Below are 142,091 nucleotides of genomic sequence, written 5' to 3'. Positions count from 1 at the left end.
CTTGCTATTTAAAGCAACACAACAAACCATCAAACCACAGTTCTTTCAGAATTGTAGTAATTTTGGGAAAACATAAACTGCACATTGAATACATGCAAACTGTAATTTCAGTCCTTTGTTTTCTGGGTAGTCTGTTTGAAGGGTGAAGTCAGGAAAGGATAAACTATGTGATGGCCTCTCTGTTTAGAGACTAAACTCCTAGTAGGTCAGCTGTACAGAAAGCTGACAAGAGCTTCAGATTTTCAGCAGTTGTCAAAACTTCAGTGCAAAAGACGGGGGATGCTGAAGGGAGAGAAGAAATGCATTTCTACTGGGGTTATCTGTCAGTTTAACAAACTATTATAAAAACTGTTGTCCAAGAACATTTCCCATGATGCCCCAGAACTCAAATGTATGAAGTCCCAATCCACCTGGGTCCTTTCAATCCTGTGCCGGCACAGGATTGATCACTACTATGCTCCTCTAGTTGAAAGCTGCATTTTTTTTTTTTTCAAACCCTTTTGAGATCGCATGGTCTGGTTACTGAGCCAAAAGAATCACTTCAGCCGCTGCTTATTGGTATTGGAGCACACAGCTGATCAGTTATTTCAGATATTGATCAGCAGTGATCAGTTCAAATTGTCACCACCTGGTCACGCTCTGCTGTGTGGCCATGCTGTGGCACTGGGAGATGGGCATCCAAAACCCTTTCTAATGTGTGCAAAGAAAAAAAAAAAAGTAGCCCTACGGTTTTTCTCATGCTAATGTTTGAGCTATCTTTAGTTCCTTTGAAAGAGTTCCATACACTGGTTAATCTCCCCATATATAAATCTCTTTCATGCAATTAATCCTTTATTTTTTTCAGTTCCCAGTGCAAGAGAGCGATGGTTTCAGAAACAAATCCATTTACTTTGTGTTGCATTGAGAACAAACTCCTCTTACTTGAAAGCAGAAACGAAGCAAAAATACAGACACATTTTTCTGCATGTTCTTGGTTATTATTGCTGTATGCTGTTAAAAGAAAATATTTCAGAAAATTATTCTCTCCCCAAAAACTTTTCAAGGAAGAGGCTACTTTCAAGGCTTTCAATTGTGAGAAATGTCACTTGATTTTTTTTTTTTTTCTATAACAAGAGATGCAGAATTGATGATGAGATCTTGACTTGCTTGAAGTTAATGGGAATCTTAAGGCCAGAATTTTGACTGGAGTTTGAATTAAGTATCTCCTTGGAATACTTTATTTATGTGCTTTTAGAGAGGTGGAATTCCAAAGTTACTGATATACTAGTTCCCAGGTGTTCCAGCTTTTATTCATAAATGATCCAGCTGATTCTGCCTCCCCTTTTGAAGTCGAAGATTAGGAAACAGACTCCTGGAATATTTCGATTATTTTTAAATAGTAAGTTAAACAGCATCAGCAAAAGCTGTGCATCCTTTTCCTTCTTTCCCAACAAGTCCTAGAAGGACTTGGAGATACATCAGAATGATCTTGGGGTAGAGACCACTTTCTCTACTTGAGAAACAAGTCTGAAAGTAATAAAAAAAAAAAAAAAAATCAGTGGATATTTTGGAGAGTGTTCTCACTTGAGTCAGCCTGCCCTGGCCCTGGGAACACAGTTGAGGCTGTTGATTTGTAGTCAGACCCGGTGGAGTAGTTTCATATGGCAATGCTTGATGTGCTCGCTGCTTTGGTGTAAGGGAGAGGCGGAGGATGAGACATATAGTAGAAGGATGGAGGGTTACTGTAGAGCAGGACGCAAACCCAGGTTTGTGATGGGATGGAAGAGTAGAAAACCAGGAGGAGAGCAGCAAGGCAGGGTCATCCTTCTGGGGCTGAGCGCCGCACAAAAGACGGCTGCCATCTGTAATTTAGCCTTGGGCTGAGATCATAGTATATTGATGTATTTTATGTGACATAATACCTCTAGAGGTGTTGCAGTGCTTAATGTATGGGTTACATGAACACAGATACTGCATCTGTCTTAACAGTCCTGCTTGGATGTTATGGAAAGCAGATGTATGTGTGTTCGGTAGCTGTTGTGCAAGAGAGCTGGGACTGAATCAAACCTGTAAAGAAAGCCATTCTTATAAAAGGTAAAATGTCTTAAATATCAAAAGATTTAAAATTAAAAAGGGTGTGGGTGTGTGTAAGATCAACCCTTGATGCGGTCTGTCATGCTGTTTCTCCCTGAAGCCGATAATGATGGAAAACGTGTGTCTGGAGCTTGGGAAGCATCTCCAAACTGTCGCCAGTGCCCAGAGGTGCTGCAGTTGTCTAATGATTTGGGAGTCTTCTCCTTCTTTCTTTCTTCTGACATTCTCTTCTTACTCTATTCAAGTTTAGACTTCTGTTCCTAGTTTAAGAAACAAACTACAAACCCCTCTGGATTGCAGATGCAGCAATTTAAGCATATTTAACATTTAATATGAAGGAAATGTCTGTCTTTGCAGGAATGCTGCCTGAGAGCAGGGCCTGGCTAAAGGCAAATTTTAAATGACCAAAATTTTAATACTCCTTCAGTAAAATGACTGCACCGCACATGAAAGCTGCATATGGAGCAGAAAGGTGAGGCGTGGGAAATGTAAAAGGATGTGCTGCAGTAGGAGTTTTCCTAATCTGTACCATGTTACTCAGTTTTACAAGAAAATAGAGTAAGTGTTTCAAATCACTTGTTCCTCCTCCAGTGTCAAAAAAGCTTAGAGTTGACAGAACCTAATGTTTTAGCAACTAAATTACACCTGGCGTTCATTGTAAGCATCCTTGTTAGTGGGATAGAGGGATGTGTAGCTAATGTATTAGACATTCTGAATGCCTGGACTTGGTTTGTCCTTCTGTATTCCAAAGCGAGTACTTTTTTATCTAGGTAGCTGGAACGTTTCTGATTTTGCTGTTGTCTCACTCATCTTCAGTCGGTTGCATCTCTATCTGCTTTAATAGTCTGTGCTCTTGTGTGGAGCAGAAAGTTTGGAAAAGTAACCTTTCCTAATTGCTTCTCCATCCCCACCTGATGTCGCTTACATGGGAGGCAGAAATAGGAAGCTCCAGGAGGTGTCTTTTTGGCAGCCTCGGGGCTGATGCATTGTCTGGCACGGAGCAGGCGGTTATGTGCTTATCTGTCGGTATTTCCTAATGCTGACCATGTGAGTCTGCCGCTCTTGGCAAGAGCGTAGCTCCTTTTCCATGCTTTTGCCTTTGTTGCGCTTACAAGTAAATCACCGTAAGGGTGGGATGTGAATATCTGCTGGAAGTGAGAGAGAGGAGTCATCTAATGACAGGTTTCCGTGAAACAGAAGGTGAATTGAAGTTGAAATCTAGTAAGTGTGTCCTTGTTAGTTTGGGACACCCGGGGGACAGCAGCAAACCTGTACAGCTGTTTTGTAGGCAATAGGGTGAACCTGATAAACGCACTGCTGTCAAGGTTTCCTAAGTTTGTCACTTAGATTAATTGACTATCACTGGGGGAAGGAGAGGAAAACCATGGGCTTTCTCCAGTTGGCCTGACAGTGGGTGTGGGGAGGGAGGGTGTGTGTGTGTGTATGTGTGCATACTGGGAGCTAGGGGTATGACAAAAGATCCTACTTCTCCCTTGCAAACCTTGCTTGTCTTTAAAAACATTAGTGACCGCTGCTTTGGTACTATGGACTTGCAGGAAGATTTGTTGTGATGCACTCCACTACTTGTTTTAATGATTTTTAGGGATGGGGGTTTCTTGATTGTCCACCCCTAATCAAGGGGCGATGTGGGTCCAAGCCATGTGGGTGCGCGGTGGGTTTAGAAAGGAGAGGAAGGGTCTCTGGCATGTGTGCATATAATCTAGATCTGCATGAGAAAAATCAAACTGAAGGAAGAAGAGACCTGGAAGGAAAAAAGGAGAAGGTTCTGACACAGTGTCTGTATCAGATCTCAATTTATCAAGTTTCATAACAAAGGTATTTGAAAAAATCTTTAGGAAAAACTATTTAGCCAGGTTAAAGTAAGCTCTGTCATTAACCCTGTTTTGGAGTACGTTGAAGATATCTTGCTACCTTGAGTTAACTTGGCTGCTAACTTGGTTCCTCCACTCTGAGCATTGAGGAGCTGCTCTTAGGAGTGCAATTTTGACCCCCCTCATTCTCAGCCTGAATAACTCTCTTTAACCTGGCACGACTAGCTTTGCTTAATGGCACAAATGGTTGTTAGCAATACATTAACATCTCGTCTTTCAGAAGCTACACCCCGTCACAGCATCATATGCTTGTTGGGACAAGCTGCACCTCTCTTCTCCCTGCGAGAGCGATCCCTTCCCGTGCTCCAAAATCCCCCGTGTTACGTGAACGGAGCCTGGGCTGTGCAGCAGCTGAGATACGGTATGTTTATTTGACTACATTTGAGCGTGTCATCTTTGCTCTCGACTAAACCATAGCTGCGTGGGATTTCGGTGGCACCAGGAATAAGCCGCCCAGTTTGCTTTAACAGTTGTTGTCTCCAGCTCTGCTGTGTAAGCGCAGGGTGGCGGGGTGCGCTGTGTGGCAGACTGTGTGTCTGGCACTTCCTCTGCAAAGTTGTACTTGTTTGGTTTTTGTTTTTACATACTAGCGGTGTTCTGCAGTTCTGTCCTAAAATAAAATATGGGGAGGGAAAAAAAAAAAAGTTGTCAAGTAAGAGCAGCTAGCCATGGGAGGGACTGAGCTGGAAAGAGCAGCCAGAGGAGAAACAAAGGCGAGCGGTGTTAAATGAACACTGTGGGGAGCAGCGAGTGTGGAAACGCTGCGGGGAATTAACTGCCTGGCAGCTTATCCTTAGAAAGCTTCACCCAGTGAGTCCAGGTAAGTGGAAACTTAACCTGAGATTCGTAGTCCCAGACCGTCGCTGCGCTGAGTGTGCACAGCTCTGCCGAAGGCAGAGGTGGGGGGATGTGGTTACTGGTCCTGTGGCTGTTTCTTTGTCTCAGTGAAGCAAGCTGTGGCGTTACTTCTTTCCCTTACTTGTGCCAAAGCGTGAAACTAGGTCTGGGAGATGGGGTCCGCTGTCTCAGCGGAGACCTGAGCTGTGGAAACCATAGGGAGAGGTGCCAACGGCCCGGGACGGGGAGCGGGGTGGGAGGTGCAGCGTGAGCCTCCGTCTCCCGAGTTTAACAGCCCAACTCCTATGTGATGGGTCTTCTAGAGATGTGCCTTGTGAAAAAGAAGTAGTTGCAGGTTCAAACCTCTGCTTTGTGGTGCTAGAAATTGCATTTAATGGTGGGGTGTGTGTGTGTGTTTGTGTTTTTTTTTTTTTTTTTTTAATGTGCCAGTAATTTTTACAGTTGTGATCCAGCCTTTTAAATCTTACTGCAAACCACTCGGAGTCCCTGACTGAGCAACGCTTAGGTGTGTTGGCCGGTGGTGTAACAGCTGATCCTAAACAACAGTGGGCACACTCTACCCAGTGGTGGAGTGCCATCAGCGTGCAGCTGGAGGTACTGGGTTACTGGGCAGGAGGAAGGTCAGAGACTAGGGTCCTCTGCACCCCTCCACCCGCAATGAGGTGAGACCTGGCCCTCACACCTGGATTTTTGGTATGAGCTTCCCTCTCTCCGTGTGGGTTTGGAGCCCCAGGCTGCAAAGTGGTGCTGTACAGAGCTGCCAGGTGTAACGAGGAAATGGCAAGTGAAGCTGTTTGTGGAAATCAAGATGCTGGTTCCTTTCTCACAGGAGGAGTCTTTATTTGCTTCCTTGGATTTGGGAGGAGGAGATGGAGCCACAGGGATAAACTCCAGGCATTTCCATTTAGAATAACATACTGGTCGATACTCGTAGTATCGACTGGTGGCATCACTGGATATGCTGCTGGTCACCCTCCAGCAGCCTGGTCACTGTGCTAAAACAAGTAGTCAAATAGATTGTTTTACACGACAAACTGGAGAGAATGGGGGGGAAAATGGGATTTTTGTTTCCTATGATCTTCATACAGGGCAGCACGGCATGCAGTTCTAAAATATACCACATGTGTGTATACTGTATTGTATACTAAAGGGGTATTGCTGATGCTTCACCAGGATGCCAAGATCATACTGTGGTTAAAATGGATTTTTGCTGGCAATTGATTGTCTGTGCCTGTTGTCTTCCTCTGCAGAACTTGCCTGAGTAGAAGTACCATCCTGGGTACGGTGTGACAGCAGTGTTGGGGATGCGCCGCAGGAGTGTGTGTGCACGAATGCTGGATGGAGAGGAGGGAGATCTCTGCCTGATGCTGTCTCCAGCTGTTCCTCCCAGTGCTTCCCAATCCTCTGCCCTGGGGGCTCTCCCAGGGCCTGGGGAAGGGGCTCAGGGCGGCCCTGCCTCCTGGGGAGGTGGGAGTGGAAACTCCTGTTGTACAGGAAAAGATGTCTGATAAGGCTCTAGGTACTGCTTTGCCCAAAGCTGCTGATATCTCGTGCTTCTGGAAAAGAATAAAAGGTTTGGGAGGAGGAGGAGGAGGTTGTGTCTGACTCGGAAGTCTGTAGTAGATGAGTCGCAACACCTGTGTGTAACCTGCCTGCTTCCTCTGGGGCTACAGCAGGTCTAAGAGGAGCTTTCAGCAGCAATGTCCATCACCTCAGGCTGGAGGGACCTTTATTTTAAGGCTGCATGTCACATCGGGTCCCCTGGCTCTTGTGCAGGCCTCGCCTGGGCCCACACAACTCGCGCCATGCCCACTCTGGGTCCTGGAGGTCTCAGGGTCAGTCCTGATGCTGGTGATCGTGTTGGTTTAGTGTTGCCTAACCCCCCCCCCCCCCCCCCCCCCAAAAAAAAAAAAGAGGAGAGGCTCCTGTGGAGTTAGCTCACCTTAACTGCTTTATTTATCCTAAGAAAATCTGCATCTTTGCGACTGGGACCTTCATTTGTGAGAGGCTGTCCTGTCTTTAAATTCAGAGGTTAATTCTGTGTGGAAGAATGAAGAAAGGTGGAAGATGCTCGTGCATAGGGAGCCGTATCATGGAAAGCTAAAACCAAAGCAAAAATCTGTGGGTTTTTTTTTTTTTTTGAGGAGTTAGAAGGATTTCAAGCAAGTATTTCCCTTACATGAGCCAGTTCTTGTAACCGTTGTGGTAACTCCTACAGTAAATGGTGTAGAGGGCTGCAATTCCGAGTCCAGAGTGGCTCTTCATGGCCAGGTCTGCAAATAAAATCTCAAAGCAAGAGGGGGTTTGCACGGGGCAGTGCAAAGAAACCCCATGATGAATGTTTGCATACAGACCTGAAGGCAGGAGAACTGTTCAATGTAGCGTCAGAAGGGGTGATGGCACAGGATGCTGAGGACGTAGGTAGGAGCCTGCTTTTGGGCTTGTTCTCTTAGGGAATTCTTCAGATAAAAATCCCTGCCAGGCTCCAGAAAGTTGGTTTGAAAAACTAACAGAGTCTTTGAGGACGACTTGTGGTTTTAAAGCAGATTAAGCTTGGGGCAGACATCCTGGTGGGATCCAAGGGGGTGGATGTTTTTGTTACTTTTTGCAGCTCCTCAACATTAGCATCTCGCTCCTAGTGACCAGCCTGGGCTGCAAGAAATAAATTTGTACATGTGGCTGTGGCTGTCCATGTGTAACTGTTTCCATTGTCTTCTGTATTCTTTTTGCTTGAAAGAGGTTTTTCTGTGCTACATCCTGATGGCCTGGTATTGAGCCCAGTGATGGTGTTGGGTGAGGTATGGCACCTTACTCTGGTGGGAAGGATTTGGAGGTGTTTGTTTGCGGTGCTTTGTGCCCTTCTCAAACACAAAACGTTTTGAAAGCTTTGCATTTGCCTTTTCAGAATGTAATTATTTCAAGCAGGCAATTTCTCTGCAGTTGTGACACCCATGTCCAAGGAGGATGGGGCAAGACAGGAAGAAAAATTAAATTCAAATTTACCACCGTCCAGTAAATTCTCAGTACTAATGACAGTAATACAACATTAGCAATGCCTTCATTACCATAAAGCATAGTTCTCTACATACAGGACGCTTTACCTGCTAGAACCTCCTGGCATGGTTACAGCTACCCTATTTGTCTAAATAATACAGTTCAGAGTAGTCATTTACTGGGATAAATATGTCCACCATGAGAGTTTAACTGATTTTGTCCTCTGCTAATCGATATTGTTAAGTTGTGTGCTTAGTTTTAGTGAATACCAGGAAGCAGGGCGATAGTCAGCTGTTCTTTCAAACTCTGCTCCTTCGATTAGAATCCAAATTGTTTGTGTGAGCTGGGCAGGAATGTGCTGGTATTTACCCACATTTTGGAGAAGATACTTAGTGGAGGAATGTGCTCTGCATGCTCGCCATTCCGCTAGGAAACTGTGCATATAAAGTAAACCTCAAGCAAATATTTGGAGGGCCGGGGGGGCTTCAGAAGAACAGCATGTCCTCCAGACTTTAGGAAGAGCAAGTCATCCCCATGTACTCAGTTGTGTCATGTCCTCTTTACAAGCTCCATCCCAACCAACGCTGCTGCCTGGGTGGTTACAATAAACCTTTTTATTTCATTTTAATATGTGTCTGAGTGAATACCTGATACTCAGAATGGGATTAAGAGAGATGAATTGCTACTGAAATTGGTAATAACAGAAGGCAAACCTGTCTGACAGCATCTGCCCTGTGATCTTCTGAGAGCAGGTAAAAGAATCCTTAATTAACTTTTTGCAAGGGTGGGGTAGTATTTTTGTTAAGAATTCATTTCAGAAAGTTACAGCGTGAATTGTTGTTGCCTGAATTAAAGTAGCCTAATGAATTGCCATAAATTAGCTCCTAGCCTGTAGTAAATACTGGGTTTAAGGAAAAAAAGCCATAAGGTTTGCTGTGGGCTGAAGGGAGGGAGCTGGCTTGGAGAAACTTCTTAAAGCTGGGATAACACAAGAGTGTGGTGGCTCATAACTGCTGTTGTCAAAACACTTCCAAAACCTCTTTGCACTGCTCTTGTTTTGCTCTTCTGTCTCCTGTCTGCATGAGACGCCTCAAAGCTGGTCGGAGGCTCTGGTGCAGGTGTGATGCGCGTGGTTGCACGGGTCCCAGGCCAGTTACTCCCTGAATATTTTAATTGACCAGTTACACTCCTGGAACTGGCCCCAGTCAGAAGCGTTTTGAGGTGTTCAATGTTTTAGCTTCCAACTTCTGAAACATTGGAAGTCACCTAGTTGGTGCTTATTTGTGCGCACAGCTGTATTGGATGTGGAGCGGTGGAGGCAGCAGTGTGTTGAGCTTGAGCTTGTCTTGCGTGGTGCCGAGGGCTCGGCGCAGGGACTGTCACTGCTAACTGCCATCGTGACAGGAACACATTTTCTTCCTCCAATAGTGCTCAGTCAAACTGTCATCAAACTAGACTTGTGTCTTGGATTGCTGCAGATTCCTTATTAAAAAGTAGAGTTGGGTGATGGAAAATGGGAGGTTATTGTAAAGCAGCGGATAATTAAATACTTATCTTGGGACTACATTCATGTTGTGCCTGAAGAAAAAGCCTTGATGGGTCTTTCTATCAGCTGCTGGAGTCATTAGCAATAGGGCCTTCCCCTCAGTAAGGGCTGTGCCATGGTTCAACAAGGGTTGTTCCAGTTGTGTCTCTTCGTTTCGGAAGATTAAGTGTGTCCCCACTGTGGTGTGGAGTTACCCCCTGGTCAGGAGGGGCAAGCAGATTGCCACCACGGGACTCGATAGTGCATTTTCATTCGATAGTTTGCATAAAACAAGAGGTGTGGGATGGTTTGAGGGCAAGTTTGGAAGAGCAAAGGCAGGGAGGGCAGTGGTCTCAAAGTGAGTGTCCCTCTGTGGCATCTGTGCCCCGAGAATGGATCTGGGTGGCATTACCTGTGGGACAGAACTAGTGAGAGACACTTTGCTTCCCAAGAAATCACTCTCCCAAAGCGAGGTACTCCTCTTTCCAGATAATAAAACCACAGGGGGTTATTTGAATGGGAAGCAGCAAGTGCCTTTAACTCAGTAGAATTGCCTGGGAGGCTTGGCAAGTTTGTAGTGCTGATGTGTTAGTGACTGCTGTGCTGCTATATTGGTGCACCATGAAATTTGTGTGCTTCTCATGTTAAATGCACTGTCAGCTTGGCCGCTGTGAAGGTGTTGAAAACGTTGTGCAAAATTTTAAAGTCTCAAGTGAAGCCTGTAGAAATGATCTGAATAAAGCGGGTAGTTTAATATCCCGTCTCCAGCAGCAGCCAGTACCAGCTACTTCAGGAGCTGATAATTGAAAAGCACCGTAATGTGTTGGGATGGTTTTTTTTTTTTTTCCCCAAGAAATCCTCTTTCTTGACTCCCAGTTAGAAACTGGCTCATGTCCAGAAGTATCCAAGTGGCTTTGAGTCCTGGTAAAACTCCGACTTACTTAGACCTTGCTCTGCAAAAGGCCAAATAGTGTCATGTCTTTGGACTTTGGACTTGCAAGAATTTTATCGTGTGTGTTTGGTTTGCTGGAGGAATGCAGCCTGAATTGCTGAATTCAGGGAAGGGGGGGGGGGGGGAACAACTGTAGCATGAATTAAACATAACCAGTATTTCTTAAGGCATGATGTCTTGATTGAATGGTTTTAATTAGCAACGTTTAAATACTCATTGCTTAGCAAACAAAGTCCTTGTTGGCTCACAAATTCTGAAAAAATGAAGTGGGCAATACTCCTGCCAGTGTATTCTTATCTTCCCAATTTGGGTCCTCGCTGTGTCCACGAGCAGGGTGAAAACAGGGCATGTGGAGGAGGTAAGGGGAGCTCTTCTGGTGGTACAGAGGTGCTTGTTTGAGCTGTCAGTCCAGAAAACAGCTGTCCGTCTGCAAAATGGTTTGAGGCCCCCCTTTTAGAAATAGCCCTGGGCACCTCCTGCTTTCTTTGCTGTGCAAGTTATTTGGGATTAAGCACGTTTTGAGTGGGGAGTGTCTGCCTTGAAACAACTGCTGGGCAGAAGGGCAGAAACCCCCCCTTTGAAGATCGTAAAGACTCATTTAAAGAAGACAAGTTGCTAGCATAAAGCTGGTCGTGCGCTCTTAAAATGCACGCGCAGCTCTGCAGTGTAAAACTACCACTTGTGCCCCTTGTTTTGACAGTCTCGGCAGGTGAGCCCGGGCTCCTCGCACGGCCGTTACGTTGGGCAGAGCACTGTATTTGAGCTTGCCCCTTCTGCGCCGCTCTCCTGCTTGCTTAGAATTAAATGGGAAGATGACAAGTCCTGGAGGAGAGGCGTTACCAGGAGGTACGGCACATGACCCCTCGTTCCGTGGCCTTGGAGGTAACTGCTGTAATACCTGGCAGGCAAGCTGTGGCTTGATTATTTTTTTTATTTTTTCTTACGGATCCCAGCACTCCTAGAAGTGCTGGCAGTCTGTCCCCTGGCTGGGGGGAGAGGACAGCCGGGTGAGATGGGTGCAGCTCCCCGGATCCGAGTGCCGTAAAGCAGGAGGTGCGTATGAATTTGGTGCTGCATGACATGAATGCAAACAGCAGAGGAGACGGAGAAGGAGGAATTCCCAGGTTGATGCTGAATCGACAGGCAGATACTTGTCCAATGCTGCTCTGTAGTTGTAGTCACTCCTGGGGCTGAATAACAGACCTGGTGGTCTTGATGTCCCCCCTTCTTCCAAGAAGAGGGTGTATAAATGGAGGCTCTGAGCCAGGATTAAGGCCCAGACTTTCTCACCACGTCTCTTCCCTACCTCAGTTTAAATACAATTTCTCTTAACAGGTGAACACCTAGCGCTGGGGCATCCGAGGTTAGGATGCGGAGCTGCCCCGTGGGGACTGTGTGTCGGTGCGCGCAGGAATAGCCGCGTGCCGTTCTCTGGGGGTTCCCACAAATCTACCTGCTTGTGCTGGGGGCCACGGTGGCTGCGCAGCCCTGCGCGTAAGCAGACCGTCTTTTTCCCACGTCCCTGTCTTTCTGAAAGCTGGGCGTTAGATGCCCAGTGGTGTTAAATGGAGTATGAGTTCTCCAGGCTTTCCAGGCAGGTCGGTGCTGTTGCAGGGGGATGTGTGCCAAGGTGCTCTCGTCCGAGCTGCTTAGCTCCAAACAGCTTCAGGTTTCACCGTCTGCCTTTCAGGGTTGCTCTGAACCAACAAACCCGGGCTGCTGCTTCCAGAAAAAGGCTGCTGAGTCCAAAGTTCATACAAATCTGATAGTCACTTGGAATTTAGGGTCAAATTTTCAAGACTGAGTATTCTCAAATTTGAAATTCTACACGACAGTAACTACATATATTTTTTTTTTTCCTTTGCTTTCGTTTTTTATTAATTCAGTGAGGTGACTTTCTAATCTGTTATATGCATCCATAGCACTGTGTGCAGGAGTACGTTCTTGTGGAGTCTCTCTCTGTTAAAGAAAACCTAAGCCAGCTCCAGAATAACAATGAACAACCCTAGAAAAAGTGATGTTGCTGCTTTGAGGGAGGAGAAATGATAGAGCAGTGTCTGTGTCTTTACGAAATTATACAAGGAGCTATTGCAGTGAGCAGGAAAACTGCTGTTTGCTGATGTTTCTGTGAGTTACGACCACATTATCCTGGTGTGTACGTGCCGCTCCTGCGGATGCTCCCGGGCATGGCAATTGCTGCTGTGGGAATACAGCTTCTTTGGTGGTTCTGCTTTCCTGCAATGATCCTCTCACTTGAGATGTTCCCATTTGTTTTTCTTGTTGCTTGCAATCTTAACTCTTGCATCACCTTGCCCCTCCTTGTTTTAAGCTCTCTGTTTTGGAAACTGTCACAAGGTATTTCCAGATTAATCTTTCCCTCTTCACCCCTTGCACCCTCTCCATCACCATGTGGTCTCTGGGTCTTCTCGTAGCTGTTTTGTTTCCTACACTGCTGACACAAAGGAAAACCCGCCTTCTGTAGGGCTGGTTTCTGGCCAAGCCTGCCTTATTTAAAATCGGTGTGGGCGCTGGCAAAAAAGGAACACCAAATCACAGTGTTTGAATTACCACTGCACTGCCACTGACTGTAAAGGGAAAAGCAAAAAAAAACCCCAAAATAGACAAAACTAATTGATATTTGCATGTCTAGCTGTACATTTACATAATGTGAAAGGAGATAGCTGTGCGATGGGACTCCAAGGCAGGTAGGTACAGTATATTCCCAGGGAGGTCTCTGCCGAGGGCAGGAACAAGAGCAATATCCTGCTTGTGTCTCTGGGGCTGCTGGCAGGGAAGAGCAACGAGGTCACTTATTTTCCCAAAAGGGTTTAGTTTTATATGAGGATGTCTGTGGCACGTGTTCTCCCCGAGTCGATGCATACGAAGGGCAGGTCGGCCCTCCCGAGGGGTCTCCTTGGCCCAGGAGCAGTGTCTGGGCACACGGTGGGGCAGGGAAGGGTTTGGAGAAAGGGGGGAGAGGGGCTCTGGGGTTGTGGGGCAGGTCCAAGAAAGCATTTAATAGTCCCTTTCCTTCATTCAGGATAGGCTCAAGGAATATAAGCAGCAGACAAGTCTTGGAGCTGGGTTTTTTATTAAAGGGCTCGATATGTTTGCGACGAAGCTCGTTGCTGCCCTGATCTGTTGCTAATGGGGGTCCTTTGCCCCTGGCAGGTGAGGAGGTTACCGCTGTAGGAACCAAGAAGCGTGCCGCAGCTGTAGGAAACGTGCTTCACGTGTTCGTACACCCTGTCACCTGGGTGTCTGTGGCTGCCTGCACCGGGGCTATAGCACTTCATGGACAGGCCCTCCTCTCTGGTTTGGGGGACGAGCTCCTGGCCCGGATGGGTGAGCAGCTTGACAGGCAGCAGAAGTTGGTCGTTCCCGCTCCCACACGAGCTCCTGGGGACAGCTGCTTTGGGTGGGCTGTGACATTCACTTGCTGCTGTACCTCATCCCCAGTTCCGCGTGGCAGCTGTACTTTCTGCCCCTGCTCTGCAAAGGGGTAGGCTTTTATTTGCCCCTCCGTAGAATGGTCTTGTGCCCCTCTGGAGGAGCCCTGACTGGTTTGCCTGGGCTGTCCCTCAAACATCCCTTGTTTAAGAGACATTGCAGTGCATACTGCATCTTCAGCAATGATAGCAGGCCCCGTACCTTGGCAAGAGCAATGGCGAATTATTTCAGAAGTCCCACTAACGCAGGGATGTGATGTTTGGGGTGCCATCAAGGGGAACAAGTGTCCTGGCGCCATTTGTCGTGGGGACTGGCACGTTTGTTGCTCCTGGATCTGTGCGTGCCTTGGCAGGGGCACGGCGAGTGTGCGATGCCACAGACTCTTTGTTCCTGGTTTATTGGACCCGTCTAACAGCAGAGCTGGGATTTGCCCTGCTGTGGCTTCTTCCGTCTACTTAATAGGTGCTTGTGGGCATCTAATAATCGAACCCAAAATGAAATGCATAAGAAGGTAAGGTTGCAAACAGGAGATGTATGAGCTTTCAGCTATGGATGCGTGGGATTCTCATCTCAGGGGATGTATGTCATAAATGCCGTGTTTGTTGATGGCACAACAGAAACCTAATTACAGGCCTGTTCTCTGTCACAGCTGTGCTGTCCTCTTGTACAGACCAGGCATAAATTTGGGTTTCCCAGGGGAAAAAATTGTGTGTAATTATGTGTGTGTGTATTTTAATGTTACCCGTGTAAGCTAAAATGAAGAATTTTCCATCTTCTTTGCTACCTATCACATTGGCATGCCTGTCATTCCCTTGCTCCTTTGCCAGTAGGTGTGCATCTTTAGTATTTTTGCTTCAAATTTTTCTTCCCCCTCTCCCATTTGATGTTCTGTATTACTAAACTTTAGAGGGTGCCTTTTTCTGAGTCAAACGTGAAGAATCAGCAGGACTTGTACTGTTTGCTCATTGCATCTGCGTGTCTCAGAAGTCGGCAAGTCATCTGACACTCTTTCCCCAAAAAGTATTTTTTAAAAATGTCATGTAACGTTTTCTTGCAGTAAAAGTGGTTTTAAATAGAAGCCCCCCCACCTCGGAGCTACCGAACATCAAAGCTTAATGCCACCCAGGACTGTAAAATACAGCAAGGGAGGCAAATCTCCCTGTTAAATCACAGTAAAGCCAAACCACAGTCCCTCGAGTATCTCTAATGTTATGTGATGGATGAAAAAGTCACAAAATAGACATTTGGATTTTTCCTTTTTTTTTTTTTTAAAAAAAAAAAAAAGGACCTTCTTTCACCATGCAATTGCTGACAGTAATGCAGAAAAGCAATACAGGGAGCGAGCTGTTCTCTTGCTTCCCTTCCTCTGGTAGAGGAAAAGAATAAAATCTAGTTTGGATTCATCTGCCATATTTCTTGCTGGGGCAAATCTTTAAAAGGTTCCTGTCTGCAGGTGTAGAGCCTGACTGCACTTACCCTGTGCCCGTGCAGAGCACCAGGTCTGATTTCAGTGGAGCCACTCAGGACAGAAAATGGAGATGTGAGCTCAGAGCATCACCTTCCCAAAGCCTGAGGTCATAGGGAGCGCAATATTGCAGTGCATGTTTGTTGCGTTAGCCTAATTGTGGCATACAATTGAAAACAATAAATTAAAGCTATGTTTTAATTTCTGCTCTGGCTGTCTCTCTCTTGTTTTCCCATACCCTTACTTTGGACCTTTGCAAAGACTTGATTGAACTGTATCGTTAGAAATGTAGCAACACCAGCTCAGGCATCCATGGGGAATGGTGGGTTGCTCCTGGTCACCCAGCCAAGGGTCTGAGCTGGCAACATCTAACCAGACTCGCAACTTCCCAGCTTTGTTGCAGGACCCAAGAAATTGGCAGAAAAAAGAGGGATTAGATTTGAACCAGTGGTACAAATTCTTACGCGCTGAACCGCTGTGTATGTATGCGGCTGGTGTACAGCGCCAGGGCTCTGCAGGTGGAGTTGGTCTATACAGAGATCTCGGCTTATGGTTCACTCTGAAATCAGCACAGCCCATCCTGAATAGCCCCGTTGCCGTTTTGGGCTTGTGTTCAAGGTGATCAGAACTTTACATATCTGACTTCATCTTTTCTTGGACTCATCTGAACTTGTCTGGATTTATTCACATCATTTGATCTATTTCTCTTTAATGATAATCCTGTAAGACTACAGCCTGAAATGTTCTTGAGGTTCTTTTTCCTAGAAAATAGTGCTTTTATTTTTTTTGAAGGGGAGGAGGAATAATCCCTCAAGCTTGTCCTGTCCATTCCAGAAGCAAAATGTAGTCATTGTGTATCTTAGTTTTCTAAGTGACTCAAACCATCTAATGCTTTCAGATAACCAGGGTGTTTGGTCTTGAATTCCCAGGTCTGTCTGAAGGAGGGAATGACATACAAACTAACTTTTATGGGAAGAAGGAGTCTTTGGGAGAACTGGTGTGCTTAAGCAAAGCTGTATCTCAAGTGATGATGAAGGAGCTGGTGGAAAGATCTGAATTCTCCAGAATGTGTTAAAAATTTCTCTGACTCTTAGTGACAAAAGGCAATGCAGGTAGCCAAGGCAAAGTGCCATGGCTTGGTGGCTACTAAGTCAGGGGAAAATACACAGCTTGAACTTTTGTGTTAAGTCCTGGAGAGGTTAATGGGTGCCCAATTTTCTAAACTGTTCAACGAAAGTGCTACATCAAAACAGCCGCTTGTAACGGTGTGTGCCCTGAATTCGTGACTCCTGACTGTAAAGGGTGTGGGAGTGCAGATCTGAGGGCGTTAGCGATCCGGTTTGTGTGAAGAATTAACAGCTGAAAATCAAATCATGTTCATTGACCGGAAAGTGGCCAGATACGGGGGTCTGGCCTACAGAGCTTTGACAACTTTAGGTGGAGAGAAGCCAGCTTGGTTCTCAGCCATCGAGCTTATAGAGGATTTAGAGTTCAGACCCTGATTCTGTTGAAATTAATGGAAAAACTTGTGTTCCTGATTAAAAATAGGGAAAACTTCATACTGTGCAGAAGAAGCCTGTGCATGTGTAGATGTCACTTACATAATGCACCATGTCAAGACATCTACTAAATTGAAAGTGACTTCCTCAGCTGCAGTGAGCCGCCTTATTTTCTGCTATAAATAATGAATCAATTTTTTTTTTTGCAGCAAAAGTAGTCCCTCTGGGGAAGACCGATCGAGGCCATTCCCAGGGTCTTGGAGCTTTTAATGTGTTTTGCAGCTGGGCTGCTTTGTGCCTTTGGTGCTGGTGCTGAGGCCCCGGCTGGCAGTTGCAGAAGACTCAAGGTGTGCTGCGATGCTGCGATTCTGCTGTATGACGCAGATCCAGCGCGATGCGGTCACCCTGTAAAGCTGTGAGGGAATTGGTTTGTGTCACAGCTCAGGCTGAGGACTGGAGAAATCCATGGGCAACTTCCCACCCATCACTTCCAACGCCGCTTCTAGCGGGATAAAAAGTCTACAGTAATCTTAAATTCCCTTGCTTTGCTTGCGTCGGGTATATTTTACACTTTTAAACACTTGAAAGGGTCATTATTTGGTTGGCGTTTGGTCTGGGAGGATTCACTGATGTTTGTAAAGCAATCTGGTCTCTTACGAAGATGAAATCATGTTTCCTTATTGCTGTAAAAATGTAACCGGTGTTGACTTTGAACGTAATAAGGCTTCTGCCAGGGAGGGCTTTCTTGACTCCGTTCTGAGGATAAATTACTTTTTAGGAGCATTCTATTATGTGGCGTCATGTAGGTGGGGGGAGTCGCTACTCTGGCTGGTGCTGCATCAGCCTGAGAAATTAGAGACGCTCAAAGGTGCAGCGGTTTTTAACACGGTTCTTGCAGGGGAGATGTGGTGTTAGCTCGTGCATCTTGCTGAGAGGCAGCTTGAGGTCTTTTCGATTTCATTTAAGCGTAAGTTTTTATGTGGAGCAGTAGCGGAGGAGTGGTGAAGGTTGGGGCCGTGGTAGATGCAGTGAATGCGCTTCAGCCTGTAAGCAACTCAAGGCTGCTTTCAGGACTTCTTGCTTACATTGACACTGCTGAAGAATGAAAAGCATAGCTTGAGTGATTAGATGTTCAATTAGCAAAATTTAAATAAGAAGGAATTGTTTCTCTTCTGTTGTGACCAGTCTCGGCCAGTAACTAACACTTTTCTGGTCTCATTAAAACTTGCAGAAAGTGAGTTAACTGCTTGAGAGCGCAGGAACATCAAAGTTACCAGGCAAAACTGGAGCAGCCTCCTGTCAGTGTCGTTCCTGCTTTGTTGTATTGGGGATATAAAGGGAAGAAATCCAGGGTTTTGGGGGGGGGGGGGAACCCAACACTTTCTCTGGAAAGACTGAGGAAAACGTTCTGTGCTAGCTGTGGTTGGCTTGAGCTAAAATTTATCGCTTTTATTTAGTAGTCAGGATTGAAATTATTTACTGATGCTTGCTTAAGTCATCAAATGCTGAGGAGATAATAGTCTTTGGAGTAAAGCAGGTGCTTTTGCCACTGAAGGAGATAGATACCACATCTGCAGCAGCTGGGGCTAAGCCTGGTGCCTAAACTCTGCAGTGGAAAATCGTGTGGGCTATTTGCCTGTGTGGATCTGGAGAAGCCTGTGTATTTGGTAGCATGGGTTAGAGCGTCAGATGGTGTAAATGAGAAGCTCCAGTAACTTAATGCTATCCTAATGATTTATATCAGCTAAGGATCTAGCTGGTTTTTCTTTAAGCGATGCGGAGAACTGGGAACCAGGGGAAGAGCTGCACTTCCAGGTTAGATGGCTGCTGGTGTCAGTAACTCGGCTTGGAAAGACAAGATTCCTGCTGACCCTGTCCGTGGGATAACATTTCTTCATAAATGGTGCAATGTATGCTGTGTGTGCCCTGGGCAGGGGTGCGGGTATCATCCCTTTGTGGCAGTCCCGTCCTATGAATAGGGGCAGCACCACGTTGGATGTAGCGTGCCGGTTCTTCCCGGTAACGCGCTGCAGCATCTCTATCAGCCTTTTCAAAAGCTGGTCCTGCTGCTGCTGCTCTAATCCTGCACCGTGGGGTGCAATGCTCTGCCAAAGCTCTCCCTTTGCATCCCCCTACCCTGGGGCGTTTGGGCCGCAGAGCGGTGGCAGGTGCTGTGCTTGCTCCTGCTGGTGGGTGCCATAGCTTTCGCTGCTCTTCTTCTAATTTGCTCTCCTACACCAGCTCTGGGCTTTAAATACTTGCAAGTGGAATGGGCTGGGTTTTGGTCTGATACAAACATGATACGGCTATTATGAATGTGATCATAGAATTTGGGCTCCCACTATTGCTAGGTGGTTTTAAACAAGAGGGGGGTGGATAAAAGTGGAACTAGTTTGTGTCTAAAAAAAAAAAAAAAAAAAAAAACAGAAAAAAAAAAACCAAACAAAACAAACAAACAGCTGAGTCCTCTCCAGGGCTGTAAATCTGTTTGTCAAATTTATAAGTGCTTTGATTCAAGGCAAAGACAGTAAGATGCTGAAAACCAAAGACCATAAGATACTGAAACCCAGGCTTTCTGTTGTTGCCTTGAAATCAAAATGAAGCCAAGAATCGCAGAACCAAATTAATCATCTTTGAGTTAAATCTTGCAAGTAATACTGTATAAACACTTTAGATCCAAAGGGGATTATAGTCAAATACTGAGCTGATGGAGGAGTTTAAGGATGCTCTGAATTGCAAAGCAGGCATTTAGAAAGCATTTCTGGAGCTGCACCTCTGGGCTTGGGAGCGCTTGGAGGGAGGGATGAGGTGGTGCTTAGGGCAAGTGGTGAAGAGGAAATTTGACTTGGCTGAGCCTGGAGAGACCGAATGAGAGCAGAAGGCCACAGGGAGTGGGGAACGTAACAGCCAAATGTCCGTGGGTCAGAGGTGCCTTACTTCCTGCTCCATCCCATCCGCTCCCATGTGCTGCTTGGTTTGCTCGATGGGCTTTGGGGTGTTTTCTGTTGAGTACCTAGGGTGCGTAGGGCAGGTACAAGCCCTGGCTGCTCCTGGCCCCCAAAATCTTGAGCAAACATCTTTTTAACCTTTGTATGGATCCGTTTACTCATCTGTGAAACGAGCATCAGCCATAGTAGGGAACTCAAATGAACTGACCATCATGAAGTACTTGGGATGGCATTTTACTTTGGATCGTTCTGTGAAATGCAGTGGTATGAAATTCTGTATAATCATGATGTGTTATGGACCATCTCAGTTATTGTTATAGCGGGGGAGAGGGAGAACAGCCAATGTGTGGGTTTTGTGAAGAAGGAAGGTAATTAATGTATCGCATAGTTTTTAATGTATTATCAGGACAGGTATCTCCAGAAAACCAAGTGCCAGACTCTTCCTTATAGAAGACAAATTCTTGCGTTCTTCATCTTCTTTGTATCTCCAACAGAGTATGCATGATTAACTGATGGCTTCATTTCCCAAAGAGCAGTAGGTTGATCTGAAGTCTTTATTATCCTCCCTGTTCAGGCACCTACCCAGATCTTATTTGTTAGATAAATGATTTTAAATACATGTTATTTTGTTTTCCTAGTATTTTGGAGTTTTTCCTCTGTTGGAAATGCTTTGACTTCTCTGTTAACGTTTTTACCTGCTATGACTTGTGGTGCAAGCTCCCTGCACAGTTAATTTCCTTGGATGATTTATTTACTAGTGACACAGCAGAGCCCTCAACATAGTAATTGCAATGACGTGATCATCCAAACATCAAAGGCAGGAGCCCCTGGTTTCTCATCTCCCTCATGCTGCTGCAGTCCTCCCACCTCTCCCTTTGTGCTCCCTCTTTGTTGCTTTAATCCTCTCGGGGAAGGGGGGGAAAAAAAAAAATCTCGTAACCAGATAAAAACTGGGTGAGTGCTGGAGCCGCTTTCTCTGTGTAACTGCTTATGTGACTTCCTTTAGTACCAAAACGCTGTGTTACATCGCTTGGGGGTTTGCTGTCACTGTGTCCCCTCCTTGATGGTGTGCTTTAACTGGCCGTGTCCCACACGTCCCACACCTGGGCAGGGAACAGGGCTGTGCCGCCCCCACTGCTCCTCCTGGAGATGAAGTGGGAAAGCGGGGGTGGGTATGTGGGGAGAGCCCCGGTTTGCTTCCTCCTCATCTAGTGAGAAAGGGGTTGGGTTTGCATCTCCAGGGATCAGCCCGGTCTTGTGGAAGAGGGGAAGGAGCGCAGCCCTTGATGGGCTGAGCAGGACCTGGCTGAGCTCCAGTCAGATCTCCCTGCCTGCTGCCCAGCACCTGCCCAGGCTCAGCCTCCGCGGGAGGAACACCTCTGAAGCCTGCGGCGGCTTCTCCCCGGGGCCGGAGTGGCCGGAGGCTCCTTGTTAAATGTGCATAGCTCGCCACCCTCTCTGATTGTCCTTCTCACCCCTGCTACATGGAGCCCATCCCGGGCAGAAGTGATGCTCGCCCCGGCAGGGACTGACTTCCAGATCTTCGGAGCAGTCATCAGTCCGCTCCAGTGTGCACAACAGCTGTTGGGTACAGTCATTGCTGCGCACTGGAATCTGAGTGCGCTGCACAAACGCAACTGTGGAGCTCCAAGAAGTGTTTTCCACTTTCCCAGCCCTCCCCTCTTTGTCCTCTTCCCTCATATAAGATAATACATCTTGCAAGAGAAGATGAGGGCTGGATGAGGCAGAATCAAAATAGGTTTTGGTGGGAGGGAATTTTAGTTCTAAACCTGTATCAGTAGAAACTTTGGTACCTCAGAAACGAGGCCCTTCACTGGTCTAAATGGGATTGGGAGAGCTCACCTCATCCATGCTCTCCTACTTATCTCTCGGGTCTGAGCAGATGTTCATCCTTTCGCTGGTTCCTGCTCAGCTCCGCTGCCCACTGCGGGTGTTCAGCTGGTAAGGTCAGTGGGAACACTGGGATCCTCCTGTCTGGAGAACAAAATCCCCAAAGAGCTTCAGTTTTGGAAGCAGCCCCTCAGCGGGGAGCTAAATGTTAGCCTGGGGATTAAGGACTGCTCGGAAGGAGAAAGTCGTCTGGCCGCACAGCGCGGTGAACTGCTACACCATTGCTTAAGGCATGCCGATTTCGCCGATTGAGGCTGAGACTGTTAATTAACTTGTTTTAGGTGTACGCACATAAGTGTCTTTCTGTTATTTGGGAGACCTACAAAAGGGGAGAAAGTACTGGAAAACGCGGTTTTACTTTTTTTTTTTTTTTTTTCCCCCCCCTTCATCTTTCAAAAAGTGACTGGAAGCTCCAGTTCCCGCTGAGAGCAGAGCAGGGGGATTCCTGCTCCCAAGAAGATGCGCTCTGGGATTCGGCGGGACCAGCTGAGCCAAGGCCATGCTTACCCCTTGGCACAAACGAGCTTTCTTCCCAGACAGCAGGAGCCCAGGCTGCCGCTGCTCCATTACATGCTAATAGTCTGAGAAATGGAATACAATAATTAGTTGGATTGTTAAATGGACCTAGAGCCTGCATCAGAAATCTCTTTCCAACAGCAATTGGAGCACAGAGTAACAAAAAAAAAAAAGCTGCAAAAGCAGGATTACTGCAGGATTTATTTCTTTTTTTATATGCTACTTGAGTAGGGTGCGGTGGAGTGTTTGGAGGAGGCGGTGTAGCTCTGGATGGGGCACTGGGCTGAGATGCAGCTGTGCCCCCAGCTCCGAGTCTTGCTTTTTTGTGTCGGGTCAGGCTACTGTGCTTCGGTTCCTCTGTGAGAGGTCCGTGAGAAGGTCTTTGTAGTGATGGAAGAGCATTTGTGATCCAACTTTGAAATAAGTGTTTTCTATTTTGGCTTGGTGCATTGGCTTGAAAATACACTCTGACTTTGATAAGCTGAAGCCCGGTACATCTGCCTTTGTAGAACGGGTTCTATCTGCCTTGGCGTGCTCTAGGTCAAATATTGCAGAATCTGCTGCAGGAGGAATGGCAGATGGATGACCTACAGACGAGTTCCTGAGCACTGGGTTACGGATTGCAGCTGCAGGTGACAGAGGTGGTTATGTCCCTCTGTTACACCACTCGGTCTATGCAGGACAGCTCTCTGTCTCATAAGCAGAGTAGGAAAGTGTTTAACTTCTGAGGACTTTATTAAAAGGAGTAGCTGTTGAATACGGTTTTTCCTGTGTTTTTGGTGTCAACTCAGTTGCAAAATATATCAACTCTTACCCAGGCTTCTGAGAAGCATCCTCACAGTGCATTGAAGCTGAATATCAGTGGAATTCAGCCCTATCCACGTTGAGCCCAGGACTCCAGGATTGCCATCCTGGAGCAAATCAGGTTCTGTTCTTGTTCTGAGTCTGCTGCTGAGCACTTCAAAAGACACAGCAAGAGCCCTTGGTGTGTATTGGGAGGTCCTGGGGGCAAAGCTTCTCTCTTGGAGGGGATGATAACGGATGGGATGGGATGAAGCAGCCTGGGACTTTCCTAGGTGCTGGCTAGCTTTGGTGCAAGTTTTGGTGTGGGGCATGTCTTTTGTCTTCTAGTGAAGCCGGTCGGACCCGGGGAGGAGCCATCCTTGAATTTCTCCCCCTATAACAGGAAGGAAGATTATGTTGGGAGTCAACTGCACCCACCCTCTTCCATGCTGGGGAAAAAAAAAAGAGGCAGAAGAGTTGGAGGTTGCCTACAGGGCAGCATGGAAACTGCTCTTCCCGGCAGGGAATGCAGGCTGCGGCGTGGAGAGAAGGGATGTTTGGTTGTACGGGGGTTTGTTTGTGCCAGAAGCTTGGCTGTCAGTCTGGGCGAAGGCAGATGGAAGTAATTTTAAGGGCCAGGAGCCAGCTGACAGTCGCATCTTGATACAGAACGACTATAGGCTAGCCAGTCCTCGGAGGAAGTTTTTATCTTAACCCCTGTCATTTAGTGGTTGGTTTGTGCCCTAAGAATGGATTTTTATACGCCCTTACTGTCTGTGTACGGGGTTTTTAGATGCTGCTGCAGCTCCAGCCCTCCCTGGTAATGATGGAGAATGATCTCCGTGACATTTGCAGCTCTTAAAGGCTGGTGGCCTTTTGGTTTTGTTTTTTTTTTTTTTTTTTTTTGTTTGTTTTGTTTTTTGTTTTTTTCTTCTTACATCTTTAAATTCCAAACTCCTGCAGTCTTTATATTGCAATAGCTGCTCTCCCTCTGTTAGTTTTGCAGCTTTCAGGGTAGCTGAGGAGATTTTGGAGATATGAATGTCAGAGGGCAAATGGAAAAGAAGGCCAAATGATGATAACTTTATAATGCATTTCTCACTACTTTCTGTGTTCTTATCTGAGACAGAGCTTTATCTTTCATCCTGTAATTATGTGATTCCCCGTGGATCACTTAAAGCGAGCTTTCGAAAGCGTTAATTTTATCTATTTAGATGCTTTTTATGATCTCCGAGTGTAGACATTGGTAGAATGTTTTGAGGGCAAATTCCTATAGTTCCAGTGAACTGCACTGGGAGACTAGCTTTGAGCCTGTTTAACAGGATTGTCTGTGTTTGCATTTGTAAGCGATATGATTAAGTAATGTGCTTCTGGAGGGGGCTGCGTCCTCTTCCCGCCTTCCCCTTCGGTTTAAGCTCTGTTGGGTGTATTTCTCCAAGATCCTGTTCTTTTGCCCCTTTCTTTTTCCTGCAAAAAGCACTAAACTTTTCATATGTGTCCCAGAAAATGAGCGGAACCCGTGGCTGAAATTTTGTTTCCTCTTGGAACTAATATTCTGCACTTTATATTCATTTTGCATCTTAATTGTCTGTTTTTTATTTTTGCTTGTCATCTTCTAGATGGTACTATGTGTAATGGTTGGTACCCAAAGAAAATAAACATCAATAGGTGGTGGAGGGAATAGATGTTTTTCAACTGTATCTGTGTAGGACAACACTTGCAGAGCAGCTCGGAACTGTGATTCAGGGGGCAGAGTTCTGTCAGACCAGTAATTACAGAAACCACGTCCACTGGTAGCTCCTAGCTGCTGCTTAAACCCACAGCCCAATGCGGTACGTGGCTTTTCCCAAAGGAAAGGGGAAAAGGACAAGCTTGTGAGCTGTAGGCTAAAGCCAACAGATAAAAGAGGCTTTGAAAACAGAAGGGACTGGTTTGAATCAAATCCTGGAAGGGGGAGTGAGAGGAGTTGGGGGCTTCTATGCGAGGGGATGACTCACTGCTGTTGTCATCAAGGTCTCCTCTTACAGGATTAGTGATTATTGCCCAAGAACACAATAATTCATCGGAATCCAAATTGAAGGCAGGAATCTCCAGCTGGAGGCTCCTTAGCTACGGCGCAGGGTGCCATGTGGCGTCATCTTCATTTCTCCGGCCAGGTTCTGCTGCCGTTGTGCCAGGGCTGTGGCAGAGCGAGGCCTCAGCGCGCCGCGAAGGGCCCTGCAGGCTGTGGGGGGCTGCAGGCTTGCCAGCCCTGCTCGTGGGGAAATTAGGAGCAGCAGGACCCCCATGGGATTGCATCGGCAATTAATTTGGCTGGCGCAGAGACGGAGAAGCGAAACTGTTGCAGTCATTTTTGGAGAGGAGAACATCTCTCTTCCTAAAATGCCTGACGCTATGGGAAACTACGTTTGGAGGATGCTGGCAGCTGAGCCTCGGCACTCCTGTGTCAAACCTTTTTCTTCCTTTTGCCCCAGTAACTGTGAGTTTGGGTGCCCGGTACCTCGCTGGTCCATCCACAGGGGGTACATATGGATGTGTGTCGTGGAGAGACCCTTCCGCTGTCTTAGTGCAGCGTAGCTTTTAGGCACAGCTCATCGTTGCTTAGTCTTTGCTAAGTCCAAATCTTGTTTTTGTGGTGAGCTTCTTTTAAAACTGTAATGGAGCAGAGCAATGCTTTGTTTATAATAGGGCTTATTGATAGAAAAATGCATGGCAGCAGCGGCCACAGGGAGATGGTAGCAAGTGAGAAAATCACTTGATATCACCCAAAAGTCACTCCAATCCAGTTTTCTTTCCTGTCAGGAGCTGGTTGCCACTGACCTGGGGAGCTGGGAGTGCTGCTGCAGCCTTCTGCTGTGCTTCTGCCGAGCCCAGGTCTGTCCCAGTCCTCTCCCCAATAACTTACCTTCCATGCAAGCCGGGAACAGCTCATAAATACAAGGCTGCATCTCCGGGCAAGAGGTTTCCCAGAGCAGCCGTTCTGGCTCTCCACATTAAATCTTCCTGTGCTGGGAAGAGATAAGCGTTTGGAAATGCACGGCCGCAGGATGCTGAGCTCCTCCTGCTGAGCCAGTTTGCAGCGCGCAAGGCTGGGGTGTGCCCTCCCCTTGCCTTACATTTCGGGACAGGGGTTGCTTTGCATCGTTTGCTTGCTGCTGATGTGGCTGGTGTTAGTGGCAACTTTTGTGGACCCCTTCTTGGTTGGTGGGTGACAAGCGATGGAGACGGGGACCTCAGGCCCCTTGTTCCCTTCCACGGTGAGACACAAGGAGAAGAGCTCTAAACAGCCAGAGCACAGCGGCTGCCCTTGTGTGCCCCCCACCCTGATGTGGGATTTGTCACGGGGACACCGCTCCAAGGAGGGGTCTCCTCTAACACTGTGCTTTCTGCTGGGTGCATGGAGTGGAGTCTGGAGCAGGCTGCCCAGAGAGGTTGTGGAGTCTCCCACTCTGGAGATGTTCAAAACCTGCCTGGATGCTGTCCTGTGCGACCTGTTGTAGGTGGCCCTGCTCTGGCAGGGGGGTTGCACTAGATGATCTCCAGAGGTCCCTTCCAACCCCGACTATTCTGTGATTCTGTGGAGGACGTTTGGCTTTCTCCATGTGATGCGGTCCCTTGTCAGAAATGGCACTGTCACCTTTCCTGGGGCCAACAACCCCAGGCCACGGAGTGCTGAGACGTCTCTTCCACAACGGACAGGAAAACCTGTCCTCTTACTCTGCTTTGTGCAGCTGGGAATGAGACTAGCCGAGGTCTCCCACCATGGGATGAGCTGGGAGCAGCTGGGATGGGGCATCTTCCAAGGGTGTGGCGTGAGACCATGGATGTGTGAGCTCTTGTCATTGTGCTGTAGATCCCCCCCTCTTCTCCCCAACTGATGCATGATGCTCATCCTCAGCAGATGTAACTTCAGTATTTCTTTCTTCCCCTTTTGTTTTCTCTTTAAAAAAAAAAAAACAACAACAACAAAAAAAAAAAACAAAAAAACCCCAAAACAAACAACCCACAAACAAACCAACAAAACCCAACAAACCCCAACTCTGGTTGTGTTGTGTAACAGAAAGCGGCAAGAGTTGTCGTGTTAACTTCACCATTGCTGCACGCTTGTTCTGTGCCTGGTTAGAAAACATCATTTGGGGAACGTAATGCTACATGACAAATACAGCAGAATCGCGGCTCTGCAGAAACATGGGGTTTTCCTCTCCTGAGGTAACGATGTACAGCACAGTTTGAAGTCTTTGCCGCAAAACAGCCTCTTTAAAAATTGTGCGGAGCAACTTGAGCAAAGGTCCCTGTTGCCTTGCAGGGTGCTGCAGGTCAGTGCTGGTGCAAGATTGGGCTCTTACTACAGTCTCAACCTTTTAATTCAAATAATGTGGAATAAAAAGGGAGAATTAGTTAAAAATAACTCTCGGAAGCCCAGCTCGTCTTTTTATGAGACTTGTCCTTGCTTTCTTTGCTGCTCTGATAAGAAGGATATTCTCCCTCTGGGGTGGGATGAATAAACTGGGATGAAACTCATTTGTTTGGGCATTATGTGTTAATTAATTTCTAACACTAATCCCTTCCCTGTACACTTTTTTTTGTCTAGTTTTTAGACAATGGAATAAAGTCCTGTTCCAAGGAGAGGGTGGGCAGGTTTTGCCACGTTACAGAAGGAAGTAGCTTGTGTTGTCCCTGTTGACCCCAAGGCTGGGGGAGGTTTTGCCCAGCACTGTGGTGGCTGTTCATTTTTGGGGAGCTGGGAAGTTTCCAGAAAGCCCATCTGCAGGAGGCTGCATATCGGGTATTGTGTCCAGTTCTGGGCTTCCTGGTTTGAGACAGGCAGGGAACTGCTGGAGAGGGTCCAGCAAAGGGCTACAAAGATGATGAGTGGACTGGAGCTTCTTTCTTATGAGGAAAGGCTGAGGGATGTGGGGCTTTTTAGTCTGGAGAAGAGAAGACTGAGGGGGGATCTTATCAATACTTCAAGGGCGGGTGCCAGGGGGATGGGAACAGTGTTTTTTCGGTGGTGCCCAGTGACAGGACAAGAGTTAATGGGCACAAACTTGACCATAGGAAGCTCCATCTCAACATGAGGAGGGACTTCTCTCCTGTGGGGGCGGCAGAGCACTGGCACAGCTGCCCAGAGAGGGGGGGAGTCTCCCCCTCTGGAGCCATTCCAAACCTGCCTGGATGTGTCCTGTGCCACTGCTGGAGGGGCCCCTGCTCTGGTGGGGGGTGGCACTGGGGGAGCTCCAGAGGGCCCTTCCGACCCTGACCTGTGAACATGTGAAACTTCAGATTCACCTGAAGTGTTGCCTTGACCCTCAGCTGTATTGCAGCCCCTTGCAGGTGTGATTCCCTGGGAGGAAGGCGAGGGGAGCGCTCCCGTGCGGCACTGGTGCTACTGGGAGGGATGTGGCTCCCCAGCGGGTCGCAGGCACTGCGGTGCCTCTCTCAGCCCTGGCAGTGCCCAGGGTCTGTGCACTAAGGTCACTGCCATACAGTGTTTTTAATGAAAAAACAAACAAACAAAAAATAAAAAAAAAAAAAAACAAACAAAACACAACCTAGAATGTACACTTTTATATTAAAAAAAAAAGTCTCTTTTTAGAATAAACTGAAATAATCTTCAAGCCTCTGGACAACATGGGGTGTTTTTCCTTTTATACCCAGTCTTTCCTAGGCTCCCCATGGAAGAAATGCTGGTTTTAAGTGGTCTCTTTAAACTGATGGGAAGTTTGCCATTCAAGCGGGGGAAGTCACGGGCTCTTTCTCTGATCTTTCAGTGATTTAGTGATTTTTGTTTTGTTCTTAGTCCTTTCTCTCGCTCAGCAGTTATTCCTGGCTGCCGCTGCATCCTGCTTACTTAGCTTGGGCTGTTCTTTCCAAATCAATATGCGCCGCTAAATTGCTGGAGTTCGAGAATAAAATAAAAAATCCAATCCGAGGTTTAGCATGTGAGCGTTGCTTATAAAGTGATAGGATGATCTTTAATTCAAACTGGCTTTCTTTTTCATTTCTAATCTATATGTAATTGTCTAGATGAGTGAAAATCCCTCTTCAAGGAGAGGTAAAGTAATAATAGGCAATCCTGGAAAAGGGCTAATTTTTCATTCTGTCCAAGTATTTAAGCTACTTGCAGGTGTGTCTCGAGCGGTGACTTCGCGTGCTGCCCTGCAAACTCTTTCCCACAGTGTGATTTGCTCTGGGCTCGCTCTCCAGTAGCAGCGTAAAGGGTGACCCCTGTCCTGTCTTCTTGCTATGATTTCAGGTGAATTAAGGAACAGACTGGAAAAAAGGTGTATGGAACAAATTCCAGCTTACCAACATGCTCTGAAAAAGACACAAAGCAGGAAAACATCAATTGCAGAGGGGCTGTGGGCTGCAGAAAGGACCAATTTCTCACAGGGAATTTCTTGGATACGGTGTGTTTTATTCCTTAGACGCAGGGAGACGTTTAGGATCTGATTTAGACTTAAGTGTGGCATTGGGACCATGGTGGCCTTGAAGAGCTGAGCACAGCTTATAAAATAAGGAGGAAAATTGTCCTTCTTAAAAATCTGTGTTCTTTCTTCTGGTGTATTCTGGTCTGAGGGCAATTGTCTTCTATTAGACATAAGTTTATGAAGACTTTTAGCTATAACAGAACTGAATGTGGTCAGTTAAAACATGGAGCAGACCTGATTGAAGGGTAGTCACTGCCGAGATGAGCTGGGGTGGTCTGTGGAGCTGTGCTGGGTTCAAGCCCCTGCGGAACCATCTGTTGGCCTTGGAGAGACTGACCCAGCATGGAGGGGACCCCAGTAAGCTTTGGGTCAGGTTGCTGGTCCCTCGCGTAAATAACGTGTTATCGGAAAAGGGCTCTCTTGGGAATATTTGATCTGATTAACTGTTGATATAAGCAAATCAGTCCCACTGGAGGTTATTAAAGCTTGGTAAGAACTTACACTATCTGCCTTAAATCCTTATTACCATAGTATTTCCTAATAGGATAATGGATTGTGCCGCACAAAGGAAATTACACCCTGGTAAGAATTTACCAAGAGAATAAATATTTAAAACACGAAGTAAATCTCCCGGCAATGGGGATAGATCTCCCTGTTCCTGGCTGGCATGAAAGAGCTCAGCAGGAGAGGCTGTGGGTGTTCCCATGTGAGAGGGGGACTTGCATGGGGTTGTCGGTGCTGCTGGTTCATTGATTTATATTTGTCTGATATAAGCAAGAAAACAAAAATATGGCCTGCTTCTTAAATGAATTTCTGGGTTTTTTTCCTTTGTAGGTAGCCCAATAACTCACTGCCTCTGTCTCCTGGGGTCACGGAGAAGTATTCAGAGGTTTTGGTGAAAACCCTATATTGTGTATTAAGTATTGGCACTTTTATGGGGGGAAAATCATCAAAAGTGAGGTTGAATATTGGAGCTGGTGGTCTGGTTTGAGCACTCAGGGCACTGGGAGCAAGGTGCGTGCCTCTGCTTGAGAGTCCAAACCTGTGTCTGCACCACACCACACACACGGCATAGGGTTAATAAGGTTTTTTCACTTCTCCCTCACCACGCCATCACTTGTGCAAATTCTACGGTGCCATTTATACGTTTATATTGGAACCCTCCAGGGCTGTGCGGGGTGAGGTTCTCCGTATGCAGAGGTTTGGGGTGGGGGAGCCCAACCGTGTGCCGGCTGCCCTCTAGTGAGCCGCTGCCCGCAATAAATCCCCGCCGGAGCGGGGAGCATCACTCTCCCTCCGCAGCCTCTTACAGCTTGTGACTGGTGTAATCCTTTTAATCTCAACCTGATGATGCTCTGTCTTGCTGGTAGGAATCTGATTGCTGACTAATTAGTGTGTGTTAAGCAGGAGGGGGGTAAATTTTGCGCATCTGGGAAGTATGACCGCTGCAGGAGGTGTGAAGGAGCGGTAGCAAACCTCTGCCTCTCCACTGCTGGTGGGGCTCATCCTGCCCCTGCCTTATGCTTTTTGGTGTGAACAGCAGCATCGCCGGGGATGGATCCTGTGTGAGAACTGCTGGCTCAGGTGAACAGCAAATTTCTCTGCTAGATGACTATTTATTTAATAAAATTGTAGGTGGCTTTTAGCAGCTGCAGGAGCGAATTGATGGGCTGGGGCAGAGTGCGCCCTGTTTGCAGGCTGCTGGGCCTGGTGGTGAGAGCCCTCGCTGGGGCTGTGCCCCGTCCCCCCCGCGGGACAGGCAGCGGGCATCCCTCGCTGCCAACTATGCCATTCCTGCTCTGGGAAAGGTTTTGCTTTGCTTCCATAGGGGAGAGATACTTCAGGGTGGGATTTTTCTTATCCTCTGGCTGTTGGATATGGTGGTGGGTACGTGTGTGGGGAGGGTTGAAACTGGTGCAAGTCCTGTCTGACAGCTACCGTCATCCTTGTGACCACTAGAATTGAAAATACAATTATTAAGATGTGGTTGGCAACACCAAAATCCATTGGGGACCTGCCCAGGCAAGTGTGTTGGGCAGTTCCTCCAGGCTTGAGTTTTACACGTGAGGGTCCCCAAAACTGTAAGCGATGTGTGCTGCAGCCTGTTGAGGAGAAAAGCTGGAGAGAGGAGAAGATCTCGGTGGTGTTGGATGGTGTTAGAGCTAGAGCCGCCCTCTCCGAAGAGCAGGTGTGGAGATGCAGGAGGGGCATCACAGCAAAATTCAGCCGGGAGGTGAATTGGATGGATTCCCAGCGTGAGAGCGGGCTGGAAACAGGCGCCGGTGCCCTGGGCTGTTGAAAGACCGGTCCTGCAGCAGCAAAGTGCTGCTGCTTTGAGGAGCTGCTGGTAGGGGATACCCGGGGGTACGGGGGGAAGGATTGGGTAAGCGGGGTTAGAAGAGCTTAGTCAGGATGTGTTTGTTTAAAGGATCTGCTTCAGCCTGACTCCTGTAATTAGGTAACATGTATATTTCTGTTCCTTGGAAACACTTCATTCGTTAATCTAATGGAGGGAAGGATTATGCAGAGGTGAACTTAAAAGATGCTAAGCGAGGTTGGATCTGCGTCCGGAATGAACCGAGGCGTGCGGCAGTCGTAGCTGCTGGAAAAGGGGGGGGGGGGGGGGGCACCAGGAACGTTACCAGAGAGCTGCGCTGCAGTTTGGTCTGTGCACCAGTCTCCTGGCAATACACCTGGCTTCGTCTGTAGGCAGTTTGCTGCTAGCAGGCTTGAACAAGGAGGAGGTTGTTCTCTGTGACTGTTTTTTAAAAAAAAAAAAAAAAAATTTATCCCTTTAGGACACGTGAGACTTCTGTAAGGGAAAATTGATGCTCTGTCTTTATTGTAGTATCCCAGCAAAGGGACAGGCTGCAAGGCAGAGTGATAAAATCCATATGTGGTAGTGGGAAGCGAGGACTGAGCAAAGGCAGAGCTACAGGTATGAATTGATAAAGGCTTCTCCTAGCAAAGCCGTTCCAGTAACATGCCGGAGCTGTGGAGATGCTTTAAGATACTTTACATTCTGAATGTTGCATTACCCAAGCTGGGCGCTTTGGACTCTGCAGGCAAGGTGGTGGCCCCTTTGGGGGTGCTGACTTTACCTGTGTCCTCTAGGGATGCACAGTGACGCGGATGAGTCTCTCCCTGAAGAGCAACAGTTCCCTACTAGAAGGCAGCGGTGGCTGAAATGCAGCAGAGCATAAACACAAACAGGGCTGTGATGATGAAGAATGCGACGTCTAATGCCTCAGTTTCTCCCTAGGAACTCATTTGGTCAGGGGAAACGAGGAAAAGTGACCTGAGGTCTGAGCTCCTTGAGCAGACCTGAAGAGCTGAAGCCTGAGCGTGTTCCCACAGCCGAGGGGGAGTCCTGCAGCCGTGCACAGGCTGACTCCTGCGCTGGCTGGTACCTGATGCAGCCGGGCTGGTCCCGCATCAGCCTTTCCCTCGGCACAGAGCTGGTTCGGAGCCATGGCAGCCAGTTACTGTATGTTTTGGTGCATTTGTATGGCACATCCCCCACACAACAAAAGAGCGACTGAAACCTGCAGCTGTGGGAACTGAAATACTTAAGGCATAAGAAAGGTGTCACGGGTTGTATTTCTAAGTCAGGTGAAACTTTCTTGAAACATTCATGGATCCTCTCCATTCCTTCCGTGGGAACTTAGGAGATGAGGGCTGGTCATACATAAAGTGATGCTGGTTGTCTCGATTCCTTGTAACCTGAGCGATAGATGAGGCTGGAGGGGAGGGAAGTGGAAACAAGACCCCCCCCCATTTCTAACTCTAAACGGTAAACCTAGGGCTGTGGAAGAGGAGGTGCATATATGTAAAACAAAATCTGGGAGACGGAAGAGCTTGGGTTTTGTTACAACTTTGGCATTGAAGTTCTAACTCTCGTTTTGTTCTTATTTTGATGGTTAAATATCCCCTTTGAAAATGGTTGGGTGAAAGTCTTAAATCCTACGAAACCACTTTTTTTTTTTTTCTTTCCAAGCTGGGGCAGGAGCAAACACATGACTTAAACACCTCCTGTGCCGGGCTGGCCTTCAGCAGAGACAGCAACAGGCTGAACCAGTTTGCTCATTGCTTTCTGTCTCCTGACAGGCGCTCTCTTGTCCCGGGCGCCCTGGGAGGTGCTCGGTCTCTTCTCCGGGTGCTGCAGGAATTCCCCTGCCTCCAGCCACCAGCTCGGGTGCCGCAGTGTGTGGCCAGCAGCCTTCGACCGGCAGCAGCCCACAGAGGAGGCTTTGCAGAAGACCCGAGCTGAGGTTGGGAGGCTGGAGACAGAGTTAAGGAGAGGTTTTTATGGCGTGTGGCAGAGGATAAGGTGTGCAAAAGCAGCTTTCGCCTCCAGAAGATACCCGTCTCCTGAGTCTCAGGTGAGAGAAACTTGTTTGAGTTGAGAAGTTGTGTTGCTTGAGCTTGGGAGACCCTTGTTGCCTTTTGAGTTGGGGGGGTGCGTTCCTGCAGTCGGTGGAGGTGTTCCTGGGAGCTCAGATCAGAAGTGACTGAAGGGTATCCGAAAGCTTCTGCCAAGCTGACTTTGTGTGCGTATTACTGCCAGCAGACCCGCTCCTGGTGTGGTTCCTGATGCTGGGCTGGCTGGTGGGTCAGGCATTGGTTTGGATGCAGTGCCTGCCATGGATGGTGAGGGGATGGAGGCATCACCATGTGGGGATGCTCTCCTGCCTCGGGCCGGGCGCTGGAGCCCGTAGCGAGAGCCTCACAGGCTGAACGCGTTCCCCACCGCAGCAGCCAGCGCCGTTCCAGGCTGCGGTGGGCTTTGCCGTCCGTGCTCTGAGCACGGAGCCTCAAACAGCTGCTCTGCAGGCAGAAAGAGGAGAGATTTGGGGCAAATCGGGGGTTTGGGTTTTGTTCCGTCACCTGCCAGCTCTGTCCTTTAGCAGTAGCTCTGTACCCAGCCGAGGGAGCAGCAGGATGGGGCAGCCCGCCCTCAGCTGAGCCCTGGCAGGGCTCTGCACCACCCAGACCCTCCCTGGGGACAGTCACCTTCGGGATCTGCTCTGTGCCGAGCTCCCTGGTGCTTTGGTTCCTATTTGAGGTCTGCTCATGACAGGTAAATGCAAGAAATCGGAAGCTCCCTGATTAACAGCTGAGATGTACACAAGCACGCGTGAACAAGTCCCCTAAATTTCAATTTAAAGATGTGGGAACGTTGGCGGCTTTTCTCCTTCCCCTTCATCCATCATAATGAGAAAACTTGCAGCAGCCCTCAGAATATTTAGAAATGAAATTGCTGATATAAACGGGCTCTGGCATAAGGCACAAACAGCTGGAAAATGTGCTTTCTGCTGCAGTATTTCAAGGATGGGTAGCATCAAGGGCTATTCACTACAGCTGGCACTGTGAGCCTGTCTTGCATGTCAGAAAATAAATGATCCGTCCCCACCCTTCGGCAGGGTATGTCCCAAATGGGGTATATCCCAAATGTGCAGTCGGCAGGTGACGGATCCCTTTCTCTGGTGACAGACACTGTGCCCATCAGCTCAGCTGTACCTCGAAAGGGAGATGCGAGTAAATCCCTGCTACAGTAGCTGGCAGCAAACATATTGAGAAACAGATGGTGCTGTGCTACAATTTTACCTGCTGTAAGGCCAATGCATAATTTAGCAATACAGAAACATGAATTGTGTTCCCGTGGCTGCTGCATTCTTGTGGGAGTTTTTATTTGATTTAACAATCAGCAGGAGAAAGGGGTAAAGGATATTATATGTAACACTTTCCTTTTTTTTTTTTTTTTTATATTCCCAAAGGATTTGGAAATGTAGCGTCCGCTAGATTTGTTTTTGAATCCTTGAATTTATTTTCCCCTTCCCATTTCTGTGCGAATCCGAGGAATAAGTGGTGTGCTGTGATGTGTGTGCTGAAGGAGCTCGCTTGGGGGAAGGGGAAGGGATGTGCCTCTGTGGGGAAGGGGCAGATGCCCCTGTGTCCTGCCGAGGACAGTTAACGCTGCGGATGGGAAGGGATGGAAAGAACAGGGCTGTGTAGGGCAGGGACGGTCCCCTCTGTGTCCCTGCCTCAGAGCTGTGCCCCTAATGAGAGATATTATTCTTTCTGCAGGCAGCCGATGGTACATTGGAGCCCCTTTCAGGCTGCAGCTGTGCTTTCTCTTACCCCTGAGACCCCAGTCCTGGAGTTTTTCCCCACCCTACATCTACTGCCTGTCTTCTGACAGTCCCTCCAATCCTTTTTCCCCCTACTGTGGCCCAAATATCCTTGTTTGCTCCCTGAAGGATGAAGAACAGGAGGTAGGGAGCAAAAGGCGCACAGCAACCTCAGCTTTGGAGGATGCTGAAGGCAGGACAGGACCTGGTGAGCCACCCGGTACCCTATAGTCTGCAGTGTCCTGTACCGAGAGGGGCAGCTGTATCGCAGCAGAAGGAAGTTGGGCCCCTCAGTTCCTTGTGTGGTTTTTCAAAACTTGAGAAACAGGTATTTGGGACAGGCGGTAACACAATGGGGTGTAGCAGGCCCCAGTCAGCAGGAGCTGGGAGTCCTCCTTCCTCCTGATGTAGTAGTGGAAGAAGAGAAGGACTGGGCGCTCTTGGCTTCCCTGGGCTTGATGTCCCCTGTCCCCTTCCCTTCCAACCACATGGGCAGGATGGGAGCAGGGCTCCTGGGAAACGTCCTCCAGGAGCAGATGCGACCTGCCGAAAAAGGCAAGCAGAGGGCTTTTTGTGCTACAGTTTTGCCCATTAACCTGAATGAGAATAGCAGCTTTTTTTTTTAAAAAAAAAGTCAATTTGATTTTCTGACCGCAGAAAGGGCTTAATATGAGCACTCCGGCTCTGTTTCCAAGCATCCTCTTCCTGCTCCAAATGGCTTCCTCTCCCTGGCTAAGCTCTCATGGCTTCTCCAAGGAGGATGGGGGAAAAAATGCATTATAATTTTGCAGTCTTGGCAAATGAGGAATCACGCCCATGAAAACAAATACCCGTTAATTAGGACCATGAAATGCTGATTGAATCACAGCTCTGATAATGGCGAGGGCAGTTTGCAAGCCTGCTTTACATCCCGAGGAGGGGGGTGGGGAGGGAGGGAAGGAGAATTTTTCTTTTAGGAAGCCATTTCAGCCACTCCTATCCATCTATTTAAAAGTTTCTCTGCCAACAGGTACTGCTCAGTTACTGCGTTGTTTCCATTTGAAGTACGAGGGGGAGACTGAAGTTATTGCCTAGGATAATTGTTAACAAATGTTGAATTCTCATTTGTGCCCATTATAGCAGGAATAACTTTTTTCAAACGTACGCATGGTCTCCGATTGACCCCCGCCGGGGAATTTATGTTGTTGCAGGACGGCCAGAAGAGAGATGAGGAAACTGTGGGGAGCCTGGCTGGGATACAGCCCTGCTCCCAGCGTATCTGCTCGGCTTCCCTGCACTGCCAAGGCAACTGGGGAAAAGTTTAAAGGGGTTAAACAGAACAGAACTCCGGATCCAAACTATGTTTAAAAGCGCTTTTTTTTTTTTTTTTTTCCTGAAGATGAGTTTTAACAGTTTGTGCTGTCAGGAGCCCTTTGGTAAAGTCCACTCTCCCTTTCTGCCATCACCTCTCCCCTTCTTGTTCTCCCCAGTAAGTTGCAAACCAAGTGACTCTGGTTTAGTAGTGGGCTGGGGTGACCCGCGCATTGCACCCACGTCCTCCCCCTCTGCCTATGCCAAGATGAAAGGGGTTGCGCGGCGTTACCTGCTGGATCTGGCCGCAGATGTGCTGGCAAGCTGGGATGGGGGAGACCCCGGTGCTGTGCCGCGCTCGTGTCTGGTGGGGGGCTGTGACAAAGGGGGTGAGATGTGGGGGGGAAACCTGGCCGGGCAGGGATCAAGGCTCTGTACCCAGCACCCGCACCCTGCTTTCTGAAGGGGCTGAGGTCCTGCTTTCCTCCTGCCTTCTGCAGGCTGACTCAGCAGCTGGGGCCACAGCCACCCCGGCCATCCCTCCGTCCCTTCCGCCTTTCCCTCCCTGCTTCCTTTTGCCATTGTTTGTGCTTTTTCTGACGTTTCCTGATGTCACCGCTGCCGCCCCAAGGGCATCTGATACAGCTGCTGCTGGCATCAGGCCTTTCTCTTGGTGCCTTTTTTTTTTTTTTTTTTTTAAAAGGGAGGGAAAATTGGATGGGGACTCCTTGCTCTTGTTCTTGGAGGGGTTCTGCTCAGCCTGAATGTGCAAAACATTGTTGTCTTAACTTGGCCCGTCTTTCTTGGCGAGAGGAACTTTTCAATCAGTGCAGATTTCTTCTCCAAATACAGAAAGCTTCAGGGCAAATACAAGGTGGCAGCTGGGGGAGGACTGACCTGTGTGGTGCCTCCGGAAGGCCCCTCATGAAGTATAGAGCGGAGTTATGGTTCAGGCTTTCAGTGCAGAGACAGATCTTGTGGGTCCCAGCTACGTGGGCGATTGATTCATGACCTGTCGATGTTCCTGTATTCCTGGGGTTGGGTAGGAAAAAAAGAAACTATTAAAAAAAAATATATATATATTTAAACATAAATCATTTTGGATGGGTTGAGTAGCTAATGATTGTAAGATGCTTGCTGAGGCCAAGGAGAGGAGAACTGAGCAATGGCAGGAGGCGCCGCGGGATGCGGTGGTGAGTCATCACTGCTGGGGGTCAGCGTGCTGGTGGGGCAACACGTGGAGCTCTCACGGCATGCCCGGCCTTGCTGCGAGCCTAGTGAGGGCAGTTGGAGTCTTTTCAGTGATTTCAATGGGCTTTGGATCAAGCCCATGCCATGCTGTTTGTTTATTTCGGAAGCCTTTTGAGGATAAAAGCCCCCTTTCAATGGCTGCTCTTTCTCCTTCTCCTTCGGTTCAGTTGCTCCTTGTGCCTGGTGGCCCCGTGCTGTTGGACGCGCACCTATTTTCTGAATGGCCAGCAGCTCATGGGCTTTGGAAAGCTTGCTTTTAGTCCTACTCGTAGCAATGTTTCGTGCCATGTATAAGCAATGGGGTCCTTCTGTGGGGAAATGCCACGAGCTACTCGACTCGTCTCCTTTTCCATGGTCAAATTGAGTCTCACCTTCAAGAAATACACTGCTAATGCCAGAGCTCATCCGCTCTAACAACAAAACACACCGATTTGCCTCCTTTCAAATTCTAGATGGTTATTCCCCATTTATTTGCCCAGAGCTGACAAATGTGCACTGTACAGGTACTTTGTTAGTAAAATGAGGCACTAATTGCTGTAGCGAGAGATGATACATTGTGAAATGATGTTTTTTTGCTTCCCAGCTTGAGAAGCGTAGCGCAGCAGACCTGCGTTCTCAGGAAATATCACTCCATAGCACTGAGAGTGCTGGCAACTTATTATATAGATTTACAGTACCAATTTCTTTTTGCCTCTTCTATTTACTGGTGTTGTCCTTTTTCAGTGGTTTGTGATTCTCCCTCTGCAAAAAATTGGCCGGGAAAGCGCACAGCTCTGCCTCGAAAGGCTCTGGACTGAACTCCTCATCCACGGCAGGTGGAACAAGGCCTGTTGCCCTCAGGTTGTGCTGGATCAACTCAGATGAAAATGGCAGCAGGACCATTCTCTGACTCGAGCATGCCAGAGCGGTGGGGCTGGAAGCTGGTGGTCTGGTCTGGGGGAGATGAGGCAAGCACTGTGGCCCTGGGAGAGCATCAGCTGCCTGGGCCATGCTGCTGCCCTCATCCCTGCTGCCCTCTGCCAACCAGCGCGATGGAGAAGGGGCTCGGTTACTTTTAAATATGGCTTTTGATGAAAAGCTTATATCAGTATGGGTACTCTGGTGCACCAAATACAGAACAGTCACGGAAATGAATCCTGCTTTGCTGGGTTTATGGTCTGGGGTAGGGAGAAGAAGCACAAAGGTGTCCAAGATGGTCTCTTGATTCATGTTTGATAGGATGCAGCGATCTAAACTCGGTCACATCTGGGCATGTATGTAGGGAAGGACAAGTCCTTTCTTGGGTGTACGCCTTTCCTGGGCTAGGCATGACCCATAAAGTCTAATCAAGGGCAGAGCATTGCCCTGAGTCATGATTTTTCTGGAGGCTACAGCATCCCGGGTTACTCATCCTGAGAGAATGAATGCGCTGAGGATATAATTATAATAGTTAGACATCACTTATTCTCACTCTTTAAAAGATCCTTGTCAGGAGGCTGATAGGTTTGGGTTGTTATTTTTGTCTTTGTGGCCATATATATCATGCAAAATGCTGAAACTTTACTATCTCATTTATGCGTTCTCTTACAGCGTTGTAGATCTCTGCCCAGTATTTAGGTTATGTAGTAATTCTACCCCATTTGCCATAGATTAACGAGGCTATAAAATAATCATAAAGCTGGGGCAGCCCTGGATTTTCACGCTCCTCACGTATTTATATCTACCATGAAATACTTCATCCAGAAGTAATTATCTGGATTCTTCAGGCTCCCTTTAATACTCCTTGCCGACTCAAAACACAGGAGATGCTGCCCCATTTTTGGCCAGGACAGCAGTAGGGCGATGCCAGCATCCATTGTGGACCCAGTGCCTCGGGGCCCAAGAGAAGCCGAGCAGGTTTGGTACCTGTCGGGGGGGTGCGGTGCCCATCCGAGTGACCGGTCGGCAGAGCCAGGGAAGAAACCTTCTCGCTGGGGCTGTGGAGAGCACAGGACAAACCGGTGGGGCTGGATGTGGCGCCCTGCCTGGAACTCCGGCCCCTTGGTCCTCCAGACTTTGAACCTGCCACTCCTCTGATAAGACCCTGAAGCATTTCATGGCTCCAGTAAGGCGATGGACAGGCAGAGTGACATCCACTAAAATGCAAACCACAGAGGCGTGCGGCGTCGCGCCGAGCTGCTGGGAGGCAGGTCTAGGTGGGAGGTGGAGAGGACTGTGCTGACCCACTTGAGTATTTGGGCATGCAAGATGGAATTTTTGTCAAAATTGGTGTGTTAGTGCACAGAAGCTATTCTAATTTTGCCTCCAAAACTAGTGTTTTGTGCACTTTTACTCCCCTGCCAGCTTGGGGGAGGTGGAGGTATGAGACTGAGGAGATTGCAGGTGTAGAGGGAAAATGTGGGTTTGTCCCTTCCTATCATTTATTTTTGTGGTGTGTGACAGCTGCCTGTCCCTTTGTTCTGCAGGGTCCCAGCCCCTCTTCTGCAGAGGCTCCTCGTCCCCCTCTCCGGCTTGGGGACCATCTCCCTGGGCTGGTTGTTGGGAGAGGAGGCACGGGCACAGTCCGCACATGAGCGAGAGCGACCTGCTACAGGGCTGGGGAGGAGGAAGGCCAAATCGGCAGCTTGGAGAGAAATCGCTCTTCCTACTGCAGCTTCCAGAGGCAGGCCCGGCCTCTCCTTCGTGCCATCACTTCCCATAGGTGCTCCCCAGAGACATGGCCCGAAGATGGAGGTCAGGGGTGCCTCCTTCTCGCCAGGGCCTGGCCCGGCAGTGGGCTGGTGTGGTGTGAATCATTTCCTCCAGTAGCACTGTCACTGCCCTGGTCACGGTGCGGCTCTGGGCGAAGCCCTCTCCAGGGAAGGTGGTGGTGGTGTCGCTTTCTCTGCAGCTCTGAGGATGCTCAGGTTTCCACCCTCTGCTCGTTTGATCACTGCTTTCCTCCAGATGTGCCCTGGGAGTAGCACTGAGTGCAGGATGATTTCCCACGTCATGGGTGGTGACTCTTCTTTCCTGATGAAGCTTTTCCTGAGAAGGAAGCCCTTCCCAGAAAACAGAAGAGGAGGATGGCTCTCCAGGCTCCTGCCCAATCCTAGAGTAGGGAAGGCAGCATCACATTAGAATCATAGGATCATAGAATGGTTTAGGTTGGAAGGGACCTTCCAACGGAAGACTGTCTAGTTCCGCCCCCCTTTCCACAGGCAGAGACACCTTCCACTAGACTAGGTTGCTCCAAGCCCCGTCCAACCTGGCCTTGAACACCTCCAGGGATGGGGCAGCCACAATTTTTCTGGGCAACCTGGGCCAGTGCCTCACCGCTCTGAGTGAAAAATTTAATTAAATTAATCCCACAGATGTCCTGACCTGCTGCATGGTGTCCCTGGGGCAGGGCTTCATGCCTGGAAAGCTGCAGATAGTGGTGCTGGTGACTGGGTAGATGGCAACCTTCCTGTGGGTCCCCCCAGCTTGCCATTACGTGTGCTGCTGAGAAAGAGCATAAAGATGCAGTTTGAAAGCATTCGCAGACACTGTGTGTGTATGTGACAGAGACAAATCTTCTTTCAGGTGGAAATCAATTTTTTTTCCTCCTGTTTTTTCATCCTTCTTTCCCCATAAGTCTGGGGTGGTGTTTCCCCTTATTATGTATCTTTTCTGTGCAAACTGACTTTACAGGGCTGTAGACTTGTACTGACTTAAAAATGTGTGTATAAAAAACTTAAATACAATTTGTATATAGGTATATGCTAAATAGTGACATGCATTAGCAGTTGTGCTCACTGCTGCCAAATTGCATATAACCTACTTGAACTACAGCCTCACCTGATTATATGCATGTGGACATGTGGGGTTTCACAGAAGTCGGTGGAGCTGGGCCAAATTATCCCCCTGATGCTCTGGCCACGAGCTACTGGAGGCGCTAGATCTGTGTTATGAAAACTGGGTGACATGTTCTGATGGCAATCGTGTGGCCGCAAAAGATGATAAAGTCTGACTTGTGAAACTGGAGCATATGCTACTTGTTTTGAACCTGACCTGATTTTTGTAGTTCTAGGTATAGCGGGTAGGAAAGTCTGCTGTTCGAGGAATCAGACTGCAAGCTGTTTAATCATTTATAAAGTTAAACAGGCAGTGGCACTTCATTTCTGATGTGAAGTGCTAATTAGTTTACTATGGGATACAAGACTGCAGGAAATTCATGTTTCTGGCACAGCGGCTGTTCATCTTTAAAAGTGTGTTGATTTGTCATGGCATTATGTTTATATCATTAGCGCAGAGCAATATATGTACAGCCCGAGCTCTTGGAGAGGAGGAAAAAAGGCAGTACCTCATTTAGAAGTATGTAAGGCTGCTGTTAAAGGAGCTTATTAGTGGCTGTGCCTCACCAGAGAGGAGAGCACTGGGTACCAAAGCCGCCTCCTGCAGCTGTGCATCGGTTTAGGTGTAGTTGTGGCTTTCAGCTACATCAGTCACTTGACTTGGGTGCAGTTCAGTGGCGAAAATCTGGGAATCCAAGTTCCTGGTGGGAGGGGTCCAAATACCTCCATCAGATGCTGTTATGAGCCTTAGAGGAGGGTGATGTGGTCCTTTCATGCCCGTTTCCTTTGCTTTCCAAATTGAGGTTTGATAACATGAATGGTGGTAGGTAAATCTTTGTGGAACTGTAGACTTACTTCTGAGAAGTCCTCAAAATTCATGCTAATACAGAGGATTAAAGTAGATTAGTTAAGAATATCTTGTGCCTTTTTTTTTTTTTTTTCCTCAATAATCTCAAAGTACGAAATTGGTTTGCGAACACCTTTTACCAGAAGTTGAATCTTTATTCAAAAGCTCTCGATCAGGACAGGTTGGATTACAGACTTATCCTACACACCAGTGCTGCTTTTTAAGCATCGTACGGACTGAGAGGTGACAAGATCAAAGGGAGGGCGCCCGGTGACTATGTTCCACTTTATCTTTATTAAGTTGGTAATTAAGGGCCAGAGTGTAGCAAAAAACGATTTTTGAAAAGTCACTTCATCTTTATTTGGGGTTAATTGCACTAATGCTCACAGCTTGACAGGCTTGTTTCATGAGAGGAATTTAAAAAAAAAAAAAAAATAAAGTTAGTGGGATATGCAGCATCAGCATTGTCTGAGAAAGTCCTGATTCCCGAGTAATCTTGTTCTTCATGCTCACGAAGACTTCTATAAATCAGCATTTTTGGAAATGCATTTTGAAAAGTAGCGTCATTGTGCACTGTAGGCTGCAATGGAGCAAAATGGGAAAACTTTGATGAAAATTAAACATGTGGATTTGTGCGGAGAAGGGGGCTGTGTCTGGGTGGGGGGGGGTGAGATGAGACTGCAGCTGGTTCGTGGTGGACAGTGTGGTAGCGCAGCGCTCTGGGTCCTAGCATGGAGCTCAGCGAGGCGTAACGTTGCCCTGAGACCATCCCAGGGGTATCGGGGCTTGAGGGTTTGAACCCTGGGAGTTGAGGGAACAGCAGATTTCAAAGTAGTGACGTGTGCCATGAAACAGAACTGTTTCTCATCATCTTGTGAGGGCTGTCTTGGTTGGTTTTTTTGTTTGTTTGGGTTTTTTTTGTTGAACTTTACTGCTTGCTCTACAGAATATTATGAATATTGGTTGCAATCTTATCTAGTCAATATATGAGGGCAAATTATGGGTTAAAGTGTGTTTTAATGCACCAGTTAGGACAGACATCTGCTAGCCCATATAATTAGGCATTTTGTGCATCTGCACAATAATTCACCTTTTACTGTTGAAGGTTCGGAGACCAAAAATGATCAAAGCTTTAATTTCATTACCTGCCACTAGGGACTTTGTGTGCGTCCTTTTTCCTATATGTCTAATCAAAAGTTGTATCTAGGGGCAATACTGCTTTGTAGATGTAAGGGAAGATTGATGCTCTTGTCCTGTGGTCTCACAGGTAGGTGAATTCTCTATTCATGTGAACTTCATATGAGCTACTCTGAAAAGAAAAGCAGCAATTCAGCCAAACCTCATTCCGTTCCTTTTGGCACAGAAGATAACATACACAGAAGCCCGAGAATCCACTTGGGATCATCTTTTCCTATTATGTTGGTAGCAAACCTTTGTTCTCTTTCGATACTCGTTATTCTGGAACTGTGATCAATAATGTAAGGAAAAGCATGAATCTGCCGCACATCAAGTTTTTTGTCTTCTTTTTAAGTGATGTTCTCTTTAGATTCCTGTTGTGTAGGCTTATTCCTTACCAGCAATGGATGCCCTGGTGTTGATATGACTGTACATCAAATAGATTTGCAGTAGCTGTCTCTTGTGCTCCCTTGAAAGTGGTACATACATCTGCAAAGACCTTTCCTGAGGTATCTGTTTTCCTCCGCTTTCCTCGTAGAATAGGTATCTGGATCCTACAGCCTTTGGAAACCATCTGGGTATCCTACTGGCTTTCCCTTGCTGAATTCTGTGATCTCTGTTCTGACTCGAAGGAGTCTGGATATTCTGTAGGTGTTCCAAATTAACCCACTTGCAATCAGGTTCTGAAAGTGGAAGTCGGTAAAAGACCAAGATTGATTTGAATGGGTAATTCATCAGCTGCATATTAAAACACCAAAGTTATTCAAAAGTACATTTAGCTCTTAGCATCATAAACTTTCTCTGCTCTTTTTTGTTCTGTGGGTGTTCAACACTCCACCCCAGGTTCAAGGGACAGCGCATCACGGTGTGATTACTGCTTCATGTCCTTGGGTCAACTGGGAAGATGAAGTCCAGATGGCACTTCTTATTTCTTTTGTCACCTGCTTTGTCTGTGGAAGGGATGACAAAGTGTGCGAAGCTCTTATTCGTGAGACTGGACTTGAAGTCTGTGTACCTTAAGTAAGGGTGGGGGGAAAGACTCTTGCCTTGCTCTACCTCGCCTACACGTGGAGCTAGAACTTCACCATAAGGGCATAAAGCCTGCACGAGGTAATGGAAATGTTGATGGGTGAATTGATTGGGAGCGCTGAGGAGGGAGGGCCAAAGTGTACATATGGCTCTGCTTCCTGAGGTGGAGCCACTGGAGGCCGTTGCTCAGGCACACAGTCATTTGCGAAGCATAAAGAGTAACTGCAAAACGTGTAAGTTCTTATTTAAAGATACCACGGACCACAGAGCAGCTTAAAAAAAATAAATTCCTTGGGCTGTGTTAAAGGAGAAAAAACCTCATCCTTAATTTTTGCACTCTAATTAGGTGATAAGGAAAACAAAAAGGCACTGAAGACAGCAGGCACAGCAGAAGTATTTAAACTTTCCGTAGTGGGTTGGTTGGATTTTCCTGGCGCAGGACAGGGCCGTTCCCTGCGTTGGTTCCTTAACTACAAAGCGCTTTTCTTTTAGAAAAGGAACTTGAAAATTGGATTCTATTTTTTTTTTTAATCTCTGTTTAAATTTGGATATGACTTGACCATAACGCACAGATGCCACTGGAGTTTTTCCTGGCTGGTTCCTCTCCAAAGCAGCATTATCTGAGGGAATGGCAATTACCTGCTGCCAAGCCTGGCGCTGGCTTAGGCTATTAGAATGAGTCTCTAGATATTTGGCACCGCTCTCTCCTGGTGGAAAACAAACTTTTTCTATTTGGTGCGTTCGTGTTGATGTGGAGGTCCTCCAAACACACAACAGTGATGGGCAACACTGGAGGAGGAAGACTTCCTTGTGGCCGCAGGCTCTAAGACAGCGTTCAAAGGGGCGATAAACTCTTTGGGGGGGTATATGGATGCTGGATTTCCATTGCAGAGCCCGAGCCTTTACTCGCCTCTTGTTATACCAAGCTGTACCGGCTCACTCTGCACCGGCTCACTCTGTAACAGCTTCTAATAACGTTTGAAATGTTGTTGTCATTGTTGAGCCCCTACGAAAGCGAGTCTTGGAGCGATTTAAACTCCCTGGCAGCAGCATAGCCAGTAGGTAGCAGCACTAGGAGGAGCAGAGCTGCTCCTGCTTCATTATACATAAGAGGAAAACGTGTGATGCTTGGAGAGACACAGGTCCGAAATCTGTCTGAACCGGGCAGTCATCTGTCTACAGAGTTACATCACCTCAACTACAGCACAGGATTTGGCTGTGCATGACCGTAGGCTCTTGCAATATGGAGAAGGTTGGTTGTTTTGCGGCCGCTTGCGCTGCGCTACGAGCGTGCGGGGTGTCTTCCACCCATGACGAGCGTTGGGGACGGCCCTGCCGCAACTCTGGGGTAGGGGCTGTTTGCAGGCAGTGCCCTTGGGGAGGCAGTACCGGCAGCACCCGGGGATTTAGCTCTCCCGTGCAGCCTTCACGCAAGCTGTTCCTGCTCCCTTTTCCTTAATTTCATTGCACGAGAGAGAGTACTTTTACAGAGACATTGCTCTTGCTGATGGTTTTAGCCAAAAATCTGCTCTTTGAGGAGTTCCTTCAGCAAGGTGCGGATGGCGCCATGTGGGGCCCCCTGCCGCTTCTCTCCCAAAAAGCTTAGGAAATGTCAAATCCTCTGAGGAGGTCTTAAAAAGATTAACTGCCCTTTGACTTCCACCATCCCTCAGCTTTTAATAGGGAAGAGCTCACAAATGAAAGGTGCTGCTTGTCGGCATGAACAGTTTAAGCCCCAGAAGGGCAGGGTGCTGCTTGATTTTTTTTTTTTTTTTTTTTTTTTTTTTTTTTTAATACCGACTATTGAGACAAGGCTGGAGTCTCTCGTGGGCTGTTATTTCAGTGTGTATTTGCTGCGGGCTGTTTGTGAAGGGCTCGGCTAGCACGGGCAGCTTTGTTTTTCTCATGCAGCAAGCGCTGCATTAATGGAGTTACGTTAATTTAACAGCAGAGCAAACCCATCTCTTTAGCAGGTGTTGAGCATTTAATCGGTAGGATGCCACCACCAAGGGGGAGGCGTGGAGCAGGGAGATGGCTCTGCGCTGTGGGCATCTCCCATGAGCCAAGCTGGAAGAGAAGTTAGTGCATCTATTTCTGCAGGACTATTCTGACTGGGTGGTGGTTTGTGTGTGGTTTTTTTTTTTCTTTCCTCCACTTGCTGGCTCCCAGAGGTGCTTTTTTTTTTTTTTTTTTTTTTTTTAAAATAGGATTTCTAGTGTATAATTTGAGCACGGGCTCAGCCGGGAGAAAATGATGACAGCTTTGTTCCCTGTACGGCAGATAATGAGGTGTCAGAGGCAGATAGTGCGGTGTGTGAAGCTCAGCTTACCGAAGTGCGGCGGCGATTAACGCCGGCGAGCGGTTTCTGTCTCCTCCTGCCGCGTCTAAAAGGGGTGGTTGTTGGGGCATATGGCAAAAAGGGTTAAAATTTAATTAGAAAACATAGCGGTAGCTACCGGAGCTTAACGGAGATTTATATAAGCCGCTAAAGAAGGACAAGGCTGCTGTGTGAGCTGCTGGTAGGGCTGAGCTACTGCAGCCTCTGGCTGGGCTTCAGGCGCCGCCGGCCGGGGCATTCCTGGGAATCTGCCCAGGAAGCGCTGTGAAAGAGGAGTTTGTTTGAAGGTTTGACCCTGGCTCTGTGCAACACCCCTGCCCTCCGCCCGCCGTATAAAGCCGGGCTGCCGGCATGCCAGGCGTCTGACGGAGGCAGCGAGAGCCAGCGGGAGCCAGCCGGGACGGGGATTTTGTTTTGCCGGCGGAGCGACTCATGGCTTCGGTGTTCATGTGCGGGGTGGAGGATCTGCTCTTCAGCGGCAGCCGCTTCGTCTGGACGGTGACGGTGGCAGCGCTGAGGAGGTGGTATGCCGCCCGGCTGCGGGCTTGCCGGCAAGCCCTGCGAGCGTGGTGTGGCCTCCGGGATGTCTACCAGGTAAAAAAACCCAACACCCAGGTAATCACCCCAGGTTTTGTTAAAAAAGCATCGTGCCACCTGATGGACACGTGCTTGCTCACCTGTGTGATGCTTCAGCGCGCACAGCCTGGGGGAGGCGGCTGGGACGCGGTGAGGTGAGGGGCATCGTGCCGGAGGTGAGGACCATCGTACGGGAGGTGAGGAGCATCATGCCGGAGCCGTGGCTCGCGCAGCCCCGGTGCGAAGGTGCCCGGCTGGTTCATAATCTGAGTCCCAGCTGACGTCCGATATTGCTTTCCAGCAGCCAGCGCTGCGTGTGGCTCAAGTTCAGTGTTTGGGAGGGATATTTTCTATGTTAAATGTGTTTTTTCAGCCATTTTACTTACAGCTATCTCAGGGAGCCCCTTTTGCTGCTGTCACCATCCTCGCAGTCAGGATCTGGGAGACGGAGCTCAGCTCCCAGCCTGCGCTGCCGTCGGGCACTGGGAGCGCGATGCTGCCTTGGGAGCGACTGGCTGTAGTTTTTCCTGCAGTTTATGGCACCGAATAGCAGCAGGCTGCACCCTGAGAGTACTTTGCCTTGCAAAGGGATTATTGCTATTTGGGGGGGAGGGGGGCTGCAAGGAGGGAGTCCTGAAACAATGATTTGGAGACTCCCCTTCCTGCAGGCAAGAAATAGAGCACGGTACTTCAGTTGCTGTGGTATCCAGTTGCAGTTAGTGCGGTGTCACTCTTTTTGGAGTCTGTTTTTGCTGGCAGTTATTTATTTTTGTGTGTCTGTATTTATTTTTGTCTCATGTGTAAACTTGTGCCGTGTGCCCGGTCGCAGTGTCAGGGTGCGTGTTTGCTAGATTAGGTTGAATATTTCAGAGCTGCTGCTTCCCCCCCCCCCCCCCCCCCTCACCCCGACGTGTTGCAATACAGAGAATGACACAGCTCGTAGCCAACAGCTCTCCAGAACCATCAGGATGTAATTCCATGGGAAAGTCATGCTAAAAGGACATCTGTGCCTATTTAATCCCAAAGGGATCTGTTGCTATTTAGCTTTAAGGTATGCCCAGGACTGGGAGAACAGCTTTATGGTGATAGAAGTGCTTCCAAGTGCTCGAATGCGCCTTGTACAGGTGATGGATGTAAACACATTGTGATATAGGCTTGAGGAATGTGGATCACGTATAGTTAGGGAATGCGGGAGTACAGGCATCATTTTCCCACCTTTAGTGACCTGAAGAGATGTGGGCTGCAGCCCTGGCTCCCTTCTTTCTCCGGAAATAAAATCCGGCTACACCTGGACTATGTGGGTGTTTATTTTTGGAGTCCATTCACGTGAAGAGCGTGGAGCTCGGACTGCCTTCGCTCCCTGCTGCATCCCCATGGAGGCAAACCCCATCCCTCCAGGGTTGGAGTAGTGGCTCAGTAAGGACCAGCTCTGACAACAGCTGTATTCAGCCTGTTCAGCTGCGATTCTCCGATGGTTGGCTCCAAGTGAAGAGAGATTTTTTTGTATTGTTTTTGTTTTTTTTTTTTTTTTTTTTCAAAACAAAGCGTGACTGTATCTCTGCCCAAACTTACTGTGTCCTAGTGGCTATTGGTGTATTAATCTGTTTTGTCTTTATGAAAAGCATCACTGACTTGTGCCTGTGTCCTAAAGCAGGGATGTGAAAATGGGTAAAAAGAGGAGATTTTGTCCTTCTGTCATCCTTCCAGGCAGTCCTTGAGCTGGGGTGGATGGGGAGTGTCCCTTCTCCGCTCCCCTCTGCCCACAGCTTGAACGGCCGCGAGGAGAGCACAGCCACGTCGCTGGGGACATGCGGTGAGTGACCTGCTGCTCTATGCTCACCGCTCCAAGGGTCATCCCTGGGAGGTGAAACCAGGCAGGAACAAGGCGACTATCATGTTTTAACGTCAAGAACTTCCTAGTGTGGTAATTTGGGGTGTATTAAAGAGAGATGGCTGAAAGAATGCCTTGCGGCTCTTCCTGGGGTTGTGTAACACATTGCTTTTTGTGCTGAAGTCTTGGCTCTGCTGTTAAAGCCACTGGTGGTATCCCGGCTGAGTCTGGTGGGTGCAGGACTGGGCACACAGCATTAACTGTCACCAGTTTGTTTGGATAGCAGAGCCCTGTAAGAGTTTAAATCTAATATTTTTCTTTTCAAATTTTTTTTTAAAACACTTCAAGCTATGGGAACATCTAGAGATGGGAACTGGATGACCTCTGCATGGGGAGATGTACCCCGAGTTATGCTGTGTCCCCCTTGTTCACCCTCAGGCTCAGTGGAGCAAAATGCACAGTGCAGAGCTCTCCATGGGGTCCTTTCTCTGAGGAGGAGGATGTTGCGGTGTCTATGGGACTAGGCTCTGATCTTGGCCATGAGATTTTGTGTCCCATCATTACCATAGATCCTGCATTACCTTGGGCAAATTGTCATCCTGCTCTGTGCCCCCTGTTCTTTGTCTGTAAAATGGGTATAACAACAGTCTCTTAACTGCCAGGGGTGCTATTTGTCTTCTCAAATTTTTACTGAGAAAAGTCCTGTAGTGAGTGCGGCCAGATGAAAGCATGTCTTTGCCTTGTGTTCTTATTAATGTTGGCACCTGGACAGGTGCTTAGCAAAGTCCTTTCCCACCTTGGCTTCATCGAGAATGTTCATATTTCTGTAACTCCTTCACATTCATGTTTCAGGTGTGAAAAATACCACGGATTGTCAAAAGAGCCTTTATATACTAAACTTAGGCTTTTGCCCTCTCTGAGGACTCCCTGGGCTGTGCGGAGTGGAAGCAAGGCAGAATGTTGTCACTGAGCTACGTGCAAGGGACACGCAGGGAGGGGTGAGGTGATGGGCACGTGCGCTGCTGGTCAGCCCCGGAGGCTTCGGTTGGCTTTGATCCATCTTTAGGGTTCGTGTTGTTTTGTGGGTCAGTGAGTTGGACACTGCTAGCAAGACTCTTTGGTTGTGTTTGGTTTTTTTTTAATCATCAGTACATTATTGTGGTGAAAGGAAAGCCGTAGGATTGCTTCTCCCTGGGCTGCGAAGTTTGTTACTGTGGCGCGTGGGGTTGTTTTTTTGGTATTTTTAAAATATAAAATGCTTGCTAGCCTCGTGGGAGACTTGAGCTCGAGCCCCAGCACCAAGGAGCCACTCAGACCTTCTATGAGGGGCTCCCACCAAGGTCTCCTGAAGCCCGCAGGTGCAGAGGTGGTCACGCGGGCAGAGCCGTCTGGCCAGGGGAGGCTGAAATCCTCTCTGCCAGCATAAAGCCTTTACCTGCCTTAGCAGCTTTAAGTGCAAAAAAAAACCCAAACCCAAACCCCAACCGACAAGAACAAACCAGCCTTTGTCAGTCACCTTCTCTTTAGCCGCCTTGTTTCTAGTGTGTGTGTAGAAAACACCTTCCCACGATCTTACCGGCTGTTGTTTCAGCCGGTCACGGGTGCAGGGACTTCAGCCCCAGCAAAGCAAGTTCAGGAGATGGTTTCTGCTCCGGGCGGGGTGCTTGCCTTCATCCATCTCGTCTGCCAAAGGAGAAGGGCTGTTCTATTTGCCCAGAGCCTATTCATCTGGAGGAGTCTGTGAGCCAAAGTGTCGATGGGGTGTCCCGGTTCACTCGGAAATAACCTCCCAACCCACGGGAGGGGAGGGCAGTTATACAGTATGTGAATTTATCCTCTCTGTGAGCGCTTGGGTTGAATGCCAGGGAACGTTGTCTTGTCTGTGGCAGAGAGCATCTGAAAGCCTGTCCTAGAAAAAGCAGAGACTTGCGGGGCAGCTGATGGAAGAGCTGGCACGGATCTAACTGCAGCAAGTCAAAACAAGCTAATGCTGTTAGGGCTTGGAAAAAATCCTAGGTGAGAATTCGGCATAGATGCCTTCATGCAAAGGGGTACCCCTTTCCTGCAGGGGCTGTATTTTGTTAGGAAGATCTGGCCCGTAGCGCTCCGACCTGCTGGCCAGGCTTTGGGGTCTTCCCAGAGCCCCCCCGATGCCCATAGTTGGGAGTGTGGCACTTCTAGATGTCCTGATACTTCTTCCTAAATAAACCTTTTGGCTCTCCACATGCTGGTTTTATAGGCCACCTGTCTTAAATATAATTATAGAACAGTAAAACAGAAAGTGGATTTTTTATATAAATGAGGTTAATAAGGAGCGGCAAAGCCAAAAACTTTCAGGATTAACATCTATCCCGTGTTTGGTTACTCATGTTACCACTCATCATCGGGACGTCACCACTACCATACTCTGGTGCCTGTCTTCCCCTGAGGTATGAATACCAATTTTCGCTTGTGCATCCCATGTCACAGTCACTCCTCACTGGCCCCTATCCTTTAAGCATGAAGGAAACATTGCATTAACGCCTATTAGATAGTGCAACTAACTTCTTATAAATTACAAACTGGTCAAGCGAATGCTTTAGTGTCAGCGTTAAAGTCTGTGTCAGTCAGTCTGCTGTCGGGCAGCCTGTGCCCGAGCTGCCTGCGGAATACGATGACACGTTGTGATTAATATCTGCCGGACGCGAGAGCAGGTATGGGAGCATCTCTGTGATTTAAGCTATTCAGTTACACTGGTAACTTGGCTAACAATCTCTGGTGTAAAAGTGTAAATTGAATGCATGTGGCTTTTTGGACAAAGTGCTTTTTAACCTTTGAAAGGTCATTTCCTCTGTGTGAAGTGAAAACGTTTTGCCGATGAAGCGCAATGAACAAGCTTTGTGCATGTCTGTCCCGTACGTACCTGGGGCGGAGGAGCGAGAGAGGAAGCGGTGGACTTCTGTTTCCTATGGTGCTAACGTAGTTGGTTTGGAGAGTGAGGACCACGTTTCCTCTGCTGCCACACCTTAACTTCTCATTATGAAAAATGCTGACGACAAATTGGAGAAGCCTTTTTTTTTTTTTTTTTTCTTTCCTTCTCTTTTGACAACGATGAAGAGTGGCGCTGGAGCGGTGAGAGTGAGCAGAGAGGGGGAGCGCTGCGTTGTCAGGGCAGAGCTTTCCTCTGCGCTGGACAGACCCCGGGAGCGATGCTCAGAGGAAGCATCTCACCCATCCTTATGGGTCAGGGCTTTCCAAAGGAAGCTTGAAGACCTTTTTAGAGGACACTGAATATGTGCCTCTTCAAAGATTTAAGCTTGGGCACTGGGGTTTACTGGTTGCTCTGGAAAAGCTTTGCTCTGACTGCTTTCATCCAGCTGTTTTTCTTCTTGAAGGGATCTGATCTAATGCTGTGACACTGCTTGTACATCACCTGCAGACCGTTGGTTCTGCTTGAAACCCCTGTCCCAACCCAACACAACATGTAGAGACTTTCCCCGGGGTCGGGGATTCGGGGGAGCCTCTTGCAGAGCCGAGAAGAGGACTGGCTCCAGGCACTGCCTCCTGACAGCGTAGAGTTAAACTCGGCTTTACACGCTTCCAACAGCAGCTTTCCAAAGCTCTCTGCCAGACATATTTCCATTTGAGCTCATGATATAGCGTTTTCTGTTTGAGAGAGTTTATTCAAACAAAAATATGATTTTTTTTTTTTTTTTTTTTGTACTGCTCCTCCCTCTTCCCTAGCAGACAAACTTCACAACCAGACTGTGAACTTCATCTCATTTCCTTCGGGGTGTCGCGGTGCCAGTTTCAAACAGTGCCTTCTATTCACTACCCGCTTTGGCCTGTATAAATATTATTTTTTTTTTTTGATCTGACGCAGTTCACAAAATACGTTACATTTTAAATGTCGCTGGCGCCGCTTTTCAGAACCGGGCTCCTGCACAAAGGTATTGCTGCGTGAACTTCCCGGGATAAGTCTCCGTCTCAGCGTTGCACAGAGAGGCTGGCCAGCCTGCTCTGACTGGACAAGAGGCTTATGAAAAAGCAAATTAAAAGTGTTTCAGGCACATGCTGGTTTTTCCATGCTTCATTTTTTTGGCCTTCTGAGTGTTTCGCTTTCCGTCACTCCTTTTGTTAGCGCTGTGATTGCAGTTCTTTGCAATCTTGGATGGACTTGTGTGCTTAAAATAACACCGCGCTATCCTTGTCTCCTCGTTTTCTAAAAATCAGGCCACCCTTGTACAGTCTGCATTGCTCTTAAAACCTTTGAGTCATAATTAGTGATTAGTAATTCTACTAATCTGTACAGATGGAGGCCAGTTCATTCTCGGAGACTGTAAAGAGGATAAAGCTATCAGTGCTTGAATTATATTAGCTTAAATGCCCTCCCACACACAAATACACATGTACACTTTTCCCTGTTAATTGGTCTGTCGTTTGTTTAAACGTGCATCAACTCTATGTGTAGGGGAAGGAGAGGTGGGGAGAATGACAGTCATCGAAATGCTGAGAATACCCTGAATGTGCGTGTTTTAGCCATTAAAAGCCACCATAGCCAGTCTAAGCAACATTAGATTTAAGACTGTGATGTCTTTGTGGTTGGTTTTCCAGCTGATGTCGAATAGGTGCTGTCTCGGTGATGGGTGCCCTGGTGATGGGCGCCCCATGTTCATCTTCCCGCTCCCCATCGGGCGCAAATGCGTGGCGCCAGCAGAGCTGGGAGTGGGGCTGGAGAAGTTACCGCATACAGCGCTAATACCACGTGGCCGCCGCTAATTACGGGCTGTTTTCTGAGCGCTCTGGTTTGCCCTCTTGTTGGGCCAGTGGTTTCCAGGCAGGGCGATGTGGGCTGGGCAGAGGGAGGACAGCGTGGAGAAGGCTGTGCTGGTGGGTATCTCGTGCAGATCGGTTACCGCCTTGTGCATGGGCGAGGATGGCGGAGGATGGGAGTGAAGCAGCTGGAAGAGCAGGAGAGGGCAGTGCAAGAATTACATAGCAGGAAAAGTAGAGGCTGTGCAAGCAAGGGAAGAGAGGGCAGAGACCAGGGAATAAAAAATAATTGTTCTGACCCCATTCAGGTGTATGTCAAAACCTCCAATACTCCAAACAGCGCAAACTTGCAAGAAAGTGTGGGAAAACAAACAGGTAGGAAAAAGGTGGCAGCAGAAGTGCAATAGGAGAGGAAAACTTTTCTACCCTGATTTTTAAAATCCATGGATGTATTTTAATAGAAAAGTTAAGTTCAACACCTGAAACAAACTGACTTGCTTTTGTCAAAATGGGAAGCGAGGACCTTGGGGTCAAACTTTTGAAAGCAACACCCACCCACCCTGTTCTGGGTAGACAGGGGGGGAAAAAAAAAAATAAACGAGGGGAACAATCTCTCCAGAAAGGTGGCTGCCCGAGGCAGAGAGATCCCCGTCGTGCTGCGTGTAGAGTTGTTGGACTGAGGCTGGACTGGACATGTCTGGTCACCACAGTTTTGGGAGAGCAAGTATGTCGGGGTGGGTGAAGCCTGTCGGGAACGCGGTTGGGCAGATGCGCTCAGCTTGCGTGCGAGTCGGCGTTTGCGAAGCCGTAGCGAAAGTGGGAGCGAGTAATTCCTCTCTCATATTGAGCGCTCTGCATCTGGTCGCCTTGTTCCCAGGGGCCGGGGTGTGCTGGATCCGCTGTAGGGTTACATACCCTTTGGTGAGGAGTTGCCAGCGCTGCCACCCCCAAACCCCAGCTCGGAGCTCTTCTGGTGGCCTCACAACTGCAGAGACTTCTCCCTCCTCAACTCTTGCTGCTCCAACAGCTTCCTGCTGCTGGAGCCACTTACGGGTACGTTGTACTTCTTTAAACTCTAACTCTTCTTATTTAGAAAACCTCTCTGTGGCCCAGAGTACAGCTGAATTGCACAGCCCAGATCTGTATTTGTTTGGAAGCCCCAGATCCTCCAAGGAGCTGTGCTCTTCCCCTCCTCCCGCTATTCCTGTCCCTATGGTTATCCCAGCAGGGCAGGACTTGGCACCACCCAGGTAACTGTCACGTCATTTCTCTAAGGAAAAATGACTCACTGTCTATTTTTCGTATTATTTTTGGGCTTTGGAGTCTGTGTTTTGGAGACAAATATAAGTTTGTTACTCTGAAATACTCTTCCCAAACCCTCTCAGCTGCCGCCCCGTTGGTTGCTGGTGCAGTCTGGACCAGCTGGCTGGACCTGACCTGGCACCCCTCTGCCTGATGTTGCGCCAGCTTATGGTTTTTTCATGAAACCTGTGTTATCGAGCATTGTGTGGAGAGCTTTTGTAGTCTCATGACTATGAGAACGTTAGCTTTTACAAAGTAACTTTGGGGGAAAAAAAAAAAAATCCACCCTCTTCTGTCTGCAGCTATTTAAAAAGGTGGATATTTGATCAAAGCTAGTTCCTCTGCATTAAACAAGGAGGGCGAGACACCTCTGGCACCTCGCTGCATCCCAGGTGTCTGGGGTAGCTGGGGTGAGTTGCCCTCTGGAGATGTCTGGATGGCGGGTAATTTTGGGAGGCAGCTCCAGGCTGGGAGCAGGGCTGACTCACGCTGTTTGATCCCGCGGAGCGGGCAGCCCTGCTTCTCTTCCCAGCAGCGTCAGGAGGGCTCTGGCTTTACACAGCGCTCGCCGTTGACCTCAAACGCTTGATACGTGGAGCCTCCTTGTTGGGGGAGTTCAGCTGGACCAAGAGGCATCGGGACCTCTAAGAAGTAGGAACCGTGTGTCTCTGAGGCTTTGCTTTCAAAAGTTTTACCCCAAGGTCCTTGCTTCCCGTTTTGACAAAAGCAAGTTGGTTTGTTTCAGGTGTTGAACTTAACTTTTCTATTAAAATGCATCCCTGGATTATAAAAATCGGGGTGGAAAAGTCTCCATGGTTTGTCCTCTTTGAGCATAGTGACCGCCCTTTGTGCGATACCCGGGCTCTGTCTGACACTGCGTTGCTGTGGTGTGTGATGCTTTGTAGGTTGATGCACCAGAGCGGGAGAAATCGGGGAGAGGAGCTGGGTGTCCTTTAAGTATAACTTGACCTTTCGCACACTGAAAACGGAAAGGAACCGCAGGTAGGTGATTTCTTCCTGCACCTCTACCAGCAGCAAATTGCACTCCTGGAGACCAACCCTGACCCCAGAACAAATGCAGATGGGCGGCCAAGGGTGTAAACTCTGTCTGCACTCCCGGTTCCCTCCCCAATGTGCGGTAGCCAACATCGGAGGCACCGGACCAACGTGTGCTTTGGAAAGGAGCTGAGGAAATCCAGTGGAACGCTATGCCTGGGGGTACCAGTGACAGCAGGGGACGATGGAGACGTGAGCGTATGAAAGGAGGATGGGTGTGCTGAGAGGGCAACCTCTGGTTATCTTCACTTACCCGTATACCTTCGGCTCAGTAGATGAGCCTCCCTGCTGCCCCGGGGCGAAGCCCCGCTCCCGGGGGTCAAAAGTGGAGGCGGCTTGAAGTTTTAGGGCTGTGCCAAGTTTTAGCATAAAGGTCTCTTCTGTCCCATTTGCGGGCAGGAAGAGCCGGAGGGGCGATGGCAGCTCCCGGCAAGCACGGAACGGTTGGTGTGGGGGAGTCCTCGGCCGACTGCCGTGGCGCAGGGGGGCTGGCAGGGACCCCTGGTCCCATGGAGAGGTGTCACGCTGCCCCGGGGCTGGCACCTCGGGCTGGGTCTTAGGTTGGTAACTGCTTTTTTTTTTAAAAAAAACAAACAAACAACAACAACAAAAAAACAAAACACAAAAAAAACCCAACCACTTGTTTTTGTTCCATAATAAAGAGGTTAATATTACAAAGGAAAAAAGAAATAATTGTAATGCTTTCCCAGCTCGCCTCCGTTTTTAACAATCACGTTTCAACCTCTTGTGTCCCCTGACTCACGCTGGAAAGGCTTTTGTTTCTGAATCCGTAATCAAAGCAACAAATGTGAAGGTCACTTCCTTGAGATTATATGGCAACGGAAGAAGTCCGGGATCGTGTCTCCCTTCTTCCCCCCAGCTTGAATGTACAGCAAACATGAAGGCTGCGCGCTGTTGAGTACTTCTTGGGTTTCTCCAGTCCTTTTAAACCAGCGGGGCGTGTGACTTGGAGGTAAGAGGCGGTATTTTAATTTCTGATGCTTAGCAGTGACAGATAACATTGTTTAGTGCTGTAACACTGTGCCCTGACCTAAACGCGGAGCGGTGAGGGCAGGAGAGCAGACAGCCGGAACGCAGCACGGAGCGAAGTGAGTTTGCTTTGGGGGTACTTTGGAAGTGCAGGCTGAAACCTTTTTTTGCTTGCTCTTTTCTTTGCCCTGGAAGATCAGCCCGTAAAGATTTCTTTGCATCTTTTGCCACTCCGTTGTGGAGACAAGGGGCTGCTGGTTTATTCCCAGCGTTTACAGCTGCTTTTTCCTGCTTTTGTCATAAGCGCTGCCTTAGAGTGCTAAATCCAAGCTTGATTCTGGTAGCTTTGCTGCAGCTGGAGAGCAGGTCTGTAACGTCTGATTATAGAGAAACCCGTTTTCAGAGATTACCCGTATGGGCTGCTCTGAGATATGGTTTAAACCGAACAAAGCACAGATTCATAAGTCCTGGGAAAAGGCGGTCAGTGCCTGGTACAGTAGCTCCTTTCAGCGCGTAACTATTAAATGTCTCATCACTAAGGTCCCCACCCCTCTTGGCCTCCCCCTCCCCCCCCCCCCAAAAAAAAAACCTCATGAAGAAGTTGGCACTGGAGATGCCGCAGTCCACATGGAGCTCGTTAACGGCCGTTGAGAAAGAGCCTTTGATCCGAAGGGTTTGTTTTGCTTTAAAAGTGGAGCAGTCCAAATCTGTCAGTCCCGCCGAGTGCCTGGCAAGGTGCTGGTGGTGGGGCGGGCCGGCTCCTCGCCGTGGAAATGCCGCTCAGCGCCCGGTGCTGCCAATGCCCACTATTGTGACTTCTTCCGAAGAGCTTAGGATTTCAGGCTCTGCTTGTTTTATTTGCTTGCTCTTTGCATATTTTTTTTTTAAAGAGTTACAGAAGTTAAAGGCGATTCAGATGGACTTGTGATATAGCCATTTTTTTGTTTAATTGTTTTTCATCACCTTATTACCTAATGTCTGTTCAAGGCTGGCATCTTGATGTTCCAAGGGGCTGCTGCCAAGCATGAGAGTGCCTGGAAAAGTCCCAGGGGAGCACGGGGACAGGATGGGGGATGAGCTGGGTGCAAGGACCCCGATCGGGCGGGGAGGGGGAAGAGACGCAAGATGCCCTTGGAAGATATGGTGCTGCCAGGAGAGGATGGCAGATACTTGGTCAAGGCTTGCTCTGCCTGTGTCTCCTGCCTCAGGAGTCTTCCCTCAAAAACCCAACCCAGGGGTGAGCAGGGGGGTGGTGGAGAAGCAAGAAGTGCAGTGGAGAGGACGGAGAATCAGCCTGGGAGAAGCTATTGAAGAGATGGGGGAGAGCTTCAAGGTTGGGGTGAGGTAAAGAGGCATCGGTGGCAGGATACGGGTCCCTGGGGATGGGAAACTCTCCTCTGAGGGTTTGGTTTTTTTAAAGTCTTCTGTAACTATTCCTTTAACAGGGGAATCTGAGTTTCTGTTTCAAATGGGTCAGGGATGGCTTCTGGCGTGGGGTAAAACACAGGAAAAGTTACCAGAAGCTCTGCACAGAACACCTCCCGAGATTCATGTTGTAGAGACTACAGCAAAGAAGAACCAGGAGCTTAACTGATTTGCCTCCAGCCTCCTGGCTGAGGAGCGGAGGTCAGAGCGGGGTGCGGGAGGGCAGTCTGGTCCTGCCGCACTGTGGGTACCACTTGTTCAAGGGCAGAGGATGCTGCTGTCTCCACACAGTATCCTTCTGGGGCCAAGACTGTGTTTGTTCTGTTGGGTAGTGTCAGAAAAGCTCTCTGATCCCACAGGATCTTCCCCCCGCCTCGAGCTCCCAGGAGACTGCACTGGAACAAAACATCACCACGGGCTTGTGTGCGGTAATGACCTGACTGCAGTGTCTCAGCGCAGCCTGTGATAAGCATGTCTCCACCAGACACTAATTTATTAGCTGCGTTCTGCCAAGGAAAGCAGATGTTGGATGAAGTATTTCATTGACTTGATATTTGTGGCAGATTTGCACTGATTGTTTCCTATTAATTTTCCTGATTTTTAGGATTGGCTGTAGAGTTGCCCGTCTATTATTTTCTTGCTGTTATTTTAAATACAGTGCGAAGTGGTAGGATTGGTAACACCAGCACTTGTGGAATGACATGACCTGTTTGAGAAACATTTCAGTTTAGAGTATGAGACACCTTTATTTAACATATGGAGAATACTGATGCAACAAGGGGGCTGTTCCTTCAAGAAGCTGTCTGACCTCTCCCCCTCTGTCAGAGGGACTCGGCATCTACTGATAACACTGCTGGCGAGATCCCGTGGCCTTTGGTGGTGTCAGGGGAGGTGAAATGCTGTCTGGGTGCTGCTTGTCAGCTGAAAGTATGGGGCCTGAGCCGCGAACCAGTACATCCTTCTACCTCGTGCCACGGGAACCAATGCTGCCTGCGTGCTTGTAGCGCGCTTGTCATGCACCCGCTGGTGCTCAGGTTGTGGGTGAACACCCCCTGCACCCCTGCATAGGAGGGAGCAGCAGCAGATACGTGAAACCACCATCGGTAGCATCGGGAAAGGCAGCCACACTGCAGCATTTCCTTGTGGGGAGGTGAGGTGTCAGTTTTTCACATTCTACGCTCCTGGTAGAGAGCAAGAAGCAGCAGCAGATCTCCTGTTTAGATTTTGTCCTTGGCAAAAGGCTTTATCTCCAGGTTGGGATACTGTATTTATTATTTTTGAGGAAGGCTGAATTAATTTGTACCCTGGATTTTCATTTGTCACTGGTTTTGGTATTGGTGTCCTCATCGTTACTTCTGAGCATTGCATTTGAGCATTTGGGGAGAGGAGGAGGAGATTTGGAGCCCCGCGACCTGCTCCAGCGAGTGGGATCTTTGTCATGACTCCAAGAGTCCATGCCTGTTGTCCTGTACAAATCGGCAAACCATCAATAAAGTGAGTGAGAGAGTCCCTTAGATTTGCCATCCTCTGCAATGAGAAATAATAGAACAAATGGGGGAAAAGGAGAACCGCAGAGAAAGTGTGTTGGCACTTGTCCCTGAAAAGCCACAGTGCCTGCAGTGAGGGAGAGCGCTCGGGCTGTTCCTTTGCCAGACTTTTTTTACTGGCTCAGCTGGTGGGGCTTACATGAAAGTCAGTTGATGCTCTGCAGGAGCCAGTTTTTTCATCGTATCTTCAGTTCACGTGGCTATTTTAGGAAGGTGCCATGCAACCCGGAGAGCCTCTCAGCCCCCTGTTCCAGGCACTGTGTTTTATCTCCAGTTCTTTGCCAAACTTCAGCAGAGCCAACTTTTCCATGGAAAGCATCATCAAAGGGGTATTTGTACCAGCTTGCGCTTAAGTAAGTTTTCTCCAGCCTGTCTCATCTTAAAAAGTTATTTATGTGCATTTTGTATTCAGTTTAGTCTTCAACCGTCTCTCTGCCTGACTGCTCCGGAGACAAGAAGCACAGGAGGTCGGGAATGGCTCTGTACAGTCCCCGCAATTGCTGCGGGTAAATACCCCGTGAGTGTTGGGATGGGAGCGTGCCGAGCCAGGGTGGGCTCTGCAGCCCTTGGGAAAGACAGGGGGTGGCACTTGGAGTCACCCTGGCGAGGTGAGGTGGCTCCTACGAGGTGGGCTTGTCATAGCACGAAGGGTGGAAGATGTGGCCAGCCACTTCGGTGCATCGCTGGCTATTTAACAGTAAGCAGATACTGGCTTCTGTTAAGGTTAATAGCAAGATAACAAATTATTTAAGGCAAAATCCTGGCCCTGGTTAAAGTTAACAGCCATATTCATTGCCTACCTTGGAGCCAGGGCTTCAGCCAAAGGTTCCTTTATGTCTTGAAGATTAGGAAGGAGAGGCAGTACGCCTGGAGACATGGTCTGCCCCTTATAAAGCTGGTGGAAGCTGCGTGGTTGCCTTCGAAGGGATCGGGGCAAGTTTATTGGGTCTCCGTGAGCCAGGCTGCGGTGCTGCAGCAGGGCACCCACCGGCCGCCCGGGCTGCCGTGTGCAGAGACCGGGGGGGAAACCTGAGTTTTTGGACCCAGAGCCAACTCTTTTTGTGTTTTGCGGAAGGGATTGGTGAGTCGACGAGACTTCGAGGGGAGGGCGACCATGCAGAGGAGGCATCGCCTCCTCTTGTGAATACTTCTGCGCTGCACCCCTCGCTGGCAAAGGCGGTGATGGAGAGGCGCGCAGTGGGATGCCATGTGGCAGTGGGATGGGGACGTGTTTCCCTTTCCCAGCTCTTCACCTGTGGGAGCGTGGAGCAATTCCAACCCCGCACCCATCTGTTTCCCCCTGAGCATCTCCCACCATGGGACACTCCGTGACGGGCACCTACGCTGGGTCAGGGAAGACCCGTGAGCTGCGGAGAGGCTGACAAGAAGTGTGCATCAAGGCACTTTCGGAGACCTATGCAGATCCTTTAAAAAGTTTCCGTGGAAAGGCTGGTATAAAACCGAACTCCTGTTTGTTATTTTTCTGCTTATTCCTTAAAGCCTTGAGCTGCTCCGAGTGCTGGAACATGATGAGGCTTCGCTCTCCCAACAGACACACCAGGAAACTCTGAGGTCATTTCAAGCATTATAACTTTTTCCCTCTTCCCCCCAGCTGCATGCAGGCCCCTTCCTTCCAGAAGGGCCAGGCAAAGGCTTTTTATTTTCCTGAGATGTGCCTAGTTAGGGCAGCTCCATATTGCAATACATTCTTGCATCTTATTTCATATTTTTTATCAAGCTGTGCACGTTTACGGGCCAGACGTAAGCCGGCCGGTTGTATCAAAGTCAATGAAGCAGTGCTGATCTAAGGCAGCTGAGGAGCTGATCCTAAATGCCTTCAGGACTGAAGGGGGGGAAAAAAAAAAAAAGCCAAAACCAAACACAACCCACCTAAATGCCGATGAAAATCTGAGGTCAGTGTAGGGGCTTCAATATTATGCTTTGAAATCTCGTACAGGCTTATGAGTTACAGAAGAGGGGTTGGGGGAAAAAAAACTCCTTACAGGAAATTACTGGTGATGCTTTATAGCTGGTTAACTGCAGCTCAGGTCGGGATTTGGAGATGAAATTCTCTTTTTAAATGCAAAGCTTGTTCTCGGGGCTCCGACACCTGCAAAGCAGCGCTGCTGCCTCTGAGTCGCCGGTCAAAGGCAGGACGGCAGGATTTTGCCCCCTCTTCCGCAGGCTTTGTGGGGGCTGGGTCTCTGTGGAGACGGGACAGCGTTTCCTAACTGACCGTGCGCATCTTGTGAGTGGGAATATTGCTCTTTTGGGTTTTATTATCCCTATGATTTTCTTCAGCTCTCGGACTGAGCCACTGTGATGTGCCTGTTTTGGGAATAAATGATCCCGCTTTTACAATCTGTGTTCTAATCACAGAATCTCCTAGATTGGAAAAGACCTGTAAGATTTTTCACTTTTAAAACTGCGGGTTTCAGGCTTTGTGTGCCGGCCGTTTATTTAGTGAAAAAGGTTCCCCTTTCTCTCTCATCACTGGATAACATCAGTGCAGGCTTTTTGTTGGTGGTTTTGGTGTGTGGTTTTTTTTTTTTTTTTTGTTCCTGTAAAATACCTTCTGGACCTTACTCACCTGCCAGTGAAGTTTCGTTTCACCCGGTTCCCCTGTGAGGAACTCATGGAAATGATGTGCGGTTCCCCGGTGCCGCACTTGGGTGTTTCCTGGGCAGAGCCCCTGCGGGCGCTCGGTGACCCCCCCCTGTGCCTCAGCAAAAGGGTTTATCTTGAGAGGACGGGAAGAGGAGAGCTCAGGGGAGAGGTTTGCTACTTCCAAACGACTTCTTGTGAAGCTTGGGGTATGAAAGATGTGAAGCCTCGCTGGCTGGATGGTGGGGTGGTCTTTAAAGCTTCCAAGCAATGCGTATTTCCGTGGATGCGGGACCCCGGCACAGCCGTCCTGTCCCAGCTCAGGTCGCAGTGACCCATCGGTGCGACGCGGTCGTCCCAGAAGCACGTGGATGCGGGCTGCTGAAGCCCAAATCCCGGCTCATCCCAGAGGAAAGCAGCTGGGATGCACGCGCACAGCTCTGAGCATTTCGATGGTAGAAACAGTTCCCAATTTTGTTTGTTATGTGCAATTTATGTATAATCCTCTCTTCTTTGGCCACAGAGTTGTTAGTTTGGGGTTTTTCTTGGCTTTCCCTGGTAGTCAAGATTCCAGACCTTAAAACAAAACAAAACCTTAAAAATAGGAGTCAGTGACAGGTAGAGCCAGCTACGGCAAGCAATCCCTCTAATTTGCCCAGTTCTGGGAGGTGAAATCTGGGTCTGTGGAGGGAGTGCAACACATTTGGGTTTGCTTCTGACCCAAACCCTTCTTGATTTCCCATTCCTAAGCTACGCTTCAGGAGATATGTTATTCTGTCAGCTTTTTTTTTTTTTTTTGGCATAAGTTTGGGGTTTTTTGTGTGGTTTCCTGTTTACACCCTGTCTAATTACTTATTTCTTTTTCTTATTTTTTCCGAACTGGAGGACACACATGGATGTCTAAAAATATTGCATGTAACAACCAGCTTCGAACAGGGAGGATGTTTCTGCTGAAGAGAAATAGCATAAATATCCTGCATATGTTTGTTTTTTGTTGGTGGTTGTGTGTTTTTTTTTTTTTTTTCTCCCTCAAATAAACATTCAGGCTCAGGATATCACAGGGAATTAGTTTAAGTAGCCAAGAAATAGGCTTTTTCTCTCTGCCTTGTTGGTTTTTATTTTTTAAAGGACTGATGTTTTGGAAAATCTGCCTCCGTGGCTTTAGGTGGAGAATTTGTTTTAATTTTTGTGTCATCAGTGAGATGGAGGAAAAAATGTTGGTTTTTTTCCCAGCTATATAAAACCTTTCTGAAAATTTTAACCTGCTGTATAGAATTACGATCTCACCCTGTGCTTTAATTTCCACACACAGAGATTCTGAGAATTGTGCATTTGCCTTCCTTTATTATCTTCCTTTTTCATGGAAGATCTGGGGTAAATCAGGTTCTTGCTGAAATGCCGCTACTTATAAGTTAGGAGGGCTGCAGAAATGCAGAGATACCAAAATATTACATTGGACAGTGTTTGTCCTCCTTTTCATTCCTCTCCGTGTTTGAGTTTTTATCGCTTACTTGTGCACAGAGCATACAAGTGACTCTCTAAAAATGAGAGTCCAGCATGCCGGTAGCTCAGTATGGTTTTGTGTTACGTTGCTCCCCTGATTTCCTATTGGGAATGAGATGATGAGATACAGGGATACTTGATGAATTTTATGTGGCTGCTTCTTTTACTGGATAATAGCTTAAATATTTGCAGGCTTTTAAAAATAGCTGCTAAAAAGACCAATTTAGGGGCATGCTGCAAAAACATAACAAAAGTGTTTATTTGTACAGACAATGCAAAATCAATGAGAATAAGCTGAAAACATAGATGTGTTCATATATATTTCAGACTGCTCACGCCACCTCTTAACTGAGCCAGACAGCTGCGCTCATCTCGTGATGGATTGGTCCAACTACATAGAAAATCAATTATATTGTTCAGATTAGCAAGGCGTACTGAATTAAAGATGAAAAGGTATCTGCAAGGGGCTCTCGGGTGTTGGGAGTCTGACGAGCTCTCCCTGAGAACTGGGGAGCCAAACACAGGTCCCTTCCCAGAGCCCAAGGAAACGGCCCTGCGAGCGGATGAGCTGCGGGGAAATAAATCACACCGGTGTCATCGGGGAAGTTAAAAACGAGTCCTTTGCTGCTTCGGCTCCAGGAACTCAGGGTCTCTGGTTGCTGAGCTGGAGGCACTCTTCCATAGCCAAAATCCAGTATGTCCTGTGATGCTATGGTGGTGAAGTCCTCTTTTTGAAGCTCCCCAGCTCTTCTTCAGGCAAGAGGAGGGGACCAGACCGTTGATACCCGTGTTGGAGCGTGTGGCATTGCTGCGCTGTGGTCATGTCACACCACTGCGTCACTGCGCTGGGACAATATGGGGCCGGTGGAAGATGATTGATACTCCAAAGTTTGTGAGGTGGTCTTGCGGCTGCGATAGCCTCTGAAGCTTTTGGTTCTGCCCCCTGTGTGAACGAGGCTTGGAAAATGTGAGTACTGTGTTGTATGTTGAAGCCCTGTCTGCATGGGGGAGCAGCTCCATGTGAGGAGAAAGTTGTCTCCTGGAGAAGATCTCTCTGGTGGGCGACATTCCTCATGCAGGATGGGCTTCTGTTGCTCTGTGGTAGTAACTGGGAGTGATTTGCTTCTGATTGTGTTTGTAAGTACAGAGTAAGCCAAGTGAAGTGCTCTCTGCCCCATCAGGAATGGGGTGGGGATACTTGGAGTGACCTCTCGCACAGCTGTGGAAACCAGGGTGCTGGTTGCTGGAGCCTTGGGTCTGCAAGAGGAGGATGAGGGCCGGTGTTTGGACGGTCCTAGTTAACACCGCTTTGTTTTAGGGGCTGGAGCCTGCAAATGCAAAGCTGGTAGTCACCCCGGCAGATTTGCGTTCCTCGACTGGGCTGTGGTGCCACACAGTGAGTACCCGTGTTGTGGAGTACCAAGGTGGAGAAGGCATCTTAACAGGGATGTAGCCTTGCTAAGGGGGGCAGAGGGGTGCAAGCAGCAAATAGAAAGGGCTCCAGAGACACCTTCCTTCTTCCTTGAGCTATAGGCAGCAGCAGACGTTTCATGGCCCTGGACAATGCTGTCATGTCCCACCACGTGACAGAGCATTCCTGGGGTGACAGGAGCCCATCGCCACATGGGGATGTGTGCGGGAGCTGGCAGGTTTGTCACAAAAATGGCATTTCACTGTGCTTTATTGCCGAACAACCTGGTGTCTCCTGCAACTTCTTCATTGAGCTTTGCAGGGCTCTGGGAAGCAGCTGTGTGATTTGTTCCGAGATGAGATTCCTGGAGAATCAGGTACTAAATGTTAACCGTATCTATATCTGTAAATCAGACTTTGAGCTGTGTCCTTATGTTTTCTCATCAATAAGATCAGGGATAATTATATCTTGCCTATCTTCAGGGGTGTTGTGAGGTTTAATTACTTTACTTTTAAGGTGCTTTGCAGTTACCTTGGATAGCTGAATAGAAGCAGATTATGGTTGGTATTTCTTTTATGTTTTAATCTTCCCGGCAACCTTCCTTTCTCCTCAGCACAAGGCTTTGTGGATGTGTTTGCTATAATAGAAACCTTTTTTACTTAACAATAGACAACCAAGGCAATTAAAACAGTCAGAAGTGATTAATGTGATTTCACTGGGTGAAAGCTAAAGCAGCTAGCAATTAAATAATGGCAACCCTTGTGCTATCTCAGAGCAACAGATGGGGAATGATTTAAAAACACTATTGGATCAGACACTTCGCAACAGGGGCAGATTGGTAACAGTATGTCAGAGCCAGAAATATGCACCACCTTGAAGGGTGTGCTGATGAAATGATTAATTGATGGTAACATGCGACTTATTTATGACTGTGCGATGGCAGACCTTCAGCTCTTGGGAACAAATGGACCCATGATCAGATCGTAATGGATTTAAGGGCTCCAGGCGGCGTGTGGGTGAGCGGATAAATTGCAGGGAGCGTGCTGGAAGCTGGAATTGGGATGCTGCAGCTTTGCTCCCAAAACCCGAAGGATAAAGCACTGGAAGGTGGTACCCTACTGGGAGCATGGCCCTGGGGCTGGTGCCTCCTGGGGGTGCAGCACCGTGGGGTGAGGCTGTGGTTTGCCCGGGGAGGGCATCTCTACCCTCTCCGTGATGGTGCAATCTCTGCTCTGCACTCCTGCACGCACAACAAATCACTCCTCACCTGGCGCTTCTCTGCAAATCCACATTCACAGCAGTAGGAGGAACGAAAAGGGAAGGGGTTTCTTCCAGCTAGACTCGCTCTGCAAATGGTCCTTTTACCCGGATTGCTGTTCTGATGGGCGATGGGATGATAGGTGTTTGGTTAGCGCCATGAGTTGTGAGCGCCATGAGTTGCCAGCGCTGGCGGCACAGATGCCATAGCCCTTTTTCCCGGACACTAGACAGAGTTGTGCCCGCACATGCTCATCTCTGACCTGTTTGCAGAGCTCCTCCGGAGGGGAGTTCCAACTGTGTCTTGGTCAAAATGAGCTCAATTAGTTGAAACAATAAAAGCTTTGTTAATTTGGCTTCTTACGGCTGGCTGGCGACAGAAGAGGCTGGGTCTCGGCAGCCCTTGCTGTGCAAACAGCCGGGCGTTGAAACGGGGGCAGCACCGTGGGGAGGTGACAGGTCTCTCCTCAGTTATACTGCAGTCAGGTATAAATTGTATTTATTTTTAAGTCTTTATAAGGTTTGGATGTGCGGTATCCTAGGGCAGGAGGTGATGGGGGTGGGGGTGGTGGCAGTGGAGCTCAGCCCTGTCCTTGTCCCCATCCCTGCGGAGCCAGAGGGATGAGAAAGGAGAAACCGCTGTGTGTTGCCATTTAATCCCTTTGGGAGCCCCTATCTAAGCAAACCACCCTCGGCCTCTGCTCACAGCTCAGAATTTATAGTCTGCGAGAAGCTTGTGCTGTCAGGAGAATGAGTTACTCTGAAGCTGGGAGAATAAATAGAAAAGCCACATCTCCTTCACCAGCTCTCACCCAGAGAGCGCTGCAACGCCGATTCTTGTCAAAGCCAGCAAGAGGTCCAGAATTAGAACAAATTTGAAATAATGTAAAATCTTTTCATGGAAATGCATTAGATTTCAAAGGGTGGATATTAAAAGGGCCTAATGTGCAGCTATTTCTGAATTGCTCTCCTCTTAAATAGAGAAAGACACGTTGTTTGCAAGAGATGAATGTGACGTGAAAGAAGTGGTCCAGATTTAATGTCAGAGGTTGCAAAGCTCATCCTGTTCTTCATCATTCACTTCAGGCACCTGTCTTGGCGTGTGCAGCCACCTATATAAGAATCTTATGGAGGCAATGCTTGTGAAAAGTTATCCAAGGGAGAGCATTAATGTGTCGGTAGAGACTCCGTCTAGAATAGAGACCAGATCCTCTGTCAACAGACCAAACCTAGGCTGACCCATCTGCAAGGAGGGTTGGACAGATGGGGGTTTCGTGGGTTTAGAAGTGGGCCCGGTAGAGTTAGATAATGCTTGGACTTGATGATCTTAAAGGTCGTTTTCAGCCATAACGATTCTCTGCTCCTCGCTGGTGCTGAAGTGGCTATGGTATAGCCAGGCTGGTTCATCCTCAAATTAAATTCTCACAGCACTTATGTCGCTCTTCTCTGAAGCCGAGTGCTGCGAAGCACCCTTCACTCTGGCTTGAAGCTGACAGGAGCGGCGAGTGCTGAGGCAGCTCCTTAGACCCCGAGTCCTTGGAGAAGGACGCGCAGCGCCAGTACGGGGTCGATTCCTTTATCCGTGCAGATTAAACGCTGGCTGCGTGCTGTCCGTGCCCCTGAGCCGCACGTGGGCCTGTGCAAGCCAGGGAAGGCGCAGGTCCTGCCCTTCCTCAGGGGCTGTGTTGCTGTCTTTGCAGATGACAGAGGGCCGGCACTGCCAGGTGCACCTCCTCGATGACAGGAACTTGGAGCTGCTGGTCCAGGTAAAGACCCCGTTCTTTTGGGCACCGGTAGCACGGTGCCATATTTCTCTGCTTATTTTCTTGAGCAGCCTTACTGGGGGCTGATGCGTAAGCGGTGTTTGAAGAAAAGTTCTCTCTCTTACTAGAGCAACTTGTAGAAGCGGAGGAAAGGGGCACACGTTCAGGCACGCGCCCCTCCTCGGACCTGAATTAGTGGGAGGGTTTCCCCTGGGCTTTGGCACACAGCGGGCGAGATACCCACCACCAGTTCTGCATTCAGCTCTTCATTTTTGCCAAAACCAAAAATACGGTGTATTAAAAGCACCCCTCGTGGTGGTGTCTTTTTGTAATTTAAAAGGGAAGCAAAAAGTGTATTTTGGGGGATGTGTTTTCTTCCCATAACAAAACCCAAAGCACGACATCTTCCAGTACACATATCTTTTTAATTGAAAAATCCCTCCTGCTGTAAGTGCAGGAAAGCCGTGAGCTTCCACATTCCTCCCCCAGAAAGAGGGAAGCAGCGGTCGGTCTGTGCACTTCATCAGCTTGATGTCATGGGTTAAGTACATCATTGCCTCCATGTTCCGCATGTCTCGCGGCTCCATGGAGACACCGTATCCGACTGCCCCGAGTCTGATGGAGCCGCTTCTGTACTGAGTTGTACAACAGGGTTTTAATGTGGCCGTGCGTACTTAAACGTCAGTATTTGCAGAGAAAATTTTTATTGTATATGAAAAGTCTGGACCGAAATGCATTAAATTATTTTTATTCTTTCAATAGCCCAAACTTTTGTCACGGGAGTTACTGGATCTGGTGGCCTCACACTTCAACCTGAAAGAAAAGGAGTATTTTGGGATAACGTTTATAGATGATACGTAAGTATGTTCATTTATTTCTAACAGGTGTGTGATTATTGCAATGCAAAACCTTATCCCCGACACCATGGCAGCTCAGCGTGATGGAAAAATGACTTTTTCTTTTGAAGAAAGATTTTCCTACCTTGTGCTTGTGCTGCTTGGCTAGAGAAAGGGGAAGGCACAAAACAGAAAATATTTGGGAAAATATCTTCTGGGCACAAACCAGAGAATACTTGTAAAATACCTTCCTGATGCTTTCACTTTTAATGTTTGTCTCACAAGGTGGAAAAATTGATTCAGCAATAATTTCCCACGTGAATGCCTTCAGCTTTCCTACTCTGCATTTTCAGTAACAACAAAAAGGTTTTGCGTTTATTTTCAAAGAGAATTGCTCCTATTGCTTTGCACTTTAATCTCAAACGTATTATTGAGTCTTTTAAAGCCGAACTTCCCCCTCACAGCAGTGAAATTTGAAGTGAGTCCTTCTCGTAAACAGCTTTCCTCTAGCTTCCCTATTGCTTTTAGATATCCACGCTATTCCGCCGACTGCCAGAAAGAGCTGCAAAAGCAGCAAATGCTCGAAACGCACAACCCTCCCTTCCCAGCAGCTGGAGTATTGCAAGTGTGTGGCGGTGTTGGGTGCAGCATCTCGCTGCCTGTGCCCGTCCCCTGCCACCCTCCGCCAGCGGCCGCTGCCAGCGGGCTGGGTGAGATGCCGTGGCCACGCTCCGGAGTGCCGTAGGAGATCCGCTTCTGCGGCGTTAACCCGGAGTCGGCTGGGTTAAATGACTTCTCAGCTGGTGTTTAGGCTCATCTGGCAGCATGGCACTGAAACGCTTCCCTGCGTGGGCTGGGTGCAGGACCGAAACCCGCAGGCAGGACTCTGCTCCCCAGGGTCAGCATCTCCAAAAGAGTTATCTCCAGGTCCCCAAAAAAGCTAGAGCAGAGCTGCTTAGGGCAGTGGGGAAGTGGCGTTGTGCACCAATACAGCCCCTAAATAACCCTCTGATTGTCTAATAGGAATAATATTAGTCCCTGCTGCTCCCCATTGCCACTGTTTACGGTGTCCTGGATGGAAGCCTTTGCTTACAAATCACGTCGGAGCCATGTTTGGGGCTGGTGCCAAGGCAGTTCCCATCTGCAGGTGTAGGACTGGCCCTGGGGAAAGCACTGGTGGTTTCGGAGCTGGTGGGAGCTGCTCACTCGCTCTGGGGCCCGACCGCAGCACTGCGTTATTTTTACCAGCCACTCTCATCTCGAGCTCTCCATAGAATATTTTTGCCACATCCTTGTCCTTTCAAGTGTTGGAAAAGACTTTCCTCCAGCTCTTCTGTAAATCCCTTGAGGATGGTGTTTGCACTTGGTTTATTTTATATTCCCCCCTCTCCCCCAGAAGAGCTGCCATGAAATTCTTCTGGAGGTTTTTGGTTGCTGGCGCTCCCTCACTGTGAGCTTTAAAGTAGTGCCAGGGGATTACCTATAAACTGTTGGCATCCCCAGAAACACCAGTGGGACTCCAGAGGCTGCTTTGGGTGTACGGGGTTGGGCTGGGTGCTTGGAGGGAGCCTGTGGCCTCTGGAGGGCACCCATGCCCCAGCCTTTCAGGGCAGCCACAGGCTCCTGTGTTCCCCCTCGGCCCCAGGGAACTCAAGAAGAGTGTTGGGGTTTGGGGGATTTTAGTTTTCTTTCTGGCTTCCTTCCCATTGCAGTCAGAGAAGCCGCTGCAGAGAGAACTGTTTTATGCACCTGCCTCATCTACCTGCCTGCAGTAAATCCCTCTGCCCCGAAATGGGGGTTTATAGAATCATAGAATGGTTTAGGTTGGAAAGCACCTCGAAGATCGTGGAGTTCCAACCCCCCTGCCATGGGCAGGGACACCTCCCACTAGACCAGGTTGCCCAAGGCCACGTCCAGCCTGGCCTTGTGCACCTCCAGGGATGGGGCCTCAACAACCTCTCTGGGCAACCTGTCCCAGTGCCTCACCACCCTCACAGGGAAAAACTTCTTCCTAAGGTTCAATCTGAACCTGCCCTCTTCCAGTTTAAAGCCATTCCCCCTCATCCTATCGCTGCATGCCCCAGTAAAAAGCCCTTCTCCAGCTCTCCTGTAGGCCCCCTTTAGGGACTGGAAGGCCGCAATAAGAGTGGAGCCTTCTCTTCTCCAGGCTGAACAGCCCCAACTCTTCAGCCTCTCCTCATAGGAGAGGTGCTCCAGCCCTCGGATCATCCTCGTGGCGCTGTCTCGCTGGGACTGGGGATGGCTCAGAGCAGGAGGAGCCGGGGATGCGGCCGCAGAGCTGTGTGATCCCCATGCAGCAGAAGGGATCGGACCCGTTTCTGCTGCAGGCAGACATCCAGCCTCTGCTGCAGATCAGATCCTCTCGCAAGCCATGAAAAGTCAATGGGAGCATCCCCATCTATAGCTACATCAAGAATGTTTAGTTTTTCTGGGTGCCATGCTATGATTTTTGTACTGCAGCTGAAAATACAACTGCAAAGAGCGTTCTCTAATGTCCAAAAGTGAGTTACATCAAAATCTCAAAAGTTAGGAAAAAAGGAAATAGTTGGACGAGATGTTTGCCTGCCTCAGAGCTGAATCCTGTACTTTTTAAAGTAACACTTGGTGTAAACACGAGCACTGAAAAGAGCCCGTTTCTGTGTTTCCCGTCCCAGTTTTTAACCACCTCCCACCCTGTTTCCGCAGAGGTCAGAGCGTCTGGCTGCAGCTGGATCACCGAGTCCTGGACCATGACTTGCCCAAGAAACCAGGCCCGGCCACTTTGTACTTTGCTGTTAGGTGAGCAATTGTTTCCACAAAGAAAACATTACCACTTGGGTTTATTTATCACCAGGGGTTTTTGTTTAAAAGAACTGATTATGGGTTTGATAAAGGAAGTAAATGTCAAAGCGATATATTATTTTTAGAAGGAGATTAGGTTCTGGATAAGTGCTGCTCTCTTTTGTATTTAACTATGAAATAAAGTGGTTTGGAACCTGCTACTTTTTAAACTGTTACTAGGACATTGCTCCAGGAGTTTGTGTGTGTTGTTTTGTTTTGGTTTTTTTTTTTTTTAAACCCATATTTTAAGTATCTTTGCCTGACTTGTCTTTAATAGTGCTAAATTTTAATACAGTTTGTTTAAACGGTTGTCCTTGCTTTTTCTTCTTATGTTTACTTAAGGGTTGTCTGTACTTGAAAGGGATTGCTGATGGCTTCTTTGCTCACACAGCTTAAGCCAGTCCCCAGGAGAGAATAAAATCCCTGGCAAAGTGATGGTTTTGGCCAATGTAATTGCATTACTTTAGGGCTGTTGCTGGCAAAGCTCTGCTGGTTAAGGGCCTGAAAAAACCCATGTCCTACAAGACAGAGCTGTGCTGGCAGAAAAGACCAAGCATCATATTCTTAATATTGTTGGAGGTTTTTTGTTTTCCTCGCAGTCTATGAGGAAAATGAGAGCAGACTGACCTCATTCGCTTTTCACATCTTGGTAAATTTATGCCTTGTATGCTTAATTATTTGAAGCACTTCCAAGGCAGAGCCTCTGGTGTAGTTGGGTCGGTTGGCACCATTGCCTCGCCACGTCCTCCTCACTCTGGTCATTGAGTGAATGATTCAAACAAGCGGCACTTTGTTTTTGCTGAATATGTGCTTATCTGTGATGGAGTTCAGAGCTTCTCTTCCCTTCTCCACTTTTAAATGAAAGGAAAAAAAAAAAAAACCAACCCAATCCATTTTAAAAGGGATGATGGGCTCTTCAGTATATTCACTGTGTTTAAGGATCTGGGAGGCTAAAATCTGTGTCTACCCAAGAAAACTGTGAAGGCAATCGTATGACTTGAGCCTTTCTTTGGTTGGGATTAATGCTGTTAGCTTGTGATGTATATTTTGGCCCTCTCTGTCGCAAGATGGTCCTCTACGGGACAGGGTGTTCAGAGACCTGGGTGAGGATTGGGCTTGGAAAGATCAACTTCTAGAAGCTATTTTTAAGCCTGACTACTCCGGGGTCGCAAGATCCAAAACAAGCGATTAGGAGCCAGGGAGGTGGGCAGTGAGTGAGAAGCAGAGCAGGAGGAGGAGGATACAGAAATAATTAGCAATATAGAAACTGTCTGATCTGTAAAAAAAAAAATAAATATTCCAGCAGAAAAGCCACCTCAAAACCTGCACCTCTCTACTTTTTTGGGTAAGTAAGCAACTCCAGGCCTTTGCTCCATCACCCATACCTTTGGGTGGTTAGTTCAGACACTTATCTTGTGTGAACACACTTGCTTGTGTTCATAGCCTATTCCTTAAACTCACACGAGAGCACCCGAAATACACAGTTGTAGCTGTGTGTGCCCATGGCTTGAACAGGAAAGCGTGGTCAGGCGTGGGGCAGGTGGCATGGAGGGGTTGGGCACGGAGCTGCTCTTCTCATAAGTGGCAAATGTGCAAGAGCGTCAGTCCTCCATCTCTTTCAGCACGGCACTAGACAGTTTCCAGTAGCAATAGGGAAATTGGGGGGCATCCCCAGGTACCTGGTTATGACCCTCCTCTTGTTCACAACTCCCCAGCCCCGAGCATTTGTTGTTCAGTACTGAAACACGTGATAAATCCTTTCAGGTTTGAATTGTTTTTCTTCAGCTGGCATAAATTCAATCCAATTGGGTAAATTTACATATGGTATGTGTTGCTGGTTTAAGACTTACAGACTTAGGACTTATAAAAGTGTCATTCTAGTTCCAAAGATGCTGACAGCATCGGAAATAAAAGCAGAACATATACTTTACGGTGTTCCCAAACATGTCTGTCATGCCCCGAGCATCCTTATCTCTGTGGTCCAGTGTTCCCCATGTGTACCATGGTGATAAGAGCGTACAGCTTGTACCATGGAAGAAATAGAGCACACAGACCTGGCTGGGGCAGGGGCAACACTTTCCCAGTGCCCTCTCCCTAAATCCATACTCTGTACCAGCAGTGACTGGGAGCTACCTCTCTGCAGAGCCAAGGGTACTGTGCTGCTTGTGAGGACATCAGCCACGTCTGACTCTTGGTTGAAAGAAAAGGCAAGTGCAAATGAGGTCATTAGTTGAAAATCACCTTTTTGGTGCAGCGGAGGGAGGAAGGCTTTAGCAGCCTGAGGAAGGTCCATGCCTGCCTGGCAGCAGGTTGGGAGAAGACGAAGAGTGGGGCTTCTGCCCTCTGATGCTCTGCGTTTCTGGAGAGAAACACTCCAAGTGTACTTAAAGTGAAATTTAGCAAAGCTGCTGGAAAAAAAAATATATCGGGTATCATCAAGAGAGGGTGGAAGTACCTGTGTTTTTTACAGTTCTTGGTGAAAGGTGAGTCATGGAAAGTAAAATAGCCTTTCCGATGTCTGGGGCAGGCTGCTGGGCTTGGGTCTGCCCCTTGGACAGGCTGCATGCCTGTAACACGGGCACATCATCTCCTTATCCTGCAGAGGCGTTCTGGGGCGTGCTTTAAAATTAATTTGATGGAACATGCTGTAGGAATGCAAAATATTAAAGCAATTACTATTTAATGTATTGCTTGTCTCAAGTCACAGCATAACTACTGCATACATTCCTAATGTGTGCAGCAGGTGAAGGCTTTACTCCTTCCTACCATGCACGCTGTGCTGTCGCTCTGGACTTCTTCCAATGTCTGGCAAATCACCTTCACCAAGAGATCAGTGACTGGAGCTTGAGACTGTCAGGAGCCTTAGGAGCGCCGTGGGGCTGTGGGAGGGATTGGCCTGGTTCTGATAAACATTGTGGGCTGCGTGGCCTTTGTTGACTATCCAACCCTCCTGCTATCAAAGGCGAGATGTTGAGAAGCCCTTGTGTGGTCTGCACTGCTGGGGTGATGGTGGCCCAAGTCTTTGCTTGGCTGGAAAAAAAGTGTACCTGCTGTCTAGCGTCGGGTGGGAGAGTCTGGACCCAACACATTCGTCTTCCATAAGGAGCTGAAGGACAGGTATCCTGCTTTCGGATCAAGCTAAAGGAAGATTGACAGGACCACGTTCACACAAATTTGTCTCTTTAAACTGACTTGGCAGTTCCACACTCCTCAAATTAAATGGTGTGGAGAAAACACATCTATAATGCATCTCAACACTGTTTGGTTTGATGCCCCGAGTGAGTCAGAGGAGGATGCAGATGGGTTGTGTGCAATTTTGCAGAGTGCCAGTGGTGTACATGATGTTTGGGGCAGCTCTATAACAAACTGGGGCCCATCTGCTAACCTTGGCTGGGCCAAAGTAACTAGTAATGGGATTGGTTTTTGTTGGTAGTGCCTCTGTGATGCACTTGAGGAAGACAGGGATGGGGAGAAAGGCAGCAAGCGCTATTGCAGAGTGGTGCCTGCAAAGCTGAGCCAGTTTGCAGCCTTTCCATGGCTTTAACAGTCCCGTCATCGTTAGGATGGTCGTTAGCACCAGGCCAGCTTCCCAACCTGCAGCACACCACTTGGAGTTACTTTTTCCACTTCTGTGTTTTTATCTGCATGGGAGGGATGGGCTTTGCTGCTTTAACATCTGACAGGGTTTTCAAATGAGATGAAAAGTCATCAGATATCTACAATCTAGCGAACAAGGAATTTGTTGTTCCCTGTGTGCTATTGGCCCACGATTTTCTGCTTGTTCCCTCCTAATAGGCAGGAAATTAAGTGCAGTAGCTCATAGTTCCTCTGTGCCGTTTTATTATTAGAGAATGAAACATTGAGGAAATTATCTGGGAGGAAGATGAAACCTATTCAAGAAAGTAACTGTTTGGGTTTTGTTTGTTTTTTTTTTTTTTTTAATTTGCAGGTTCTACATTGAGAGCATTTCCTTTCTCAAGGACAAAACTACAGTCGAGTTGTTCTTTCTGAATGCCAAGTCCTGTGTGCACCAGGTAAGCCCCAGTGTTCCTTTGGAGCTCTGTGCATCTCCCATTTATTGCTCCTCTGCCACCTTACACGGTCCTGCAAACTCAGTAGGAGCTGCGTCTAATTTCTAGATCTTATTGGAGTTTTAAAATCTCAGCGTGCTTTCTCTCCTCCTTCACTTAAATGCTGATGCTCCAAGCAAATAGGATGATGATGGTTTCCTTGCTCTGGTTTTGCAGCCCTGCTGTGTGCTCACTGCACTAGAATAAGTCTTAAATACTCAAAAGCTTTTAAGTTGTTTGAAATCTGGGTTGTAACTTCACAGGTAGGCTCTCAGTGGTGTATCCTTCTATCCATAGTAAATGCTCAAGGCGAGCACCTCTTTACTGATCTCAAGACGAATTTGTCTCACGAACGAAAGCCCTGTGATGAAGGTCCTACGCAGTGAACTTGGTTGCTCATTCCCTGATTTCCTGCCTTAATTCAGTGTAGTAGTAAGATAATAAACCCTATAAAGTAGCAATCAAAACTAGTTATTAAAATACTTATAGTTAGTCTCTGGTTAAGAAGCTTCCGCTGTTTTCTTGACATGTTTGAATTGGTAGAACATATTTTTAAAAATTACTTAGTGATATGGTAGCCAGAATCTTAAAACAGGGTTGATCTGCTGCAAGTTCATCTTGGTCTGAAAAAAGGGTGGTGTGGCCGCCACCTTTGGCGTGTCCCTAAGAACCAGTGGTGCAATAGCAGCTGCAGTTCAATGAACTTTACTTTAGCAACGCCTGATGTTTCTGGGATTTTCCAGTTAATGTCAAACTCGGGCATCTGGCTCTTTTTTTTAACTTGTGGCTCAATCAGTATAAAAGGGTCACTCAGTTCTTAAAACCTTTTCTTGGAAAACAATCCTGTGTCATTAGCTGGTGGTGGAGCTTGGTGTAACCGGCCAAAGTCTTCACCTTTAATATGCTTCACATTTGAGGATTCTTATTCAGCATCCAGTATTTGATATTTCATGCCAGGTTTCTGATCCCACCATAAAAGTGGCTAATAGCAAAGTTGTGACTGTGCTTTGTACAAGAATTGCTTTCTGGAAGAGTGGAGGAAATTGGGGCCTTTTTACAGAATGCTGAAGTTGTAAAGGTGTTTGAAGAACTTGGGGCCTCACTGGTTAAGATTAATAAAAAGCAACTCTCCGTTTGGCGTAGCTGCCATTTGAAATGAAGGGTCTTGGCAACTTGTTGTCATCTGTTTGGGGAAAACCGGAGCACTTGAAACAGAAAAAAATAATTTTGGAATTGGAAGATGGGTCTGGTTTTAGGATGGAATGTGAAAAATGCCACTGCTATCGAAACAAACATTGTCCACTTCAAAATGTTTGGTGTGAGTATATGTGTTTATGTATATGCATAAAGTGTAAGAGAAAGCAAAGGAAGAGAAGCATAAAAAAGCTTTCCTCGCTGATCATAGACACACATGTCATCAAACCAATCAGCAGTCACTTCTGACCTGGACAAATATTATTATTCAAGCAACATAACTTCATATTCCTGAAATGAAGCGCTGACAGCGCGAGAAGCGCTGATGATGCAGGGAGCGCTGCACTAAGCAGACTGCGCATCAGCCAGTGGCGTTCAGGGCTTCGGGAGCCGGGAGAGGTTTGAACGAAGGCTGGGTCACATTTTCCCTTCCGCGGCTTGCAAGGTGTGTGCTCTAATTGGTAACAACCCAAAGTGCCGCCTTCCCTGTTCCTGCGAGCAAAACTGCCAGAAGCACGGAGGGTTTTCGGTCATGTCCAGTTTCTGTGGGCAGCGGAGGGACGGGAGCATCGCTTCCTCCCAAGAGCAGGATCTCTGCGGGCAGCGCCGAGCCGTTCAAGACGTAAGGAAAGCCAAGAGCTCCCGCTCTGCCCGCGGCGCTTTCTGCTGGGCGGCTTTACAGCCCGGCTTCAGCAGGAGCCAGTTTGTTTACTTCCAGGATGCATTTGGTCCAGTGGCTTTTAACCTTCAAATTAAGTCTTTTAAAAAATATTTTATCCTACTTGGTAAACTTAAAGTCAGGCTCTGGGTTTTGCATAGCGCGCAAAGTGGACACGGAACCAATTCTCACATTTAAGCCCACGGGACGTGGATGAGAGGATGCGCAAAGGCACGTTGGCCGCACTCGCGCGGCGTGGCCGTCCCGCGGTGCTGCCAGGGAAGGAGGCGCAGGCTGACGGGGTCGGCTTCTGAACGCGAGCACATCCCCAGCTCCGGTGAAGCAAGTGGCTGGTGCTCACTGATGACAGCGAGGAATGTTCCCTGGCATTTCTCAGTCGTTAATCCAGCTCCAGGAGGTTAGACCTGCCTCAGCTTAGGGTGGTTTTTTGTTGTGGTTTGTTTTTTTTTTTTTTTTTTTCTCTCCTCTTCTCTCCCCTTTCCTTGCTGCATTCCTGGAGTGAGGAAGCCCCAGTGTCTCACAAAGCAGCAACCTACACCCAGCCCATGTGCTCGATGCACCGGCTGCACTGGAGGATGCCCTACCGCGGGGCCGTATCCTAACCTGGATCTTTGCATGAAGCTTCTGCTCTGTGTGGGTCAGGAATGTGGCTCAGAGGATAAACGCTGCAATACCTGAGGTGTGAGAAGACCTGCCTGGATAAGATTGCTTAAAAGCCAGTCGTGCTTTTTGCTTTCACAAAGCTGTTTCCAAACGGCAGCTTGATCCCCACAGGGGACACCATGTGTGTGAAAAGCCCAAATCCAGGGTGGTGCGGAGGCCTGGCGCTCGAAGGAGTTTGTGTTTGTGCTCTTTTGACGTTCCTGAGCACTGGCACGTGTTGACGGCACAGCAGGGTGTAGGTACCTGTGCTTCCATGGCTTGCGTGCCATGGAAAATGATGCTTTCCTGAGCAGTGGGTGAGTGGGTGATGTTGCCCCGTGTGCGAGATGGTGCACGTTGGTGCTCCTGCCAGTGTGTGGGACGCACCACGAGAGCCAACTGAAGGCTTGGGCAAATACAGCCGGCGCGTTGGCAAAGCTTCATGCCAGTCTCTCCTCTGGAGGGGATTTATCCGTGGCTTACCAGGTTCAGAGGCTGCATCATAAATGTACTTACAGTATTCTTTGAGAGATCTGCGGGCAATCCTGTGTGTGAAATCCTGGAAGTGGCCGTATCTAATCAAAGAGAATGGTATCTCCTGGTGAAGTCCGGCATCTCTGGGCTTAGGGTGGATCTGTTGGGCAGAGTGTGTTGGCTGTCTTGCCCAGGATGACTCCAAAGGGGTTTTGCTCCCAGCTGAATAAAAATTCAGAAGAAATAATATAGCATATTAAATATAAAAATTATTATATATTACAAAATATGGCTTCTGAAGAATAAATCATGGAATAAAAACCTGCATAAAAGTCCCGAGAACAGCAAAGACTGGTTTGTGCTGTGTAGTGCACAGCCACGCTGCTCTTCCTCACCTTCCTCACCACATTCCTTCCTGCGAATCTCTCTGTCCCTTTCTGCAAATCGGGTACTACTTTCCGCTGCCAAGGGCTGGAGGAATCTGAGGCCTGTGCGTTTTGCAACTTCTGTAGACATTTTGGCAAGGGGAGGGGCAGATAGACAATAAAATCTCTGCTGCCAAGAATGTATTTCTTTCTACTCCCCACCCACTCCCCCATCTCCGTGCTCTTCCATACAGTCAAAGCTCCTTTGTGCCTCTGGGGCCTCTGCTGCCACACGCCGGGTTTGTGCATCCTTTAGGACCTGTGTCCTTCTCAGTGCCGTCCCCCTCTCTGCTGTGCCCTCTGTCCCCTGCGAGCAGCTGGGGAGCTGGGGGGGGGTCCCCTTTGCCCAAAGCACAAGAGGGCCGAGACCTCATTTTTACTTTTGCAAATCATGTTTTAGCAGTGTTACAGTTCTGCACCCGGAGCAAAGAGTCACTGAGCACGAGGTGCCCATGGCGGCTCCTTTCCACCGCATCCCATCTTAACGCCCCAGCGCACCAGCACCGGCATCTTCCTTCTCCAGTGTGTAAAGTAACGCTGCTTTACGCGCCTGGAGAATAAACTTCCCTCCGTTGGAGCTGCCAACATGACCCATTCGGTGTTTTCTGGCCTTGCCCTCCCGGTGTCTCCGCATGTGAACTAAATGCAACATTTGCTGCTACGCTCATAAGAACGCCTGGTGTTTCCTCGCCGCTGGTGCGTGCATAAACCTTGGCCTCCAGCCGATATAACAAATGCTGCCAGTGCTCTCGCTCTACCCTCCTTTCATGTTGAGCTGCCCCTTTTTCCCCCCAGGTCTGATGCTGCAGTCCCCATCCCGTCTGGGTCCTGTGTGGTCCAGCCAGCTGCCTGGCTCCTGCTCTCCAGCATCCGTGCTCTTTGGGCTGGAGCTTGGAGAAGCCATATCCACTGCCAGGAACAGCTTGGGCCACCAAGCAGGAGGTGGGAGCTAGTAAAACTTAGATCTCCGGGTCTATGGAAGGGCCTCCCAGTGACTTAGTTGTAAGCTTATTTATGTACGTGTATTTGGGGAGAATGCAATGGCTGGAAAGATGCTTTGTGTATGTCTGGGTTCTATTTTCTTACGTGCTTCTCTTTCAAGGCTTTGAAAACTGCTGCCTGAAAACCTTCAGTGGTGACAACTTCAATTGAAAAGCTTTCTTTCCTGTCCCTGAATGTGAGAAGCTAGGTTTAGATTTATAGCGGTCTCTAAAATCTACTGTACAGCTGGAATTTAAAATAGTGGAAACCTCGCCTTTAGTTTCAGGTGAAATGGGTATCTCAGAATTGATGTGTTTGCACAGGGACAAGGGAGCTTTGTAACATGTTTGGTGTGTTATTGCACAGCCCATGACCATAGCTGGGATGCTGTTAAGGAGGTGGGTCGGAACTGGTCACGCACATGTTGATGATAAATTTGGAAAGATAAATTAGTCTTTTCTTCTTTCAAAACAGCCAAGTTTGGAAAAATAACACCCTACTTGGCTAGCAAAGCGCTGTCAAGTTTATTACGCATTAGAGCTAACCTCCATATAGCTCTGCAGCCATACGGTTGACTCTTTGCCAGTCCTTAAAATATGTTCTGTAAACTAAGATCTTGGTCAACTTGGCTGTGTTCCCCTTGTCCTCCCTGTATTTGGGTGTTGGCGGGGGTTCTTTATTTAATTTCCCATTTCTTTCAAGAACTTGAGAGAATTGCTTTAAAAAAAGCAAAAAGTTAAAGGAAATGGAAGTTTTCGCAGGAGTCTGTAACCCTGATGGCTTCGTGAACAGCAATGCTTGTGAGCACTTGGCAGCCCGAAGACCAGTGCTTACCAAGAAGAGCTGTTGAAACAGACCCCTGGTGTGAGCATAAAGCCTGGCCGGCTTCCAGCTCGTGGAGAGCAAAGTGGTCATATATCAGAGAGCTCTCGAAAGTTTTATAACAGATATTTCCTAATTCTCCTCCATCTCTCGGGAGAGGGGAGCGTTCCCATGCAGCCTCGTAACACAGGGTAGGCTGATGCTAGCCGAGGCTGTTAAACTACGCTCTATGCGTTGTCTGTACTTGCCGTTCTGCTCCTGAAGACAGCATGTGTAAAGCCCGGGACAAGGACCAGCTGGCCTTCTGCACCTCGAGGGCTGTTGTCTTCCATGGGTGCTGGTAGCCGCTTCCCTAGCCCAAATCGCCCAGCAGCACGTCAGCAGATGAGGAGGATGGAGCATGGTTATGCCTGTGAACAAAATGTGACAGGAGGAGGCAGGACTCCCATGAGGATGTAAGCTGGCAGAGCTCCATGGGGCCTCCCTACTCGTTACCCCATGAGACCTCACGTGGGGCTGTGCTGGTGGCTTGGGAGGGACTTGGCCGTGGTGTGGGTATGGTCAAGGGACTCTACACAGCACCTCTAAGCACGGTTGATGTTGGTCCAAGGCTGCCTGCTGTGAAGGGTGATGGTGCCCCAGGGACTTGAAGCTCTTGCCAGGGGAGGTGTAGGTTGTGTTGCAGCTGGACTCCATTGTATATGAAGGCTTAATTGGTTTGCAGGCAGTTTCATACCTCGTGTCTCTTGATGCAGTCACCTCCTCCTGGGTCTAACTACCAGCATTAATTGCAATGGAGAGTTTTGCACCTTTGATCTCCTGGCCACAGGATAAAGATGCTGCGACAGCTCAGCCAGGTCTGTTGTTGGTGTGTGTTGGGTATCTCACTGCGATGCTGTGGTAGGAAAGTGAAAGGCTGTGATTATATGTGAAGTCTAATGACACTTGCTGTATAGCCTGGCTTGCAAACAGGGAAGTCTATGTCCTTCCCCCATTCTCTGCTTTTACTCTTAAATTAATGCAAAAAAAGGAGCACTAAATGTGCTTCTGTTGCACTGACCTGTGTAGCCGAGTCAGAGTAGCTCCTGCTGTCCCTGGAGTTTCATCTAAGCGTTGGCTGAAGCACAAAATTTCAGCAAGGGAGATGGATGAGGGTGGCTGGCAGAGACAGCAAATAAAGGGTGCAACAGAGAAACCTGAAGCTTTTGCTCACCATGAGACACTACCAGCTTTTCTCTTGGCTGGGTTGGCCTAAGCCGCTGAGGTGGGAAACAGCAGGTCCTGCCAGGAGAGCACCACGGCAGCTGCTGCACGTGCACTGAGCTGTGTTCAGTCTCAGTTCCTGCGCTCTCTCTCGTGGGTAGGAAGGGCTGTGGGGCTCTGGATGAGAAGAAAGGTGTCATGGACCATCTAAATGCTGTGAAACAGCTGTGAGGTCTCCTGAGCCATCCAGGCTGCGCTCCCCATGGGGTAAATGGAGCATGAGTGCAAATAAGCGCCCTTTTGAGGAGGGTCAGAAGGACCAGCCTTTAATTTGCTCCTAAAAGGGCTCCTATTCTGCATCTCCTGCTGGTTTAGTGCTTTACTTTCCCTCCCTGATGGGCTGTAAGCGGACACTTGCTTTGCTATGCTTTTTCTCAGCCCAGTGTTTCTGTCTTTGGGTAACTGGTCCCAGTTGAGATGCTCAGCAAAGTTTGGAACTTCTGATACAGAAAGGAATGGGATGGGGATGGGGTGTCCGGTACGTCGCAGGGCAGCGTGAACAGCAGGTGACACCACCGGGGATTGAGACGTAGGTGTGAATGCCGGCAATCGGTACAGGTGCTTTAAAGTTGGAGGGTTATTCGTTTGCTGCCATTGTTTGTCTCGGTGGTATAATTACCCAGCGCAGCCATGCCGACAGGGCGAGTTGTTGAATTGCCTGACCTACTTCCTCCCATGCTGCTCAACTTGTGTCGTGGAACAGGTTGTGGCCAACAACCCCTCCCCTCCCCAGCCCGTCCCCGGAGCTCAGGCCACCTCTCTGCGCCCTCTGTTCCCAAAGAAACCTTCAATGCTGAAAAGCTGCTGAGCTTTCTGCACTGCAGGGACCTGCCTTTGCGTCCTCCGGCTGCCAGGACACATCGCGGGGGTGCGGGAGCTCTTGTGGGACGTCATGGCGGTGCTGGGTAAGGGCACAGACGCTGGCATCGCCTTCTTCACTTGTGCTGCGTCCACACCCAGCTAATTGCCTCCCTCGGTTTGAACATCGTGTCATACGCATTCGGATCCTTCCTTTCCCTCTGTCTAATTGCACCCTTCTTTCTCTCAGCTGTTTTTTAAATCACCTTTCCATAATCATGGGTAATTGCATTCAATATTGTGGCTGTCTCGAGGCTATTCAATCATAGTGTGTGTATTTGGGGGCGTCTTTGGTTAATACAAATTTTTACAGGGGTTGGTTTGAGGGAAGAGGTGTGTTAGTATCTTAATTCTCAAATCTCCATGTGCAATGCTTTTTTTAGTCTTTAACCTCTGAAGGTTATGTGCTGTGAACAAACCATGTCAGTTTTCACGTCTTGCTCTGGCTCTAGAGAGTTAAAGATGATGGTTCCTCTGTGTTGCTTTTTTTTTTTTTTTTTTTTTTAATCTGAGTTTACAGTCTAAAGATTTGCTTAGCACAGTTAATGCTCATCTGACTATTGTCATTCTTGATCTGTGTTTTCATCAGGATTTCAGACTTGTATCTCTGTGACAGTAATTCTAGTGTTGTTGCTGTGTCTAATGAGGGTTCACTGCTCTATTCATGACCGAGTTTGTGATTTTTATCACATTCATAAGTTCACAGCTGTGCAGCGAAAGACTTGAGCTCCTATTGGAATTGGGGGCTAAATTCTGCCTGTGGGCACTGAAGGCAGGAGTTGGTCTTTACTAGCTGCTGAGATAGTGACCTGTTCTTGCTGTGTGCAGTAATTGCCGCCCGGTTTGGACATCTGCTACAACCTTTTATTATTCTGATGTTTGTCAGTGTGACAAAAGCCACCACCTGAATCTGCTGGACCAAATGCAGTGTTTAGATAAGCCGGTGGCATTTTGGAGAGCTACTCAAGAGGCTGAATCTGTCTCGCTGGTTAACGTGATGGGTCCCTGTGCAAACTCTAATTGAAAAATATCAGTTTCGTCCCCTCCCTGGAGCTGCACCCACTAGTCTGCTTAAACTTATTTGCATCTAAAATGTAGAAGACTCAGATTCCATTATCTGAATTACATCCATCTGCTTAACCTCGTGCTAGTGACCTCGTTCCCGCTTGGGGTGGATCTAGGAAAACCTTCCATCTCCATCTTCAACTCGCGGCCATGAGAGCAGTCGCTGCCCTGGCTCCCAGGGCCCCCCCGCCTGCTCACTGAAGTCTCTGCTTAAATTAGTCTGGCAATTGCAGGGGTTGAAAATGAATCTTCTTACAGCCTTTTTTCCCCATCTATTTTTGAAATCTGACCTTGCTGTTAAAGCGATGCTGAAACAGAGACCCCCATCCGCCGGCCTTGGGGCTGAAGGATGGTTATAAAATCAAAATACTGCCTGAGTTAAGTGGGAAAAGTCATGGTCCTGAGCTCCTGAGTGACACATATCGCTGTATGGGTTTGTGTCAAGCCAAGGGCTGTCCAAACTCCTCGACGGCCCAGGGCAAGGCTGGATTACATTGTGGCCAATTGGGGAACCAGATGGCAAATAATTTTATATTATGATGGGAAATAATTCCAGGCTGGTGAGGGAATTCTCCAAGAGACTGTCAACTTGTATACGGTCTGTTAGAAAAAGGCTGAGCTGGGCTTTGAGACCCCTTGCTTCAAGTCCTTCCTCTGCTACTTAGCTACTGCGTGACCTCCGGGCAGTCCCTTTGCCTCCCTGCATCTCTTTTTCTTCGTTTATTTTCAGCCCTTTCAAAGGGTGGGTGTTCTCCTGATTGCTCTTTGGGGTGGGTTTTTTTTTGGTGCAGAGCTTCCCTTAGAATGGCCCCAGTCTCCTGCCACTGTTACTGTATGGCGATACGTGGTGATAATTAGAACTGGTCTAGCCCGTTCTGAGGTTTGCAACAGCTGGAGAACCATGGTGGCAGCCCTGCGCCTGGGATGTCCTGTTCGTCCCCTCTGCTCTGGTCAAGATACCTTCAGTGTCCAGTTTGAGAGAGGTCAGGTTAGGGAGGACCTTCTGACCCCTTGGCTCCTCAACACAGCTTCTAAGCAAACGCGTTCAAACCTGAGGACGTTGGCACAGTAAAACCCTTGCCATGAAAGCAGGCTGAAACTTCATCACCTGAAGAAGGCAGTCCCCCTTCAGCCTGGTTGGTCTTCTAAAACCCTAAATGAAGGGGTTTGTGGGATCGACTTTTAACATTTGTGGCAATGCCATAGCAGCCTGGTAAAGCGACCAGAGTTTCTTAACGCTTGTATTAAGGCCCAAGTAAATAAACACAGAAAAGCAGCCTCGTAATTACTACTGCTAATTAGTTAATGGCTGTGAGGTGCTTTGAAGATGAAAAGTGAAGAGGTGCTGGGTTATTAAGTCCCGAACGCCCCTATAACACCAGGAGCGGCTATTGCTGTGGGTCAGCAGAGACTCGCTGCTGCGGCAGCTCGCCCGGTGCTGCAGAGCTTCCCTTGGAGCCGGTAACAAAGCCAAGGGCGCCTTTGATGTGAGAATTGCGTTTAGATATTTAAATCTGGCTGAGTTTCTTCTGTGCTCAAAAGCTGATGAGCCGCATGTAGCTGATTCTGCCTTGGGGCAGGGAGATGGTCATGGTGACCAGCTTTTAAGGTCCTTCTGGCCCCGTTTTCCCTGATTTTGTGGTCCAGGGACAGCTCTGCTGAACTAGAGCCTGTCTTTCCTGCTGAGCGGAGAGAGGTTCCCTGCGATGGCGTTGTCTCGTGTCTGGGTTCCCTGCCCGCCGGTGCGGCAGAGCGCGGTGCTGGGATGACCTGATCTCCTGTAATCCTTCCACTGCCACAGTTGGCTTCAGAGGCTTTTTGAGCAGATGCAATATAAGCTAAAAAAAAGGCAGCTCAGATGCGCATGACAAAGACTAACCCGATACAGACCTGGAAGTAACATACTGCCCTAAAATTGCACCTACGTGAAGAGTTTGTGGGCTGCAATCCTTGCCTTTTCTCTTAAACTTCAACATGAAAGAGATCTGAAGGACGGATGAACTTGAAGCTTCCCCTCCTAATTTGTGATGTGCCCCTCCTCTTCTTCTAATAAAATATGTCTGGGAATGCTTTGGAGGCTACTTCTGCATAGCTGTTGCCACACCTGTTGGGAAGGGGAAATTCCTTGTAGTCTGCCATTGAGGAGCAGCCCGGGGGAGCGCTGCTGCTGGAATGTTTTATTGATGACAAAGCTGGCAAAAAAAAAAAACCAAAACCAACTTCCTTTCCATGAAAATTGAATTATTTGTTTGTTCGCTTTTGAATTTGGTCTCTGCGGGCCAGACCTGCAGCTGTGGTAAATTAGCTCAGCTCCAGATGTGCCCTATATATTTTGAGATGTCATTTCCCTGTATCTGTATGCAATTCTGTGGATCTTCCCGCTACCCTGATTTTGGCACTATTTCAGCTTTTGGCCTGCTTTGTCCCCTCATCCGTTCTGGGGACAGGGGATGTGTTGAGATCCTGGCGGCCGGAGACTGGCATCATGTCTACTATCTTCACTTGCAGAAGATCAATAAGGAAAAAAAAACAAATCTCTGTGTTCATGGGGTGGTTCATGGGCTCAATTTTGTCCTTTATACATGATTTGTGAGATGCAGTAGGTGTAAGGGGTAGCTTTGATAATCCAAGAGTGCAACTGTAAGTGCATCTCCTTTACTCTTCCAGTGCTACTGCTGGTCCCAGTGTAGAACGAGGACCAGGGGTTTTGCTTGTAAGAAACTAACTTTGAAAGATTTGCACTTAGGCATGCAGTTAAAAAAAAAAAAAAAAAAAAAAAAAAAAAAAAAAAGAAGGATCCTCATGTAGTTTTGATGTTTTTTGGCATTTATGAACTGCACACCTCTGAAGTCACTGAGTGCATAGTGCTGTCAGGACAGGACTGGTTGTGGAGTGGGATTGACACAGATTTCCAGCGTGGGGGTCCATACGGTTTTTCTGAACGTTGCGCTATAACTCCAGTTTACTTGCAAGAACTGGAGGCTGTAACCAGACCGTGTGGGGCAAAGGAAGCTTAGTTACGCTATCTTCTGATTAATAAGTATTACTTATCTAGCATCAGGGGTGTGCGTTCCACCATCACAACAAAGACCGGTGGTCCCTGCCCTGAGGAGGTGGTGTGCTTCAAGCCATAAAAATACCTCTGGTTCAACCCTGCCTCCCTGCTTCATGGCAAGATTTTTTCGGTGTGTTTTTGCAGCGGTGCGGCATCAGGTCCCCGGAGGAGGCGTGCGCAGTCAGATGCAAATAACGCAACCCAGCGTCCCGTAAAATGCAATAAAAGAAAGATTTGTAAAGAAAACATGCGAGGGCGAGAAAAGGGGGAGGGAGAGGGGAGGGTTTGGGGGGAGGAGGAAAGGCAGTGTCACAGAGCGTGTGTGTGTGTGTGTGTATGCTCAGGAAAGGGGGTCGCTGCCAAGGGGACGCGGGGAGGGGACTCCCGCTGGAAGTCCCTTCGCTGGAGCTGAGCGCACCCTTCATGTTCTGCTCTTTCCCTGCGCAGGGGCAGATTGAAGTGGAAAGCGAGACCGTCTTCAAGTTGGCAGCCCTGATTTTGCAGGTAAGCGGCTCTTCCTCCTGCGGTTCGGTCAGTTTTCTGCTACCGGTAACTTGGACTTGTTGGAGCTCAGCTGCCCACTGCCTTTCTGGGTGGTTTTTTTTTTTTTTTTTTTTTTTTCCTCCCCCTCTATAAAGACAAAACCACGCAGCATTGTCTGTAGTCTCCGCAGTTGGGGTGGAGGGCTGAAAAAGTTGGGAGCTGGCTTTTTTTCCCCTTATAGGCAAGTGAGAGAAATGGCTATTTGAGGAATTTTAAACTGAAAGAGGGAAAAACTCATCATGGGAGTCCTTGGCAAGTTTCTGTCCAATTTATCGCTTATTCTAATTTAAATATGTTCTGGACATCTGAGGAGAAAAGTGTATTATACTGTAGCCAAAGTTGCTATATTATGCCAGAGTATCTTTCAGAGCATATGTTTTTGATACCTCCGTTATGTTGAAATAGATTAAGTCAGTCTTTCCTCTTCTTAATCGAGGTTTGTTCTACTCGGACTTAAACTCTGGTTATTCACCGCTTCCCACGAAATACAGCTCTACCTTTGGAATGTTGGGGGTCTTTCCCAGTGACAGTTTCTCAGTGACAAAATGCCACAGCAGAGCTGCAGTGGCTTGATCTGCCTGAACTGTTGTTTTCATCTCGAGTGAGCACAATTCCTCTCAACTGCTGACCTGTTTGTAAAGCCGACCTTTAGCTGGATGTGGTCGGCCAGAGAGAATTGTATTTCGCTTCTCGTACAGTAAAAGCGACATTTGATTTGCAATGTGAAATTCATCCCCCTTTTGGAAGCGGTTTTATTTATGGTGTAGGTGGATAATCTGCAGCTGGAAGTGTAAAAGGGCCAAGTTCTGTTCTTGAATATATGCAGGCAGCCTCCGGGCTTTGCACGGAGTGGCGCTGGGGTCAGGATCTGGCCACAGCGCGGTGGGAGTGGGGAAGGGAACAATGCTGGGAAAATCGAGGGCTTTTGAAGAGATCATGTTTTAATTCTGTCACTGTTTTTCAATTGTAGGAAGCTAAAGGGGACTATTCCAGGTAATAACATTTTCCTTTCTAATACTAGTGTGCTTGATGGATGTGTTTTTCTGAGTTGGCATTGTACTGCAAACAATCAAAAATGGGGGTAAAGTCCAGCCGTGAGCAGTGGCTGAAGAAAGTGATATGTGCTGCTGGGCTGGATAAAATCTGAGTCTTTGAGGGGTGAGTAATACCTTTTGTGAGCAGGCTCTGAATCAAAACAGTTTGGTTTGGGTTTTTTTGTTTGGTTTTTTTTTTTTTTTTTTCAAGCCATCCTGCTTTCCTCCCCTCCCCAAATGCGTGTGCCGAAGTGGGACGGAGGGAAAGCTCCCACTCTTTCCTACCAGAAAGCCTGTGCTTTGCGTTGTGGCTGGTGTCCATCTGGGTGAGCCTGCCCGTACAGTGACAGCACGTTTGGAGAGACACGGAGCCCGTCAGCTGCCCGTGCTGATGATCAATGAGCCGCTTTCTTCTGCAGCTGCCCCATGGGGCTTCCCCCTCCCCGCGCTTGACCCGACAGTTGTGTGTTGTAGCTGCTGTGCGACCCGGTTGCTGGGCTTTAGCTGTCTGAAACCGCATCATCAGACTGGTCTCACCCTTGGAAATCACTTTTCACATGCACTGCTTATGATAACTGCCCACGGGGAGGAGGTGGGGTCGCACTCGGACCTGTTAGAGCCAGGGGAAAAGACCTTCAATTAGAAACAGCTCACTAAGCAAATAGAAATTCAGGAGGTTGGCTTTGGCCACGTTAATATTTTACTGCTTGCTGAGTTTCCATATGGGGAGAGAGGTGTGTTTACGCTTTAGCTACAACGGCTTTCAAGAGCCCTGCTTTGAAAATGCTCCGTAAAGAGCTGTCTGCTCAAACGCAGGGAGCAAGTCCCGTCTGACTGCCAAAGCCTGCCGCAGTGACAGACTCCGCTTTTCCTTCAGCGCGCGCTTGTCAAGTGAGTGCCGGTGCTGCTGCCCCTTCTTCCCCAAGTGCTGGTCCCTCTCCGCTGAAGGACACGCTCAGTGAAGTCCACCACAACCTCCTCCTTCTTGTTGGCGTGCTCTCACCCCTGCAGGGAGGAAAAGATGTCCTTGTGACCAGGATCAGCTGGATGGGCTGGCTGTACAGACAATTTCTGTTCCTAGTCGCGCTGTAGACCTGCTTTGCGACCCGCAGTGTATTGCTTATAGCCCCAGTGTGCTGCGGTTTTTCTCTAGAAAGACGGCTCGTCTCGCCTGATCTCACAGGGACACCCTAAGCTTAACTCAGTTTAGGCACAGATAACCAGAGAACCGCCGTTCACTTGACAAGAAGTAACTTGTTAAGCAACTGTGGCACGTGATCTCAATTCTCCAGCAAAAGGGTTAAGGTTAAAAACTACCTTTGTGGTGAAAGCCTCCCTTATGTGGTTTAAACTTAACACCGACTCCTTATCATTTGCCATAAATAGGTTTATAAGTATTGCTTCACACGCCCGAGAACTGAGTCTGTGGTTATTTTCCGTGCCTCCGCGGACACGTTGCAAGGAGCGGATCGCCCGTGGTTACCTTCAGCAGTATTTAAAGAAAATTGGAGGGAAGAATACTGTGCTACAAGACTGATTTTTTCCAAGTGTAGCTCTTCCCCTGACAGTTGCATGAAAATAGCTGCTGCAATTGTTTCCTCTGTTAAACAAAACATATGTTATGCCTTCGTGGCAAATGAGCGCGACCAGCTGTCCCGGGGCAGTGAAGTGAAGGAATTTCATTTTACATGTCACAAGTGGTCGTTCGGACCACCGCTGATAAAGCGCCAGCTTAATTACCAGGGTATCTTAAAGATACCACGGGACGGGTGTCCCCTGCCAAACTCGCCGGTGACACAAGGAATACATCCTTGCAGCGGTGCCTCTGTTTGCGTTTGGCGTGTTCCATGTTCGCTGTGGTTTGGCAATTCCCCTTTGAATCACTTTCTGGAATGTGGCTCTTGCACCATTTCTGCTTACGTGAGAACACACAGGTTAAATTTTTATTTTATTTTTTTTTTTTTAGATAGGATTAGTGCTGAATGAATGCGGGTAAATACAGGAATTGCCTGAAGTCCTAGGGATTAGCTTTCTGGGAGTGAAAAATGGGCCAGTCCAGACAACGCTGGGGATCTCTGCCTGGCTGATTTTTCACACATCCCGGAGGGAGCTTTTCCGTGGGGACGCGTCCCGCGGTGGGGTCACTGTGCGGCATTCCCGCTGACTTCAGCTGAGAACGGGCAGATCAGTACCAGGGTCCGAATGCTTCAGATTCTCCTGCAGCTCTGCAGTAACCCCTTTCCTAACCCGCTCCTCAAATTCTCAGATAACGTCTTGATGGCAGAGAGCAGCAGTCTCCCGAGAAACTCCCTCCCCTACCCCCGTGCTGAGTGGGTGAGCGCATTCTTTTGAAATCTGTTTATTTTCAGCGAGCAAACCTGACGTGTGGGCGCTTGGAGAAAGTAAAAACTTTTGATTTCTCCACCACAAAGGTCACTCTGGAGAGACTTTGCAGTCTGGTAGCACTGACAGCGTGAAAATATCGGTGTCTTTGGGGTTTGGCCCTTGCAGGTGGTTTGCAATAGGACCGTGGGCTCCTGGGCTGGGCTGTTAGGAGAAGGGTATGCGCCTTATCATTTGGAGAGACACTTTATGTAAGATAAACCACCCAAGCCCCACTTTGAGAGGACCCTGGCTTTTAAGACTTCTTGATAAAACTTAAGTACATGCTTCAAAATTGCACCCACAGCATGTCCATTGCATATGTGCCTGTTTTGGACACCTCTGGTTTCTCAAAGGCAGTCTAAAATGACTGTGGGCAGCAGGAGGAATGATTAACGAAGCTGACAGCGGACCGCGATCGGCGTAGCTCACCGCACACCCAGTTCCTTTTCCTGTTTACCCAACTGGTGATCCCAGCCAAGATAATTACCCGCTGTGTGTGATGGGAGAGCATGTCACGGGGATGCTCGGTGAGCCGTTCCTCTCCCCCTTCCGCGGGACGGTGTCGGGGCTGCCGCGGGCAGAGAGGTCCCTCCCCAGAGTCTCGCAGCTGCCGCGTTCCCAGCAAGTCCGAGATGCTGCGGATCCCTGGCCCTCTGCCTTCCTGTGCAACGACCGGGCATGTTTTTGCTCGAGAGGAGGGATGTAACGCTTCGCGTTCACTTTTCACGACTCATCTATGGCTTCCAGTTGACTGCTTCTCTGTTTAAACTGAATTTCCATCTGTATTTCTCCAGCTCCTGTAATAAGAACCCAAAGCAAGGGGTTAGTCAGTAATAGTAGTTTTGAAACTCTACATTAGTTAATTGTACTCCTCCGCTCTCGTATTTGCGAACGAAACAGAAAAAGCTGCAAGCCTGTTTCTACAAAATCTTGGGTTTTTAAATTCTATGCAAGGGTTTTAAAAAGAGAATTTGATTCTAGTTGCAGCTTCTGGCATGGTTCAGTTTTGGGGTGGAAAAACGTCCATGTTCTATTTATTTTAGAAATTTTATTTACATTTTAAAGAAAGCTAATGTCTTGGCAGGCAAGCAAAATAAGAGAGCAGTCTGGTAATTATTCATCATGTAAATATGCAACATATAAAGTCTTGTCTCCTTGGGAAATAAATGATTAAGCTGTATTTAGTTTACAGATTAAGCATCTGCCCTCAAAAATGCTGTACAATAGTACGTAGTATTATTTTTCTTTGTAGCTTGATGAAAGGGACAGTTTATAACCGAGATGTCCTAGATGCTGTCCTTCTACCATTAGAAAAACATTTATTAAGATCAGATTAGCTGCAGGGACTGTATAAGGAAAGTAACTTTTTAAAAAAGTTTTATTTTCTGACTGATAATCTTGGATCACATTTTCCCCAGTAACGTTTCCAGGACTGAAACCCGGCTGTGCTCCCTGAAACTTAATTAAATTGCTGGAGGAGGGCTTCCATTTTCTTTAAATAGCTGACGCATTCGATTTTGATTCTGGCCTGTGGGCTGCAAAGATAACTCCCGACTGGTATAACATAACACAGACAAAATAATGAATTCCTGATAGCTGACATGTGCGAGGCACCGGGGTTTATCATTACATGGGTGATAAACCCAGTTTGTAAAAGGAAAAGGTTTGTGTGAAAGATACTCCTGCGAACTGCGGCTATGGAGTAGTTGGTTCAGAAACTCCTGAATTTGAAAACTTTACTGAGGGGAAAAAATGAAATGCTCGGCCTAGGTGCAGAAAAGTGGTATTAACAAGTTGCTCCTAATTAAGAGTGAGCGCTCACTATGAGGTTTTTGGGTAGTGTTTGCTTGGGAAGGCGACTCTTTCTAGACAAACTGGAAAATCTCTTTGTAGAAAAGAATGTGGAAACGATAACGCGGGCAGTGCTAGAAATTAGCTGCTGGAAAGAAGTTAATAATTGTCTGATAGCGAAGCACCTGTTCACTGCGCCGCTTACCCCAAGGTTAAGGTAGCGTCAGAAACAGGACACACCTGAGGTTTGTTAGAGGCAGCTCGTCCAGCCTGTTTTTGCAAATCTCCCCAGGTTCGTATGACCAAATCTCCAGGTGTGGCCATGTGCAGGACTGGGGTCGGAGCAGCAACGCAGATTTGGACCAAATCTCCCAGTTGTTCCTACTCCCCTCTCCCAGGCGTGCATCCTGGAGAGGACTCGGGGGGCTCAAGGTGGGTCCGTGTGGCATGAATGGAGCCCACCACAGGTGTGCCAGGCACTCACAGGCGCTCGGGCTGTGGGGCCCGGCTAGAGCTGGCCTAAAGAAAGCCCTGAAATGGGTACGGCATGGGTGTCAGGTCTCCAGCACAAACCTCGTTGCTCCACAGACCTGCTCGTCTCAGGCTGTGCTGATGGGGAAGGAGACCTGTTGTGAACCGTTCACTGGAAGCTCTCTTTGAAGGCCATTGGGATTGTGGATGGGTTACGAGGGGACACCTGCGCTGGTCTCACGTGGCTGCCAAAGACCTGAGCACAGTCTGGATGCTTCTTTCAGCCCCTTAGGGTTTCCTTCCATGCATACGGGTGGGTGACGCAACAAAGCTGGTGGATCACCGTGGGATTCACTCTCAAGGCATCCATCTGGTGCCTGCCATAGGCAGCACCGTGGTTTGGGGGTTGATTTTTCTTTTTGCATGGAAGTGCACCCTTTAAATGCCCGTGCGCTGATATTTGCGGAGGCTTTCTCAGGCGTGACCCGCTGCTCCCCGCGGGCTGGGGCTGCCTCGCTGGAAATCAGTGCTCAGCACTGGCCCTGCAGTTGCGCTCCTTGCGCTCCACGGCTCCTTGTTTGCCGAGTTGAGTCATTGTGTATTTTTGCCTTTCGGCTGCGACTCTGCACACTTTTTCTTTAAATACCTCGCTAGGCACTTGTTCGTGAACCATTAACTCTGTCTCGCTCAAAACCAGCTGTGTGCTTTCCTGAGCTCGCTCTTCTGCGGTAACTCATTTAAAACAAGGCGAGCAAAGATGTGTTAACTTAGAGCCTGTTTGCTGAGGGGGTTGATTGTTTCTTTCACTTTATTTTGGAACATCTAATGAACCGAGGTAGGTAATCAGCAAGTTTAGGGAAAATCACGTTTGATCTGTATTTCGTACAATGACAGTGATTCCCCTACTTGACAGGTATTGGATACCCACTTTCCCAAAGAGCTCTCTGCTTAAGTGAATCTTGTACCTTCTTCAGAGAAAAGCTGGTTGAAAAACAGTAATTTTTCTATAGCAGTGTGCAAGCCTTGCTTTTCTTGATGAGTCACTGCAGTTTGGTTTTGGGGTCCTACACCCCGGCGTACCATGAGGAACGGGTAGCGGAGGGGAGCGGGCAGGGAGATGCTGAGGTCCATCTCTCGGAGCACTTCAGCAGCAGTTCTGAGATGAAAATGTTGTTGTCTCCTGGTGTTTTATTTTTCAATAAAAAGTGGAAATTCAATGTGTAAACTACGTGCAATTAAAAAAAAAATGTAGCTAAGACCCTAATTTTCTGCTAGACTCTTAACAGCAAGATGTTTTTTTTTCTACTAGTGCTACTTCTGGATTCATACAGTTCAGGGCAGACCAAAGCGTACCATAGCCTCTGCAATGATGTAACTTTAATGTTTTTTTACAATTTTCTATTTTAAAGCATTTCTGTAAGGTCTCCCAAGGAATTGGTGTGGTATGCTTATTATGCAGCAGGTGAATTAAGCTGAATTAGGTGGAAGCACTATGGGTGAAGTGAACAAAGAATTACATGGAGAGAAGAAAAGAGGATGTTTTGAGTAATTTAATAATCTGATCTCATGGGATTTACTACTTGCATATGGCAGTGTACTTTCAATATTTACATATAATTATGGCAGTTTGGTAAGGAACAGTATCACAGTAAAGTGTCCCTTTATTTTCTTTCTTTTATTTTTTTCCTTTTCTTTTCCTTTAAGGCACTTTTAACTTAGTAACTACAGTGGGTACAACCCAGCCATCTAGGGATGTGTGCTCTGCATTGAAAGCAGATGAGAGATGAAGCAAGCGTGGTGCTTTTTTCAAACTTTTTCAAATTCATCATCCCCAGAAGTTGTCCCCCACGCAGGGGACAAGTCAAACATGTCGCTGCCGCAGCTATTAGGCTTGGAGCAGCATCATGGTGAAGCTCTATGGCCTTAGGTGAAAGATGCATGCCCTCCTCCTTATCCCTAGAAATTCCCTGAAGTACAGGTTCAGCATTAAAGGACGCTGACTTTTCCTGTTGTAAAATTAGATTTCATGGCTTTTGCATTATGATGTACTCGTTCACCTCCCTTTTGTTGCACATCTGGAAAACTTCCTCAGGCCTACAGAGAGTTTCTCCAGCCTTGCACCATCAGCTGCGAGCAGGAGTTTGGCCTCTGATCTGACTCCGAACAACATCCTCGCTTTAAAAAAAGCAAGAAAAAAAAGATATCTTCTGCTTTTTCCTCCCTGTGATGGTTGGGGTGTGTCACGTGGGGTGTGTTTTGTGCTTTGAGGAAATGGAAGGACAGCTTTTCAGCCTCAGCTTTTTTGCTTTTGCGGGTTTGTCAGGCCTTTATCGTTACTTGGATACTTTATTTTTCTTGTGGTTCCACGTATCTCTGTATCAGCACGCAGGGCTGTGATGATAAGCTTTAAAATTTGCTGTTGCACTCAGACATGCTAAAACCCCACGACTAATATGGCTAATCTGACTTTTGTGTGAACAGGAAGAAAGCGTGAATGTTAGGAATAACAGTCTGTTGTTGCGGGGAAGGGTTTGGGATCCTTCAGGCGTTGTGTCAACTGTGAACAGTCCTCTTTTGCTCTGCAGTAAATCCCCAGGTAAAGCGGAGCCGCTCTGCTTCCCGGCTGGGCTGACAGAAGCGCGGCCGACGCGTGCTGCGGCTATGGCTGAGCTGAGATGTTCTCCAAATGTGGCTGTGTCGCGCCAGATCCGTGGGACCCGGAGCCATCAGCAGTGATAGGTGTGGTGTTCAAGGACCAAAGGGTTTTATCTTCGGGATATTCCTATTTCACATCAAGAGCTGCAAAAGAAGAACCGAGAACTTAGGGCGGGTTCAGGTCGTAGTTTTGCTCCTGCCGCGGAGAACTGCTTCCTCGGCTCCCCGTTCCTCGTCTGCAAAGTGGAAATGGTTCCCCATCCACCACGGTGGCTCTGGGAGCAGCTCACGCTCTTGTTTGTCTGGTCCCCATGTCCCTTGATAGGGAGGTGCGTGCATATAGCTGCTGAGAGAAATGTTGCTTTGTCTGTGCTGCTCTTGGTCCATCTTCCAAAAGCCGAGGAGTAGGGTCACCAAACCCCCGTGAGATCAGTGGGTTCTGCTGCCGCTCTTTCAGAGGGTCAGGCAGGGCTGGGGAAGCAGAGAAATTAGACTAAAAAGAGCAGGGCTGGTGTTGGAGGTCAGGCCTGGAGGTCTAAAGCTGTGGCCCAGCTGTGCGTGGGGAAGGGTTGCCCGGCCCCAGCCACGCTCTGTGTTTGGCGCAGGTCCCTCTCGAGCTGTGAAATCAAAGCTGCTGTTGCGGCCCAGCGAGGGAATCCACAGCACGGCCACAGCGTAGATGTACAACAAGCCGGGCGTTGAAAAAGCCTTCTGCACTGCTTATGGTGTTCCTTTTCACGTTACCGGCTTTGCAAGGCTCTTAGAAATGCTCCTTCAAATACCTTTCTGAGCAGGCGGTTCCTATCCGGTATTCGAGCGGCAGACTTTGCAGCCCTGCCGCGGGCGAAGCTCCCCGCTGGCCGGGGGTGAAGGCTCGGCTCTGGCTGTCCTGAGCCAACGGGAGCCCCTTGTTCATGGCCTTTCCGGATCCTGGTCTTCCTTCAATAGAAAAATAACTTTCCTGAGTGTGCCAGTAGACCATAAACTGAGGCTGGGAAATGATGGGAAACGTCTGGCGTTTGTCACAAAAGAGGATTTGTCAGAGAGCACATTTCAGAATCCCACTGCCAAGATCCCGCTGCTCTGACATACTCGAAAGCTGCTAAATCCATCGGCTCTCCCCGTACCTTCCCCACTCTGTCTTCTTGCCCCCCCCCCCCCCCCCCCCCCGCTTTTTTCTCTTGCACTTTTAACCCCGCTCATTATTCTTTTTCCCCTCCGTTGCCTTGCTGCTTCCCCCTCACACCTGTTTCTTGTGGTACCTTGAAAGGCAGACCAACCTCCACGGGAGCGCGGAGTTGCCACGCTCTGCCCTGCCATTTATTTTGAAACAAAACCAAAAGCCTACAGAAGAGGCACCTGTTGCTGAAGCGGTCCGGCTGCAGTGTGATGGTCCGTGTTGCCAGCTCTCATCTCTGAACGTATGGAACGGAGCGCTTTGGAGACCTTGGTGATGCTACCCTAAGCCTGGTCGCTTTAAAAGGTCACCTTAGGACCAGGCTGAGGTGTGGGCAGCAACGCGGGATCTTCTTGTACCGTTATAGCATTGCTTGTGGTCGCATAGCAAAGGAACTCAGTGGTTATTCTCAAGAAATCGGACCGTTACTGACATCATCTGAGTAGCCTGACCAGCCTGCTGAAAACATAGACTGTCAGCTTTTAAGCATCTAATTGTGTGCCGTTTCTATTTGTTTTGCCAGCTCTAAATATCTTGAACAGAGTAAGAAGAAAAATCCCAATGGAAAGGTTTTGAAGCATCTTCATGATGCAGGGTAATATTGTATCGTCCTTTAGCCGCGAAGCTCGACGTTTCTTTGTAGCTCATCTATAATTCTCAGAAGTGTCTGCTGGTTTTCAGGTGTCCATGAAATAACTTTCAGGTTAACTTTAGGGGTTGGTCAATATTTTTTAGAAACAAGGCCACTCTAAATTCTACCTGTGGTGTGCCTAAAATCAATTTCAAGAATTAACCGAATGTAAAATAACGATATTCAGAAAGACCCAGGAGTTGATTTATTCCAATGATCACAGAGCAACACAAGAGTAAGTATTTCTGTCAGGTCAAGAGGCTTTGAGAACAGAGGAAAATCACTATACAACGCGCTTTCCCTGGTGATAAATTCCTACCTTATAAAATGTTATCAACACGATTCAGCAGAAGCACACACCTGCCATCGCTTTAGTCAGTTAAAAGTTGTCTGAAGTCCCATCCTTATCAAGTTGTTAATATTTACAAAGATGATGTGGGCTGATAAGCTTTTATGTTGTAGTCCAATATATTGCTTTTGCTGCTCTGGGTGTGTCTATCGCTCTTCACGTTTTATGCTAATCTCATTAACCACATTTTATTACATCTGAGCTCTTACCTGCGCTAGCAACAGGCGTAAGTTGTTTTTGACAGTGGGCGCAGGGAAAACCCTGGGCAGCCATTGACAAATGGCCCTAATTAGCACAGTTCTGTAAATCTTTGCCCAGCAGGGAGTGTCATATCTCTTGATTACAAGCTGTGAAGATGCATTTTGTGGGAGCATAAATATGTAAGTCTCTAATTTTCAGTAACGCGCTTTAGGCAGAGCGTGCCACGATAGTCTGGCTTGGTTCCTTCCCAGATTTCTGGTGGGGTTTTAGGAAGATGCCTAAAATTTCACTGTATCATCAGTGGGTTGTGGGAAGCACATGGGATCGGTCCTGGTTTGCTGCTGGAGATAGTAAGTTTGGATGGGGCAACTCCTATTCATAGTATGGTACGTGGTTAAATATTGCTGTTGGTTATTTTAGAGACAAGCTGCTCTTCCATCTCCACCGAGCTGGCACTGATGAGCAGAGCATGCTGCTGGGACAGCATCTTGCCCAGCGTTTGTTCACGTTGGGACAGAAAATTAAATATGGACAATAGCAAGAATGCAAGCTGAAGTTTGCCATGAGGAGGGTCCAATGCAGATTTTCATTTACATTGCCCAGATCAAGTTCTGCTCAATACCTGCCAGAGTGAAAACTCCAATTTTTAGAGGGTGGAATGGGAAGGAAAGGGTCCATCTGCTGATTTTCTTTAATTCTTCTCCATAGTGGGGAAAAAGACTTCAGATGAGGGTTTCCTACATTTTTCCTCCTGGGGAATAAACAAACCTCATGCCAAAAACATTCAGTCTCATTGACTCTGGGCAGTTTAAGTTTATGTATTGAAATTATGCCAAGAACCACCAGCCAAGAAGCCCACTCCACAGCAGAGGTCAGATTAAATGCGAGTGGGCCTCTCCGTCCTGACAGCCGAGTGCTCCTCCTGCCCTGATGAGAACCGACCACGGACACACCAGATACAACACTGGTGCATTCGGTTGGTAGATAGCATGGACGGTTGGACATCTGGAGCGGGGGCTGTCTGCCCTGTGATTTCGGTATCACCTTGTGATCGCTGTGAAACTAAACAGGAACAGGTAATAATTCAAACCGTCGCTCCTGCTATCTGGAGTTGTCACCTCTGGGGAACGGCTGGGTCTCGGAGGGCTTGGGAAAATGATCCTGAAGGTCAAGGGGAGACGTGCTTGGGCTCCTCGGTGCAGATGAAGTGATAATGAACTCTGTGGAAGGAGGGGGAGAACCATTTGAGGCTTTTATTATCCCTGAAGCCGTGAATCATCCCAAATGCTAATCCTCGGGCGCGCAGTCAGCAGATCTGGGCTGCTGCGTGCCAGCCTGCGCTGTCTGAAGGCATCCTGCGTGCAAGGAGCTGTGCCCTGTTTCTCCCAGGTCTTTTACGTTTTTCTAGGACTGTTTCACGCTTTATCTTACAATTATGCAGGAAAAAAAAAATCCTTATGTGGCTTCTCAGGGACTTTCAGGCCTTGTAAATCTATTTTGATGGACTCCCTCCAGCTGCAGATAGACAGGACGGTGTGTCTGAACCTCAGGGTATGAGTTTGGGTCCCTTCAGGAAGGCAAGGATGGGTTTATAGGTTGGCAGAAGAACAGAGAAGGTCCAGATCTGCTGTAAGTCTCTGGACTCTGCCTGCTAACAAACTGCACCAGGGCCTGTGGCTCTGGGTCAGTGCTGGAGGAACATACGGATATGACTGCAGCCGTTTGGTGACTATATGTCCCAGCTTAGAGCCCACACCTTGTTGGGGAGGTGGGTGTGCTGGCTGGCTGGTGCTCGGTTTAGATTCAGTGGTGGACATTTCCATATCGATGAGCTGCTACTCATCACTCAAGCTTAACTAGCACCTGCGTTTTGGCATGTGATGGGGATAAAGTAAGTAGCTACTCAACCAGGTCCAAATGGAAGGCGAGTAGCCCGGCTGGAGGCCACAAATTGTGCAAAAGGTGGCACTTCAGAGCATGGTAGGACACAGCTGCTAGGATTCGTGGCATTTCTGCAGAATCTCAGTGACGGAGAGGCTACTGGCCCCATAATGGGTCCTCTCCGCCTGGCTGTGGTGGTGACAGCTGGTGGGGGGTCACCTGTCCCCCTGCTCGGCTGCCTCTGCCGGAGCTCAGCTCTCGCCTCTCGGCTTCAGCCTCGTTAGTGCTTCAGCCCTGGCTTGGGCGTTTTGTTGTTTGCTGGCAACGAGGTTTCTAAACAGGGGCTCAGAGCCCAGCCATTAAACCTCTGATTATGAATATTGCGGGTTGAGGATCTATATTTAGAGAAACAGTCCTTTTGTTTGGTAAAATTGAGCTTTTTTTTTTTTTTTTTTTGTTATTGCTTCCTTCCAAAACCTCTCTGACTTCACTGCATTTCCCTGCCAACCCTGACTGCTACATCAGCCATTGCAGTTATGAGTCAGGCTTAAAAATAGGAGGAAAACTTTATTTTAATAATCAATTATCCTGTGAGTCTATGACTTAAGTTGGAAAGAGACATCAGGAGGTTGTCTGGTCGAACCTCCTGCTCCAAGAACATCAGCTGTGAGATCAGGCCAAGTTGCTCAGGGCTTGATTTTTTTGGTTTGGGTTTTTGGTTTGGTTTTTTTATTTTATTTTATTTTGTGCTTTGGTTTCTGAGGCCTCAGGAGGGGGTGCTCTGTCTGCATTTTCACGTATCCCCACAAACCCCCAGTAATCTACCTTTTCACTGCAAGCTGAGATGTCCTACAGCCTTTTGATCCCATCAAAACGGGCTTTTAAGGGGCTGAATAAAACCCCTTCAGCTTTTGTGAGCGTTGGCTGTATTTGAGTGTTGAGAGGAGAGATCCTGATTTTTCTACCCAGATGTCCCCATTTGTGGCACTTGGGTGCTGGCCAGCTTGCAAAGAGAAGTGCATATTCCTGGCAGAAGAGCTCCGGCCCGGCAAAGCTCAGCAACAACAGCTCCTCAGCGCTAATTGACCCCCTTCTTGGCAACTTCATCAAAGACGCTGAAGAATAAATAGGCTGTTGATTGAACTGTTTCCTCGTCCTCAGAGGTGGTCCCTCTTAGTCAGGGTTTGAAGCGCATTGTCAGGGCTGGGGAAGAAGCTTGCAGAGCGATTAGCCCGCGCTCGCCCGAGGAACAAAAAGCTTTAATTTACTGCACTTTCCATGTGACATCTGCCGCGTGAGATGGAAACACGGTAGGGGTTTGCTGCCTCCTCCACCTGCAGAGGTTGAGCCGCGGTGCCCACGGAGCAGATTTCTCCACTCTACTGATGCGCGGGGTGCTGATTTTGAAGGAAGGAGGGGGGGGGTCGTAGCTCAGATGAAATCTCTGATAGTGGAATCTGATGAAAACAGAGGTCAGGAGCAGGAAAACACCTTCAGGGAAAGCCTGGATGCAGAGGTCGAGGCGGATGCTGACGGACGTGACTGAAGCATTCCGTACATAGAAAAGTCATGTTCGTGCTCGTTGGCGCTGCCGCGAAGGCACGCAGAAATCCTGCAGAAATGAGGCGTGCGAGCTTCAGCTGATGAATTAATGGAGCTTATAAGGAGAAAATATTAACCATTTTACTGATGCCTGTAAATCGTTTTTTAAATATTCTGCTGGGTTTTTTTTGTGACAAATTGCACTCGCATACTTCAACCCCTTTTATTTTGTTCCAGGCTGGGCCTGGAGTCCAAAATATTTGAACTTTCTGTAGAATGAGCAGTCCAGGAAAGCTATTGTCAGTGAAAATATTTGAATGTATATGAACTGAAACCCTTTGTTTTGAATCAGATCAGTGTTAAACTCTGAGATTTGACAAATACCGTGCTGCTTTGTGAAATGCATTGTCTAGGGGTAGGATTTTAGCGGAAGACAGAGCAAAAATTAGCATTACGAGCCTTGCTTTTTGGGCAGAGGTTTTCCTTCTGCAGCTGTTTCGGGGCTCTTTCTGCACGCAGCAAACAGTGAGTGTGTGCAAAGTAAATATTGATACGGCGCTCCCGCCGCAGTGGCCTGAGAATCACATGTCTGTATAATGAGTTACACCATGAGTCTGCAGGACACCGTATACATCACTGTCATGTGAGAGGGCCTATAGAGTTACGTTGCTGTGACAGCCTGATGTGGGGCAATGCACCGTGTTCTTGGGTAGCAAATACAGCCCTTTCCTGCCGCTGAAACGAGCGATAGCATCTGTGATTCACTAGCAGTGACGCTGTGCCATTTTTGGTTTTTAGTGATGAAAACACTAGAAAAGACTTGAAGACGCTGCCTGTCTTTCCTACCAAGACGCTGCAGGAGCATCCATCACTCGCTTACTGGTGAGCTATTTACTTTAAAATGTAAATCATTGCTATGAACGGTAACGACACGATCACTTTTAAACAGTTTTGCAAACTCTTGTAAAAGTTTTCAGCGTGCATGACATAGGACTTGGAGTTAATTGCTTGTATTGAAGCATTTCAAGTTTTCAGGAGGTTATAAATTACGCGAGATCCGCTGCCGGTCCCTCATTGAAAGTTTGCTGGAATTAAATCGCTGGATCTGGAACTGCTGGATGAGAATGTGCGGGGACCGGGGGTTAGAGAAAGAGCTGAAATCTGAACTCCGGCTAAGCCTTGGGTTTGCAAAGAGCACCCTGCTCCTGCAGCTTGGCAGGCAGCAGCGCCTCCGTGGTGGGCTGACCTCGGCTGGCTGCCAGATGCCCACCCGGCTGCTCTCCTCAACGGGACGTGGGGAGAAAAATAAGGTGGAAAAGCTGGAAACAGAGAGGCAGGTCCAGTTTTGCGGCTTGAATCTGCTTGTAAAGGAACACAGCGTTTGGGATGAATCAACGATATCGCTTCCTTGGAATTGATGCCCTCTGTGCAAGTTTGACTCCCTCATTTGTTTTCAATTTTTTTGTGTGTGCCTGATGGACTTTCAAATATGCCAGCACTTGCTTATGATTTGGGTTTTTTCCAGAATGAATACTGCTGGGTTTTTCTTTGCTTTCAAGTGTCTGACACTTAAATGCATATTTTATTTTGCGTTCCGCTAAAGCAAAATGTTGAAGTAAATAACAGGAAAATGCAAAAAGGTCATTGCTGACAAATCTATATTTCTTCACCTATGAAATGTCAGGGGAAAATACACTGGAAAGAAAACATTTCTGGTTTAACTACTTCTGTCTTACGTCTGGAGCATTAACCATCCTTTTGAAGTTTTGGTCCTTTAGAATGTGAAAATGAATTTATACAATTAGTACCATTATTGTGCAGCAGCAGCAGCACCTGCAGCAGAGCAGGCTGATCCGAAACGATTCGTTAATTAGTCTGGAAGGCGGCATGCGATGGCAGGGATCAGCCAGGCAGCTCCACGCTGCTTAATGAAGGGTGGGAAAGAAATCGGTAAGAAACAGAATGTAAAACCAGAACGAGAAACGTAGAGAGGGACACTCCTCTGCATGCTGAGCAGGCGTCTGAATTTCGACAGATGCCGTCACACATGAAAAAAGTCACTGAGCCTCTAAATTGGGTTTTGTGCTTGTTTTGCAGTGAGGACAGAGTCATTGAGCATTATACACAAATTAAAGGTCTGACCAGAGGACAAGCCATTGTTCAGTGAGTATGACACTTGTTAATTTGTGAAGATGATGTTTTTACTTTTTCTTTTTTGTTGAGAAGTGGCAATGCAGGCTGTTTTGCTCATTATTGCTTGCAAACTTTACCATTTGTATCTGCCAGATTCTTTTTTTGTTGAGTTATATTTCAAAGTTAAATTATTTGAAGTTTCAGATTTCACAGGCTTCCAGTTAGGGTTGTGTATTCTCATTCAGATACCTCAAATCTAAAAGAAATTATTTGGACCTTACTTTATTGGAAGACTCTTCTCCATGCCCTGCTTGCTATCAATTGTTTTCACACCAAACTCTGAAGGGCGAGTATTACCTTAGGTCCTGTATAAAAAACCCAAAACAATAAAGGCATGCTTGTTGAAATGTTCAGAATTGGGCTTTCAAAAGAACAAGATGCATGCTGAGCCTGTGGAATTTTATTTTTAATTTACCGTTAATATATTTCCTACAGGCAAATGCCGCGGGATGTGTTACAAACTGAGAAGTTTGAGATGATTGCCATGGTTCCACGGTGTAGAGAACTCGTAGTTTTTCTGACATACTTTGATGCCTGTAGCTCCATCTCAATAATTCAGGGGCTTCTTTCAATAGGAACAAGGGAAAAAATTCTCTGTTCAGTGGTTGTCTGAATTGTCTCGTGAAACAGTTGTACAACTGCAGAAACACTTTCATTTGGAGCTTATCCATTGTAACCAAAGCACCATCATGGAATGATTATAGGCAGGTCTTTACCGCCAACATTTCCCAAAAGGCTCGTATGTTCCGTTCAGAATTCTTACTTTCAGTTCTCTGACCTTCTGATAAGAGATTGAATGTTTTGTTGTATAAGAGATTTTCCATTCGCTTTAGCTGGGCCAAAATATCACATCTTACCCCCGAGCCAGGATGTTAAGTTTTCTTCTGAGAACATGGGCCTTCAATTATTAAGTCTTTTAAAATATGCAAATGACAAATGACATGTCCTGAATGTATGTGTGAAAAAAACGTTAATAGATATTATTCCCTCCTGAGAAAATCATCTGATATGCTATAAATCTGTCTACAGGTACATGAAAGTGGTAGAAGCTTTGCCAACATATGGAGTTCATTACTATGGAGTAAAGGTTAGTAAATGCCCGTAGATAATGTGATTGCTTAGCTTATTACATGTGATTACATTCCTGTAGGAATAGTTTGGTGATTCAGTACTCTTCTGTCAGAATTAAACCCCCCATTTTTCAAACTCTAAAGTTTTTCCCCATTCGATATTCTTTAAAAATTGTTTCCAGAGAGCACCAAAGCATTATGTGCTACAAGAAGACCGAAAGGAATCTTTGTAAAGCCTGCTGTAATCCTATCAGGAGCTAAATTCGTATCAGCTTAATTAAACTGGCTATCACTTCTAGATCCAAAGCAGTTAATAGTTTCCCCAGAGACATTTCTAATCAAGATTAGGAGGAAAAAAAAAAATATAGAAAAGACTACTTCTAAGTGGCGGGTGATTAGTGGGTGCGTACTCGCAGTGGGGAAATGCTGAGAAATATTTTTGGAGAGTGATGGAAATACACCATTTATTTATTATACACATTATTTATTTATTACACCATTGTTTGTAGAGCAGAGCCTGGGCCAAAGTGTTTTGTGCAGAAGAGCTCAGCAGAGATGATGTCTCCTTACTTTTGAGTCATGGCCGTGACTGTGGTACCTGAGAAGCTGATGTTTTGCGCTGTTCTCTGCTATGGCTGTCTGTGCCTGAGTTTAGTGGATGCAGTCACTGGCCGCAGTGTTTTTGTTGTTTTGGTTTGGTTTTTTTTTTTCTGTTCCATATCCTTCCCCCCTCACAGCCACTCCTGCAACGAGTGACACCCCCCTGTTTCAGCAGCACTGTCGCTTTTTTGTCCACTTTGCACAACCTAGTTTCTTGCCTCTGCCCGAGAAGGTGGGGGGAGAAAGTTTCGACATTCACTCCAGCAATCCACTTCACATCAATTTGTTTGCAAAAAAAAAAAAATAAAAAAAAAAAAATCTTGGTTCCGTACCTCCTCGTACTTGTCACAGAATGCAACGGGCTGTAATCTTGGGATTGCTTAATTCTTAAGTAGCTCTTGGTTCATGTAGACATCCATTTTTCAGGATAAACAAGGAATCCCGTGGTGGCTTGGAATAAGTTACAAAGGAATAGGCCAGTACGACTTACAAGACAAAGTTAAGCCCAGAAAAGTAAGTTTTTCGCATCTGATTTTTTTTTTTTTGGCGGGGGGGACTGGGGGGGGGGACTGGGGGGGGATGGTGTTTGGATGTCAGAATATGCTTGTTTTTAAGCTGTTGCTTATTAGACTAGTGAGCAAAAGACCCAGGGCTGGAGGCAGGAGGAGAATTCTCCTGGCACTGGGGCAGTAAAACTCTTCCTCTCGCGTAGATAGTGGAAACTCCCTTCGGGAGCTTTGGCTCGTGTGTCGTCTTGAGTTTGGTGGTCTCGGGACAGTCTGGACAGGAATTTTGGCTGCCTCCAGGGATCGCTACAGAAGTATGAAGCAATTGGGTCTCTGCAAGTCCCAAACTAAAGACCTTGTACTCGAGCAGTGTTTTCACTTGGCTTTCGTATGTGTTCTTTGTGTGTGAAGTGATAAAAGGCTCCACGGATATCTGTGAAATACGAGGGGGACTGCGTGAAACGGCAGGCCTGGTTAGGCAACTGTACGTTTCCCTGATGCGGTGAGTCGTAAGGAGGGGATTGAGGGTAAATGCCAAAAACTGGAGGTGGTGGTTCTCCTTTTCCACCCCCTGCTCCCCAGCATGTCTCCTGCGTAGCGAACTCTGCCGAGAGCCTCCCTCATTGTTTAAAGAGGGCGGAGGGTCCCGTATCGCGCTGCTGCCCCCCTCAAGGCCCCCGGCACAGCCCTAACGGGCTCTTCTGCCGGCAGCCATGGAGGCCCATCACGCAGCCCGAGCACAGGGTGTGTTGGGAGCTCGCCCAGTCCTGTAGCCGCATACATCTCCCTGCGACGGGACTGAGCCCCGCAAGGCTTTGGAGAGTTGTTTAACCCCCTTGGCTGGGGGGGGCGAGCCAGGACTGCACGTGCAGGGGCCACGCTGACGGTTCGGGGGTGTGCGGTTTCTTTCTGGTCGTTTCTTTGTTGGAACATCTAAGCTGTGAGGAGACGGAGACCTGGAGTTCTGCTGTTCTCCTTCCCCGGGAATGATCTGGGCAGGAGTTCGCATGAAGTGTGTGCTTGCTGCCAGGGAATTTTACATTTGGAAAATGGTATTGTTTCGTGTATTTGCGCCAAAAAAACACAGCTTAACAAAACTTCCTTGAGAGTAATTCCCCTTCAAGCTCCCAATTTGGTCTCCTCTTTTTCCAGAGCAGGCTACGACTTGGTTTCTTTTGGTATATTTTTATATACCTGTGTGTCCAAGGTTGAACTCTTACATCCTTCCTTTGCTCTGTTTAGTAAAGCGCTTAGCTCAGCCCCAGATCTCTCTTACCATGCCTGTTCTAAGATGACAGTGGCGTAAAAGGAACCCCAGAAAACCAAGTCAATGTTAACACAGCCATTGATGGTCAAAGGAGAGCATCCAGGAGCTCCTCTTGCTCTTCAGCACTTCCCTATCTACAAGATTTTTCCAGTCAGGCCAAACACGGATCATTCTCTGGCCAAGATGTCCGGCTGTGACCAGCAACGCTCTCCAAGAAAATGCAGCCTGCCTGGCTAGAAGCATCGCTTCGCCAAGCAGTTTTTATGCTTGCGGGATTTTCAGTTTACAACATCAACCAGGCAGATTAAGAAAATCTTTTTTTTTTTTTTTAAGGTCAACAGGGTCCAGATACCGAGTCACACCCTGCTATAGAGAGTTACGAGGCGTCGCCTTTGAGCACAGCAGGAGTCGTGTTTAAGAAAAATAAAATAAAAAAACAAAGGTCACCTCTGCAGTGGAAGTGTTACAATGGGAATGATAATAGTTGTCTGCTTTACTGTGGTTATAGTTATATAGAAATTAAAAGGGAGGGTGGGGGAGAGGAGCCAAAACGCAGAGGGGAAAGTTTAACGCCTATAAGCTGGTTGAAAAAGTGGGGATGGATATGGCTGTAGTATCCTTATGGATTTGTGTCCGGTGTTAATAGGAGGGGACAAAAATGAATTAAGCCACAGCCTGTCCAGAGTCGTGACTACTTTTAACATGTGGCTAAATACGCAAACAGTTTCTTCAAACCCTGAGACACTTTCTGTATGAAAAAAAGCACATTTCGGACATGATCCATGGAAGTAATTGGAATCGGATCTCTTTCGGGGGAGGGGGAAGCCGATGCTGGGCCTAGAGAGGTAGCCATGTTAAGACTTGGTTTTGGAGTTAAAATGTTGAAATTCTGCTGTTTATTTTGGTGTAACTGTAGCCTTGCTGCCTGTGATGCAGCAGGCAGAAGTTTCCTTTTAACCAGTATTGTTCTTTGTTCATATTTAGGAATGTATCGGAATATATTTCAGTGACGGAAGGGTCTGTATAGCTTGCCTGAATCTCCAAGGAGTCAGCAAGCACAGTCCTTTCCGAAGCAGCAGGCGGAGGAGAGTAGGCATGTAACCTATGCCTGTCTTTTGGAGCAGAGGCGCTAGTTTTGCAGGATTTAGCAGAATTTTCTTGCTTTGCTTTTCGGGATAGAGCCAAACTCACAACTGCCATGTGCTGGTGGTGTGCTGCTGTTTATACTGTGAATCAAAAGTGCTGTTGTGTTTATCCCTAGCCATCTGGGAAAAAGCATCCTTACTGCGCTCCACTCCTCCAGTTAGTGATGTTTAAATATACATGCAGCTGATGAACTCAATAAAAGGGAAAGGCTAATGAAGTCCAAGTCTAATGAAGACCAAGCTGGCCTTTCCTAATTTTAAAGATACAAGTGATCTCTGGGTGTCCAAACCTCTCTGATAGCGGCTACAGTGGGAAAGCTGCTGAGTTTCAGGTGGGAGGCTTTGAACTGGAATCGGTGCCGGTGCTCCAGTTAGGTTCACACCAGGGGGATTTATTCTGCCCTGTGTCTTTTCTGCAATGCTAATGGCTGCTGTCAGAAGTAGCTGCATTTGTTTAATGTGTTCCTCATAGGCATCTGGTAAGAGCCAAGTCCGTATTAAGAATAAAAATTTAAAAATAATAAAATAATACACATAAAATGAACTGCGCCCATTAATACAGTGTCAATTAAATCCCAACAAATATAACCATCCTCCTCAAAAAGTGAAATCTTTTGGCTCTATCCAAGTAGATCTTTAGGCAAAGAGACCTAAATATTAGCCTTGGAGCACAGTGGTTATCCCAAGATTTTGTTGTTGGATCAACACTGCTGTGTGAAGTCCAAGGCTGAGAACTCATCACAGGAAACAACTTGCACGACAGACCTGGATGAAGCAATCCCCAGATCCGTATCGCTCAGCCTTGCCAACGCTTGCGCTTGTACCGTCAGTCATCCGCGAGGGGAACGCGTGTTGTTGGAGAGGACGGTGCGTAACTCGGGGCCGGACCAGGAGAACCTGCCCTGTCTGTCTGCGTAAAGCTGGCTGGGGAGGTTTGAGTCCGGCTGTTAATATTTTGCTGGTTGACCTGAGATGGTTTGGAGAAAGGAGTTTTGTTGCTGTAAGTCACTCCTGAGAGCTTGTATCGCTTTGGAAGGGGCTTCTAGCGAAGCGGGCGCCTGTTTCACGCCTTTCCTGGGACTGCGAGCTGATGGGAGCCAAGGGGACCACTCTGCTCCAGTGCTGTAATAGACTGAAAATGGAGAATGATTTTTTTTTTTTTTTTGTGGCATTTATGAAAATTGTCTTTTTCTTTGTAGATAAAAGCAGTGGCTCCACACTGGTTGCAGGTTATGCTGGGCTCGGTTGATTATAATCCTGAAGTCTCACAGGGCATAAAAAAGACTGGGTTTGGCAACCCGTCTTCAGATTTCAGCTCAGACCTGGAATTAACTCTGCAGTCCTGCTGCTTTGCAAACATACTCTCCTTCAGCTGCAGTTAATACCGAGAGATGCCTCCCGCTTGGAGAAATGCCTCCCGCTTGCTATGGGGTGGCATGCCAAGATCCTGTCCCCAGTCTCCTCTGAATCAATTAGGAAAAGCGTAAAACAGGTCCCAGGACTTCGTATGCCGTTTCAAAACAGAATAGACCTCCCTTTTATCTCTCCCCTTATTCTTCTCACTGGCCAGATAAACAATGCCTCGTCTTGTTTGTGGAGCGTGTATTATGGTATGAGTTGAGTTTATGCTGCGTTCAGCCAATACGTGGTGATCCTCGGAGGGATGGGAATTGGAGAAGGCAGCTTGCTGGCTTTTTGACTCGTTCTCCCACTTCATTGTGTTTCTGTGGGCGACTCCCTGCTGATAAATGAACTACAGTGTCTGAAGAGAACAACTAATCTTGCTACGGTATTGTTTCACATCTATTAGAATTTTGATTCTAGTGCTGGATGTCTTGAATACATTATGTTCTCAAAAGTGTTTTTATTCGAGTGCATGAGTTTTGAAATGGGTAATATTTATGATATTTTTATTTCAATTTAACATATAGTAAGAGCTGATGCTGAAAGTTTTCCCTTGCAGAACATTTACTTAATGTAAATTTGCTGTCCGCCTTTGCTGAATGGTTCAAAACACAACAGCGTTTGTACAGGCTTCTCAGCAGGCGGATCTAATTAGGCAGAGATTTCTTTCATGGTGTTTATTTCTCATCAAGTAGAAGCCATTGATTTAGACATAAGATACTAAGCCCGCATAATTATTTAAAATAAACACAGAGCTGTTATGAGACAGCTCTGAAACTCAGTTCCTTCCAGATGCGCACGAAGCTGCGTGAGCATCACAGGCATTTTGGGACAGCTCGGTGCCGAGACATCTCTGATTCGTGCCAATGCCAACGCTAGTGAGAACCGAGCAAGGATGGATTCTAATGCATTAAAAAAAAAAAAGTGATCGAAGCGGTTTTGAGAGGAATGGCTTAATATGTAAGAGATGAAGGATGGCTCCAGGTGAGCTCTGCCCGTTTGTGCTGGCGCTGGTGGGAGCCGTCTGCCGCCTCCTCTCAGAAGCTGCTGCAGGTGGGGCAGTTTGTCTCTCCTGCCGTCCCCTCCAGTGCCCCCCTCCATGGCCAGGCACAGCAATTTAAAACAAAAGGATTTCAGTTGAAGGTAGCGTGTGCCAGACAGCAAACTGGAGCGGAGGGGCTGAAACGCAGCCCTTCTTCCAGCATTGCTGGCAGGGCGGTAATTTCCTTCATCGGGGTGGGGTGCATTCCTGTGGGCAGAAATCTTTTATGTTTCCTTGGGCTGAATTGCCAGATTTGTCTGGAGATTGCCGTTCCCAGCCAGTTCCTGGGATGCTGATTGCCGAACCTCCTTACAGGCACCGCACGTACCACCGGGTGCTTTGAAAGTGCTTCCAAGGCTGCTGCAGACGCCGCAGCGTGGTTCACGCTTCCATGCTGACCTTACCCAAGGATCCCTTGGGTGGAAAATCAAAGATCTGGGTAATTTAGGTCTTGGTCGCAATTTGCCATCAGCCTTGGAAGCATCCCGGGTGCAACCCCGGCACGTGCTGTGCCCGGGGCTGGTGCAGCAGTGGTTGGACACACCACCCCTGCAGGCAGCGTCTCTCCAGATTTTGACCCCCTTGCAAAAAAAAAAAAAAAAAAAGACTTTTTAAAATAAAATGCATCGGGCTGATAGGAATATTGAGCGAAGGGCCCCTGAGAAGCTCTCTTGCACGTTTCTCAGGCGGGGGCTCTGCCAGCTCCTGCCTGCCATCCTGATGGGGCCGTTTTTCGAGCCAGCGAGCTCCTGCTGTCGGGCCCAGACAAACCTGCATTTTATTCAAAACGGAATGCGAGATCAGCCAGGTAAAAAAAAAAAAAAAAAAAAAAAAAAAACCAAAAACAAAAAAAAACACCCAACAACGGCTGCTTCTTTTATTAAAGCGTCTCACAACTTCAGCAGCCTGGGTCTGCTTTGTGCCTCCTTCGACTACAATTACGGCTCTTTTTGTATGGGAAAGAGGGTTGGGAGGGCCATGTCTGTCTGTTGGTGTTTCTGCAGTATCTCGAAGAGAATCGCAGGAGTGCAGGAAGCTTAAACCCATGGGCTTGCAAAAGCGGCACCTGGGTGGTAGAAGCCTGGCTGGTGCACAGGGGTGCCAGATTAATGAGGCGCGATTGGGGAGCTGTGCACCTCTGCCTTCTCCAAAAAGACCTAGAAAACGAACCTTGACCAGGCCAAATTCTGCTTGCAGATTCAGAGGGGCGGCCCCTGCGATGCTCAGTGGGAGTTTTCACGAACCTTTATGGGTCTGGCAATGTAAATTGATGGGAAGGCTATTAAGAAAACATTCATTAGCTCAAGTGGACCTAATCATCTGGTTAAAGGGAACATACATTGCAAAATGTCCACAAAAACATCTTAATTATTCCTAATTGTTCTTCCAGCCCTCAAAAACCAGTTTCAGATTTCCAGATTATTTATTTAATTTTTTTTACGACTCTTTTGTCTTTTAATATGCATGTAGTTTAGGTAAGGTTGAAATTAGGAACGATTTAGAAACATGTCTGTACAGAGTTAGGGTGTACTTGAAGGGAGCAGGAAAACTCTAGGGCAGTATCAGTATCTTGAGTAGCTTTTTCACCACAATTCAAGAAAAATTTATTTGAAGGAGTTTATAGAATTTCATTGGGTTTACTCTGGTTTATTCTTCATTACTTTTTTTTTTTTTTTTTGGCCCTTGTTTGTATTGAGGCCTTTTTTTCCTCTTGTTTTCATGAATCCAGACATGTTGGGTAGAAACGCATTGATACATTGTCATGATTATTTTTAAGCGCACCCATATAAGTAGTATTACTCCACAACTTATTCTGAAGCTACTCACATAACCAAGGGTCTTTTTTTTTTTTTTTTTTTTTTCTTTCTTTTTAAGGACCTGACTGCAGGAGTTTGTCAGAGGAGTTGATTGCTGAGAGCTTATATTGTTCTTAAGTGAGATAGCTTAAGGACAGGGCACTTTCCAGTCCGTAAGAGCGAAAAATGTGTCCTGTGTGCAGAATTTCAAACACTGCAGTGGAGCAGCAGAGGGGGCAACTGGGGTTGTCCCAGTCCTGCCTGTCTTTGGGCAAGGGGGAGAATGTCTTTGTGCTGAATGTATCCGGCTGCAAATGCTTGGGGCGCCCGTCAGCTCCTTTTTGGGCTGGGATGGATCTGGCAGGGTGGGGAGGAAATGGGGCAAAGCTCTACCCACATCCTGAGGCAATTCCATGCAGGTTTCTTTACAAATGCAAAGGCTTCCCCCTCCCCCCCCACCTTGGCACCACAGATGATCAGGGATGCTTCTCCCTGAGGGGCGTGGGATTTATGGAAGGGTCCACCCAGACCCTTGGGGTGCTGGTGTGTCCCTCTGGCAAGGCAGGAGGCTGCTCGAGGTGGTGGGGCAGCTGCATTTTGTCCCCCCCCCGCCAAATATGACCCTCTTCACCCCCGCTGACCCTGGGAGAGGTGACCCCTTCTCCCACAGCCCTCGGGAATGCCGAGCACATCCGGAGGGGAAAAACCCAGAGGAAGTGATAAAGGGGACGGGGAGTCATCACCCGCAACCGATAAGAGGCAGTGAGGCGTTGGGTTGGTTTTTTTTTTCCAGAGGTCATGTTTGAAGCACGCCTATACCTTTTTTTTTTTTTTTTTTTTTTTTTTTTTTTTTTTTTTTATGAGCGTGGGAGCTGGGACACGGCGCGATGCTTCTGGTCCAACCTGTTGGCTGTCGGGCGTGAGCCCATGGCGGCAGGGCCGGGACTTGGCCGGGGTCACCTTCTGCAGCCCCCTGGCCAGGCTTGCTCCCACCTCAGCCCCCTGCCGTGTCTCGGGGTGCTCCAAAGGGGTGCAGCCCCTCATCAGAAACCCTCTCCTCTTCTCTCCTGGGCTCAATTTTCCTTTTATCGGAGGCAGAGGGTGGGTCGGGGAGGCGCCGCTGCCGGGAGAGGCGGGTGATGTCAGGCATGTGTCAGCAGTGGGAGGCGAAGCCGGCGAAAGCGCAGCGGGGAGGGATGGCACCACCGCGACAGCCGCCTCTCGCTCTGCTCTTCTCATGGCGCCCTTGACGCTCTCCGGAGGGACGGGGGAGAAGGGGACGGTGCTGCGGGCAGGTGAGTGCGGGGACGAGGGGGGCGGCCGAGCCGCCAGCGCCGTGCTGGGGATCCCTGCGTGCCAAAGCACCCACGGGTGCTGTTGCTCAACCCCCCGACACACTGCACTGAGCTGTGTTCTCTTTGATTTTATTTTTTTTTTTTTTTAAACATATTTATTTAAAAGTTACGGAGAAGGCACTTCTGAAAGTTGTGTGACCAGACGGGGCGCCTTTAGTACAAAGATAAACTTACTTAAGCAGCAGAGTAAAACTTCCACAATCTTTTAGAAAGTGACTTATTAGTTCAAGTAAGTGACATCTCGCCTCGCTGCATTTTTCGTGCAGCAGGATCTAATAATAAATTGTAGCACTAGAAAGGAAAGCTTTAACTAAACAGAGTGAAAGGCTGCTGAAAGAGCCGGCGTTTTCCCCACAAACACATGCACTGGGTTATGTTCCGTTTACGATCCCTGTTAAGAATCTTCCAAATTCAGCATGGCGTAATACATGATTTTTTACAAGATTTGAAGTTCCTTCATCGTCAGAGCGTGGCGGGTCAGCTTTTGGCAGAGGCCGGGGCAATGTCGCGTGTCCTGGGGACTCCTGGTGTGGTGGTTGCGCCCTTGGAGGCTTTCGATAAACTGTGGGGAGGGAGGGGGTCGCTGCGGTGGTCCGGGGGTCGCTGTGATGGCCTGGGTGCTTTGGCTGGATCACTGGTTTTGCAAGCCAATGTATCCCACTTAACGCTGGCCCTGCCTGCCCAGCCTGGGTGGAAGCACCTCAGTTACCTCCGCCTGGGCTCTATCCCTGGGAAGGCAGCCGGCTGTGAACTACAGCCCGTGCTGCTGCACTCCTGCACCCTGTCATCTTCAGGTGACATCCTTGGGGACAGCCATAGGGGTCTCCGTGTGTGCCCGGGCACCCTGGTGCTGCAGGACCCGGGGGCTGGGGAACAGCTCGGCCGAAGCTGGGCTGGGAAGATGCAGCCCCTGAAGGATCATCCCCAGCGGGTGGCTAATGCTGGGTCGAAGGGAGAGCAGATTCCGATGAAATTCTGATCCCACGGGTGCAGCTGCCAAGCCCCAGTTGACTTTGATCTCTTCTCCCACTTGGCACTTTGCAGGAAATCTGTGGTTTCCTTACAGAAGTATGCGTTGTGGGGTGGCTTCCTTCTGTAGCTGCCCTTTCTCTGTACGTGTTGTACCCCTGCTCCAAAACGTCATGCTGCATCTCTCACCCAGTGTCTTCAGAAAAGAAAGGTCTTGGTTTGCCCCCCAGCTGCTGCCATTCCCTGGGGATGTTCTGAGGGAAGAGACCATAGGTGTCTATCCAATTACTTTGTGTAGAGATTTTTGCGTTTAATCAGAGAGAAAAGGACCTTAACTTCCCTCCCAAGATCTCTGTGAACTTCTAGCAGTGAAATTAAGTGTGCCACCAGTGGAAACAGATGTTGTCACAGGCAAAATCCTCAATCTGCAACGCATTGTCCATGAGAGTGTGAAATTACTTGACAAGCGTCCTATACATTTATATTTATGTGCTTATTTTTTTTAATTGATGTTATGAATGTTGTTATTGCTGAGTCTGTGCCATAGCTGAAGACACACGGGAATTGTAATTTGCTGAAATTACGTAATCTTGCGGGGAGAAGACTGGTGATTCTCGCGGTGACAGTGTTCCGCTTCTCTCTCCCCATTCTCCTAGCTATTTCAATGGAAACAGCTGGAAAATCTCTATTTCCGTGAAAAGAAATTTGCTGTGGAAGTACACGATCCCCGCAGGTAAGGCTGGAGGAGGCGGTTGTAGCAGCGGGATGGATCTTTACCCAGACTGGGAATTTGTCACCCGGTGTTAGTGGAGGGGGATGGGAGGCGCCTCCGAGTTCAGCACAGACCTGAGCTTACTTTGGGCTGTGGGACACTGAGCCTGATCCTGCGTTTGGCAGGGCAGGTCGGGGCTGGATCCGGGCGGTGGGTGATGAGCAAGTGGTGCTGCGATGTTGCAGAGGGAAGGTCACAGCCATAGTGAGCGACCTGGAGCAACTGTTGATGTGTTACAGCTCTGGGTGTCCTTCTTTCAAATTGCCTCTGATGTCCACCAAGGGAGTTCTTAAAGCGGAGGGAGGACAGGATGAGAGAGTTGGGGTTGTTCAGCCTGGAGAAGAGAAGGCTCTGGGGAAACCTTGTAGCGGCCTTCCAGTCCCTAAAGGGGCTACAGGAGAGCTGGGGAGGGACTTTTAACAAGGGCTTCTGGTGATAGGACGAGGGGGAATGGCTTCAGACCGGAAGAAAGGAGATTTAGATTAGCTATTAGGAAGAAATTTTTCACTCTGAGGGTGGTGAGCCCCTGGCGCAGGTTGCCCCGAGAAGCTGTGGCTGCCCCATCCCTGGAGGTGTTCAAGGCCAGGTTGGACGGGGCTTTGGGCAACCTGGGCTGGGGGGAGGTGGCCCTGCCCAGGGCAGGGGGGTTGGAACGAGATGGGCTTTAAGGTCCTTTCCAACCCAAACCATTCTGTTATTCTATGACTACTCGTCATGGCCAAATTTGCTCACTTTACAAAACCCTTCCCCGAGAGGCCGCTGTAACATGCCTGTGCCGCCGGAGACCCGGGAACGCAGCCCACGTGACTTTCTTGCTCACCTTCTGCCCTGCCCTGCCTTGGCAGCCGCGCTCCCTCCTCTGGGCTTGAGCCTTCAGGGGCTCAGAGGAGCGCTGCCGGTTGGGGTGGGAGCTCACCTGCGGGCTGCTTTGCTCTGCCTTCCCCTCAAGATCCCTCCCAAGATGAAAGAGCTTTTTGCCCAGGGTGAATTTCTGACTGCACCTTCCTTTCTGCTTCTCCTGCTGCCATCCTTTCTGCCTCTGGCACGGGACCGCTGTGCCTCCCGGCTGGGCCAGGAGGAGCTGGGAGATGCTCTGCTGATTTTTTCCCCCCAGGTCCCCCATCCTGCTCCTTTCAGGATCCCGGTGGCAGTATGCTCACCCTTTCTAGGTTTACAGCGTACCCCACCGTTGGTCTCGGCAGCACAAGCGTGCTTCTGAACTAAAAGGCGCAGCAGTTGCTTCTGCTCCATGTTGCAAAGCTCAACCAGGAGGGGCTTTAACTTTGTAGAATTAAGGGAAGGTTAGGAGGGAGGAAAGGCAGCAGCACGGGGTTGTGGGGAGAAGGAAATCGGAGTTCTGACATCTCTAAAATAAAGGCTGAGCCTTGCCTGGTTAAGGGAGAGGCATTTGGGACTTTAAGCCTCAAAGACCTGTCTTGAAATTGCATTTCTCTTCACCTCCTTAGAATTTCAGTGTCGAGAAGGACCTTTGGTCAGAGTGGACTGGTAGTGCAAACCTGGTATGCAAACACTTCCCTGATCAAGTCCATCTGGGTGATGGCAATCAGTCAACACCAGTTTTACTTGGACAGAAAGCAAAGCAAAGTAAGTCAAAGGCGTTTTACTGTGGGCATAAGTTTCAACACCTTTTCTGTATGTGCTTCAGTGTATGTTTTTCCATGGATGAACTACTCTCCAGAGGAAAACTACAAATTGTTTTTGTCAGCTTTTTGAGCAGTCTATTAACGACAGTATTGCTATTCGATCCATTTTAGCCTGCTTGCAATTAAGGGCTATGGAAGTGTAATCACAGAAGAGGGAATTCCCACGTCTCGGTGTTTAATCTGCTTTTCCTTTTGTCTCCTTCTCGTGTTTGTTTTTGAACACGGTGCAAACAGCAAAGAGATTTTGGGTTGGGAGATGGTTCAGGCTTTGGGGGCAGAGGAATGCCAACACGGCCCTGTGCACCGAGAGCTCCTGCGTGATCCTGTTGCTTTAGCCCTTAATTATGTGGGAGATGAGGTGTGAAACATCATCTTCTGTGACCCCATGTCCCGAAGTTAATTAGAGGTAACTCGATGAGGCTGGATTTTTATTTATTTACTTTTTTTTAAAACTGCTTCAGGCCAAAATTCCTTCAGCCAGAAGCTTAGATGATATCGCCATGGATCTGACAGAGATGGGAACACCAAAAGTTTCAAAGCTTGTGACTTTGGAGGCAAAGAACCAGCTTATTATGGCCAGCAACGGCAGTTTGGTCTCATCAGGTAATACTTTATGTAAACACGAGGTAGTGAAGTACAGAGAGGCTTATGTATGTGAAAAGGGAAAATGAGGCTAGCTGGCCGTAAATACAGCGACGTATGTGAAGGTGTGTGTTAGTTATGTATCTGAAACAGTAACATCGAGGGTATAACCTGCTGTTTCCCACCCCTATAACTAAATAAGGAAATAAAAATATGCTAGGTGGATAAGCACCCATATACTCTTGGTCCATGGATAATTTGTTATCAGTTTACCAGTCGGTCCTTGAATGACTCTTAAGTCTCATCAAAGTCTGAAGGAAACTTGATCCAGGCTAAGTTTAAGCACTTGTTCCAGGAGTTGAATTGCCCTGAGGTTCCTCAGAAATGAGCAGGGAAGAGAAATGCTTCCAAATAAAGCTCAGCTCCGGAGTGGACTTTAGATCTGTCCCCTTGACTGTGGAGGAGGGGAAGAGGGGGGAGGTAAGAGCCCGGCTGCCATGTGCAGGTGCCTCGAGGTGAAGCCCAAGCGAGGAGCCTCAGTGTCTGTCTCAAAAGCAAAGTCAGAGCCCAAATATGAGGTATATTGTAGATATTGCTATTGCAATGATTCATATTCGAGGTGGTGGGGGTTTGGGGTCTATACCTGGGACTTGTCGTGCAAGTATATACATTGGGGGTTTGAAAAAGTGTGGATTTCCTAAAAGCCTGCTTGCTGGATGGCACGAGAGCCGGACGTTGCACTTAGAATAATGTGTTGTTTGGCTGGGCTGGGCTGGACTGCTTTGGGGAGATCTCGGCTTACTTGACCAGGAAAAAAAAAGGGCTTTTATCTGCAAATCGCCTGATAACAGAGAGTATCTTTTTCAGGCTCTCAGGATTCAGAGGTCAGTGAAGAACAAAAGAAGGAGAAAATTATGGAACTAAAGAAGAAAGAGAAACTCCTTCAGGAAAAACTGCTTCAGAAAGTTGAGGAGCTGAAGAAAATCTGCCTGCGAGAGGCGGTGAGAAGTGCACCTTACGCTGGGGTCGGGGCGGGTGAGAGCCCTTCTCTCCCTCCGGACCTTCACGTGGAGCCCTCTCTGTTCCCCAGGAGCTGACGGGCAAGATGCCCAAGGAGTATCCTCTGAGCGCTGGAGAGGAACCTCCCCAGGTCAGAAGACGCGTTGGCACGGCCTTCAAGCTGGATGACAACCTGCTCCCGAGCGAAGAGGTGAGCACTGCAGGTTGTTTTCACAGCAGAGGTGGGGTGGCCAGACCGGTGGCCAAAGCCACTTGTAAATAATCCAGCTCTTCCCTGGTTGTTTAAGAGGAGGCAGCCGGGACAGTCGCTTGCATAGGCTGGGAAATTTAGGCGGGTACCGCCCTTATTTCAGCCATGCTGCTTTTGAAATGACCAGGAAGTTGGCTGTTTCAAAAGGCGTTAAAATCCCCTGACCCGAACCCCTGATTTGGCCACGCTGCTTGAATTTTAATGGACATTTTGCTGCTAATTAGAGAAGGGCAGGTGCGTAACGCCATTTGGCAAGCCATGGCTACGAGCTGTTCTCGAGCATTGATTTGTGTCGGGCTGAGATTGTGTTTGAACCCAGAACATGTCAGGGACGTGCACTGTCCCCCTTGCAAAATCATCTGTCCGTGAGCATAGTTATGTGACAGGTGACAGCAGGAGGAGATTTATCTCTGGCTTAATGCAAGTTCCACCTAAGTAAAATCTCTCTATGTTGCTCAAGAAGCTAATATGAGCTCTGCTGGCGGAGACTGACTCAGGAGATACGGTAATTCAGATACCCACGGTTTCTGGACACATACCGTTCCCCCTCGTTCCTTGTGAGATTTGTTAACAAACTGCATCTTCCAAGTAGTAAGTAGGTGTTGGGCGCTTTGCATCTGTCTTTCACCAAAAACTCGCTGCCCTGGTTTACAGGACTGGTCTAATCCGTGTCTGCAGCAAACTGATTTTATGTAGACTGCTTAAAAGGTATCGAAACAAAATCCTACTGACCACATTTAATCATGCACTGCTGCAGCGCCTTTCATCTGAGCAGCTCAAAGTTGTGGACAAACAATTAATTAAAGCCGCCAGCTCCCTGTTGCGTGGGTATGGTGGCATCAATTTCCATCTTTATTTTCCCCAAAGCGGAGAGAGGTTTTGAACAAATGTTTTCAGGCTTGGACTCGGAGCAAGAGGTTTAGTGGTCTAAACCTGAATTTAGATGTGTATCTTACATCACCCGGGCTTGAGAACTTTGGACCTTTCTCAAGAGATCTCATAATCTTACACTAGTCAGAAATAAGATCTAAGAATTTCGTGTGCTGAGATTGTCTTGTATATAAAATTTCATATTTCTGTGGTTTCTGCTCAAGATTTCACTTCATTACCACAAAAATAGATCTTCTGTTTAATACTTTCATTCATAATTTCTACCCAGAATACAAGCAAATAACTCATCTCATGCATTTGCAGGATCCCACTTTGCAGGACTTGGAGAGCAATTTTATCATACAGCAAAAGCTGGTGGAAGCGGTAAAGAAACTTGCCAGTGAGCCAGACCTCTGCAAAAACGTGAAGAAGAAGAGAAAGCAAGAGTATAGCGATGCTGTAAAAAAGCTGCAAGAGATAGAAAATTCCATAAACGAGTATAGAATCAAGTGTGGCAAAAAACCAACCCAGAAATCGACTCTTACTCTACCAGGTAAAGTAGAGAATTCCCCATATTCTGATGAAAACAGGGGAAAAAAAAAAAAAGTATTTTGTCTCACTTACAAGTTTTGTTTACATCTCCTCTATATGATTTTTATCTTCTCCGAGGCAGTTAAGTAAGAAAAAAAGAGATGCAATTGCTGCATCTGATATAGTAAGTGCACTACTTATAGGCTGAGGGCAGAATAAGCCGCGGATTTAGGAACAAGTGGAGACTCGTTCCAGCACCAGGTACAGACCGATGATGCTATACTTAGAAAGGCTGGCAGGAGCATCTCAGCCGAAACTGGTGTGGTGTCTTAAATCCTAGTGTATTGAGTGCAGTTGTATGTCTGAGCTGCCACAGGCAAGATCTCTCGCCCTGTCCTTCTGCAACGCTACAGTTCTAGCAAGAATAGAGCATGTGAGTTTTTCTACGAGATTGAGGAAATAAGGATCAAAGACTTTGTTTCTTGATTAAAAATTACTGATTTCCAGGAAGACGTAAGCAAAGTTCAAGAGTTTGAGTGCAAATAGTGGCAAACAGATTTTTGCCTAAAGGCATTTGCCAGTGATGAGCACAGTGAAAGCAGATACCCTTGGCTCCTCCGTTCTGAAAGTGTGATTTTCCTAAAGGAGGTGAGATTCTTGCTGCTTTGTAGGATAAAGCATGGAAACTTGCTAGTATCCAAGCCAACTGAAGGAGTTTGGGAGTCGTAAAAGCTCATAGGTATTGCAGGCTCTTCTAGTTTCCACAGTGATTAACAGTTTTAGGATATCTTTTACTTCTCCTATCTGTGGAAAAAATATATGGATAACTGTTAATGTTTAATTGATTTCTCTTTTCCCCTTTGTCCCAGAGGAAGTGCTGTTTTGTGAGGTTAGTGGGGTTTTTCCTGGGAATTGCAAGGTGGGAAAGAAAATGCAAGAATTTTATGCTGTTTGGATTGATACCCTCTTACTGACCCTGGAGATGAGACCTCTTGCCAACACGTATTTTCCCTGGAGGAGACCCTTCTCCTGTGCACTGCCAGGTTTCTGTTGGGGAAACCTTCGGCGTGTCCCGTTCCGGTTGAGAGCTTGGTTTGGCTTCTTACCCAGCACAAACCACGGCGGCGCTGGGCTATCCATCATCACAAAGTGCTTATTCTGAAAGGTTGAGGATCGCTGCTTAAGGTGGCCCAGCCTAGTTCCTGATTGACAAGACATGAGGAAAACATCTGGTTTTCCAGTCCCTTTCTCACCGATCTGGCTACTAATTGTGGGAGGTCCTGAATTACCGGGGACACGTGATGTGTAGTAATGACCAGGAAGGTACTGGAGGCCAACAAGCCACGAGAGCCCCGTGAGACAGCATCCGTGCGCAGTCACTGCTCTTTGTTACAGGCATTTTTTTTTTTTTGTCTTGTTGTGCAACTTAGGAGTTGGTCGTTGTACATTTAGCCCATCGTTTTGCAACGTTTGCTATGCAACATCCTTGTTTGCTGTCTGGGAAGGTGGATGCAGCCAGAAGGGACTAGATTCCGTGTCTTGAAGGATCTCCCTGCAAGTAGGGACTGCAAGACAGCAAATACTTGGAAAGCAGTGTTAGCTGCGTTCCCTTCCAATTCCTGACTCTTACACTGCAGCGTATAGACGTTCACCTGAAGCAGAACTGTCATCTGCTTCAATAGTTGATTTTGTGTAACCTTTTCCCGTCGCTGGCGGTACTCTCGGCCTCAAGGTACAAGTTTCAGAAGGCTGAGCCAGTGATGAGTCACTTCCATCTGTGAATCTGGGGAATGAGTCGTTGGAAATAGCGTGTGAAATAGTAACATTGATTTATTGAATCAAACCATAGCTATTTTCATCCCAGCCCCCAAGGGATGGGAGGTGAAGGACATACTGGACTGCCTCCTGCTCCCCATGTTCCACTTTCCCTTTCCTTTGCTTCCACCATAGCCCAGAGTTTCTTCCACTTTTGCTGGGAATTGCACAGATTTAGGATTTAAATTCGGAGCTCTCCCATATGTCAGCATTGCAGACCCCACAGGAATGCACCAGCGTAGCTTTAGACTGGCTTTTTTTTTTCCCCCCCTCCTAGGTAGCTTTTTTTCCTCCTCGCACTGGGCCCAGTTCCATATTTCACCACCATGTGGTCAAATTCACGTGAATTAGCTCCCCTGAAGCCTTTTCCCAGTGTCAGGTTGCAGACAGAGCTGCAACCCATCCTCGGTGGTCTGACGAGTCCCCTCGGGGCCGGGACCAGCCCTGATGTTTTGCTGTTCTTGAAAAGCTGCTCTGTTTACCAAATCCTTGTAACCAGACCTTTCCTCGCAGCAAAGCGCGACGCGGAGGGAGCAACGTAAGCTGCTCGCGCTCATGATGAGTGATGGAGGAAGCAGGTGTCACACACAACGTGGCTGCCACCATCGTCTTTTGTTGCTTTCTCTCCCTCTTACGCGGAGTTTCATGCAGACTTTTTAGCCCACCAGCACTGTGTCTTGCCACAAACGGCCTGGGAACAGATTTTTCTCTGGATTAATTCTCTCTTGTGCTGCTTTTTATCACCAGCCTGATTTCTCTGCCACTGCTGGTCTGTTCTAAACTTTAGCAAGGACAGGCTGTGTCAGAGCAAGTGGTAGTGTGCAATATCGAGGTGAGGGGACAGGCAGGTGCAGTGAAGCACTTTGAATAAATAAGAAAATGTAAAAGAAACAAAAAAAATTTGCAATGTCCCTACAACAGTTACTGCTCTCTGTGCTGTTGGAATTTGCAATAACTTGATTGAAGTCAGCGGGATTATTCTGGCTGGATATTAATTTAATTGAAATGGAATTTGTATGCTGATGAAACATTCAAAAGTGAATGCCAAATTTCAAAAGGCGTTTCGTACTTACCTGGTGGGATTTCAGGTGTACCTAGAGGAGATTAGATGCTAGCAGCCAAGATCTACATGTCTCTGTAGGCTCCTGACTCCTATTGAAGCACCAAAACACCCTGTGAGATCTGTTGGAAGTTGGGTGGAAAACACCTTTGTACATCTTGGCCTGATTCCCACTGCAGTTGAAAAACTCCTTTACATAGGCAGCTGAGCTGCAGCGAGCACAACTAGGTCGTGCTATACTCCAAAGCAGGACTGCCTGCAGGCTGTTGAGGGCTAAAGCACACAGATTGTAGTGTTACGAGCAGCAGCTGTCTCTGAAGCCTTAGAGAATAAACTGTATGTGATATTTGGAAATTAATGTTGGGCCTCCTATGCTTAAAGTACTTCTTTTCATTCACAGATGATATAATTCCATCTGAGAGCAGCTCCCTGTCCGACACAACCACCTATGATGACGGTATGTTGCTTATCCTTTTCTTCCTATGAAGTGAGCCCGTTCAGAGACCTTCCTTTGACTTATTGTCCTTTAGCCTACTAGTACTTTGGTGACTTCCGATGACAGATTACTCTATAGCGGAGGAGAAAAAGCTTAATCGGGAAAGTCTGTCTTCACAAGGGGTTAGTTATTGAAAGTGTGCGGTCTGTGAGCTGATCTGAGCTGTCTTAAGAGAAGGTGATTGGTTTGAACATGACCAACCTGCGAGCTGAAGGCTTTGAATTTCAAACAAATACTTCATCCCTAAGACCTGGCCAGAGGTGGATGAGCGGCTGGAGGAGTTAGGAGCTGGGAGGATTTCCTCAGCCCTTCTATCTTTACAGCTACTATAAAACTTATTAGAAAAGTAGAACAGGCACAAATATTAATGATCTGTTTATGTTTATCTGTTACCTGGTGAGCCTGCATCTTGTATGGGTATGGTGTTTGCTCAGCTTACTCATTTCACGCACACACCCACAGACACACATTCACGCCCTGTTCAACAAGGTGGAAAGGACTCGGCTTGCCTCTCCCTTAAACTGGGTAATCGTCATTTGGGGGACAAACATTATCTGAATTATTACTCACTTTTTCAGTTAGGGCCTGATTCCGATCTCAGTTTGTCCCAGTTTTAGACTTGTACGACCCAACTTGTGCTTTAAAGTGGAGTTGCACCCGATTCCTGCTTGTACAAGTAGAAGCAGGGCCACGGCTTTAGCTTCTGCAAGTGTTCTCTGTGATGCTCGTCCTGCATTTATATGTATTAGTTGGAGTTTCCTCTTGGCTCTGGGACCTGGGTTGTGCCCTAAGCAAAGCGAGAACAAGGATCAAACCAGCGTCTTCCCAGTTGCCTTCAGCCAAATTTGTCTGTCAGTTGTCTCTGCTCACTCGGTCGCTTTTGAAGTCAGTCCCTTTTAGGTTTCAAAACTAATTCTTAAAATGTCATTTTCAAGTAAAGAGCTGGAAGGTGAGGGAGAGGAACTGGCTTTTGCGGAGGCTGAGCTTGCCTGCTCGGCTCTGGGAGGGATCGCGCTGCAAACAGGTGTTTTCCCAAGGAAGTTCCACTTTGATCTGGCGCAGCCCCAAGCTGGGTGTAATAACCGTAGGAGCCGGTGCTGCCGAGATCTGTACGAGCCTCCGTGATGTCCTGTCCGCGCGGAGGAGAGCTCGGTGCAGGCAGGAGAGCTGTTCTAGATTCACGGCTTCTGTAGTACAAAATGTTTCTGCTTAGGGGCCACAGATTTGCATGCAGGGCAAAAATCATCGAGGATTTTGCTAACAAAATGCGTATTCCATTCCGACAGTGAGTGAACCGCTTCCTGTGCCAGCGCAGAGACCCAGCTCTGCGCAGCTTTCCCCAAGGCTTCCTCCACCAAAGTCCCTCGGGGTGGAGAGGATTCATCTCAGAAAGTCATCCATAAACGAGCAGCTCTTGGAAACCAGACACTCCAGGTAGGGCACGTCTCGCTGCCACCGTGCTCTCCGCCTTGCTGGCACGAGCTCCGCTTTGCCTCTGCCGAGACTCCTCTTACTATGGGCACCCCAGCGCTGCCTCCGCGCTCCTCTGCCATTGCAGCAGGTGGTGATGGGAACTAAATTTCCTGTTTAGTAAGAAAAGTATGGATAAGTGTGTATAAGTAGTTGTCACGCTCTCCGGAATTGTAGGGTAGCGCAGTCTTTGTGAAGAGGTTTGAGACGGGTGAGAAATTTTATAGCAAGGGCTGTATTTAAGGAGTTGCTCACGTCCACTAGTACTGTCATCCTTTGTCTCCATTTCTGTGCTTTGTTTTCAGTATTAATTAAACAACTTGTAGTTTTCCTGATGATGTGCTTAATGGCTTCTGATAACACCAGTGCCTCCCGATGGTATTGGTATTTCAGCAAGTACGTTGTCAAAGCATACAGAATTCGCCTAAGTCCTGATGGACAATTCTCCATGTAAGAGCAGGGTTACTGGGATTCAACCAGTGACCGCCATTAGTGCCAGCTGCAGCGACTGGTTGCGGTGCCTGTATGTATCTGTGGGATTCAGGCACTTTCTGAGCTAGAACGAGAGTTCCATGGGGCACATGGATAGCGGTAGCTCTACTGATGGTTGCGTGATCATGTTCTGTGGGTCTGATCTGGTGCTGGTTGTTCTTTGTGTAAGGAATTCCCACTGATCTTGATAGTTCTTGGGCTGTGTCTCGCACAAGCAGGCTGTTGAAAGCAAGCTGAAATATTTTTTTAAGTTTTGGGCAATGTCAGTCATCGCATTTTTCTCAGCTGTCCCTCAAGATAAGCAGAGCAGTCTTCCACATGAAGTTCAGAAGTTGAATTACAGCCACATGTAACCCTTTAGCTGTGCTTTGCTTCATTTTAAAACCTGATTCGTTTGCTTCTCTGTTACCTGTTCTGTCTCTTCTGCTTCATACTCCTGTACTTTGGCAGCAGCTTTTCCTACTGGTCCTGTGAGGACCTCCCTTGCCGTGTTACCCCCTCGAACCACAAGAAGGGGTTGAATTTTTCTTCCGTATAAAAACCAGATTTGTTATATGGGAAGCTTATCCAGTTGCACCCCTACCTGCTATTTCTGCCCTTGGTTTTGTTTCTTCAAGGCTTAGGGTGCACATGTGCTGTTTGCTGGGACTTGCATGGCGTTTAACCTAACCGGGGTTGTCTCCTTCATTACAGGGACCCACTTTCGACTCACAGCAGTCCTTACCGAACCCTGGACCGGCCGCCGCAGCCCCATGGAGGGAGAAGCATGCCTACAACCCCCGTGCTCACACGCAATGCCTACAGTAGCAGCCACTTACAGTAAGGGGGCTTTGTTTTAGAAGGGATGTCCATCTTGGGCAGTGGAAGAATAAAAGCAAATGGTGTTAAGAGGCAAAGGGTCCTTTTCCCTGCAGCTTTCCCTACAGCAGGGTCAGGCTCTCAAAATGTCTTTTCTGGATATTGGAGGCATAAGGTTAATATCCGCCACCATCTTCTGGCACAGTCCTGCACCAGCTTTAGGATATGTGAGTGTTTATGTGAGCCCAAACCCTGTCTGGGCAAACAGCAGCACACCCAAAGGGGTTTCGGCAAAATTAGGAGGGATTTGGAAGCTGGTAGGCAAGTATTGCCTCTCTGATCCATGAAAGACTAGAGGAGAAGGGTCATTTCTACATAGGTGCCTATAGGAAGTTTTAACAAGTAATGCTTGTTCAAAAAGCATTGCTGTTTCTGTCCAGTTCAGTTCTGTTCTTGTTTCGGTTCAGCCTGGAGAAGAGAAGGCTGCGGGGAGATCTTATTGCGGCCTTCCAGTCCCTAAAGGGGCCCTACAGGAGAGCTGGGGAAGGACTTTTTACTGGGGCATGCAGCGATAGGACAAGAGGGAATGGCTTTAAACTGGAAGAGGGCAGGTTCAGATTGAACCTTAGGAAGACGTTTTTCCCTGTGAGGGTGGTGAGGCACTGGGACAGGTTGCCCAGAGAGGTTGTTGAGGCCCCATCCCTGGAGGTGTTCAAGGCCAGGCTGGACATGGCCTTGGGCAACCTGGGCTGGTGGGAGGTGTCCCTGCCCAGGGCAGGGGGGGTGGAACTCGATGATCTTCAAGGTCCTTTCCAACCTAAACCGTTCTATGATTCTATGAAAATGTTTCCGTAAAATACTTGTAAGATAGCCAGAATTTGTTTTACGTTTCCTTTGTAGCCTCATTTTCTAACCAAGTGAGGCTTACGAAATTGTATTGTCCATCAGCTAGTAGTGTCCCCACAGAAACTTGTCCACAAGCTGACAGATGTCTGCTGTGGATTACGTTCCTACAACCCTCCTGAAAAAGTAAGTGCCCAGATAGAGGTGAGAGATCCCAATCAGTGCCCTTAGTACGGGAAGAGAGCTGCAACGTGAGCTCACCTGTGTTATTAGATGTATATCTGCTGCATATATCTCTGTCACAGGTTAACCTTACTCACACCACGATAGATTTTTATATAGGAGATCTCCCACTGTTGCAGCAAATCTAAAATCCAGCCAAGCCGAATTTCTTGCCATGCAGATATCCTATGTGGAAAGAAAAGACTGGGTTTGTATTGTGGTTTGGTTGGGGAGGCAGTGTGCCTGACTTGCCCCTGCGTGCTCTCTCCAACTCTGTGTGTGTTTGCGTGTGACTGCCTTTAACCAACCGACATCTGTGTTGTTTCAGGCCAGATGTTTCCCCGCACCATTGCCGGCAGCGCAGTGGAAGTCTGGAATCCCAAACCCACCTGCTGTCCGAGACCCCTGCTGAAAAGGCAGCCTTCACCCTCTCCAAGTCCCAGCGAAGCAGCAGCACAGAGATCCTCGATGACGGATCGTCCTACACTAGCCAGTCAAGTGCCGAATATTACTGCGTGACACCGACTCCCAATCCGTATTATACTACTCAGACGCTCGACAACAGGACCAGGGGCCGAAGACGGTCAAAGAAACAAAACATTTCTGCTGCAAGTTCAGGAAGTATGCCAAATCTTGCCCAGAAGGATGTCCGCAATGGTGTCTACCACAAAAGTCAGGAGCAGCCTTCCTCTAATTACTATATTTCTGGATATTCCCCATACACCGAATCTGACGTTTATTACAATGGAGGATATGTTTATGAGAGTGATACGGAGGGACAGTACAGTGTCAATCCTTCCTATCGCTCGTCGGCACATTATGGATATGACCGTTACAGGGAATTCAGGTCTTACCATGAGGATGAAGTGGACAGAGTACCGCACAACCCATACGCAACCCTAAGGCTTCCGAGGAAGCAAGTTGCTAAAACGGAGCATATAACCAAAAACATTCACAAGGCCTTAGTAGCAGAGCATCTCCGTGGTTGGTACCAACGTGCCTCCAGTCAAAAGGAACAGGGTCATAGCCTGCAGGCAGGCTTTGAGTCTGACAGAGGATCTCAAAGGAGTTTGGGCTTTGCTGGTCCGCAGGTGCCGTGTTCTCCGAGCAGTCGGGTGTCGTCTTTCTCTTCGGGTAATGTCTGAATTCTTCTATGCTGAGTGTTTTTGTAAGTCCCTGCTGTGCAGCAAATTCTGCCCCCCTCCACTGCCTCGCTGAAGTCAGCAGAGCAGAAGCAACGCTGGAGCTCTGTCCTGAAGGGTTGTCCTGGTTTGAGGAATGAGTGTGTGGATGTCCTGGAATGAGGAACCGAGTAGGGTCTTGTTGTTCCGTGCTTGGGAGGAAAGATTTGCTGGTTCCCTTCTCCTGCGGGTACGAGTAAGCGCAGTAGTCCAAAGGAGCACAAAGAGCCATATGGGTTTCAAACAGGCTCGTTTACCGGCTAGAAGCAATGTGCAAAACTTCGTGCCATGTAAACGCAGTTGCCGTGATGGCTTCCAAAATACAGTATGATGGGCATCACTGAATGGGTCAGAAAGTCTTTTTAAAGAGATTCCCTAGTTCCAAAATACCGCCCACACAGTGCTTTCCTCCCTGCAGGGCTTGTAAATCATATTTTGTGTTTGCATTGTCTGCTTGTGTGTCCTGCAGAAACCCATAGAGATCGCTAATGAGAACTGTCTCATTTGTCTTAGCTGATTTAGCTGGAGAAAGATCTAATTTGCTGTAATATCTTCTTTTATTTTTTTTTTTTTTCGATTGCAGCGTCTTCTACAAACACTGCTGGGAACTGGCGAAACCCGCTTGCACCGGGACTTTCAGACTATGATACGTTGTCTCACTCCTCTTATGCCAGCTGTTACGGGAATGTTTATGGCAACCTTCCTTTGCAGAGCAGGTGAGTAGAGTGTGCCAAGAGCTTCTGCCCTTCCTCCTGCGGTACACGGGCTGTTAAGACTTCTGAGAAAATCAGCTTGATTCCAAAGGGCCAGGGTGAAGAGTAAAATTGACTTGTGTTGAGAGCCAGTCTTCTCTGTGTCGATCAGCTGCACCATCACTAACTGTCCCACCAATATTCGAGGAAGGGGGAAGCAGTCATAGCGAAGGATCAAGTCGTTTGTTGCACAGCCTTTTCCTCCGGCTGACGCTGGACCATCGGAGGTCTTGCAGTCCCCAGCAGCTGCGATGCTCGGAGCGGTGCTGTGGGCAGAGCACCCGTGAGCCCGGTCCCTCGCAGCCCCTGTGACAGGAGGTCTCTCCTGTACCCCATCAGCGGTCCGGCAGAACACACAGCCCTGTTGTGTCTTTGAAGCTGTAGTGCCTGTGCTGATAAACTTCTGGATAAACAAGAAAAGGAAACACCTCTCCAAAACTCATGTCAGAGTGCTGGCGTTCAAAGGCGATAGCGCCTCTGCCAAGCGCATCTCACTTGGATGTTCCCAGTAGGGACCATGCGGGACATGCTGCTGCTTGTAGGGCCGCCCTGCTCCTGGGGGCTCTCCCGAGGACCGCGGGCAGCCCAGGGTCTGCTCTGTCCCTGCAGAAATCCCTGCAGCTCTCTCGCTGCTCCTGCTTGGTGTTTTCAGTCTCTTCCCCCGGCTGTGGTACCTCCGGCTGTTATCAGTGAGAACAGAGACCTCCTCTCTGCAGGAATGGCGCTGTCCCCACAAATGCTGCCACGTTTAAGTACGCTTACGCTAAGTGTATCCAGCTGGAGTAAGTACCCGGCGTTTGTGCCTCCCGCTTCATGGGTTGCAGCTTACGCCTGCTGCCGGGCTGACTTGCGTAAAATTACTGATTTTTTTTTTTTTTTAATTTTGTTTGTTTTAAAATAGATGAAAGTCTAAAAAAAGATACAAAAGCTTCTGCTTGTTTCTAAGCTAAATGCCATGGGCTTCTTTTTTTTTTTTATTGCAGTGATTTAAAAGACCTATAGTAACAGTGTTTAAAAATACAAGTTGTGCTAAATTCTTCCTGTAATTGGGCTTTGGAAACTGCTTATTTTGGCAGCTTTTTCTAGATAAGGTTTATTAGCTATTAATTTTCCATATTGTGAATCGCTTGTCTGATCATTCATCTGTTTTATTTTCTATTTTAATGTGATTATGGCAAACGAGCAATCAATATGCTCTACAGCCTTGGCAATTTTGAGCAGCTGAGATCCTGTCATACACAATTTGACTAATTACGGCACAAAAACTGGGGTTTGTGTTTGGATCCAAATTACACCGGAGGGTTGAACTCGCAATAAGTAGCATGACTCAAAGCCTAAGGGGGTTGCGTGAGTTTGTGCAGTGCTCGGGGGTCTGGGGAAGCCCCTCGGCCGGCTCTCGCTGATCCCTGGTGCCGTGTCTCCTACAGAGCCTACGCAGAGACGAGCCAGCTGGGTGGCGACGAGGAGAGCCGGTTGGAAGACGACTTGCACGGCAAGGAGCAGAGGTTATTCTGGCATGAGGATTCAAAGCCCGGGACGCTCGTGTAGACCGCCTGCAGCCCCGCATCCGTACCCTGGCATGCCTTGCGCAAAATGCTGTGACTCTGAGGCAGATCTTGGGTGGAACTTCCAAACCCAACAAGAAAAGGAAGCGGGCTGTTTCGCTGGGAAAGATTAAATTCAGAGGGACTGTAGCAAAATGACAAAGTCTTACCACGAATGGCATTTCTTTCTGAGTCCAGATAGCCTACACGAGCAAGGGCAAGCCGCAGTTTAATCGATGACTAGATGCAGCACTTGGTTGAAGTATTTATATTTAGCAAGCACTTTTTTGGAAGATTGGAAGATGTTGAAGGCAAACCTCAGAGGAAAAAAAAAAAATGTGAAAAGGAGACTCTTGTGGAAAAAACAGGAATTCTAGGAGCACAATTCTGATGTCTGAAAGAAGAAATGAAAATTTGTTCTGCCATGGCTTATGGTGACCTGGAAGGACATTCATAAGCTTATGAAGGATAGATACTGTGTGTGTGTGAGGCAAAGGGTGACTTAATCAGTATTGGAACATTACTTGAAAGAAGGCTGGATTATTTTTTTTTTATTATTATGGAGGTTTGAATGAGTTTATCCATTTTTTTTAGGGTGTTGTTAAGAGCGTGTGTTAGCACCACAAGCAAATTCTGGAAAGAAAAGAATTTGCTGACACAGTATGTCGTGTTAAAAACTGTAGGCAGTTGTGGGGTTTTGGAAACAGAAGCAGTAAACTTTGAACTCTTTTCCATGATAAAGTGTAATTAATAACCTCCCATTTAATGACCTTTTCCATGGTACAACTTCACTGTGCGGAGCAGTAGGCAAATTTTCACGGTGGCTGCACAGTGACCCCCGTTCATTGGGCGACGGTTCCGTTTTGCTCTGCCACAGTGAATCAGGGAGCCGCGCTGGGGAGCTCCAGTGATCGCCCGGCGAACAATTTGATTGTACCGGCCAGTATTGTAGGGTGGGTGCAAACACAAACAGCCAAGTTGGGTGCCTTAAAATGAGGGGCATTAGGATTGTACCGCGAGTCATCTGAACTGCCAGGTGCGTTGCAGAGTCACTGAGTGACAGAACAGCATTTTCACGAAACCATTTGTGTAGGGGGAAGAAAAAAAAACGTGCGACTGCAGTCTTGATCTAAGAGGGATAAACCTACCTCACGTCATCCATCTGTAGGAACAAATTGGCATGGGTTATCTTGCGTGATTCCCGACGAGTCGTTTGCGTACGGTAAAATCTCTCTCGTTTCTCAGCTGTACTGTGCTTCAGGATTCCATAAATGGTGCTCTTTTTCTTTTATACAAAGGATTAGTTACTCCTTGTTCATATTGTGAATAGAAAAGTTTCTGATAAACTTTTTTGACGTTTTTTACCAATATTCCAGAGCATGTAATATATACAGAAGAACACACTTGTTAAGCTGGTACTTAGTCGTTTGTATTATTAGAGTCGCGATTTGGAATTAAACGAACAAAAACAAAATAAAAAATAACTTATTTCCTTGTTTTTTGCATATTTGTATAGCCTTCTAGAAATGCGAAAGCTCTTTTTGCTTATTCTTTTACTACTTCTGAATTTTTTAGACCTATTATTTTGTATAGGTCAATAAACTAAAAAGTGTGCTTACCAAAACCACTTCAGCATTCCTCCTATTTCTACTTGAGTGCTTGGAAAAGTGCAGTGTGTGTTATTTCAGGACTTTAAAGTAAGAGGGTGAATCACCGTGGTCTGATTTCTTTTGGCCTGGGGCATTAGGTTGGGTGCGGAGGGTCAGTGGCCTCGGCTGGGGGAAGCTTGGCCCAGGGCGGTTCAGACCCTCCTAAAACACGTCCGTAAGTCTGCATTTCTGGGTGCAAGGGGAGGGGGGAGTGATGCTCAGTGTCTTTGCAGGGAGCTGCCCCAAGGGAGCCGAGTTGGGCTCATTCAGCATCCCTGTGGGAGGGTCGCCATCCCTGGACCTGCTGCTCAGCCTCAGCTGGGCAGCGATGCGCAGGCAGAGGTGGCCTCGTGTTTCTGGCAATACTTCTTGCTCGTCTATTATTGCCCCTAAAAATTGCTGCGGCCTTTCCCGTTTGGAGGGTGGCTCTTGGGGTTTGTGTTGCTCATCTGTTGAGTCCTATTTTGAATTTGTGTCCTCTGAGACGCCCACCTTTCTGGAAGAGCGACTTGGCTTCTAGTGTACAACTGCTTCTGCACAGTGGTCATCAAACAGTTGAGGTTATTACATCTCATTCATCTCTGCAGAGTTATTTGTCATTTCCTACTTTCTGTAGCATCCATAAGCTTTACCACAGCCATGAAATTTTATGCTTATTTCTAGGTTGCTGGTGAAAATGGGTATTAACAAGAACTTGCGGACAGGCCCACTGAAAATACCCCCATGTCATTGTGCTTTTCCATTTCTCCAAGTAGTTTTTGAGGTTTGCCTGTTTGCAAGTTCTTTGTTCGTTGAATCATGCTTGCTGCTGTTTATAAAATGTTGGTGTTCCGAGCAGAAAGCCGAGTGGTACAAAGTCCAATACCTTACCCAGAATTAATGGTATCAGTGCAGGCTGGCGGTTATTTGTCAGCACTCTCAAAGCTTTGCCTTTAAAAAAGGAAATGAGGTGTGTAACGAGGTCTGCGCCCCATTTAAAGCGTTGTTTGCATTCCTTTGTTTTAACACTGTAGCCATTGAGTTTTGTATTGGCTTTTCCGTTAGCGTTCAGGATTTAGCTCAGTCTAACACATCCGTGTTGGCACAGCGCCGGCACTTGGCCTGACCTCCTGGCTTGCTCGGACAGGACCAGGACAATTTTGTTGAGAAGATGGGAATATGAGGTGCGTTTGGGTTGAGGATGGTTTGTTATATTTAGGGATATTGGGCATAAAACCTCTCGGACCAGACCTCCAAGCCTGATTGCAGCTTCCAGTAAGCAAGAGCTCAGCTGCGGAGAGAGGAGCTGGAAATCGAAGAGTGGGAGCATTGGCAGCTGCAGCACTTGTAGCCCCTCTTGTCGTTCTCCGCATGCCTGGCCCGGCAAGAGCTGTGCTCTTAGAGACTTTTATGAAGGGTGGAGATATGGAGTGAAGGAGGAGGCCCAGAAGAGGAGAGAATAATAAGATCCAACTTTTCTCAGATGTAGCAAAGGGCTGGGGTTGGCCTTGGGTGGCACGGGGAAGGAGAGGGAGGGCGCAATGTCCCCATGGGACCCCCTGCCCATCGCCCACAAGGGAGCTGGCAATGCTGGGCCGCTTCTGCAACACCCAATTTTTGCCAGTTTTTCCCCAGGACCCTTAACTTTGCCTTTTGCAGACCTCCGGCTTACTCTGTTGCCCTGTGTTTCTGGAGTGATGTTTTGATGCACGTGCGTGACTGTTCACAGCGACCAGCTCTGGATAATGCAGCTGAAGAGGTAATAAAGACACACTTGTAATTATCATCATATTTGTTCACAGCTGAAATACAAATTACGTGTGCTTGCTTTGAATTGCTACCTCCTCTGCGCTTTCTGCTGTTTAACCGCAGCCCTTCCTCACCAGGATTGGTGAGGACATCTAGTGACTGACCAGCAGCATTGAAGAGCCTTCCTGCCGCTTGTACATCTCCGAAATCCTTCCTGCCCCTTCCAGTTTGAAGAAATATTCAGAAATTCTTAATAAGAATGATCCAGAACAAAGCCAAGAGGTGAACAACGTGAAACACCGATGTAAAACACCCACAGGCTTCGCTTTTACATTGTCACAAATGTCTCTTTAGGAGGTAGAAGATGCCGTTGATGAGATAAGAGTGTAGAGGGGAAATAAAAACCCACATAAACCCGTATGTAATGGAGCATTTCCGAGTGCCTTTTAGTTGGTGGATGAAGAAGAAAAACCAGCCCTTGCCAGGAATCCTTAAAAAGGCATTAGGGCACTGTGCTAAAATAAGCCATGCCTGATGTTTTTAATTGCTGCCTGCTTTTTCTCTCTGCTCTTTTGAACAGGGACACTCCGAGATGTGGGAGGACAAACTCCCGAGCCCTGCGGGAGGGAGACTGGTGTGGGACGTTCCTCCGGCACAGGGACCGAGGAGGGACGAGGCTCAGACCCGCAGCCCCCTCCCTTAGCACAGGCCAACCTTTAAAATCCAAAATCTTTCAAATGCGCCCGGGTACAGTTACGTGAAAGCTGTCGGCCAAGGCGACTCAATACGTGATGTGACTCGTGCCGCTTTCTGCTGGCGTTTTATTTGTGATCTGGGACTGGCGCATCTCAAACGTGCGCACCGTTGCGGCAGTGTTTTGTTCCCAGCACGGCGGCGCGGCTCCCGGGGAAGGTGAGAAGCCTCCACCGTGGCCCCGCCAGTCCCAAAATGTTTGCAGGAAACCCTAGAAAGGCTGACCCTTTGCTCCATCTTCTGGGCTTTGGGGATTAATGCAGGAGAGCCGCTTCTGCAGGCGGCTTCTGAGCCTGGGGAGAAGCTCCCGGTCACTTGCGCTTGCCTGGCAATTTCTGGGGAAATTCACACCTTTTCTAGGAAGACTTCAGCTTTCTACACCACTCTTCGATCTCCTTTTTTCTTTTCTATCATATTTAATAAATTTCTAAGGTAGAAAGCTGGGAGCTGCAGCTATAGCAGCACCTCACACAAATATTGAAATCTATCAAGTTAAAGCAAACGGCAGCAAATTTTTAATTGTGTTTATTTTATTTAATGGTTGTTAATATAAGTCCAATTATCTGTTTTCCATGGACTCTTCTTTCTCCTAGGGATCTCGTGCCAGGGGAAAGACTCTGTGTCCTTAGGAATGTTTTATCTTGTTGGTAACACAAACTTCCTGGAGTGGTTTCCAAATTACTTCTGCCGCGTTTTGCAGCTGTTTGAGATAAATACGGTGGAGAAAAAAAAAAAAAATCTTCTTTTGCAAATGTGTGAAGACATAAACAGTTTTGTGTGCTTTCTCTCACTGTGCTGCGCTGGGCATCGTGTCTCTCCCTGCCGCGTCCTCTGCTCTTGCCCTTGTTCTTCTTGTGCTGAAGGCACCGGGCTGCTGCCACTGACTGCAGGGACAGCCCCGCGTTGTTCCTTGGATCTGGCTGTCCAATCAAGTAAGGCAACGAACATGGTATTTGTACAGAGCAGCAGAAGGGGACCTACAGCTCTCATCTGGGGGCAGCCCATGTTTTCCCACATAATGCAGCCTTCGTTAGAATCAATTAGCATTTGGATTTATGTATTTGGGTAACTCTGCATATGTGGATGTTTGCTTTTTCACCGAGCAGTGAGAAAACGGACCTTCATCCTGGCATAGGTGATGTTGCCGGGGGAAGGGATGAGGTTGCGAATGGCATCTGTTCATGGTTTCAGGTATAGGTTTTGTATGATGGATTTTGCGGTGGTTGGTATTTCCAGAACTGGTCCTTGTCGGCACCGATGTGCAGTTGGTACTTCAGAGACTCGGGTCTCTCTCTAAACCTGGCCCCAGCGTTGGGACCTACAGGGTGGGACCTCAGAGCTGATCCCACCCTAGGCCCAGACGGAGGAAGAAGAGGCAATTGTACGTTTGCTGTATTGCCATCCACTCTCTCCCTCCTGTTTAACTCTCTCCTTCACCTGCCCTGTCCTATCACAAACTGGCCAAGCGCCCTTGCATGCCAGGACAGTGTGTCCGCAATGTCTGGTTGAGCTTTCCAAAGAAAACACCTTCTCCTGTTCCCAGCATCCTACCAGTGGGTGAGGGTGATGACGCCCTGTCTGAGCCACCACCTCCTGCCTTGTCTGGCAGAACCTCCCCCTTCCCCTCATAGCTGTTAGACACAGATTCAGGACCATATGCATCATCTCCCAGAGCAGGATTTATCATCAAAGTCAATTACCCCACTCTCCAATGCAGTAAGTCAAACCTGATGTGATGTTTCCTCCTTGGAAGAGGGGATGGTGTGAGTCGTGACAGGTGCTGGTAGCCCAGGAGGACAGAGATGTCAGGACCTCCGTGAAAGACCAGCAAGACCTTTAACCACGAAGCAGCTCCTTGTCATCTGTCCAACTTCGTTAGCCATGTCTGTCCCTCATGAAGGGAATCACCATAAATCCTTCAGCAAGTCTGTGACTGCAGAGGGAGGTGCTGTGTCCCCCCGGTGCATCTCCTGGCCATCTTAAGTGCAGCAGGCATGAGTCTCAATTTATATTTAATCGTTAGAGTGTCATCGAAGAGCTGCAGATGGGGAAGAGTTTGCAGCCAGCCAGGGCTCAGCCGGAGTAACTCTAGAAGAAACCCTTCCACCTGTTCCCGGGCTGAGGTTAGGGAAGGACGTGCCCCATACGTACATAACGAAATCACCACGTGGCCTTGCCGGCATCATTGCCCACGGGCACGTTTTAGTGGCAGGATGATACGAGGTATGGGGCTGTGATAGGTTTGAAAGCTTTAAAAGAAAGAGGCACCCTATGTTTAATGTGAAGGGTGACATTGTCTCCTGGAATGACTCTGTTTCTTACCATATCTGATCTGGCTTGTGCCGCATTCAGCGTTTCAGATAGACGTGGAGGCGATCGCTTGTTTGAAAGGTTATGATGATGGCTGTCTCTCCTCCAAGAGTCCTTGGTGTTGTGTCACAGCAGTTCTGATTTAGTAGTACTGCTATGCGCCTTTTGGAGGGAAATTAGAAATTTGACTGAAAAGGGGAGAGAACATTTTAAAGTTTAGTTCTAGCTACTGGTTTTAGTGTGAGGCTTTTGTCATTCCTGAGGCTCTGCCATGCAAACCCAGACCGTAGATGAATCGTGAGAATAAAGGTAGAGTTAATAGTAAATAACTGCTAAATTGGGTGTGCAGCCACAGGTAGGTTCTTATCCAGGCTGTGTGGGGAATGAATGTCCTCTCCGAGGGCCTGAGCTTGCGTTTCTGATGCAAAATACTGAATCTCCGAGCCTGAATCTGGCCTGTCTTGCAGGCAGATTTGGGATAATAAGCCCTTGGTTAATAATGGTCAATATTTGGGTAAACACCCTGTGTAACGCCTGTGGGTCGTATGTGATTGAGCGCTGTGTCTGCCCGCCCTGCCTCGTGCTCCGGGCAAGCTGCGGCCATCGGACAGGAGCCAGCGCTGCCCCGGGTCAGCCACGGGTCTCCGTCCCTGTCGGTCCCTGCTGCAGGGGGTTGGTGTCCCCTTTGAAGGCCATAACCAGCCTCAGCTCCATCCCAGACCAGATGGAGCCACATCGGGGCAACTCAGGGCACATTTGCTTTTGACTGTTGTCAAAAAGTCACGGGCAGAGCCGTAGCTCGGTCCCTGAAGTCGTGGTCAGACCTTCAACATCCCCTCATGAATCGCCTGTTCCCCATCAAATAACAAAATTGCTCACGGTCTCTCACAGACGCGCTTTCCCTCACCACGGGCTGGGTTTCATTTGTTTGGCAGCTGTTGGCGCTGCGCTTCGGGAAGAGGAGATGAAAACGTTCAGGTATTTGGAAGCGCTTTCCGGATGTAACTAGCGCTGAGCGCTTCAGCGTTTTGCCCGTGACTGTGCTACAAGCGATATCTGGGAGTAGACGCTCCCTCCCGTAGCCGCAGACCTGCTGCTTTGTAAACGAGCACGCTGCAAAGCGGCGGCGCGTGTCCTCTGACTGCTCAAGCCACGTCAAAACATGGTCGGTAAAGAAGAAGCGTATCTACATTGGCCAGGGGGATGGCGGGTGAAGCCTAGCGTTGTTCGTTGGCAAGCGAGCACAGAAAACTCGGGCTTTGAGGGTGAAAGTGGGAACGTGTTTTGGCTCTGAATGGGGTATAGTTTTGCCCTGGGTGAGTCCAGACCCCCAGGACCACCTCCACCCTGCTTGGTGTCATCCCCAGCTCCCCACCAGCGAAATCTCCCTGTCAGCATTCGTATGTGGAGCTGTCTCCTGCCCCAAAATCATGGGGGTTTGCATGATCTTTTTAAAATGGTTTAAAACAGTTGAAATGGTTTAGAATTTCCATCAGCTAATTATTTAACTCTTGACGCAAACCACGACGTAGACATCTGACTCGCCTGTGCTTTTCCATGCAGGATGGCTTTGGGCACACCAGTGGTGGGTGTCAGTACCCTGCCCCAGGCTGAAATTTTCTCTCCTTAATTTCTGACATGACCAAAGTCCTGTCACAAGTCAGGTCCCCCAGGCATCAATACTGGGCCCAATGCTGCTCAATATCTTCATAAGTGATCTGGATTATGGGATCAAGTGTACCCTGATGAAGTTTGCTGATGACACAAAACTGATTGGGGAAGTGGACACTTGGGAAGGGAGAGCCACCCTGCGGGAAGACCTGGAGAGGCTGGAAGGGTGGGCTGACAAAAACCTTACGAAGTTCAACAAGGACAAGCGTAAGGTCTTGGCACCTGGGAAAACATAATCCAGGAGTGCAGCACAGACTGGGATCTACCTGGCTGGGGAGCAGCTCTGTGGAGAGGGACCTGGGTGTCCTGGTGGACAAGAAGATCAATATGAGTGAAGAGTGTGCTGCTGCAGCAAAGAAAGCCAACAGGGTGCTGGGTTGCATCAACAAGGGCATCACCAGCAGAGATAAAGAAGTCATTATCCCACTCTACTCAGCGCCTGTCATGCCACACCTGGAATACTGCGTGCAATTTTGGTCCCCGCTATACAGAAAAACAGATGTGGACAGGCTGGAGAGGGTCCAGAGAAGGGCCGCAAAGATGATCGAAGGACCAGGAAGCCTGCAATATAAGGAAAGGCTGAGAGCTGGGTTTGTTCATCCTTGAGAAAAGAAGGCTTAGGGAACACCTTATCGCTACATTCCGGTATGTAAAGGGTGGCTACAAAGAAGATGGAGACACCCTTTTTACAAGGAGTCACATGGAAAAGACAAGGGGTAATGGGTACAAATTAATCCTGGGGAGATTCCGGTTGGACACAAAAGGACAATTTTTCACTGTGAGAACAATCAGTCATTGGAATAATCTCTCCAGGGAAGTGGGGCAGCGGGCTCGCGCCCCCATCCCCACTGCTCCACCCCGTCCCCACGCCAGTCACCGCCGTGCCTGCTGCTTCACGCAGGGGCTTGACTTTGCAGCTCCCTGCCAGGCGACTTGGGCAAATACCTCGAAAGTCAGATGTCCTTACTCTATTTAAGCAACAAACTTAATCTGATATATTTATTTCTGTAACGGTTCGGAGGTGGGGTGGGTTGGTTTTTTTTCCCCAAGATGATCCCGGGTGTTTTTCCCACAGGGTGTCTCTCTACGATTGGTCTCGTTAGCGGTTGTTATTGTTAAGATCCCATCATCTGACCCTTTATAATCCACATATTGCGTTACACTGCATTGCTGGACATACTTGGTGTATGCTACTGTTTGTCAGTTTTAGACTGCCCCATCAAGCCCACGAGTTGC

General features: G+C 48.0%; 1 protein-coding gene across 1 annotated transcript; it reads left to right on the top strand.

Annotated features, from left to right (window-relative positions):
- Positions 1 to 69,107: 69,107 nt before the first annotated feature.
- On the top strand, positions 69,108 to 134,362 carry FRMD4B (FERM domain containing 4B; the record flags this gene model as incomplete). The annotated part of the gene is made up of 22 exons (XM_082487693.1): positions 69,108 to 69,173; positions 69,933 to 70,027; positions 72,713 to 72,805; positions 76,797 to 76,881; positions 88,823 to 88,879; positions 89,889 to 89,911; positions 103,834 to 103,917; positions 105,133 to 105,198; positions 106,258 to 106,315; positions 107,325 to 107,411; positions 117,039 to 117,115; positions 118,621 to 118,759; positions 119,280 to 119,421; positions 120,268 to 120,401; positions 120,491 to 120,610; positions 121,865 to 122,093; positions 125,347 to 125,403; positions 126,729 to 126,876; positions 128,098 to 128,223; positions 129,596 to 130,401; positions 131,032 to 131,164; positions 132,628 to 134,362. 22 exons carry the CDS (start codon positions 69,108 to 69,110, stop codon positions 132,746 to 132,748), a joined length of 2,946 nt encoding a protein of 981 aa, XP_082343819.1. The 3' UTR covers positions 132,749 to 134,362.
- Between the last annotated feature and the right edge of the window lie 7,729 nt (positions 134,363 to 142,091).

This window comes from Vanellus vanellus (genome assembly GCF_965231255.1).
Source record: "Vanellus vanellus genome assembly, chromosome: 9".
Classification (NCBI taxonomy): domain Eukaryota; kingdom Metazoa; phylum Chordata; class Aves; order Charadriiformes; family Charadriidae; genus Vanellus; species Vanellus vanellus.
The sequence above is the reverse complement of the archived record's forward strand: the minus strand, read 5'-3'. Positions and strand labels throughout refer to the sequence as shown.